General features: G+C 57.9%; 2 protein-coding genes and 1 long non-coding RNA gene across 20 annotated transcripts; 1 reads left to right on the top strand and 2 right to left on the bottom strand.

The window, feature by feature from the left end:
- Positions 1-46,813: 46,813 nt before the first annotated feature.
- On the bottom strand, positions 46,814-51,996 carry LOC140697799 (uncharacterized). 3 transcript variants are annotated; one of them, XR_012075146.1, is made up of 3 exons: positions 51,747-51,996; positions 47,630-47,701; positions 46,976-47,446 (listed from the first exon to the last, which is right to left on the bottom strand). It is a non-coding gene; the product is annotated as an uncharacterized lncRNA (long non-coding RNA). The 3 variants fall into 3 exon arrangements; XR_012075147.1 differs by having other exon boundaries at positions 46,814-51,163; XR_012075148.1 differs by having other exon boundaries at positions 46,814-51,160.
- Positions 51,997-61,571: 9,575 nt separating this feature from the next.
- On the top strand, positions 61,572-92,573 carry FRMD1 (FERM domain containing 1). Of its 7 annotated transcripts, none has more exons than XR_012075145.1 (13): positions 61,572-61,955; positions 77,406-77,542; positions 81,144-81,234; positions 83,785-83,864; positions 84,149-84,225; positions 85,181-85,367; positions 85,500-85,655; positions 85,960-86,025; positions 86,154-86,222; positions 86,471-86,645; positions 87,272-87,667; positions 90,222-90,859; positions 91,885-92,573. XR_012075145.1 is itself a non-coding variant. In XM_072966238.1 (13 exons), the coding sequence occupies exons 2-13, from the start codon at positions 77,474-77,476 to the stop codon at positions 90,438-90,440; spliced, it is 1,665 nt and encodes a 554-aa protein (XP_072822339.1). In that variant the 5' UTR covers positions 61,572-61,955; positions 77,406-77,473; the 3' UTR covers positions 90,441-92,573. The 7 variants fall into 7 exon arrangements, 3 of the variants coding, with proteins under 3 accessions (XP_072822339.1, XP_072822338.1, XP_072822340.1); XR_012075142.1 differs by having other exon boundaries at positions 91,518-92,573; XR_012075144.1 differs by having other exon boundaries at positions 90,222-91,624.
- Positions 82,723-138,773, bottom strand: KIF25 (kinesin family member 25). Of its 10 annotated transcripts, XM_072966233.1 has the most exons (21): positions 138,689-138,763; positions 138,216-138,355; positions 130,586-130,651; positions 127,332-127,454; positions 125,036-125,174; positions 124,348-124,454; positions 122,841-123,050; positions 120,942-121,030; positions 119,031-119,067; positions 111,604-111,671; positions 106,882-106,956; positions 104,458-104,607; positions 103,321-103,497; positions 102,039-102,190; positions 100,478-100,684; positions 99,969-100,124; positions 98,766-98,901; positions 93,541-93,742; positions 92,575-92,996; positions 90,603-90,781; positions 82,723-83,842 (listed from the first exon to the last, which is right to left on the bottom strand). In XM_072966233.1, exons 4-18 carry the CDS (start codon positions 127,443-127,445, stop codon positions 93,736-93,738), a joined length of 1,824 nt encoding a protein of 607 aa, XP_072822334.1. In that variant the 5' UTR covers positions 127,446-127,454; positions 130,586-130,651; positions 138,216-138,355; positions 138,689-138,763; the 3' UTR covers positions 82,723-83,842; positions 90,603-90,781; positions 92,575-92,996; positions 93,541-93,735. The 10 variants fall into 10 exon arrangements, with proteins under 10 accessions (XP_072822334.1, XP_072822327.1, XP_072822328.1 ...); XM_072966226.1 differs by lacking the exon at positions 138,216-138,355 and having other exon boundaries at positions 138,689-138,773; XM_072966227.1 differs by lacking the exon at positions 138,216-138,355 and having other exon boundaries at positions 92,575-92,984; positions 138,689-138,773.
- Positions 138,774-139,077: the final 304 nt, after the last annotated feature.

The following is a 139,077-nucleotide window of genomic DNA, read 5'->3' as shown; positions in this document are numbered from 1 at the left end:
CCGTCCCAGCAGCCGTGGTCAGTGGGAACGCGGCTCGTGTCCCTCCGGAGGGAAAAGTGAGGGTGTGAAGGATGGGCGTGGCTCCGCCACCCCCGCCCCCGTGATGGGAGACCCCTGCCAGGGGACCCTGTGGTGGGGACCCTGCCATTGTCAGTAGCAGGAGTTTCCCAAGAGCGCAAACTCCCTGTGGGCAGAGACATGCCCTCAGCACAAACCCGCCCTGCGCTGCAAACACCTGGCCTGCACAGCGATTCAGGTGGAGTTTGTGGAAAAACGCAGCAGTGAAATAATAAGTCACATGCAGATGTTGGTGGGAAGCCAACAAGCAGCCAGACTGAGGGGTGAGGCCCTGGGAGGCAGCGAGCCAGCTTCGTCCTCCGCAGCAGGGTCTGTGTGTGCTCTTCTTCATCCACACGCAGCCCAAGGAGAGCCGCAGATCTAAAACCCCCCCCATCACCGTCCTCCAAAAGCCAGCCCGAGCCTCTGGCAAAGCCGCCTCCCACCAGAGAACCTGTTTCGAAATCAAAACAGTTTGAAGAGCAGGGGGAGGCACAGGGGTCCTCAACCCCTGACCTGAGACAGTGTCAACAAGTCTGGAGTCGGCCACAGGCAGACACCAGGCGGCCGCCGCCCCTGGCCCCAGGGCCGCAAGAGTCAGATGGCAGGGCCAGCGGGTCGCAGCCCATCTCAAGGGCCCACGTCGCTCCGGGCTGGTCAACTTCTAAGTAAGTTTGTTTGTTCTTAAAAGAAAAAAAAAAGGTAACAATTATTCTTACCCCCAAATTCCAGGTCACGTGAGGCTTGCTTGTAACAAATGACTACTTGAATGAAAAAGAATATGTATGGGAATACACGCCTGCATACGGATGGGGACGACTGACGCATGACGCTGTGCGCCAGAAGCTGGCTCAGCTCTGTAAACGGCCTATCCTTCAACTAAAAAGGAGGAAGAAAAGAACCTTCTGGGGTCTCCCCAGCCTATAATTGCTATATAGATGCTTATGGCCTGCGCCCTGCACGAGAATTTCTGTTTCTGTTTGCTGCTCTGCCGATGTATTGCCCCAATAGCGCAACATTTTATCAAATTCACATTTTAACCAGATACTCAAGGAACTTTGTGATGTTTGCTGATGTGAGGATGGAAACAGCAGGCGCCTGCGGACATCCCAGGGCTCGAGGGTCCAGGTGTCGGCGAGGCGTCTCTAACGGCACCGACCAGGCCGGCCCCGAGCTCCCAGCGCACAGGCGCAGGGTAAACCTAATGTGCGTTTTGAGATGCCAGGCGGGCCATGCAGGAACGTGGCAGTGCCAGCGTCCACAGTGGTCGCATTGTTAGCGGTTGTGACAATAACTGTTCCAGCTCGTCCCTTGACTTTACCGAAGGCATGGTAACTTCTCTCTGAAATGCAGCACCAGCGGGCAGACCACTGAGCACAGCCCGGCCCCGAATTCATCTCCCCACCTCGCCAGGAAGGGCGCCACCAGAGCCACTTAACCTCCTGTCCCCAGTCCCTCCACAGTCACCCGGGGGACCAGGATTTCTGCCTCCCTCTGGGAGCCCTTGCGGTGGATGCAAATCGTTGCAGAGCTGGTCAGGAGTGCAGCCAGTCACGTCGGCAGTGCAGGAAATCCCACATCCATCCGGCAAAGGCGCCGAGAGTCTCCACGAGCCAGCGACAGGGAGCCGTGCAGCCCAGCTTTTCTGGTGCCGCGGCCTCACCTCTGGACATTTTGCAAGACGGGTTACACTCCACTTGCCCTGCTCGGGGCGCCTGACACCACCTCAGGCCAGCTCTACGTGGGCCTTCTCGCACAGGTCGCGCAGCGTCAGGCCCGACCCAGCAGAGCCCGCCGCAGCTGCGGGCTCAGTGATGGGTCGGGAAGACTTAAGCGTTTCTCAGGAGAGTTAGCAACTTCCTGGGAGCGACTGTCTTTATTGTGAAGTAACGCAGACCCTGGAGGCATCCGGTTGCAGATTTGGGCCTCTGTCACTGGGGACTCTCGGAACCTCAGTTTTCTCTTCTGTGCAGCAGCGCTGGTCCTCACCCCTCACACGGCTGCACCATTTTTCCGGGGCCACACGTGACAAAAGCATGGACTGCTGATGCTGTTTGCTCTCTGCAAACCAGTGGCCGTGTTAGAGGATGCCAAGCAGAGAGTCCCTGGGGCCCTGTGGGTGGGAGCTGTGGGCCGCGTCTGGTCGTTCAGGGCTGTGCACTGCATTCACCGCCCAGCGCGCGTTGGATTACGTCCTTGGTAAATTGGTGTCCCGACCTCTCAAGTGTACAGTGTGCTTTAAATGGAAGAATCATTTGTTGCAGATTAGATTCAATCCGTGGAGGGGTGATCAAAATTCCTCTCGCGCCAGCTGCAGGTTAGAACACTGTGCAACCTGGTGGTTTCTTTTGATGTCGGCAGACCCCAGAGTGTCGCCTTTCTGTCCCAGAGAGAGAGGCTCCCTCCAGAGGGTTCTGAGGCCAGCAAGTCTGACCGCCAGTGCCTCTCGCTTTTAGCTTTTTGTGTGAATCGGATTCCGAGTCACGTGACTTTGCTCCCGGTCTTGCAGCTCCAGGGGCCCCGCGTTTGCTCGGCACCAGGCCCGTGTCATCTGCGCCTGGTGCCACGGGCAGCTCCTGTGCTTCAGCCGGACTGGGTTTTCACGCTTTCTGTCCACAAGCTGCCGTTTCCATTTCGGGGACAGTCACCCACCAGACCTCGTTAAGCAGAGCATCCTATGCTGGGGACAGGCCAGCTGGGCTCAGGAAGTGTCCCAGCCGGGCAGCGGCAAGACCGGGCCGGTGCTGTCTGTGACCCACCCCTGGGGGCGGCGTGGAGGGAGGCGGACGGGCGGGACATGGTCATCGAGTGGGCACGCACCTCACAGGCCTCCCCCTTCTCGGAGCTCAGCTGCCTTCCCGGGGAGGCCCAGGCGCTTTGGGCGCCTGAGGGGACGCAGGCTCCCTGAGGAGCTCTGCCAGGTCGCAGAGGGGAAGGTGGTCTTCGCTGAGGGCGCAGCATTTGTGCTGCTCGCTGGGGGAGGGGCGTGTGTGGAAGCCAGAGCCCTTCAGCCCCTCCAGCGTCCAAGCCGCCACCTGCTCCTTCCCCCAATCAGAAACCAGACAGCGGGCGCCTCAGGCGGTGCAGACAGCGCGGGGTCTCCCAGGCCCACGCCACCGATTCTTTTTCCACAAATATCTCCAAATCCGGAGTCAACCAAGGCCTTCTCGCAATGCCACACGGCCCAGGGCCATGCGCTCTGGCCCCACATCAGCCCCGGCGGAGAGAAACAGACCGTCGTCTGTGCGCACGGGCGATGCCTCCCTGTCTGCGCCGCTGAAGACGGAGGAGCCGCCCAGAGGGAGGGGCCGGCGCCCCCCGCCCCCGCGGGAGTGAGAGCAGGGCCTGCTTTCAGCAACAGGAGGACTCTTTCTGCAGTGAAGGGGTTAAACCTCCAGCTTGAACTCCCAAAGGCTTGGCCAAGCCAAGGCCTCCAATTTCAGTTAAGTGTCTACCCAGACCCTCCTCTTCCCCAGCAAGCGTGGGGGGGAGGGCAGAGAGCGGGGAACCCGACGATTTCTGTCCTTCCTGTTGGTGTCATTGATTTTTCTTGTTTGGCTTTTGGTTCTGATTGGGGTGGAGGGGGGTGTGCACAGGGGGGACCACAAGGCCATCCCCCGACGTCGCTGCAGGCTCGGGGGCTGGAGGCCTGTCCTGGAGAAGCCGGTGCCTGGGGGCTCTGAAGGGCCTCCCCCTCTGACCCCTGCATCTCTCATCCGAACTCACACTTTCCTTTTTTTTTCCATTTTCCCTTTTATTAGGTTGAATTGTTACAATTTGACTGCACATGTACATCTATTGCATGTAAATACACGTACACAGTGTCCTGCACATCTTTTTAGTTTACGTATATGTACTGATCATTGTCTCTAAGAACGGTTTAGAGCTTTAGCTTTTTAAACTTACATGGTTATCAAAGGAGTAAAGCGAACCACAAAGCAAGAATCAATAGAATGTGGTGATTCAGCCTTGAAGGGCAGTCAGGTGTGCTTACACGTATTGAAGGAATCACTCGAAAGAGTTGTAAATAATACGTAGTTCATTTGTGTGTTTTTCAGATTCCACATGTGAGGACTGACTCGGCTCGTCTCTGTCTTCACGTTGTGTGCTTGTCTCTGGTGAGCTCCGCTTTCTCGGTGACTGCTTCCGGTGGTGGTGTCTGGGGGCTGGTCAGGGGGAGTCACAGGTGAGGGGCTCACCGTGGGCCCAGGACAGGATCCCCGCCCCGAGGTCGTCCTGGAACCTGCCATGCAGAGCGGGCAGTGGACCCAGCGGCCAGTTCTGCTGTGACCCAGGGAGATGCGACGTCTCACCGCGGGCTCTGCTACCCAGTCCCTGCTCCGGCTTCTCTCTGTCGAGCTGAGGGCAGCACGGCCGCCCCTGGGCCCTTCCTTAGCAATTCGGCAGCACCCCTCAGACGCAATGTGCTCCGGGGTGTGGGGTACGTCTGCCGTGGGGAGACTGGAAGGGTCGGGGAAGGGTGACCGGAGGGAGGCTGGCCCGCCAGGAGCGGAGGCCACAGGGAGGGACGCCCACCTCAGTGTGACAAGTCCATGGACAGACGAGGGGAGCCCAGCCTGAGATGTTTCTAAGAGCATCTGTGAAATTTAACTGCGAGGCCACGACTCTTGAGGGAAATTGCGTGGGTCCTCCCTGTTCACTAGACGCAGAACCAGAGAAGTTTAAGGCTTGCCTCGGGGTCACCAAGTACCTGGGACTCGGTTGGTGGGTCTTTATCTCCTGTAAAACTTCAGCAGTTCCTCCAGGACTTGCCCCAGAAGTAAGCAGCCCGGTTGCAGAGGGGATCAGGCCTCAACCAAATGTCCCCACTTAGAGTGCATTTTATCCATTGAGGTTCCACAGATGGTCCTCTCGGCCAAAGCCCACTGGCCCAGTCCCGCCAACAGCTGGAAGGGAGCAGGCCACAGGGGAGGGCTTCCTTCTGTCTTCTGGGCCCCCAGAGGTGGGGTCACGTCCTGAAAGGCAGTCCCCCAAGCTAAGGCCAAGATGGGACCCCAGTCCCACCCCTGCAGCCCCCCAGTGTAAAGACTAGGTAAGATACACAACAGACCATCGAGGCGTAAGAGGCTGAGGGGGGGATCCTTAGGGAACTCAGGACAAAGAAAACACCTGTGCCCTGGGGACATGGTGCCCAGAAGAGGACTCATGCCCAGGAAAGGCCAGAGAGGCCCCAGCACGCTCTCTGGTGATCTCTGGGCCCAGTGTGCACAGCACGTGAATGGCAGGGGCCTGTAAGCGGCCGCTAACGTCAGACGGGCACGGTGCAGAGCCAGTCTGCAGAGACCCGGGAGGTGGATTCTGTTTTTACTTTATTAATATTGATCTTCATTTTTAGCTCCTGGTATTCACAGAAATCTCTGTAAAAACTCTCACTGAACACAAACTAAGGGGAAAGAGACTTTAGAGACAACGCAGGAGTGCAAATACCACCTCTGCAAAACCGGCTTGGAGACGTCGCTGAGCGCGGTGAGTTCAGACTCTGACTCCAGAAGCAGCAAACCCAGAGGAAGGGAGGCTCTGCCTCCAGTCTCCGCAGCCTAGCACTCAGACGCCCAGGCCTCAGCAATGGCCACGACAGCAGGAAATCACACGGCGTGAGTAGGAAGAGAGGACACTTAGTCTAAGGTGTGGGCTCCCGTGGCCGTGGGGGTGGCAGGTCCGGAACCTGCAGAGAAAGCCAGCAGGCCACCTCCCAGGGAAGAGCTGATGTTACAGCTCGAGCCCAGAGGCCGCCTGGGGGAGAATTCTTTCCTCTTTGGGAACCTCAATATTTTCTCTTAGTGTCTTCAACTGATTGGATGTGGCCCACCCAGGTTATAGAGGGTCGTCTACTGTAGTCAAAGCCGATTGATTTAAACGTTAGTCAGTTTAAAGATCAACATCTTGACTATTGTTTGACCAGATACAGGCATACCTTAGAGATATTGCGGTCTCAGCTCCAGACCACCAAGTAAAATGAATATCTCAATCAAGTGAGTCACATGACTTTCTTTATTTCCCAGTGCATGTAAAAGTTGTGTTTATACTATAGTGTAGTCTCTTAAGTGTGCAATAGCATTCTGTCTAAACATGTATATACCTTAATTTAAAAGTACTTTATTGTTTAAAAATGCTAACCATCATCAGAGACTTCATCAAGTCAAAATCGTTTTGCAATAGTGGCATCAAAGATCACCAACCACAGAGCATCATAACAAATATAATAAAATGACAAATTTTGAAATACTGAGAGAATTACCAAAAGGTGACACAGAGACATGAAGTGAGCAAATGCTGGTGGAATGAAGAGCACTGATAGCCTTGCTGGATGCAGGATTGCCACAAACCCATGTTTGTAAAAAATGCAGTATCTGTCAGTGCAGTAAAATGAAGTGTGCCTATGACTGGTACATAGCTCTGCCAAGTTGGCTCGTAATATTAACCATCACAACATACAAAAAAAAGTTTACAAACAGGAAAATGTGAGACCCACTCAGAGGAAAAACACACAGATAGAAACCATCCCTGAGGCGATCCAGACATCAGACTGACCAGACAAAAACTTGAACTCGGTCGTCTTAAGTACAAAAGAGCTAAAGGAATTCATGGAGAAGTAACTAAAGGAAGCTACGACAATGCAGTACAAACAAAATGAGACTTCGATTGACCAGCCCTTAACGGGCACCGACAGGTCATCCCCCCAGCGCTGAGGACACACGCTCTCCTCAGGGGCACGGGGATGCGCTCCACGATAGACTACACATTAGGCCGCAAAACAAATCTCAATAATTTTTAAACGATTGAAACCATATAAAGTATCATCTCTGCATCCAGTGGAATGAAGCCAGAAACCAATAGCAGAAGAAAAACTGGAAAATTCACAAATACATGGAAATTAAACACATGCTTAAACATCTAACTGACTGAAAAAGTCACAAAGGGAATGTTAAGATAGTTAAATAAATGAAAAGGAAGACACAACGTCCCAAAACCTACAGAATGCAGTGGAAGCAGTGGTCAGAGGGAAATTCACGCCAGTGAGAACAGTGTCAGAAGAGAAGATGGCATTGTTTGTTTAAGAGACTATTTTTGTTGTTGGAGGACCTTGGCATCCTTACTGGAAAATCAACTACCACAGACATACAGTTTGCTCCTGGGTTTCAGTTCTAGCTCATGGGTCCAAAGGTCTGTCCTTAAGCTAGTGCCACACTGTTTTGATTACTGCAGCTTTGTGGTAACTTTTGAAATTGAGAATTGTGAGTCTTTCTTGAGATTGTTTTGGCTCTTTGGGGCCCCACTGCAACTCTACACAAACCTGAAGATCAGCTTTCCCATTTCTGCAAAATAAGATTGTTGGAATTTTGGTAGAGCTCACATGGGGCAGTAATGACATCTTCACAATATTAATTAAGTCTTTCAATCCATAAATGCAAAGGTCACATGTTGTATGTTTCCAACTGTATGAAGTATCAGGATAAATAAATTCACCGGAAGGTCATGGTCTGAGACGGAGCTCAGCTTGACGGTTGTGAGGACTGAGGGGGGAGAACGGGGAGAAACTGACAGGTAAGGGGTTTCCTTCCTGTTGTTAGTGGAGGTGCTGGGGACTGAGCCCAGGACCTCGTGCACGCGGAGCACATGCTGTACCGCTGAGCTACCCTCCCCCAGGGGTTCCTTCTGAGATGAGGGCGTGTTTAGGACTGGACAGAGGTGCTGGCTGCACAGCACCGTGGCTGTACTAAAATCGGTAATTTTATGTTACGTGATCTCACTTCAGTAAATTACTCTTGTAAGTACCAGTCCTACCGCATAGACAACTATAAGCCGTGAGTCACACTCAGCTCTGTGGATGCCTGTTCAGTGAGAACCTCTGCTCCTCGGGCCGAGGGGCAGCTCCATCCAGAGTCAGTGGAGGGGGAGCTGTGTCCCTCACTGTCCTCAGACCTGGGGACAGAGGATGTGGACCTGCAGCTCCAGCCTGAAGTTCAGGGCTTAGAAATCTGTCTCAGTGTGGTTTGGGAAGAAGGCAGAAACACACCGAACGGCATGCTCCTTAACTTCATCTTCTCAAAATCCCTATAAAATGCCTGGGCATTGTGGCTGCACGCAGTCACAGCAGCCAAGCAGAAAAGGTGCCCCGTGTGAGCGTGTGTGCGAGTGTGTGTGTATCGCCGAAGTATGTATACGTATGTGTGTGAGTGTGTGCGTGTGTGTGTACATATGTGTATATCTGCATATGTGTGTGTGTTTGCACATGCTCTCTCTTGTTCGCAGCCCCTCACCCAGGTCTGGAGGAAGTTCTCCTCCGAGCCGCTGGCAGGTGGAGGTGAGCAAGGGCGGATATGGGCCGGGAAGGGAGGGACATGGCGGGAATGGCCTGGGCCCTGGTCATCTGTGTCCTGGTCTGGGCTGGAGGGTCAGTCGGGGGCTGGGAGGTGAGCCCACTGCACATGGAGAAATGGACGTGGACCTCTCCATCCCCCACGTCCCCCACCCGCCTCGTCACACCTTCCTACGCAAACGTCCCCCACCCCAAGCAGGTGTGAGGTGGTGGGGAGTCACTTATCACCTGGACAATCTCCCGGTGTGTCCCTTCCAGGTAGGTCACACCGAGAGTGGACGTATCTTCCGAAAGCCCTTCGGTGTAAGCCTAGGGGAGGAGTTCCCTTTGCGATTCCGACCAGTGGTCCCCAAATCCCATGACAGGAACCCTTGACTGAAGGAACCGCCCAAGGGCCCCTGTTCCCTGCCGGTCGCCCTAAGTGGCGACCGCGTGTGCTGGGTGCCTGGTCGCGGGGGAGGGGGAGGAGTTCACAGACCCTGCTGTCCCTGAAATGCAGGTTCCAGGGAGGGGGTGTGGACCAGGCTGAAGAGGGACCAGCGACAGGCGGTGCAAGGGGGACTGGGCGTCAGGAAACCTGCTGGGAGCGCAGCTTCCTCAGTAAGACGTCAGCCGCTGCAGGGGATGATTTAACTTGACTTGAAAGCCAAGGGACCGGTATTAGAATCTCAGGAGCATTTTCCGGCTGACTTCTTCCCTGTTCTTTCATGTTCTGAGTGCATGAGAGATTACTGATCCAAGTAATACTGTATATGTGTAAGGGCCATGCTGAATTTTAAGCACTAAAAGCTAAGATTAAAAACTCAAACTGCGAATTTAGTGGCTCATGAGACAGATGAAGTAGGCAATTGTGTACAGACTGCTGTCACTTGTTAAATAAAATGTATTGTAGACAATAAGGTAAGCTTGTGGAACTGAAACCCATTATTAGCTTTGGAAGAAAGAGGTTCCGGTTTCCTTTAAACACCACGCAAGTACTGCCAGCGTTCCTAATGCAAGTCCGTCTTTGTGGTTAAGTGTTTGCAGTCTAATTCAGCCAAGACTTCACCGGTATTTAGTGGTATTGTGTCTATGACCCAGGCCCTCAAACACGAAGCAGTTCTTCATCGGTGAGAGCTCACCGCAGTTCCCACACAGAAGTGACACTCACTGGTGTGCCAAGTTACCGGAAACTGATGGTAAATTCTGGATACGTCAGGATATTATTAACCACAGGGTGTACAGTTCTGATTTGCTCTAGTAAATACAGTCAGCATTTCAAAGATTCTGCTTTTCCGGATTTTAGCCAAGTCCACACGCCTGTGAAGCTGACTGGTTTCCAGGGGTGGCTGAGGAGGCCCCACCTGCAGGTCAAGGGAGAAAGTGGGGCTTAACCCTTCTCCACAGAAGCCACTGTCTAGAGGACTCGGTTACATAAACTCACTTGTTTCCTCAACTATCCTGGCATTGAAACCAATGTGGATTGGGGGTGGGGAGAACAGCAATTGGAAAAATGAATTCCTCCCCCCAGACACTATCTGTAAAGTCTCCAGTTTCTGGACCCGTCCGCCCCCTCCTCAGTTCCCCCGTGGAAAGACGCTTGGCGTGCGTGCGAGCCGCTCCCCGGGGCGGAAGGAGCTGACCAGCGCTCCCCGCGTGGCTCCAGGCCCTCACCACGTGGGCGTCCCGCTGGCTCTCACCGGGGCCCACCTGAGCCCCATGCGTCGGAGAGAGGAACCCCGGGGCCACTTGGAAGATGCCAGCCGCCGGGCAGGAGCCTTTAACTGGCACTGAGGACCGAATGAACCTCACTTGCTCAGCGTGCGTGGACGGCCCCCGTCCGCCTGCGGTAGCGAGCGCTGCTTGTCGGCCCAGGAGCTCCGCAGGGGAGAGACAGCAGCGGGGAGCGCGCTTGGCAAAACAGAGCTTCCTGCTCGAATTCGCCTCCGGAAAGGCGGCTGCTCCCCAGCCGCAGCTGGAGCGGAGCCTTGAAGATGAGGGCTTCCACGAGGATGTGCTGGGAAATTTAGATTTACTTCAGGTGTTGAGACGCGAGGAAGTCCACAGGGATTGTTGTGACTGTGTTTGCATTGGGTTCCGCTGACCCCTCCCCCGAACCGTGCAGTTGTCACCTGGTGTGAGGATGACAAGCACAGGTGCGGAGGCGCTGACCCGGCCGGGAGAGGATCCGGGTCCCGCTGGACCGGGGTCTGTGCCTGCCGCCCGCCCCCGCACGGGTCAGCTCCGTTTTGCTGTTTTGTTTGTTTTAAGTTACACTTGACAGGTATTATGGTACCAGTTTCAGGTGCACAACATAGCGGCAACAAGAAAGAGTCACACAGTAAGTCCAGTTACCCTCCGTCACCGCACGAAGCTGCTACAGCGGTATTGCCCGCAGCGCCTCGCATTCCCACGCCTCGCGTGTTTGGTAGCTGGGAGCTCGGACCCGCCCCGCGCCCCCTCCCCCGGACGGCCACCTGCCTGTCCTCTGGGGCTGAGGCTCTCTGGGCCGGTGCTGCTTAGACCCCCCGCGGGGGGTTACGGTGCTGTCCTTCGCTGTCGGCCTTATTCCACTTGGCGTGACACCCTCCAGCCCGCCTGTGCTGTTGCAAATGGCAAGATTTGGGGGTTTACGGCTAAGTCGTTTGCCGTGGCACTTACACGCCACCTCTTCTTTGTCCAGTCATCTGTTTGTGGGCACTCAGGCTGCTTCCGTCGCTTGGGATTGTAAGTAATGCTGCAGTGAACATGGGGTACTCGTATCTTTTCGAATTAATGTCGTTTTCTTCAGAAACATACCCAGAACTGGGATTGCTGCGCCCTCCGGTAGTTCCAGTTTTAGTTTTCTGAGGAACCTCCATACTGGTCTCCACAGCGGCGGCACCAGTTTCCATTCCCGCCAACAGGGCACGAGGGTTCCCTTCTCTCCACATCCCCGCCAACACTTGTATTTGTTGTCCCTTTGATGACAGTCATTCTGACGGGGATGAGGGGACATCTCATGGTTGACTTGCATTTCCCTGGTGACTAGCGGCGCTGAGCATCTTTTCATGTGTTTGGTGGCCACTTGTATGTCTCCTTTGGAACGATGCCCTTTCAGGTCCTCTGCCCATTTTCCAGTCAGCTTGTTTGGTTGCTGACATTGAGCTGCGTGACTTTTTTGTACACTTTAGGCACCAGCCCCTTATCACACACATTGTTTGCGAACATCTTCCCCCCTCAGCAGGCTGTCTTTTCATCTTGGTGGTGGTGGTGTGCAGACACTGCTTGATGTAGTCCCATGTGTTTGTTCTGTTTGATTTTGATTTTGTTCTGTCTGTTTTATTGTTTGATGTGGTCTCGTTTGTCTGTTTTTGATTTTGTTGTTCTTGCCTGAAGAGATGTGTCCAACAAATATTACTAGGCCTGCTGTCGGAGTTGACTGCCTGTGTTTGCTTCTAGGAGTCTTATGGTTTCAGGTCTCGCATTTAAGTCTTTAACCTGCTTTGAGTTTATTTTCCATCTGGCGGGAGACAGTGGTCCAGCTGATCTACCTCTGGTCTGTGCTCATCCTGTCAAGATGACCTGTTCCACCTTCTTTGAGAAAATCTTTCAGAGCCAAGTAATTGCCTGTGGAGCTCGGGTTAGAGAACACCCCACTGTGAACTTGCCTTTCTTTCGGCTCTGAAGCCCAAGTTTGGTTTGCGGAGCCTGGATTTGGGCAGTGGCTCCGGACAGTCTCGGGAGCAGGGGATCCGGAGCTTGGCTGTGTTTTCCCAGGACTGACTTCCTCGTGAGCAGGAGGCCACCTCCCAGAAAGAAATGCGCCCACAGGCACTGTCCCCTCTGGGCTGCGTGCACTGCAGGGCTTTTGAGCTCAAGATGAAAGCCTAACTGAAGCATCATCACATAGCGTTTACCGTTCTAAGGTTGTATTAGACCAGGTCAGCTCAGTGAAGTGAACAACACGTATGCGCACTTTCCGAAAGGCAGCCTGTGAGGGTCCCTCAGAGGGCCTCCTCCCGGGGTCTCGGTCTTCCCCTTAGGAGACGCTTAGGTCCCGGGCAGATTCACCACCCATCCCTGGGCTTCTCACCCCACAAAGCCGAGGAAAGATGGCTTCGACCACCACAAAGGCACCAAGTGCATCTGCACCCTCCTTGCATCCACACAGCTCGGCAGATCCCCTGGGTGACCCCTCACCCAGGTGAGGAGATGGCAGCGAAGACCTGGGAAAGCACCTGCCGTCTTCACCACTGGGGATGGGAACTGTTTGCTGGGACTCTGATCCATGTCACTCTGGTCACACAGTCCATCCTGCTCCAGCCGTAAAGGGCAAATGAGGTGGAAGTGATGACTGAGGTCGCCAACCAAGACCCCACCAAATAAGGCCCAGGTCTCTGTAGCCGGAGGCCAGGAAAGGCAATCACGGGGGTCCTGGGGAAAGAGAGGGGGTCAAGTGGGAACGGGCAGAGGCCGAGGAGCTGGCACTGCTTGGCTGGAATCAGAGAAGCCAAGGCTCTTTTCCCACTTTCGCCTCCTACAGGCAGGCCTCCAGGACTGACCGGTTACAGGGTGGCTTCCAGACAGAAAATCTGAGATTCTCCAACTGAATTTGGAGGAACCTGTAAAACCTGGAGAGGAGTTGTGCTACACACATTGATTTCATATATTCTTAAGGATTGCAGCAAAATACATTTTTACAAGATGAATGTACTGAAACTGTTTCCAGAACAGTGTTATTCCCTTTTATGAACCACACCCCACCCCTAGAGAAACTGAATGTTTTTCTTAGTGTGAGGCACACTAATGCTGGCTGAAACAGGGCGGGTTTGGGCTGGCTCAACTCTCCCCTGGTTCATAGTCAATAGTCCTTCATGGTTTCCTTTTGAATTTTCATGTTTCAAATTCAGCACAAATGTCTTCAGTCTCCGGACGATTGAACAGGAAAGTCAGTCCCCTCTGACCCTTGTGGCCTCGGAGGCCAGAGGCTCAGCAGTAAGAGTCTGAGGCTTGTTTGGGCTTGCAGGGTGCCCTTTCCACCCTGCTGTGGAGAGGGGCCCCCCACCCCACACCTGTAGCTGGCCTTGTGATGCTGCATGCACCCACCTGGACCTAGGACTTGGAATAGCTTCTCACCCACGTTTATTTGGGTCGCGTCCCTTTATACCACCCCATTTTGTCTGCACTGACAAGTATTTCTTGAATGCATGCTGCATGCAAAGCGCCAAGCTGGTTTTACAGGACACACAGCAGCATCCAAGACGTAAGCCCTGTCGTTAAATAAGTGGAGCGTGAGTTGGGAGACGAGACCAGCTCAGGTGAAAATATGCTTAACGGTGCAGACATCGTGCGGCTGGGCACTCCCGGGGCGGGGACGCTGCCTCGGGAGCCCAAAGAGGTGACTGTGAGCCCGTTGGGTGGGAGAGGCCTTCCTGGAGAAGCTAGGACTTGAAGTGGCTGTCGAAGGCAGGATGTGGCCGGTCGGGGAGGAAGGCCGTGGGCGTCACAGGATGCCAGTGCCAGGAGGAGCAGACCTGCAGCAGGAGCCGCCCGGCTCAGACCTGGTCCTCCCGCTCGGCTGCCACCTGAGCTGGGTGAGTGGCTGCAGAGCCCAAGCTCCCGCGCCTCGCCTGCTGGGTGGAATCGTGGTGGAGCCTGCTTCAGGTCGTGAGGGTTCAAGCACAGAAAGTGGGCAGGAGTCAGCTCGGGCTGCTGTGAGGAAACTCCACAGACTGGAGGGCTTAAACCACAGACGTTTATTTCCGTCTGGAGGCCGGACGTCCGAGATCACGACGCCAGCAGGTTGGTTCTGGTGGGGCCTCTCCTCCGGGCTTGCTGACGCCATGCACGCACACACTGTGGACGTGGTTTTAAGAGGCCTTGTCTCTGATACTCACTGAAACTGTTACTATGAACAGATGTAAATTCTGGGTTTGACCTCAAGTCAATGCAGACGGGAGGAACTGGAGCGGGCAGGAAGGCGTGAAAACGGAGGTTTTAGACAGGTCACCCCCTGGGAGAAAACTAGGTCAGCGGGCAAGGGAAGGTCCCACGGGCTTCTCCTCTAAAAGTTATCCTGCTGAGATGAATTTCTGATTACAGGAATTCACTGTTCTAAGGTATACAATTCAGTGCTTTTTATTATGTTCACCACGTTGCACAACCATCACTGCTATTGATTGCAGGACGTTTTCCATCACCCGAAAAGGAGACGCCCTGGCAGACACTCATCTACGTTCTGTCTCTACGGATCTGTCTGCTCTGGAGATTTCATAGAGAATCACACGTAATTGTCCCGTTGTGTCCGGCTCCTTGCACCCAGCGTAATGTCTCCAAGGTTCATCCACGCTCTCGCACGGATCAGAGCCTCGTTCCTTTTCGCGGCTGGACTCTCCGTGGTCTGGTCAACCACCTTCTGTGTGTCCGTTCATCTGCGGGTGGGCCTGGGTGTCTCCACTCTTGGGCTGTTATGAATAACGCTGCTGTGGCTTTGTGTACCACGTCTTGCCTGGACACACGTTTTCAAGTCTCTTGGGTATAGACCTAAAAGTGGAATTGCTGGGTCAGATGGTAAATTCTTAACTGTTTGAGGAATTATATTCTGTCTATCTTTGTCCAAAATTTGCCATAAAAAATACTTAAATATATGAGTGCCCCAAGATTTTGATAACATGACTTTATCTCACAAAGAGTCTCAAAGTGTGCCATTATATTTCCCGATTTAATACAGAGAACATGGACCCTCGGAGACGCAGGGTTTCAAAGTCAGCCACCTTCGAACAGACGGCCTACTTCTGATGTCAGACTCACCTGACACCAGGTCAGAGGGACTTTGTCACTCGTAGCGACTGGTGATGTCACAGAGAGAGCGTGTCACAAGCGGGTGACCAGGCCCTGGAAGGGACAGGACCAGCACAGCCCCCTCACTTTCAGGCTGTGGGTTTCCCGGTGGCGGGTGGCGGGGGCACATCCCCCCGAGGAAGAAGGAAGCCCCCCGGCAGTGATGCTGGCCGGCGGTGTGCCTGCTACAGAGAAGTGGGGAGGAGGTCCCAGCGCCGGGGCCACATCAACAAGAAAAAGGCGGGCAGCTCAGTGAAAAAGGGGCAAGACTCTCGAATGGGTGCCGCACAGAAGGTGCCCAAACGGCCAGAACCTGTGAAAATCCAAACTGATGCCTGCATGCCGCCGCCACAGGCACCTCAGAGCCGCAAACGGGGAAAGAGGGGCGACCCCAAGTGACACAAGGATGCAGAGGAAGGCGGAGATGCGGGGCAAGGACCGCACTGCGCTGTCTCCGCACACGTGGGGGAGCACGGACCAACCAGGGGCCGATGAGGACGTGCGAGCACGGGGCGTCTGCACGGCTGAGGGGCGGGTACGTGGTGCCGCCACCCTGGAAACCCACATGGGGGCACGCAGGAGCTGACTGCGCACCTTCCCTGGAGGCCAGCACTGCCACACCCGGAGGGACGCCAACAGGAGGCGGGCCTGTGCTCACAGAGGACACGTCCAGAAAGCTCCCACGTCACCATGAAACACAGCCCCCAAGTGGAAGTAGCCCAGGGACACAGAGCCCTAGTCTGGGAACCTGGGGGTGGTTCTGGAGGTGGTCCCTTATGACCCGGTCCAGTCCCCGCAGCTGCTGGGATGCACCCCCGGCTGTGAGCCTCGTCCTCGCCTGTGTCGTGAGCGCTTCTGTGTCAGCAGGGTGCTCGCGTTTAACGTGTAGCTAGCGAGGGGGACGTGCCGGCTGAGGGCCTGCACTCTCAGGGGCGCGAGCAGGGCGGCCCTGCCCGAGCCCCGTGATCAGGTCGCAGAAAGCAGCCTTGAATTACTGCCTACAGGGCTAGATGGCCTGCCCTGGAAGTTACATTCCTTTCTTGCTTTTTTCCCCAAAGAGGGCGAGTCTCCTGGCTCCCGGTAAATGGCCCCCTTGAACTCGGAGCAGAAGCAGAGCATTAAATCCCGTCAGGCCTGGACCCCGGCCAAGGCGTCACAGAGGCCTGACCTCAGGCCTGTCCTGTCAGGCACTCTCTGGGGTCGTTCCCGAAGGCTCTGAGCACCACCAGCAGCCTTCCCGGCACCTGAAGGCATGCTGGGGGCAGCTGGGGGCAGGGGGTGCCCCTCCACGGCTTTGCTCTTCCCCGATGCCAGTCTCGGGGACCCTGAGTAGGCCCCTCGGTGCCCTGCAGGCCCACCTTCCACCCGCCACCCTTCAGTCCCCCGGGTGGGGTACCCGGAGCCCAGGCTCGGACTCGCACACTCCAGCCTCCAGCAGTCGGGGTTAGTGGTGTAGCAGGTGTGCTGCTTCCCCCAGATCACTGAGACGCGGAGGTGGGTTCCTCCCCGCTCCCCATGGCGGTCCGCTCCCACCCCCGGGGTTGGTCACACGGCCAGCAGCACACTCAGGGAGCCCACGTGCTGGGAGGGAGCCGGGCAGACACAGGAGGGGGGAGCACATGAGCCCCACAGGTTTGCTTCCTCGCCACACAGGCGCTGGAAGGCCTCGACCCCGGCGCTCCGAGCCGCACCCGGGCCCGCCGGCCGCTGGCGGATGTGACCCTGCCCCACGGAAACGAGCCCGTTAGAGCCGGGCACTTTGCTCCATGGGCACGCACAGCAACTCCGCGAAAACAGCTATTTTCACCACTTTACAGATAAGGAAGCGGAGGCTCAGAAAGTCCATACAACCACCGAGGTCACACGGCAGGTGAGGGGCGGGGCCAAACTTCAACCAAGGCTCACCTGGCTCCAAACACTCGTTCCCGGACCACGCCCACCCCGGGAGGGTGTGTGTGCATGTGTGTGCACGGACGTGCTTGTGTGTGTGTGCACGCATGTGTGGGTGAAGTCACAGACCAGGGTGAAAGGAATCGCACGGTCCTGCTTTAACACTTTGAAGAGAGAAGCAAGTGTATTTGAGACGCTGACAAAACAAGTTTAGAAACAATAGCAATCCCGCTCCTGGGTCTTTATTCAAAGAAAACGAAAGCACTAACTCAGAAAGACTCACTTGCTCCCCAGTCCGCGGCAGCACTGTTCACAACAGCCAGGACGTGGAGGCAACCTAAGTGCCCACGAGCTGACGGCTGGGTAGAAGACACGCTGTGGACACTCAACAGAATGCTACTCAGCCGTAAAAGATGAGGAAATCCTACCGCTGTGACATCTTTGTGACGGACCTTGAAGGCATCGTGCTAAGTGAAATAAGTCAGAGAAACACAAATACTGTATGATCTCATTTACATGTGGAATTTAACAAACAAAAAACAAATCCACAGACACAGAGAACAGATGGGGGGTGGCCAGAGGCGAGGGTTGGGGTGGGAGAAATGGTCAAAATTTCCAGCCTTAAAGTGAACAAGTCCTGGGGATCTAATGCCCAGCACGGTGACCATGGTCAGCAACACGGCACCGCATGTTGGAACGTGACCAAGAGGGTAGCTCTTCAAAGTCTCATCACAAGAGAAAATGTTGTGACTACGTATGAAGATGAATGTTAGACTTACTGTAGTCATTTCACAGTATATACAAGTGTCAGATCCTCACGCAGTGTGCCTGAAACTAACACTACATTATGTGTCAATTATGCCTCAGTAAAATTTAAATAATAAATTTATTTTAACTTGAGGGTTGTCAGCTTCACCAAAATAAAAGAAAATAGAGTTGGAGGCGGCTTTCGGTGGTTCAGAGCTGGGAAGCCCGTGCAACTCTGGTCCAGCAGGGCGAGTCATAGACACCTTGTTTCTCCATCACTTTGCATTCTGGCTCCGTGTTTTAAATGTCTGCCCATCAAAACACCACTGTCGGTTGAGCAACTCTAGGTGCTTGACCTATGTTGCAACACATCTTTCTAAAGATGGCCACTTGCTCCCTCCCTGTGCTGGGAAAGTCCGTTTGTCTGCAGCAAGCTGACAGCGCTCAGAACCAGGGACGCCGCAGGACACAGTCATCAGAGGTTGTCGTCGTCCCAAATCCTCTGACCACAACCTGTGCAAAGAGAGGTGTTTCGTCAGCACAGGAAAGTGGTGGCACATCAGAGTGTGATTCAGTGTGAGTGTGTGCACGCACGTGTGTGCCTGCACGTGTGGTATGTGTGTGCATTTGTGCATGCGTGTGGCGTCCCTAACCCCTACGTTGCTCAAGGTCAACTGGAGTTCAGTTTTGGAGAAGGACAGAAACGCAAATCAACAGAATAGACTTGAGAGTCCAGAAATAAACCTACGCGTCTACGGTCAGGTGAGTTTCAACAGAGCTCAAGGGCGCGCAGCGGGAGGGGAACCACACCTCCGGCAGGTGGTGCTGGGACGGGCGGGTCTGCTCATCCAGGGGAGCGGCCTTGTACCCCCACCTCACGCCACATACAGGGACTGAGCGGCATGGAGGAGACCGAATACAAGACCTAAAGCCACAGAACACTTAGAAGAAAAAACCAAGTATATCTTTGCATTTGGCAATGACTCCTTAAATGTGATACCGAAGCACACTAGCACCACCACCGAAAACAAAAGCAGGTAAAACGTTCTGTCAAAATTAACATTTTTTGAATCATATTAAGAAAGTAAAAGAACAACCCACAGGATGGGAGGATATTTATGCAAATTGTATGTTTGATAAGTGTCTAGTGTCTGAAGTATATAAGGAAATTCTGAGATCTAACATTAAAAAGATAAACAATAAAGCTTTCAATGGGCAAAGGACATGAATGGACGCTTCTCCAAAGAAGACACACGAACGGCAACAACACGTGAAAGATGCCCGGCGCCATTAGTCACTAGGCAGCGTACTGAGCGCCATGGAATCGCGCCTGTTAAAATGCCTGGTGTGAATCTACACTGCACGGGTTGTGCACCTGATCTGCGCCTGGAAAGCTGTGCTTGGCAGGGGCCCAGTCAGCGAGGGCGCTCCATGCAGAGGAGCCACGTGTTCGATCCCAGCCAAGGAGGAGAGAGGACCCTGTTCAAAGAAAGGCCGGGGCTTTGAGTCAGGGCTTAGGGCTCCATGGACCACGTCAGGAGATTCTGGAAACCCAGGCAGGGGACTGTTTGAAGACGTCTCCACACCAGGAAGACCTGAGCACGCGAGCCAGGGAAGCAGGGTGGGGACAGGAAGAGGAGATGGACCCGGGACTGTCCAAGAACCGGGCCCCAGGCCCTGTGTCCCCAGGACGCGGAGGGAGGAGGCGGTCCGCGCTCCCCCCGGGCTCCAGACCCAGCACGAGGCCTGTTTCCTTGTCTGAAACGCGTGACCACAGGCGGCGTGGACTAGCTGTGTCTACCCAGTCGTGGGCAGACAGCCCTCTACGCCCCCTGGGGAGTTTTCTGGGGAAAAAAAAATTCGTGGCATATTGTTCTTTGTACTAAGATACAATAGAAGGGGTTTTTCTTAAAACAACCTAAAAACTCGCATTGTAACCTGTAAGTTGATCTCCTGGCTCCGGTCTGGCTTTTATTTGGGACGACTTCCCCGGGGAAAGAGCCAAGCCCTTATTCTCTGCCGGGTAAACTCCTGGTTGTTTTTGTTGGCACCCGGCGACCTCACCTGTCCCAACTCCAAGTCAGCAGAAGCCCTCTGGGCCTTCTGGGCAGAAGGCGCCTTTGAGCCGAGACTCTGCCTGACAAGGTTTTCTGTCTGCTTGTCTCCGCAGACAGAAAACCCTTGGGAGCTGAATCCATAGACACTGGAGTTACCGGAAGGCCGGTGCCACTGAGGGACCCCAAGAAAGCCATCCATTTAAAACTCAGGTTGAAGAGTTTACGTAAATAAGCACGTTTCTTAAACTAAGGAATTAGTAAGAAAGCTTTTAGGAGAATGTTTCTTTCACGTCGCTGTGCTCTGATGTCTGCCAGCAGCTTAGCCCGTGACAGGACAGAGGAACCCTGGAAGCTGTCAGAAGTCGTGGATTCAGGCTGGGCTTTGCCTCTTGCTGGGCGTCTGGCCTGGACTCCCCGACTTTGCAAGTTGGGGTAACGGTGTCCATGCCCGGCAGATGTGTGACGCGGTGCTGGGAGGTGGTGCTCAGAATCTAGAAGGCTTCCTAGGTTCTGTCTCGGGCTCAGCAGGGCTGTCCTGGCCGGAGACGCAGTGAGGCCGGCGACCCGCTCTGTGCAGCCGCCTCGCCTCTGCGGCAGAGGCAGACGGGGAGCCGATAACACGCAGCCGTTTATTAAGTAATTTATGAAGCAGACGGTCCATGTTCGTGATAAGTGACGGCAAACGGAAGTCCTGGGGGCTGTGAGTCTAACAGACCTGACTCTGGGGAGGCGGCATCTGAGTCCGAGCCGAGCTCCCTGCGTTGTTCAGGAGGGCTGCCCCTCAAGAGAAGCCCATGGGCGGGAGGCAGGGTGCAGAGGCCAGGCGAGCCTGTGCAGGGGTCACGCCCTGGCGTCGCCACAGACAGACACACAGACAATCAGCAAAGGGCTCAGGCAGGTGTGGTGGTGGTTGACCAGGCCAGGGCAAGGGACCGGGAGTGGGAGGGATCCATGGGGCGGGGGGCAGTGCAGAGTGGGCTGGGGCCCTGATGGGAGGACTCCGCAGGGAAGGGAGGAGGGACAGGGCAGGTGACCTCCCACGCACTCTCAGCCCGGCCGCGCCCTGGGCCGCCCGCCCTACACCCCTTCTGCCGTCTGTGCCCTCACTGCCCGTCCATCAGCTAGAGGCTGGCACGTGGCCAGCTGACCAGACTGTCGAGATGCGCACATCCCCCAAGTCGGTTGGCCCGCGATCTCCCAGGCCTTCTCCAGGCTCGGGGAGAAACGCAAACCCTGCCCCGCGGGGAGGACGGAGGCCCTGGCGGGGATGCTGCCCTCCCAGCCCTGGACATGACCCGCGCTCTGAGGTCTGGAGACCATCACCCCAGACACACGATGCCGGCACACCAGGCCGGCCCTCCTGTCTCTCAAGGCCTGAGCTCCCCACGTCAGACGGACATCCTCACGTGGGACTAGAAGGATGAAGCGAAGCCCCAGCCTCACGGCCACAGTGGGTGCCCAGAGTACCGTGCCCGCCTCCCTCCCTCCCTCGCTACCCCCCCCTCCTCCTCCAGCTCCTGACCCTCCGTTTGGCCCCAGCTCCACCTCGGATTCCCAGACTCTCCTGGAAATGCCCCGCCCTGTCACCGCCACCAAGTCCCCACCTGTCCCGCCGGGCCCTGCCTCTGATCCCCAGTCCTGCAGCCAAGCAGCATCGCGACCCCAGCACCTCCAAACTCAGTCCTCCACTCCCCCCGCGCACCCTACCCAGATGGGTGGTCCTGACCTGCGACCTTCAGCTCATGCTCTGCTGATGTGGGGTCGCCCTCAGTCCACATCCAGGAGCACCTGGTCCTGCTTTCCTACTGAATCCCCCCTCAGGGGCTGTCTGGGTTGTGTCCCCATCGACCCTCGCCCAGACACTCCTCCCGCCAGATGCATGCATCCACGGCCCAGTACCACGCACTTCCCAGGCCCGGGTCTGCCGCGTGGTTTCCTTGCTGCAAACCTCAGAGGTTCTGGTTGTCTGACGGAAGGAAGCCTGAGTCCTGGGTCTGGAATCGGACTCATCTTTGTTCACTGCTCACCAGATCTGTCCTCATGGGTCCCTTACAAACCGCTCCCGCTCCCTGCGCCCATGATGCCCTGGGTCCAGACGCAGCCCGGACCCCCGCTGGGAGGCCCCGCGGGGGCTCCCGCGTCCTCCTCTGACTCCCACGACCCGGGTGTGTGCGTCCCATGGGCTGTTTTCCAGCTGCCTACACCCCAGAGGCTCACTAATGTCTATTTATTTACAACTTCCATAGTTTTTTATTGAACGTTTCCCCCATGACATTAACTTGAGCTTTGAGTGGGGAAAGTGTGGGGGCATCTAACTTGTAGAATGAACGCCCAGGTCCTACAGAAACTGTCCGGGCGAAGCGCTGCTTTGCTGAGCGGGCATGCCTCCTCTCCCAAAAACAAGGACGACCAGGAGGCACTGACGCCAGGTCCGGGCTCCTGGGACGGGGCGGGCGGCAGCCCGGTCACGGCAGCCCGGGGACCAGATGCCCCAGCTCGGGCCCACACCCACCTTTCAGTACTAAGCTGCTTTTCTGGCTCAGCTTGAAAACATGAAGTTTGGTCTTGTTAAGAGAAAAGGCTGGTGCCAGGCTGCTGTGTTTCTTCACGCGCCTGCAATCGAAGACGCCCTGGAGCCTGCTGCAGTCCCGGGACGAGTGACCTTTCCAGGCTCAAGGGCTTGGAAGCCAATTTCCCCTGCAGGGCCTGGGCGCGCCTCGTCCTCAGCGGGATCCAGTGGGGACGAGGAAACCGCCATTCGCGGCTGCCCCGCCGTTAGAGTAACCAGAGCAGCACTGGGTGTGAAGCAGGTGGAGAAACTCTGGGAAACTAAGCACGTTTCCATTTTTCTCTTTTAAAAACAGCTTTATTGATGAATAATTGGCATAACAATAAACGGCATGCAATTGAGCTGTGCAACTTGATAGACTGTTACGAAATGGTAAGCGTGTATATATGTATGTGTGTGTGTGTGTGTGTCTGTGAAGCCGCCACAGTCATGACAGCGGACTCACCCATCACCTGCAGAAGCACGTTAGTTTGCCTTTTCCAGGATTTTGTGAAAGTAGAGCCGTAAAGCACGCGTTCTTTCTCTCCACCTTGTGTCAGACGTCCACTCCTCTGCACGGCTGAGCAGTGCTCTGTCTGGGGTTTTTCAGACTGAAGTCTAATTGGTTTACACTGCTGGGTTAGTTTCTGGCGAGCAGCATAGTGATTCAGTTGTACATACATGTGTATTCTTTTTCATGATCTTTTTCATCATAAGCTATTGCATGTTCCCTTGTTTCAAAGAGAGACTCAGGGAAGAAGTCTTCGCTGCAGGGCCCAGGAGCCCCCCAAGACGACACAGCTCCCCGGCCAGACGGGGCCTTGTGCTTCCCAACCTGTCAGCGCCCGCGGAAGCTGGGGCAGAGGGCCAGGGGCAGCTCAGCCAGCGCCACTGCTCACGTCCCCACCTTGGAGACCGGCCTGCTCGACATCTGAATGTAGACCGGGCAGGGGGAGGTGGTTCAAATGGGAAAGGAAAAGTCTGGATTCTCCTGAAAGACCACGCAGCAGGGAGGCATCCTGCTCGACACTTAATGACACGCCACACCCGGCAGACTTCAAAGGGCAGATTCCCACCACAACAGCGGCTTTGGGACCGTGAGCACACACCCCACAGGGCCCCGAGCTCAGGGACACACCTGCCCGCCCGTCCTCTCCAGATGTGTCAGGGGTTGGTACTTCAGAGCCTCTCCCAGGGCGTCTCTGAGCACGAACCACTCCGACTGGAGAAAGACATTCCTTACACAGACCCCGAGTTCCATGTGTCCTCACATCCCCTGAAACCCCCTTCCCCCAGCTTTGGCTTCTGCAGAGAAGGGAAGGCAGGGGCTGGACACCCCGGGATCTCCAAACAGGGAGGGAGGGGACCATGCCACTCACTTTCGGGCCTCGGGCCCCACAGTTTAAGCTACAAAGTGTTTTGAGGGCTCTGGTTTGTCTCGGTCCATCAGCTCCAGGGCTGGCGCCTGTTCTTGGGCTGCGGGTCCACCTCAGGGCCACGGGGCAGGTTCAGACACAAAGGTCTACACGGGACAACATTTGCAGGACTTCACTTCAGGGTTTAAACCAGCGCCTTAAACAAACCATCCCCAGCACGTCCGCGTTTGCCCTCATCCTGCCGCTCCGCTCAGGCAGCGCGGGGTCTAACCTCCGGGGGTCTGGAATCAGGCAGGTGCGGCTCCGGTCCGCCCCACCACCTGCAGGCTGGGGCCTTGGGGCCGTCACCCACCCGTCTAAGCTGCGTCTCTTCCTCCAGCAAAGGCGTGATAATGATGGCACTGTCTCACGGGGCCAGCGAGAGAGCACGGTTAAGACCGCGCCGCGCAAATACCAAGCACTCAACACACGTCAGCAGTTTCTTTCCTAGTGGTCACCGAGCACCCACTGCTGAGAAAGTACCAGACACTCGAGGCCCAGCTCAAATGTCACCTCCTCAGTGAAGCCTTTTATGATATGACCCCCAGACTGCCAGGAGCCTGGCCCGGCTCCCCACCCCCACCCCGCAGCGCCTCCTCGACAGCCAGTGTGGTCAGCAGCCTGCAGCGGTGCCTCCGACTTTGACCCTCTGTGTCTGTGCTCCACCCACTTCCTGTGCCGCTGCACTCAGTTTACGGAGCTGACCCCACCCCAAGCCTCACACCACACTGGGCACTGAATATCCCAAGACGAGAGAACCCAGTCCCAGCTCTGGAGCAGGATATGGGGACTCCTGGCAGCGCAGAGTCACAGGAAAAGCACAAGAGCGGACACTTCAGAGGCACCCACAGAGGGCAAAGTCCCGAGGTGGGACGGAGGAGAGGTGGGGCTGAGCAGGGCCACCAGGGTGGGCAGGTGGCAGTGCCCCTGGACTCAGGTACCACTGGCAAAGGTCTGGAGAGAGTCTTCCCCAAACCTTGGAGCTGCCCCCAGCCCCGAGCTGCACCCCCCCCAGAGTTCCTACACACGTCTGCAGGTCCGTGGGTGCTGCCTGGGTCATGGCGGTGACCCAACTCCCTCCCGAGCCCGTAACCCAGAGAACTTTACCTGCCCAGGGTCTGGTTCTGCCCCGTGCTCCCAGCAGCTGGCTGGACCCCTCCGATCAACAGCAAAGCCCCCACCTCCTGACACAAGTTCTCCGTCCCCGAAACTCCTGTCCTCAGCTTCATGTCCTCGATGTGGCCCTGCTGCTGGGTGGAAACCAAAGACGTCTCTGTGGTCGGGAGGATTTTCCAGCCCCGGGGTAAATACAGCTTTTCAGTTTTCCTCCAATCACACCAGCACTTACCCCCCATCAAGTCGTTGGGCCACCCTCCCCCCAAGGAACTCTTCTGACACGTCCCTGCTGAGGTCAACACGACTCCTGAGCACCTGGGCTCTGATCCATCACGTCCTTGACTGAGACGAGGCGACCTTGGGAGACTGTTCTGTGCTCCTTTCCTTGACCTGATCCTGTCATTGTCACTTTCTAAAGTACTTTCGCTCCCCTGCACATTCTGTCGCCAAAGTCACAGAGGGGGCTGTCTGCAGACTGCACGCAGTGAGGGCCCCTGCCGCACCTGAGCTACGCCAGACTCTTGAGAACGTTCCCCATTTTTTCTAGCACATTGTCACTCTTCCCTCCTCCCGGGACGGCCACCCCCTCCCAGCCCCACCTCCCATCACCAAGCCCACCTGCCCCGAACCCTGACCTAACCCTACCTAACCCACCAACTCCACGTGCACTTCAGACCACGCCGGCCCGCTGGCCCGGCTGGGACCCTCAGAGCCGCACTGCGCCCTGTGCTCACCCGGCTGCCCCCCAGGTGTGGGCGGGGGAGGGCGCTCCTCCGAGACCCGTCTGCCGCCCGGAGTCCAGGCAGCACGCCCGGCACGCGGAGGGCACAGGACAGGCGTTGTCGAGTGAACTCATTTTAAAATGTGCCAGTCTGCTGGAGCGCTCCGAGAACCTCGAAAACGGACACTTTAACAATAGCTTTTATCGTTTTGCAGGTTACTTTAGAGCTTAGTTCTTATAAATAAATATAATATATAAATACATTTTTACATAGTTATTATCTTTTTGTACAGAAAAGCTAGAGACAAAGATCTTTAGAGGAAGTTGGACAAAAAGCAAAAGAGAATTCCTCCGAAGAGTTTCATCCAAAGGAGAGAAACAGTAAGGCGTGGGCTAGCTAGGAGCCTGCAGGAAGCAAAACAGCCACTTTCTTTGCAAAACAGCACAAAGGCGTTGTTCCCCGAAATATTCCACTGCCACTTCGTCGCTCGTCTGGGGGACGACGTAAAGATGTCCCTTCTTCTGTCTCAGTGCGAAGTCCCACCTGGTCCCAAATGGGAAGCGCACGGCTGGCTTGTAGAAATGAGAACTCACCCCGAGGTGGCGGCCCGCGGCCCCACCAGGAGACGGAGGACCCAGGGCGTGGAGGGTGCGCACTCGGGTGGGGGTCCTGCGGCTCTGCGGGGGGGCCCAGGGTGGGTCGTCTGCTGACTGGATCTGCAGGAACCAGCCGCCTGGAGCCAGGCGCCCGGGGGGGGCCAGCTGGGGAGCTGCTCTGTTTAATTGCACATTAATATTAAAATCAGACACAGAGCTGCCCCAGGGAGCCAGTTCTCACTTGCAGGAGGGGGAGAGGGTGGGGAGGGTGGAAGCAGCTGGAGGCAAGGGGGGTAACAGCTCCGTAAGGAGCCTGTTTGAGGGTTCACTCAGTTGTCCAATGGTCTGCGCACAGACTGCTTGGTGAGCACCGATCACCAGTTAAGACGCATGAAACCAGAAAATCCATCACACTTTCCAGGGATGTTTTGAAGGAAACTCCCAGGGGCCTGCCCAGGGCCAGCCCCCTGCTCTGGCCCCGGAGCCTGGCCAGTAAGTTGGTGGTGGGGCTGGTTCCTCCAAAGGCAGGTGAGAGTTAGCCTAGCGCTGGAGGCCAGAGGAAACCCCAGCCCCACGTGGTCCTCTCACTTGGTGAGAAATGCAACAGCCGGCCGCCTGGAAGGGGGGCTGTGAGGCCAGGACACTGCTCAGACTGGGTGAAAAGGTGTGTGATTTCAGTGTTTAGGAATAAGCAGAAAGTGCCCTCAGACCTAAGCAGGAGGGGTGAGGCGAGAACTGGGAAGCGGGTAGGTCTGGACCCGAAGTCCCAGCAAGTTTCCCACGGCCGAGGCCCTGCACAGTGGCCCCCAGGCCATGCTCAGTGGCCCCCAGCGCCCCTCGTCACCGCTGACCTCACATCCTTTTCTCATGGTTATTTCACAATGTCACCCAGCCATGCACATGTCACAAACTCTCTTCCCCCCAAAATTCATGAATTGTTTTTAAAACCTCTTTCTCAGCAAGTGTGAAATGAAACATTGGCTCCTTTTGAAGTTAATCCGTCTGAGAGGCGGCCTCACGGCGAGCCAGCGGGCCCGCCACGCCCCGAGCCCCTCCTCCCCTGCTCCCTGGGGAACTTCTTCCCTAACGTGCCTGGTCGGGTGACTGCGCGACTCACACCTGCCTCCCGTGGCTGAGAGGATGACGCCCGTCAGGTCCTGTCTGCCCGGTCCTCGAGCCTAACTCTCCAAAGACCGTCGGTCCCCACCCCTCTCTCATCTGCTGGGACGGTCAGGACCCTGCAGGGACGTCAGGAGCTGCTGGGAAACACTCGTTGTCACGTCACGAGGGAAGTGCTGCCCCCGAAAGACAAGCCAGCCCTGCGGCGCGGCTGCCCGCCCGCCGCAGGCAGAGAGGTGCTCAGGCCGCGGCTCAGGCACCTGGGCGGGGACTCCGTGCTGCCGCGCCCCGAGCCCCTGCACGGCGGGGCCGCGGGGCTGCCGGTCAGCGGGTCGGGACAGCACTGCACTTCGGTCTCTGTTTCACGTCTGCTCGAGGTCCTCTCCTGGGGCCTCTCAGGCACTCTGTTTTATTCCACGCCGCTCACCCTAACTTTCCTCCTCTGCAAAGCGATGCCAAGTATACGTATGGAGAACGTCGCCCTGACGCCAGACGTGGCACTGCAGAGAGAAAACACCAGGACATCTCGCCGAATGTCTCTACTTCGGCTGGACACCGTGTGAACAGGCTCCTGCAGCCTAAACCTGTCTCCGGCCTTGACGATCCTGAAGGTCACCTCGTGGGAGCAGGAGCAGAATTCCCCGAGGAGCACGGCCCCAGCCGCCCCTGGCCGCCCCCCGCCCAGACACGCGCACACACACGGCTCACAGACGCCTCGCCCGACCCCCCGGACCACGGCACCAGGCGGGGGCAAGGTGATTGAAGGGGTGAGAAGACCGACCGGAGCTGGGGCCACACAGCATGTGCAGCACCAGTGGGAGAAGGTCCTCAACGGCACGTCTCCGGGGGGCGCTGGAAGCAGGGCTGGTGTTGCACCTTCACAGGACGTCCCCTTTGGGGTGCGGTCCCCTCACGCTACCTGTGCTGGTGTCCTTCCCTGCAGACTCACAAGGGGTGGGTGGCCTTTGAGGGTCACTCCCCTGGCCCCCTGCCTCATTCAGACGAGAACTCCTCCCGGGAAGCGCCTGGCCTCAGAGCAGCCCGGCCGGCCGGGCCAGTGCAGACTCTGGGACATGGCTTCACATGAACACGTCTCCGGTGGGAGCCAGGAGATGGGCCGTCCCGAAGGGCCTTCCTCCATAGAACAGGTCCAGCCAGAGGGCCGTCTCTGCGGCACTAGGATGGTCCCCGTGGGTCACGGGCAGTGAGAGTAACGGGCGTCTCGGAGCAGGAAGGGTGACCACGGCAGTGTCTGGGACAGGAGATCAGATGTGACGCTGGACGGACCACGTTCCCACTGTCAGGATGTTCCGGGCTCTGATCCAGGGTACTGTCAGCGACGGCGAAGGTTCTCAGAGGGAGAAAATGCGCCGTGGAAGGAGCCACAACGAGGAACGTGAGCCCTTTGCTGCCTTTCCCAGGAGACGGCCCAGCTGCGTTCACGATGGACCTTCCCGCTCAGCTCGGACCCCTGCCGGGTCCCTCCCCACCCCCCGGGCACGGACGGAGTCTAAATGCCCAGAGATGTCAGTCCAGGAAGTATGTTTTCTCTCCCATTTAACATGTCTTTGCGAAATGTGGGCTGATAATAAAATATCTTAAAAGAAAAAAATTCTGCTGGGAAATGTCATTAAGTGGATATGCTACTACTAACGGAAAACCTGAAGTTTATTTTCAGGGAAATCCACCTCCACTGTAAGGGGTGCTGCCTTCCCGCCTCAGACCAGGGCGTGGACTGAGACCAGCTCCGAAGGCCTCCCGGTGTCCTTTGACGGAAAGGACTCACTCATGCTGAATGTCATTTGTCACTGTCTGATCCTGGTGTCAGCCAGTCAGGTCCCAGGTCCACAAGCCGTTCCCAGCCTCACTCTCAAGTCTCGGAACCTGCAAGTCTGAGACAGAGACTGCTCTGTGCTCAGAGAACTCATCCAATTACAGGATGCGGTGACTGGATTAGGAGAGGAAACCCTGGGGCGCTGTGAATGATTCAACAAGAACACACCAAGACGAAACGCTCAGCAAGGTGGGGTCTGCCACATTCGGCTGTCGGCTCATGGAGGAGGCCCAGGGACAATTAAACCAGCTGAGGCCGCAAGGCCCCGGCGCTCTGTCTGAGAAGCCAGCATTGAGGGCGGACATGGGGCCCCTCGGGCAGGTGCAGGGGGCTGCCGAGGGAGGGCCCCGGTGGGTGAAGGCATGGGGGTCCCTGCTCTCGGAGGCAGCAAGGAGACCCCTCCACGTTTAAGGGGGCATCTGACTGCCCAGGGCGTTTCCCCCGCTCTGACTCCATCCCTGACCGCAAGACAGTCAGTCGGATGGTGGTGGCCAGGACCACTTTGCTGGTGTTTTGTGACCACTTTGCCCTGTTTCGTCAGGATCCCGGTCTCACCTGGTGTCCTGGGGACTCTGTCATCATTCCTCCCACTGACTGCTGCTCACTCTCCCCTGCCGACCCCCAAGGTCATGGCCACACCAAGGACAGGAGCAAATGTCATAACCCAGATGTCGATCAAGCCCTTCCTGGGGGCCACAGGCTGTCCGCCAGGGATGCTGTGGGAAAGTCCCCGCCGCCAGAGGAAGGGGAGCCCCGGAGGGGTTGTGTCCCGAGGGTGGGCCACAGGGCCCCTCTCAGCATCCTTCCCGGACCCTGCTCCGCCCGGGGTCCTGCTGCCGCAAGTTCAGGAGGTTTGCCTGCGTCTCCTGGACTCCCCTGCAGCACGAGGCAGGGCTGACCACAGCTCGGGCCAGCGTCCGGGCTCAGACGTCCCAGGCCTCCTCCCCTTTCTGCCCTTTACGAGCCATGTGGCCCGAGCAGAAGTCTGTTTTCTCATCTGTTGACGGGGTGTGACCTCAGGTGGCTCTGGTGAAGGTCCCACGAGATGGTGCCCACAGCCATCGCAGGTGCCCTGTGAACCCAGTGTCGCCGTGGTCACCCCTCTTGTCCTTGTTCTTGCCCCCAATGACCCGGGGAGCACGCCCGCCAGTCTTCAGCTGCATCCCCAGCGCAGTGCCTGGTGCAGGGGGCTGTTTGTTCGCAGACCTGCAGTGTTTCCAGTTCAGCCCCACTCCTGAGCCCCAGACCCATGTCCCATTGGCCTCCTGTGCACATTTACCTGCAGGTTCCGAGAGCAGTCAAACCAGGTACCCAAACTGGAGATTAGCATCTCTTTGCCTCACTTACTTCTCCCGAAAAAATCCGTTCTCTTCTCTAGTTTCTGCCCGGGGGACAGACACAAGTCCCCACCTGCCCGAAGTCTCCATCCGAAGTGTAGCCCAGACTCATCTCCCCTGCACTTCACAGCCGGTTAGTCCCCGAGGGCCCTGAGTTCTACCTGCGAGGCCCCCTAGTTCTGCGCCTTTCCTCTTCCCGCTGAAGCACAGCCCAGCAGGAACCAGAGAAGACTGGGGCAACCTTTAACGAAGAAGAATATGAAAAGGTGTTTCTGTACGTACACGCGTGACCGGGACATGGTGCTGGACACCAGAAACCGGCACGTTGTAACGGACTGTGCTTCAACAAAAGGCAAATAAACGACCACAGCAACACAGCGCAGGCAACGCAGAGGGAAGCAACGGACAAGAGCGGCTCACACGCCCGCTTAGCTGCCTGGTCACGGGGAGGGGGGCGGGGGTCTCCTGCCTGTGCGGCCTCAAGTCCCCGGAAGTGGTACCAGCTCCTGAGATGCACCCGGTCTGTGCTCAGACGCCAGGCCAGGTGTCCACAGGCACCGCCGGTGCTGGAACCGTGTTCTGCCGTGTTCCTCTGCCCCGATTCTTTACCTGGAACTGATCAAAATGAAGGGAAATGTACAACGTGTTTGAGCGACCAGTCCATGCAGCGATTTCCCATAGACTTTCAGTTGTTGATTTATTCTTAACTAATTGTTGTTATGCGGACAGATCAGAGGACACATTCACCAGAAAGAGTCACCATTTGGGACAAGAAAAACTCCAGGCAAAATGATGAAAGTTTAATAACAGAGCATGGCCTTCTGCACGCAGACTTGAGCTCATTTGATCTTCACTGGCACCAGAGCTCAGAAGCATGTTATTAGTCACAGAGCAGCATGTATCGCAGGATTCCATTCACATGAAACCCCCAGAACGGGCAAGTCCACACACACACAACGCAGATGTGTGGCTGCCCAAGACTGGGGGAAGGAGGGAGGGTGACAGCCAAGGGGCCACCCCTTTCTTCTGGGTGACAGAAATGTCCAGAACCTGACCGTGGCGATGACAGCACGATGACTGGACTACACACTTTGTATGGATGGACTTTGCGGTGTGTGAGTTCCGTCCCAGTGAAACCGCCCCTTAAGGAAAGTGTGCTGTGCCTGCGGCAGCCGCCCCAGGCCCCATGCGACCTTGACTGAGGGCATTCGGGAGCAGGAGTCCCACCCGCATCCCGCTGCGGGTCAGCTCCCAGCATCCTGCCCACAGGTGTGAGCCCGACCTCTCAGGCCAGGCGCCCAGGAAGGCGGAGGAGTTTGGGGATTCACCCCGAGGCACAAGACCGAGGAGTGTCCGGTCCTCCCGACGCCGCCGCTGGTCTGGCCGCCCCCCGTCCACCCGGCCCCCTGCTGCTGCCCGTAACCCAGTGACCAGAAAACTTGGTGGGATTCGGGAACCTCTTCATTTGACACCTTCTCGGAGGAGTCAGCCCTGGAAGCAGCCACAGGAGGGCCTTCTTGGATCTCTTCGGGGACACCTTTCACATTTGGCCTGTTTTGATGTGTGGGCCTGACTTTTCAAACAGGACAGCCCAATTTTAAAAGTAAAATCCAATCTGGGAAAATGTTCTCTTTGGGGGGAAAAGAGAGAATGCAATATGCCACGTAACCATGAAAAAAATCTTCATTTTATTTTGTTTTTTTATAGCACTTCCTGGGGAATGATTGACACATAAAAAGCTGTGCACATTTGCTGGATACAAACTGCCGGGCCTGGGGAGGGGTTGGCACCGTGACCGTCCCCACCCTCCACGCCGGTCGGTCAGTGGAGGGGCCCCTAGAGCGTCTGGAGCAGCCGGGAGAGTGGCGCTGCCCCGGCTCTCCGCGGCCACGTCCTCACCCCGGGGACTGACCGTGGGCTCCAGCGGCCGTGGCGCTGGCCAGCTCGGTATGGTGTCCTCTCTCCTGTGCTGCCAGGGCCACCTCCTCCAGGACTACAGCTTTGCTGCTGTCTCTGTGCAGAGAATGGGTCCTCCAGCCCACGGCTCTCCTGCCTCCCCAAGGTGTGGTGGACACACATCTGCTCTCATAGAACCACCGCACCCCTCCCTCGCTTCCTCCCGCTGCTCCCACCCCCTCCCTGCGGTCCCCCGTCACTCCTGAGGCTCTGCACTCAAGCTACCACCCCACAGCACAGCACGCCTGATCTAAGCCCCTTTCTCCTACCCAGAGCCCTCGGGCCCACATCCCCGCCTCCGCCTTCGGTCTGCATGGCTCCCGTCCGGTTCAGAGAAAGAACCAGAGGTTCCCACGACAGCCTTGTCCCCCTCACCGACTCCATTCCAGCCTCCCTGACCGGATGCTCTGAGCACATCCCTGCCTCTGGGCCGTCTCCCATGGGTCCCTCGGCTCGAGCCCACCCTGCACGTCCCGGCCTGATGCTCCGAGCACATCCCTGCCTCCAGGCCATGTCCCGTGGGTCCCTTGGCCGGAGCCCACTCTGCACCTCCCGGCCTCTGCTCTCAGGCCGCGTCACCCAGAGGCCCTCCGTTCTGCACCTGGTCCCTGCAGTCTCCCTCGTCCTCCGTCACTCACCACCGGTCACACAACGTGACTCCACATCTTCCTCCGGGAGCGTAACCGTGGCATGAGGGCCGCCACCTGCTTTGTGCTCTTCACTCCCGGCCTCCAGCGCCCAGAGCAGCTCCTGCTGGCAGATGCTCACGTCTTCGTTTCCGGCTTCGTGGACTGAAAGCGCAGCCGTGCGGCTGGACCAGCAGGACGTCTCCCTCGCTGCTCCTCGCACAGCTGCCTCTGGACAACACCTGAACAGACCCTTCTGCATCCCTGCCGCCTTCAGGTGCTGAAAGCAGCCTCATCCCAGGCACTGAGCAGTCTGGTCCAGCTCGGTTTATCCCTGCAGCCCCCACCCCTCACCACCCACCACCCGGCCCAGGGCCGCCGCGAGAGGGGCCCGCAGAGTGGGGACGGGGGTCTCCCACCACCTTCCTGCCCACCGTGGAAGCGCTCGGGGTGTACAAGTGGGCACCCCCCAGGCATCTAGGAGGGACAGACGAGCAAGAGGTCGACCTCCCCTCCTGGCAGACGCCCCCCCCAAGCAAGGACAGACAGGCAGCGCTCCGGCTCTCCTTGTCCTTGTTAGAAGGACAAGGCTCTCCAGGGAAACCCTTGCTAGCTCGGAGGAGTCCCACCTTCTCTGTCACAGGCAGGAGAGGAGTGTCCGATTAGAGGTCCCAGGGCCAACTCCGGTGACCCTCAGGAGGCCTTGCTCAGATGGGCCACACGCCCCTGGTGACGTCAGGCACTTGTCAGCTGTCACTTAAGCTGAGACTTGGCATCAAAGGAAAACATCCTCTTTACCATCTTCTTAGAAAACTTCTCCCCCGAAGACTCAAAAGCATCCACTTCAGAGCCGCGGCCACTGAGCAACCAGGGTTTCTCACTGGGCTCGTCCCGAGTCTCCCCAGGGCAGGCCCCAAGCCCCCGCCGTGTCCTTTGTAAACAAGGGAAACACAGCGACCCTCGGAGGTGGGCACCCTCCCAACAGCACCCTGACGGCCGCCTCACTCGCCCCCAGGGAGTCGCTCCTGTCCGAGGCACTGAGACTTGGGCGAGGCCACCTCCCACCGCCGCCCCTCGGGGGACACTGCCCGGTCCGGTCACATGGACTCGAGGACGCATCCGTCTGATTCCCGGCGTCTTCCCGGAGCCTAGAGCTCTGCGTACAAGTGTTGTGAGGGACCCTGTCTGTGCCGAGTCTGTCCCCCCGTCTGTCCCCACCCCTGCTGTTGCAAGTGCACGTCACTGTTCGTTCCGTGCACATTTGCTCTATGAGGGAAATGCGTCCACACTGCGGAGAGGGAGTGATCAGTGAAATAAATATTCAAACCAGACGAATTTCATCCAACGTCCACAAACCAGTTCCAATCAAGAATTAAATCGAATTTCAACCAACCACAAGTTGAAGTGAGACGTGTAGCCATGAGCACTGTCCCGCGCTCCCGAGACACAGCCAGCTGCACTCAGGTCCTGGGGACGCAGAGGGAGGAAGCCACCCTGGACACGCTGCTCCCACCCCTGAGGGGACACGCCAACGCCGCTAGCCTCACGGCTGCCCTGAGGGAATCACCCCCCTCACCCCAAACACGCTCAGTGACACACAGCCCGCCAGTGCACTCAGGTGCCGGAAGTGGACCCTTGGTATTTAGATTTTCTAAAAGAGATGAGCACAGGTTTTCTGTTTATAAACGATATCCAGACCCCGACTCCAGTGATGTGACGCAGGGCCGCGCGGCTGCAGGAAAAGGAAAACAAAAGAGGAACGTGGAGTTTCTTCACCTTCAAGCCAGACCACGGAGGAAGACGCAAACTGCTGCGTAATAATGTTTTTTTAATTAAAGCTCCAAAAGGTTGAAGGAGAAGCCAGGTAGCTCGGAAAGGCAAAATCCCACCGAGGCAGACGAGCCGGCACGGCTGCTCCTCTTGCAGAGCCGCCCCCTGAGTGCGGCTCTGGGGCCCGTCACCAACTCCACGCCCACGTCGCCGAAAAGCAAGCGCCTCTGGGGCGAGTGGTCGGAGCTCAGGTGTGATCCAGGAGAGCGCCCAGCGTCTCTCACTCCGCAGTCAGGGGACCTCCAGCGCCCGGTCCCCTCTCTGCGCGGCCCTGGCTCTTTGCAGGGAGAATTAAACCGAAGAGAGCGAGTTGTTTACGCGAGTAGTTTCTGTTGCTCTCGGAGCCGTGTCCTGGGCCTTCTAGGAAGGCCTAGGAAAGCAAGCACGTCCCTTCCCGTCCACAGCTCGGAGGTGTCTCCGTGCGCCTCGCACGCTCCCAGTGACGCTGGGAGGCGGGAAGGGGCTTTGTGGGGAGTTACACCGGGAAAGCCGCTCCCGGCGAGCCGCGTGCCTTCCCAGCGCAGTCACACTGCCACCCAGGAACACTCCGGGAGCAACGGACTGGGGAGGAAGTCCAGCCTCCGGGCCTGCTGCGGACCAGCAGCTGAAGTCAGCCTCCTTGTCGAGAGCAGCCCAGCGGGGCTGAGTGTGGCCACGTGCTCGCTGTAGTTTGAGGTCCCGCCGCCCTAACCTTCCCCTCTCTAGTCTTTGGACAGATGAAGGGACCATCTGGAGGAAGAGTCATTTTATCTGATTCACACGAAGGCCTCCCACCGGCTGAGGGAGGAGGACAGAATTATGAGACGTTCCAGCTGCCGGGGGTGCCGCGGGCCCTCGCCTCCCACCCCTCCACCCCTCACAGCACAGGGGAGAAGCTAAGGGCCAGAGAGACCAGAGGCCAGAGCCACTCGCCGGGAGCCGTGAGGAAAAGTGCACATTCCCCGGCTCTGCACGCACATCAGGGGACGGAGCGGGCTGCTGTTGGCTGGGTTTTGAGGGCAGAAAGAATGTGTTTGAGCCACACAACTGTAATGGGAAAACACGTCTGACTCCATGTTAGGTCTGTTCCGTTGGCTCCAACGCCGGGCTCTGCGTCCTGGGCTGGGTCCCGCTGGTTCTGCACCTTCTGTAGAAGAATGTCGCCTGGAGCCTGACGTGGACGGGGGAGCCCGCTCTCCAGGCTCCGACCCTTAAGGGTAAGGACACGTCTCCGCTCACAGAGATAAAAAGGTGCAGGACAGAGAACAGCATCGCCTTGTTGGAGGTTCACAGGAACATCACGGCCTGGCCCACGGGGACAGCGGCAGGAACAAAGGCTTCCCACACCAGGAAGTTTGCAGCAACCAGGCACAGCCCTCCCCTTTCAGGAGCCTGAACTGTGCCTTGGGGAGGACGGATCTCCAGGACATGAGTCCCCCATCTTCTTGGTCTGTCAGCTTTCTGAATAAAGTCACTCTTCCTTCCCCTGCACCTCGTCTCCTGATTTACTGGCCTGTCGTGCAGCGAGCAGAACGAGTTTGGACTTGACAACGTAATCACAGCACCACATAATTAAAAAATGCTAACTAAGCTCATCACTTGCATTCAGTTACTCTAAAGATTTCTTAATGCCGAATTGCTCTCTTTCTGGAAACCACCACAGCACGTCTAGAACGTTCCAGCATCCTGGGACGTAAACAGCTGACTCAGCTCTCTCACCAGGCGAAACCCCTGAGAGTGACTCTTGCATCCGTCATAAATTATGTTGTCGGTCCTCCCAGTGTCAGGAATCATTCTTCAAGGATTTCCTTCCAAAAATGACGTGTAAGGGAGGAGTGTGCCCTCCACCCAAGGAGGAGAGGACAGCCCCACGGTGAGGTCAGTGCAGACCCAAGGCGAGGTCAAGGCCAGGCCCCTCTGGCAGGGTGGCTGGAGGAGCTGGTCACATGATGACAGAGATGAACAGCCTCCACTAAGCAGAAGTGAAGTGACACGGTCACGTGGTCCTGGTGGCGTGGGGAAGTTCAACTCTGTCCAAACACTGTTCGATACTCACAGGGAACCACTAGTCCCCCTCGTTCACGTCACCACCTTAATTACACGTGCACTGACGGCCTTGTTAGCAAATGTGGGAGGAGATGAAAAGTGGGAAAATAATGGTTAGAAAGTCAGTGCTTCCAGCAATGAGCAAGTGGAGTCTGAAAGTAAAAACACACTGCCACTCACATTAGCGCCCCCCCAAGAAGCTGCGTAAGTACAGTGGTAACAGCTGTGTGCGAGGTCCATGGGGGGAGACAGAGCTGACGAGGGACATCAAATGACACCCAAAGAAACGCCCTGCAGGGGAAGACCGGAGGGCACCTCCTCCCGCTCCACCTGTGAACTCACTGCGGTCCCACCCGACGTCCCCGTGGGGGGGTCGCGGAAACTGGCAAGCTGATTCTAAAGCTTCGCGGAGAGGCACAGCCCGAGATGCCAACACTTTCACGTTAACCCAGATAAAGGCTGACGTTGATCCGGAACCTTCTGGCCATCAGCAGACAAGGTGATGGAGGCACCTGACCGGGGGAGAGACAGTCGCGGGTGGGGTTTCCCTCCCCGAGGTCTCAGAAAACAAGGCAGACCCTCCAGATGCCAGGTTCCCTTTAGCCTCCACCCAGCAGAGGTACATACATCTGCCTCGGCTCTCAAAACACACTCTTCTATTACCTTTCTGGTCATGTTTTTTACACGTTTTTTACAAGCTCTGAAGAACACGTGCCGTTCGTGCCAGCGAACCATCCTCCTCCAGCTAAACCACTGCTCCCGCAGTTTGGGTCCCGGGCACCTGCCAGAGCCCAGACGCCCAGCACGGGGAGGACAGACACGGCCCCAGGGCAGCCTGTTCGGGTTGCGGATTCCCCACATTTAACGGAGGAGACGAGGGTGCGACACTGACGGCTTGCTTCCACCCGCCGAGTTGGGTGCACCGTCTGTGCCTCCGTTTCTGCATCAGGAAGGTGGGCGTGATAATAGCACCTGCATGACAGAGTCACCACGGAAATGTGCGAGTTGACACCTAGGAGGATGCTTGATGCTTGGCAGCTGCTCGAAAAATGTCACTGTTACTTATCGACACCTTTGCTGCTTGTTCTCCAGAATCGTGTCCCAGGTCGTAACGTCCGACGGGCTTGTGACAATCGGCAAGGGAAATGTAGGGAGAAAGCTATGCTAACGTGGCTGAACAGACATAATTCAAATAGTTTTAAAAAGCTAAATGTTTTAATTAAAATTGGTCCATTTTTATTCATCAAATGATGTGCAATTTAATTTTTTATTAAATTTGCAGTGTTGCATTCATTTCAGGCGAACAGCAAAGTGATTCGGTCGCGCGCACACACACACACACACACGCACGAGCACATCTGTTCTTCCCCGTGAAGGCTGCGGGCTGACAGCACCACGGCCAACCTTCTAAATCAGAGTTGGTGACATGGCGAGAATGCGGGCAGTGTCCCTCTGGCCACCGAGGAGCCCCAGTCACAGCTCAGGCTTCAGAGCCAATGGGGACGGCTCTCCGCACCACCGACAGCAGACGGGCCGTCTTGAGGGTCTGTGTCAGCAGCACCGGGGGAAGCAGCGTCCCTGCCTTCAGCCCACCGGTCCTCACGTGACAAGGTGCAGGCCCTTAGTCTCCACGTGTGTGGCGGTGGAGACGTCCTTCAAGAACGTCCTGCTTCCTAACGTGCATTCTGGAGTCTCCCGGCGGTGAGGGGGCGTGCGGGCACTTGGGGGCCCCCTCGTAGAACGTTACTGCTTGGATCTGCTGGGGCTGCTGTACCAGAGCACACACACGGGGGGCCTCTCAGTCCCGGGGCTGGACGTCCAAGATCCAGGTGCCTGCAGACCCAGCGTCTGGTGACAGCCTGCTTCCTGGTTCACAGACGCTGTCTTCTCCCTGTGTCCCCACGTGGAGGAAGGGGTGGGATCCTCTGGGCCCCATTTGTCAAAGCGCCAATCCCATTCAAGGGGGCTCCACCCTAATGACCCAATAACCTCCCAAAGGTCCCACCTCCTAACACCATCGGATTGGGGGTTCGGATTTTAACACAAGATTTTAGGACGACACAGACATTCAGTCTGTAGCATTTAGCATCCATAATCCACTCCCATCACATGACTACAGTGACCTGCAATCAGTGTCACCACCGGAGTTGAGCCTACACTCCAAACAGCTTCTGGGACAGGGCAGTGCCCCCCCGCGGAGGAGGGCTGATCTCGGGAGCCGGCAGGTTAGATGGGGACCCAGGGCAGCTCAGACAGCGCAAACCGGCACGCCCACGCGAATCAGGGACGGCTGCTCAGGTGGCGTCGAGCAGGCAGACCCAGGGCCCCTCTTGGCCAGCGTGGCGAAGGAGGGCCGGCTCCCGGGGAGAGGAGTCCTGGGCCCTCGCCCGTTCTCACCTGGGTCTGAGTGCAGGGGAGACACCAGGAGTACTTCAGAACCCTAGAGCTGAACCCTGCACACCGCCTTTCCCCGCATGTCCCTGGAGGCTGGGGGGCTTTGCCCAGTGAAAATCCTGTAAAATTAGGGGAATGCAATTGTACAAACACTGGAACAAAGTAAATTTGTTTTTGGAGAGAGGAAATAGTTATACAAATCGCGGGAGCTGTGGAGATTCCAGGCCCTTTCTTCTGAGATCTCCTGAATAGTTTACCCAGAACGTCTCCTGATCGCAGCCTGGTCGCTTCCCCGCCGCTGGACAGTGCCCGGGGCACCGGGCTCGCCCGGGCCGGCGCCGCGCGGTCCTCTAGGTCATGGACCGCCTGCTCCCGCTCCAGGGACCCAGCCCGAGGGGACAGCAGCGTCCTCGCACCCCCGGGAGTGTGGGGCGGGACGGCTCCTGGCAGACGGAGGACGGTCCTGTCACAGGGCACTGAGCAGGACCCTCCATTAACGTGCCCCTGAATGGGCACCAGCACTTGAAGCCAACTTGACACTTGACGAGCTGCAGGCCAGGGCCACCTCGTTCAGCTGTGTTCAGCGCTGCGCTTGGTCGCAGGGCGAAGGGACGTGTCAGCCCTAAAGTCCATGGGGTGTGCCCCAGTGAACTGAACCTGGAAGTACTAAGCATGGCCTACTTTTACTTAGAAGAGGACTGAAAGGGCTAAAACAAGGCGGGTGGAAGCAGGGTGCCCTCGCTAGGCCTGTGGCCTCAGCCAAGGACGCAGCACCTGAAGGAGCCGCCCCACCTCGCACGGCGGGCGGAGTGCCTGTGTCGCAGCTGCGCCCAGGGCTGAGCCGTGCAGCCCGGGCGAGCGCAGGTTTCCGGTTCAGGCGGCGCGAGGCCCACCAGCTATGATCACACCTCGCTCCTGAGATGCGGGGCGGTAGCCAGCAGGAATCACTGTGCGGGGCTGACGTCTCTGTGGGAACGGTCGGGAGACGCGAAGAACAGGGCTGCCTGCTGGGGTCATACCCTCGTCTCTTTCTTTTATTGTCGTTTGAAGGGAGATTTTAGGTAGAGCACTTAACATACTTCCCGCACGCACGCAAAGTTTACGTCTTGGCTGACGGATTTAAGGTGTTTAAAAAAACCTCTATTGGGTTGCAGTGCACACAGGTCACCGCGCCCACCTGGGAAGGCGGGCTGCTCTGAGTTCATACCCCTGGAGTCCTCACCACGAGGCACGGGGGACACACGTCAGAGGGACAGGCCGCGACGCAGGACAGCACGTGTGTGCCTGAGGGACACTGGACCTGCGCTGCGCGTGGCCTGAGTAACAGAGACCCTCCTCACTCACGTTTTAGTAACATCGATGGGAAACCTGAAGTGGAGTCACCAGGCTTCGGACGAGTTGAGGTGACAGGACTCAAAGGGATCTTTGAAAATATCTTGAAGATAAAAACGATTCCTCACGATTACTGAGCTCATCGACACGCCCTTCACTTGAGGCGCCGAAGTTCTCGGCGGGGAAGTAGCCGGCGCAGGAGGCAGCGCAGGAGGCAGCCTGCACGGAGACACGCAGCGAGGCCGCGCTTCACAGAACTAAGCCCGCAGCGCCGCGGTCTCAGCGCAGAGGTGGGGGCGGAGCCGGCGCAGGAGGCAGGGTCCCCGACGGGGCCCCGCGCGGGGGGGGGGGGGGCCCGCTGAGGGCGGTCTTGAGGGGCACACGACGGGGGGCGGCTGGCGTGCATTGTGAGGGGTAGGAGGGTGGGGAACGCCTGGGGTAAAGGTGAGGGGAAACACGCTAAAGACAATCTGAGGTCAGGCGTGAGGGGGACAGGACGGGGAGCAGCTGAGGTGGGGCTTGGGAAGAAACAAGACGGGGAACACATCGTCACAGGGAAGAGCAGACCGACTCCACGCGAGAGCTGTGCCTTTAGCTCCAACGCCGGGCTCTGCGTCCTGGGCTGGGTCCCGCTGGTTCTGCACCTTCTGTAGAAGAATGTCGCCTGGAACCTGACATGGACGGGGGAGCCCGCTCTCCAGGCTCTGACCCTTAAGGGTAGGACACGTCTCCACTCATACAGATAAAAGGGTGCAGGACAGAGAACAGCGTTGCCTTGTTGGAGGTTCACAGGAACATCACGGCCTGGCCCACGGGGACAGCGGCAGGAACAAAGGCTTCCCACACCAGGAAGTTTGCAGCAACCAGGCACAGCCCTCCCCTTTCAGGAGCCTGAACTGTGCCTTGGGGAGGATGGTTCTCCAGGACATGAGTCCCCCATCTTCTCAGCCTGCGGTCCTTCCGAATAAAGTCACTCTTCCTTCCCCTGCACCTCGTCTCTCATTCAGTTGGCCTGTCGTGCGGCGAGCAGACACGTTTGGACTCGGTAACAGTGAGAGGCAGAAGTTGAGGGGGAACAAGACGGAAAACATCGAGGTAGCACAGCGGTGGGAGGATGTCTGAGGCAGAGTGTGAGGGCGCGAATGGGGCACATGAAATGGAGACTGTCTGAGGGAGTGCATCGGGCTGAGCAAGGTGGAGAATGTCCAAGGTAGGCTGGGAGGGACGAGAGGGCAGGAGTCGGAGGGGGAAACGAGGAGCTAGGTGGGGGACGTCTGAGCCGGCCTGTGAGTAGGGCCGAGGGGACCCACACCCCCAGCCGGGAGCAGATGCGTGTCCCAGGACCCGGGCCCAGAGCACCCCCACGTGCCCCTCCTGCGGCTGGAGTCCCCACATCTGCCCGGTACCAGGGCTTGGGGACGTCCATCCTCACTGCCCAGGGACAGGAGTGCCCACCTGCTGCTGCTCGGTGCTTCCCGGACCCTCCTCTGAGCCCCCAGACCCCTGAAAGCAGAGAGACCACCCTCTCTCTGCGCACAGACAGGCTGAGACTCAGCTCAGACGGCTCGAGTGTAGGACGTGCCGAGGGCCGCTGGGCTTTAAACTCGGGTCCGTGTCCATCCGTCTGTCTCTCCAAGCTCGGGTCTTTCCATCCCAGGGCCCTCAGCCCAAGCACTCAGAGCAGGGGGGGAGCGGGTAACAGGTGGGGGGGGCAGGTTCATTTCACTGGTCATTTTTCATTTTTTATTTGTTTCTCTCTTCTTTTTCCTTTTTATCAAAGCCAGTCGGTTTACAATGCTGTGCTGCTTTCCGGCACACAGCACAGTGGCTCAGCTGTACACGTGCCCTCTTTCCCTGTTCTTTCCCACTCTAGGCTGTCACAAGGCGCCAACTCAGGCCCCTGTGCTGCACAGGAGGACCTGCTCGTTCGTCTGTTCTACATACAGCAGTGTGTCCATCCCACCCCTTTTCCCCCGGTGACCACAGGTTTGTTTTCTACGTCGGTGAGTCTGTTTCTGGTTTGTAAGCAAGTTCATTTGTGTCATTATTTGGGTGGACCTGGAGATCGTCATACTAAGTGAAGTAAGCTAGAAAGAGAAAGAAAAATGCCACATGACATCACTCGTATGTGGAGTCGGAAAAAATGTCACTGGTAATGTTTTGAATTACTGGCTATTGAGATGAAATGCCTCTGATGATGAAAACATTTGCAGCTGAAAGACATCTTCAGAGCAGAAGGCGCTGGCTTTTCAACCAGCATCACTCGAAAGGGGACCCGTCTGCAGAGGGGTCTCCCACGGCTCAGGTCTGAGAACAGGGCCCTGCCTGGCGTGGTCCCAGGTGAGCCGGCTGGGCGTTATCGACAGTGTCAGGGGAGAAGGCGGACACCGTGTGTACCCACAGAACTCGCTGTCTGGCCGGCCAGGCCTCACGCGCGGACTAAGGAAGCCGGGAGTGTCCACCCCCACTTCAGCCGTGATGGGAGAGGGTCGGCTGCTTTGTAGGACACTGTCGGGTTAACCAGATGCAAGAGACAACGCAGTCACTGCATCACTTTGCATCTTGCCCGGCAGCTGACTCTGTCACATGGTGATGCCAATTAATTTTTTCCTTCAGGTAAAAGCACCCCTTTCAGAAGGACCGGCATTGGGTTTGCCGTGGCCCCTCTGACGTCCAGCACTGGGAACCCGTCCTGGTCCCACTGCGGCCAGGCCCGTCTGCGCTGGGGGAGGCGGGGCTGCTCTAGTCTGTCTGAGGAAGGCCCCTGGGGTCTCTTCTGGGCGCCCTGCCATTCCCCTCCGGCCGCAGGGCTGTGCTGAGGTCGGACGGCTGAACTGGTACAAGTCCTTCCACTTGCAACGTGACGCAGGGCGTTTCAGCCTGTGGTGTTTCATGAGTTTGCGAGTTATTTCCTAGAGGAGATGGGGGGGTCGGGGGTGAAATGAACAAGACTGCGCTTACGTGGCTGTGATGTCACGCCGACAGGAGAGACGGTACGGTGATGAGCCTGGTAGCATCTTAACCAGACTGAAGGGTGCCTGGGGGACCGCTGTTGATTTAGGAACCCAACACTTCACCTCCCCTCATCAGGCTCCCGCAGCCAGAGGCACGTATTTCCTTAAATGCCTCCCGTTACTGCTCTAAGAGGCCTTTCTTGGCGTTTCCTTCCAGCTTTATTCTACATAATTACAACGTGCAATGCTGCTGACACCCTCTCGGCTTCCTTCTTTATTGGTCAAGGACTGAGAGGCACCTTGACCAGAACAGGGGCAGGTCCGTGGAGCAGAAAGCACGCTGGGAGTGAGGGGGACCCGTGACCTGCATCCCCACATCCCTGCGGGGCCGGACCCTCCCCCAGGGAGAGCTGGGAGCCACCGGGTGCTGTGACTTGCTAAACGCCAATCAGCACAAACGCATGAAGGAGAGGCGAGCAGTGTGACACGGGAAAGCTGCAGGCTTCAGTCTCCGGGATGCAGAGGACTGGTGAGAAGGGTGAGTAACGCAGAGTCGCCTGCCTTTCTGAGGCAGGGGGACTGACCTGGAAGGAGCCATGGTTTACACGCTTAAAGCAAAGGGACCCACCAGCAAGGACCAGCGCTTTCTCTGGAACGGGCTCAGCTCTGAAAGGGCGTCAGGTTGGGGACTTCCTGCAATGTCTAGAAGAGCGCAGACAGTCACGACAGAAGAGGTGACCGCGTTTGCCCAAGTGCCAGAAGCTGCCTGCTGAGTGAGTAACGCTGAAATTACGCCCAGGGTGTGTTTCAGGAAGTAACCATTTCACTTTGTAAAATGTTCACCCTGGAATAAAAACTGTGTCCCAGGATCTTGTCCTCGTGCAGGCTAACTCCACATTTGTGGGGGCCACGACCGGAGACCGTTCAGGTCTAGGAATGAGATTTGGAAAGCAAGCGTTTATAGACACTCGCCTACCAGTGTCCACACTGCAATGTGGACTTTCTGCTACCAGCTCGATATGTTTTCAGTAACTCAAGGCAGGCTCATGGACAGCACAGTGCATTTCCCCAAGAGCTGCCACGTGACAGCTGAGAAACTGAGACTTAACACAGAAGTGCTTACACCTGGAACACATGCAAGTAAAACTAAGGGCTCTTGATGGACATCTTCCTTGAATTCATCTAATCCAGACAGCCCTTTGACAGGGACAATGACCAAGGTGACGAAGTCTCTGGGATCTTAAGGGCTGACCGTGATGACCTTGTCATGAACTCAAGGGCTCACCATGCACCTGGCTAAGACATCTGGACACTAAAGACACCACACCTCCAAGCATGGCACACCTGCGAGTCACAATGTGGCTGCAGCCTGCCTGCCACTGCATCCACCATCGCCCTTCCCCATGGTCTCTTTGCTGGGGCCCCAGGAGACTTTGATGCCCACCTCTGGGCAGGTAGCCATGGTTTTCCTCCACCTGGAATGTCTTTTCTCGCTCTCTGAGAAACTTCCACCATCTTCCAGAACCAGCTCTTTACAAGTCTCCCCTAATTCCCTGTCCACCCTGTCCATCCCTTCAAAATTTCCCCAACCGTTGTGCAGTTCCACGGGGTAGGGTCTGCTTTAGCCTCGTTTAACCTCACAGGATTTCAAGTTCCTCACCTGGAAAATGAAGGCACCGTTTCCATGGTTTCTAAGATCCTTTCCAGGTCAGTTCTCCTATGAATTTAAAACTCTATTGGAAAAACTGCAGCGGAACGTCCAGGGGCAGACAGCTGAAAAGGCCTGAGCCGGGGACCGGAGGGGACGCGGGTGGCTTCCCGGCCCGGGCGCACCTCGGCGAGCCTGCCCCTGGGGCCCCTGGGAGCTGCCCGGGTTCCCCTTCAGGGGTGCTGACTGAACACAGACCAATCACCCCTTCGCCAGGGAAACCACTCATAAGAGAAAACCCACGGAACAGCAGTGGAGCCGCCAAAGCCTCCAAAAGTACGTTAGAAACCTGGCAACCTGCTGCCTCGTGTGGCTGAGAATACACTGCCGTGTCCTGTGTCCTGAGGTCATCGAGTCCTGCGGGAAAGTCAAGGTTTCTGCTGTCACTGCGCTGAGGGGCGTGGAATCCCAGAGAAGTCCCGGTGTTTCTTCGCCCGACACCTGTGGGCAGGAGACGTCTGTCACACTCAGCCCCGGCCCAGCCACGGCTCAGGGCGCACTAGGTCTGTCCCACGTGAGGCCACACGTGGCTTGCCAGCTTCTGTGACGTTGGCTGGAGCCCAAGGAGAGACGGCCCAGGTCACTGGTGTGACCCCACTGGCATGTCTCACATCAAGGCCCTGGCCACCACTCACCTCTGCTCTGGGGGCACCAGAGCACTCTCCACGGGGACAGAGCAGATCTGCGGGGGCACTGGGCGTCCGTGTTGGAACAAGTTTTTTACAAACTCTCCCATTAAAAAAATTTTTCTACTTGAGCTGGAAACTCAACCCAGTTGAAGCAACCTGCCAGGGCAGCCTCCTCTCAGCTTGGAAGGGGCTTACCTGGGCTGACCTGGAAAACGGGCCCTGGGGCTATTGTCCTGTAAGGATGGACCCCGCACGGGCCAGCAGGTGGTCCCCCCTAGACAGCTGGGCTCCTTGGAGAGGATGGACAAGGGGCTGTGCCTTCCCACTTCTGTCTGAGCTAAAACAATACCAACCTCTTTTATATCTGGGACAAAATAGCTCCTGGTCCCGACAGCTGTATCTACAGAGAAGCAAACAGCATCTCGCAGCAGCCTGCTGACTCCATCATCTCTCACGTCCTCCAACTGGAGTGTCGGCCCTGAGAAGTGACCTCAGGAATTCTTTTTATTCTTTTTTAATTCTTTCCAGTCAGCCCAGACACTGTGCTAAACATGTGCTAAACATAGCCTGGCTGTCTCCCCGCAAAGCTGTATCCTTGCCCCCATGTGAGAGCTGGGGGGGCCGGGGCAGAAGACACACCAGTGCTCACAGCGAGCCTGCGAGGAGGGAAGCAGCTGCGCCCACTGGCCTTGCAGGGTAAGCCTGCCCACTTTGGGAGGTTAACTGGCAGTATGTGAAAATTGTGCAAATTATTGATGCTTTTGCTTCTTGTCCCAGCCTCTTTGCACAAAGATGTTTATTGCAGATTTTTTTGAAATAACAACAAAAACATTTAGAAACCTAAAGGTTCTAAGTTGAATAAATTGGATAAATAAAATACAGGATAGCAAAATTCTGTAAGTCCTTAAAAATAAAGGGAAAGCTATGTTTGCACAGAAGTATGTAGATGCCCAGATCTATTTATTTAAGTGACAAGTTGCCTGACAGTGCTTACATCTCATACACGCACGTGCGTGTTTTATACGATAACAGTACTGCATGTTATGTGTGTGTGTGTATGCGTGCATTTGTACAACAGTACATGCAGAAGGGGAGCCAACGCCTGGAAGCTTGCACACCAAACTGCAGCTGAAAACGGCAAATCTGGAAAAGCAACGCGCCTCTCCCTCCAGCCCCAGGAACCCTCATTCCAAAGGGCTCCTTGTTTCCCTCCTGCCATGCAAGCTGTCCGTTCAAACAGGTGGAAACTCCTCCTCCCCAACATCACTAATCCGTTCTCCTTTTCCTTCTGGTATTTTTTGGGTTTTATTGTTGAAAGTTCGCCGGAGCCAGCTGCACTCAGGGTCGGAGCACGGAGTACAGAGTGCTGAGAGGTCCTAGAACCTGGAACGTTCTCTTTCTGCAGCTTCGAGCTTGGCAAGAGAGATGCAAAGTTTTGAAAAACCAGAGAAGCTACAGATTTTCTACGTTCCAGAGCGTCCCCTTATAACTAGCACAGAAAGCCCCCGAGGCATGCCAGCCCTCTGCTGAGGGAACGTCCCCTATGGGCCGCGCTGGGGGATGGTCCCAGCGTTACAGGCGCAATGGGGCCTCACCTGACACGGACGTCCCCGCGCCCCCCACGAGCCCGGGCCACGGTGTCATCTGCAGGCTCGGGCTGCCACCTCCTGGAAACAGGCAGAACAAGACAAAAGGCAAAATCAAAAGCAGGTTTTGCTCAGAGGAAAACTCTAGGCAGGAACCTGGTCCCAACAGCTTTAACACCTTCTGTTCTTGGGAACCAAGGGTGTGACAGGCGCGAAGGTGACAACCCCACACATCTCAGTGGCCGTGGGACAAGGAGGGGCCTGGCTCAGAGCTCAGACAGCTTTCGCACAACTGCAATGCTGTCTGAACACCATGTCCAAGGACCAGAGATCCCAGTTAAAAGTGAAGTTATCCACGAGGAACTTGATGCTGAATAACCTTGTCACACACAGAAAACCGTGAGTCACGTAAGCACGAGTCGTGCGTGAAACCTAAGCACAGACTCGCAGATATCCACGCCCTCAGTCGCTCGGCACCAAGTGGAGGGCGCCTCTAACCTACTGGTAAGACCAAGGTGTCTTGAACATCCTTAGAGATCGTTCCAAACCCTGCAATTAACAAACCCCCCAGCAAGCTTCCCCCTTTGCCGGGACGGAGCCCCCGGGGTTGGCAACAGCGACGGCGGCGACGCTGCCGACCAGACTCCGCGCGATGGCTCCCGGGCCCCTCCACACCGCAGCCTCAAAGCGTCAAGGGAGGGGTCCTGGGTTATCTTCATCGTACAGGTGAGGAAACAGGCAGAAAGCGAGCAAGACGTGGGCCTAGGGTCACACACTTCTGGAAGCGCCCGAGATGGGACGGCCCCATTTTATGTGTGAGTCAGGGAACAACAGACGCTTCAGATCTGACCCACCGATCCATCTGGGAGGAAAGTTGCAGAAGGCATGCCAAGCCGAATGCAGAGGATGCCCCCTCAGGTCGGGTAGACATGCACCTTCCGCTGCCCATCAGGGAAGACGGCCGAAAGCTCATTCTAGACCCCTCCGCAGCGTCGGCGCACAGCCCACCCCGCATTTCCAAGTCCGTCCGTCCGTCCCTCTCAGTGTGTGAGGCTCTTAGGGTTTTATCCCCGATCCACACGAGCCACATGTCTGAGCCACTGGCTTCGTGGGGCTTTGTTACTGCCGCCGGAGGAAGCTCACCCACAGGCTCGGGCTGGAGCCGGGGCCCGAGGTGGTCCACACTCCCCCACCGCCCTGGGCTCAGCAGGAAGGAACCAGCCTGAACGGCCTCCAAGATCGTTTCCAGTTTTAAAATCCAGTGATCCTTGAGACTAGGAAAGAAACACGATACACTCTTCATGTGGGTGGAAAGTGGAAAAGCACGTATCACGTGCACAGCGTTTGACATCTGTTTCCATCACGTCCTCAGAACGTATATGGTCACATTTCTCTCACCTTCCGCTAGACTTTGAGCCCTGAGGGTGACGGCTGTGCTGTGCCGTCCTGGGCCCAACACGTCACCCAGAACAGAGCAGGCCCTTAATAAATGTGTGTTCATTAGCACAGAGAACACCGGTTTAGTACCCACGGCGCAGCAGGGCTGGGGGACGGTCCACATCTTGTCTCGGGAGTCAGACCTCCTTCGTCTGCGGGAAAAGCAGGCGCGGCGTTTTCCTGCCTGTGATCAGCAAAGCTCCATCTGGTCTACGTGGGGCAGCTCTGCTCAGGGGCAACCATCGTACGTGCTTCCAGGGAGCCTGGGGTGTCCTTCTGCCCCCCGTTCCTGGAGCCTGCACCCTCGAGCGCCCAGAGCCCTCGCATGGCTAACCCTCTCTAGATGCCCGGGACGTGTCCTCAGTGAAGCCCCTCCCAGCAGGTTCCTAAAAGGCTGCCGAGCCGTCCTCAGTGGGCTTACATTTGGGGCGACAAGGGGTAGGTTAACTTCCTTTGACATTTTCGCTCAATCTTCAAGGCAACCGCAGGTTGTCAGATAGTCCCTAGACCACCGCTCGCTGTTCTGTTTAACCCAGGCCTCTAGCGCACGGAAGGGTGTAGGATGCTCTGTGGGATGGCGTGAGCTGAGCCATCCAATCAGCAGACGGGAGGTGAGGGATGGGCCTCGCAGAGGCCGTGGCGTGGGAGTGCTTCCCCACTCTCGTCTCTGCAGCGTGAGCCTCAGCTTGTGTTCAGATTACACATTCGACACGAGTCTGCCATCGAGTTGACACTTCTTGCATTTCTTAAAAAAGTATCTGATAACCACTTGGCCATACTGGGATAAGAAGGTGCAGGATGAAGCCGTTGGAGCCTAGCCCTGGGCCACACGGCGAAACCGCCGTGGACAGACCTGCACCAGAGACCAGGCCCAGCTGGAGAGCGTGGGGACCGGGAGGCCTCAGGGATGGGCATGGCTGCGAGGCTGTCCTGGGAGGCCGTGCTCAGGCGCCACGTGTTCCAGGACGTGGGTGCACAGGTGAACGAGGCGGCAGGGGTTCCGCTCTCCTTTCCCCAAGACAACTGCGCTTTTCTTCGTGGGTTCAGGGCTACAGCCCTTCCCAGCGCGGCCGGCAGGGCAGGGCTGAGCTTCAGATGCCCCGCAGCCTGGGCCCTGGCCCTGGACAGCCCCCGGCCGCGGGGGTGCTGGGGGGCCCCCACCCGGCCGCCGTCATCACAGGTCCACTCTCTGATGCCGACCCTAGCCCACCAAGACGCCTGCTGGCTTTCTGCTGGGTTTGGGGTCTTCCAAGTCCCAGTTCCTGAGGACGCCCACCCGCCTCATTCTCCCTCCAGGCTGCGGTTCCGGAGCGGCTCCCCAGCAGGGCCGCTGGGGAGAGTCGAGCCTGCTGCCCGCCCTCCCGGCTGTCGTCCCTCACTCCTCACTCCATGACTCTCCCGCCGCCAGGAGCCACTGTCTCGTCACTTCCTTTTTTGAAAAGCCTTCCCGCCTTCAGTCACGTTCCACCTGGGTGTCTGCCTGGCCCTGGACTCTGAGCCGCGTGACGTTTTGCTGGGAAAGCAAGGAGATGACTGATGTGGCTGCACGTCAGGAGGGCTTTGAAACACGCATTCCATTCGACCTGCGACGCCCGCTCCAGGATGCCCTCCTGAGGGGACGCGGAGAAATGCAGTCCAAGATTTATTTACAAACGTGTTCTCCAAGGGGCCGTTTGTAAAGGCCGTTCCCCACGCGAGGCCAGCTTGACGCTTTCCAAAGAGAAGAGCGGACCCGTCATGCCCCTCAAGGCCAGCGGCCAGCGGGCCAGCAGGGCGCTCCCGTGGTGCCGCCCGGTCCAGCTCTGCGGGGGTGCTGGCCGCACAAGTGCGTTCACTTCGCGAAGTCACGCAGGCGCACGCAGAATTTGTGTTCTCTTTGTACATTACACTGAAAGGCTTTTTAGTCCAGTGGTTACTTGAACGGAGGTTTCTCTAAGAGAGACGAGTGACCACTAGGCCCGTGGAAAGATGGTCGAACACCTCAGTCATCAGGGACACAAAGCAAAACCACAGGAGGCCACGTCACACCACAGGATGGCCAGAATCAAAAACATGGAAAATACAGGAGTTGATGAGTACGTGGAGAGAAGGCGCCCTCCTACCCTGCTGGTGGGAACACAAAACAGAGCAGCCCCTGAGGAAGAAAGTCCAATAGCTCTTCACAAGGTTGCCCCAGGGTGGCCACGTGACCCCGCACTTCTGGTCCCAGGGACCAGCAAAGCCCCTCTCCTGGACCAGACGCTGGACTCCAGACGGGCCCTGCGAGCCGGCCCCGCCCCGTCCTCGGGCAAGCGCTCAGGGCCCGGTTCAGCAAGAACCCTAAGTCCACTGAACCAGAAGCCCCCGCTCTCATGTCCGACCAGACCCCTCGTGTCCCCCCGCCCCAGAGGACATCGACCACGTGGCCTGCCTCCAGCAGGAGTCCAGTCAGTTGGTTCGGCCAGAAAACCCCTTACCCTGAGGTTTCCTCTTAATAGTTTCCCGTCCACCCACCACCCCTCTGCTCCTCCCAGCTCCGTGGCTATAAACCCCGCTTGTCCCAGAACTGGGCCTGGTCCCGCACCGAGGGCTCCTTCCTCCTGTTGCAGTAACTCCTGACTAAGATCTGCTGTTTCCACTTTACCACCTCCTGGCTCTGGTGTTCTTTGACCCAAAAGAGTTTAAAACATACGTTCACATAAAAACTTACATATGGACACGCAGAGCAGCATTGCTCGTAAAGGGCAAAACGCCCCGAGCGCACATCGACTGGCGAACAAGTAAGCTACACGCGGCCTGCTCGCACGACGCAACGCTGTTCAGCCATAAAGAGGGACGGCGTCCCGACCCCTGCCGCGACAGGGACGCGCCCTGAAAACAACAAGCTCAGTGAGGAAGGCGGCCGCGAAAGGCCCCAGCGCGGCGTCCCCTCGCACGGCGTCTCCGGAGAAGCCGCGCCGCCGCGGGGCTCAGCGGAAGCGGAAGCCGGCGGCTGGCTCCGGGGGCGGGGCCCGCGGGGCGGGGGGCGGCGCCTCTGGTCCTGGGGTCAGCGGCGACGGACGCGCACCGCGGCCCTCGGGCACCGCCTCAACTGCGCGCTGAAGCCGGTGCTGTTTCCGGCATACGCACTGAGTCTCGATAATAAGAGGGAAAGGTTTTGAAAACCCAGTGGCTTCTCGCTTCACTCCGAGAGAAAGCAACGTCCTCATCACAGCCTACGACCCCCCCCGGGGGCCCACGTCTCCTCTGCCCCCAGCCCGGGGTCCGCCCGCAGCCCGCTCAGCGCCCTGGCCTGGGCGCCGCCCTCTGCGTCTCCCGGCGCCCAAGCCCGCGAGTCGCGCGTCACGCACAGCGTTTGCCGGACCACCGTGCAGTCTGTGAAAAATGCCTTCATAAGAAACGCAGGGACAGGGGCTTGTACTTGCGAAAGAGCTGCGTGTACGAAATCACGAGACGGAACTACATTCCGTCCGATCTTAATCAAGTTAAATGTGCAAGCGTGTGAAAAAGGCCCTAAGATGTGCTGCAGGCAAGCGAGGGAGTCCGGCCGACGGGACGCGCGGCCGCGCCCACCCCGCGGCTGCGCCCCACAGCGCGGCGCCGGCCGGCTGGCTCCTCCCCCGGCCGCGCCACCTTACGGACTTACGGGATCCTAACGAAGGCTGCATTCTACTGAGCTGAGAACCACGGCACTGCGAATGCCCGGCTACACAGCAGAATGGTATTTTAACGTTGCAAGTTGCCCAGGGCGCCGAGCTGGGTGAGTCCAGGGCGCCCTCTGCTGGCGGCACGCGAGCAACGTGGACTTCTTTCAACAGTCTTCTCTGGTTCATGTCCGTCTGCCAGGAGCCCTATTCCTTCTGCAGTTCGCGCCTCAGCTGCCCTCTGCTGGGCTGCAGCCTTCTCCTGGTGTCCACACCCCGCACCCTCTCCTGCAGAGCGCCTGAACCAAGAGAAAGGAAACAGCTTTGAAAGAATGAGCTACCCCAAGAGCCAGCGCGCTGGGTCTCCGAGCCTTGACGAGCCAGGTCCCTTCGAGGTGTCCGGTCTCTTAGGCCCTGTCTCAGCGCACCCGCTGCCTCCCCTACCCTGGAAAATAGACCACCGTTTTGCTGTCTATACTTTATCTCAACACTAGCGTTGCTGTAACATCAGTTTCCACTTTTAATTGCATCGCGTGTTAAATAAGTATCTGTCCTCTCTCTGAGGACTAAAACCACATCTCCGCACGATTTCACGGGAACGCGCTTTAAACGTCGCCTCTACTTTTCTCGGGCCTGATGATCTGTGTGCTACTGCAGAGCCTCTGACGGCGTTTTCCAGGCCAGGCTTGGCGTCCACCTTGTTTCCCCGCACTCTCCGGCAGCCCAGGAATGTCTCCTCCCCTGTGAGAGGCTGCGCTGAGAAGATCCAGATGTGCACCGTCTTGATCTGTTATGTAAGTCAAGGAAACTGCCCCTCCCAGTTAGAGCAGCCTTTCAGCCCGCGGACCCCGGCTTGCAGTGGCTGGATAAACACTCGGCTGCTGGAGGACCGTCTGTCTGTCTGGGCTGCCTCTCACCAGCAAAGCCAAGTGCTCAGGAATTTCACAGGTGCCCTCTGACGGAGTTCTTTGATTTGTTTACAGTGCTTATCACTGTGCCGAGAACTTTACATTCCAGCTGCTCAAGAGAGCGCTGCTTTGTGATCCAGACTTTTTCTCTCCTAATATTTCCTTCTTTGGGAAAGGCCCAGTAATGTTCTTGCACCTGTAAGCAGTCTTTTTACCCAGGAGCACACAGTGTCTTACTGCAGTCACCGGTGTCCACTTCAAAATCATGTCATCCCCAGAATCACCAGCACCATCATCACCACTACCACCACCATCATCATCATCACCACCATCACTATCATCACCATCATCACCATCATCATCACCACCACCATCATCACCACCATCACCACCATCACCATCATCACCACCACCATCACTATCATCACCACCAACACCATCATCATCATCACCACCATCACCATCATCACCACCATCACCATCATCACTGTCACATCAACTACTTGGCCAACAAAAACCTGCTGCGTGGAGGAGTTTGGGTTAAACTCTGACGACTACTTCCTCACTGTACCCTATTATACTAACTGCATCTGCCTCTGTCTCTTCATCTGGAAAATGGAGACAATAACAAACCAGCTTAACAAGGGTTTGTGCAGAAGAAACAGGATGACGTGTACCAAGCTCTTGGCACAACGCCACATAGGCCCTCAGTAATGCCAGGCTGAGGGCCACGATGGTGGGTTTGCTAGACCCTCTGAAACAGTGTGAGGTCAGCAAGGCCGAGTGGCTACTCAAGTTTCAACTTTTGTTTGATATATGAATTCATTTATTGACAGAATCTGTGTTTATCAGAATCAAACTAGCTGTGTACCGTGAGCAGAGAGCCCCAGCCAAGGGGGTCGGAGGACCGCGTTCTGAGCCTGCCTCTAACCCTGTGCTCCCAGGCGTGGTCCCAGACGGGAAGTGTCAGCGTCACCTGGGAGCTCATTGGAAACGCTGCTCCTCGGGCCCAACCCAGACCCAGGACCAGGCGCGCTAGGGGTGGGCCTGGCATCCGGGTTTTGAGCGGCCTAGGGGGTTCCCACGGGCTCCGGCTCATCCTGTGATGCTGGTCAAGTTACGGAGTGTGTTCATCTGAGAGACCAGAGGTCTGAAGAGAACCAGCCCGTACCCCCCACTCCTGCCTGTGACGCAAGTGTGCGGGGGAGGCGGGGGCCTGGGGCTTCGCACACTGACGGTAAGGCCCGATCTGGGGGCGCCCACACCTGGACTTCTACCTCGGGTTTCACTTGAAAGGAGAGGCCGTCCTCTACCTCCGGGTGTAGACCCTGGGCTAGGCGGGCCCTGGAGCTCCTCTGCCCACAGCTCCAGTATGGGTGTCAGGACAGTCAGTGGTCTGCGCCTGCGCAGAGCAGGTGGTGCTGAGGGCAGAGCTGCACGGCTCCCGGGCACAGCCCGCCCCATCCACGTACACTGTCCTAGGACTCACCCTGGCCATCCCGCCCCAGACGACACCTGGGACGTGGGCAGCACTCCCTTCAGCCACCGCCCAGCTGCAGGGCCGGCCACCACACTTGCTCGCTTGCTTCTGCAAATGGGGAGGCACCTTCAGGAGTGGGCGTGGGGGCAGCGGGAGCTCAGGGCCTGCCGAGGGCCATCGCCACTCCAGCCTCACTCGGCTGATGCCAGCTGGTCTCTGTGGGTCACCAGGTGGCACACAGGTCCAGAGAGGACACAAGCCTGGACGTGTTGGGGTCAGACCTGTGCTTTCGGGGCTGGAGGCATCTTCCTGTGCCAAGTCACAGGCCCACAGACTCCAGCCCTGGCCAAGGCCCCCGAGGCAGAGCTCAGGGACCTTGGAGCACCAGGAGCTGCAGGACCCGGCCCACTGTCCCTGTCTCCTCCATGCTGGCCACGTGTCCCAGGCAGTGCCCTCTTCCTCAGCCTGCGCTGGGGACGCCTGTGAGAGGCTGGGTGGGGCTCCTCTGGATGGGGACAGGAGTGGCCATGTGCTGAAATGACCACCTGGGTGGGGGGAGGGGATCTGGCACATCCTGGGCCCTCACCCTGAGCACTTTTCTGGAACATCCCCCCGTTCTGCCAGCCCCTTTGAAACCACCCGCCATCTGTCTGAGCTGTCCCACGAGCACCCCGTCTCCCTGGAACATCTCTAGCCCTGGCTCTGCTCTGGCTCCACTGGGATGTGTGCAGACAAGGCTCAGACCAAGGCTTCTCTGCTCTTCACCCTCTGGCATCAAACCACAGGCTCTCAGCTCTTTTTTTTTCCCCCAAATAGTTCACTTTTTTTTCAAAGCTCTTTCTGGGGATTCCTAGAACCCAGCACCAACAGGTTGCTGTAACTGATGATTTGACTCTCCCCTCAGCATCTCTTTACTTGCCTAAGTGCGGCTTTCACTTCTGCACCTTCTCGCAGACTCCCGAGGGCTGCCTCCACCTGACCCCTGCTTTCTCCCCCATCCTGTGGGCACCCACCCCGGATGGTGGGATTTACAGTAAAAAGTATGTATTTGGCCTTCTTCCAGTTCCGGGCACCGACTCCTGAAACTGGGAATTTCCGAGGTGACAAACCAGAAAGCTGTCTTGTCGTGTGGCTGAGATGACTTTTGGAAGCTTCTCCAGATGTGGGCTGGTGGCCAGGAGGACCAGCCACGTGATTAGAGGGTTGGAACCTTCAGTCCCACCTCCCTGACCCCCAGGGAGGGGAGAGGGGCTGGAGACCGAGCTCAGTTACCAATGGCCAAGGATGTATCAGTCGTGCCTGTGCAGTGAACCCTCCTTAAAGCCCCGAAGGGTGGGGCTTGGAGAGCTTCCGGGTTGGTGAAGCCGGGGAAGTGGTGGGGGGGGCGCGCCTGGGGAGCACGGAAGCTCTGCACCGTTCCCCACGCCTTGCCCTTCCGTCTGGCTGTTCCTGAGTTATATCCTTTCTTAATAAACCAGTAATCTAGTGAGTTTCCTAGGTTAACTGGTCGAACCAGCTTAACTGGTTTCCTGAGAACTGGGAGCTACTCAAGCAAATTAATAGAGCTTGTAAAGGGGTCCTGGGCACCTTGGATCTACAGTCGCTCACAGATGACCGGACTTGCAATTGGTGTCATCTCCAGTAGATGGCGCCAGACTGAGCGGCTCGGCAGGCCCCAGCTGGTGCTGGGCATCACCCCGAGGGGGGCCCTCCCCCGAGCTCGGTGCAGCTCCTGCCTGCGGACCTGCGATGTTCTCGCTGCAGACGCTGCGTTTTTCATGCCTCGTATTCCCACTTGGTCCCTTTTATGGTTTCTTGGCTTTATTTCATACTGATAAGTCTTCTTTATTTGCTTACATGGTGTTTACCATAATTATTTTAAATTCTTGGTCAGTTCATTTTAATCCTTCTGATTCAGATTATAATCTTGTCTACTTCAAGGAAATGACCGGCGCATACCTCTGTGGGAATTTTAAAAGGCAACACCCTGCCTTAGTAAACCTTGTTATGTTAGTGTATTATTTCTTTCTCAACAACTGTAACACATAAAGGCAGTCTGTGTAACATGTACAAATTCAATTAGGAAATAAAGAAAATTTTAATTTTTAATCAAATAATTAGAGACTCTATGTCACCAGGATATAATATTGTTATAAAAACATGTCTTGCTCTGGCTGAGAAAATGTTAAAAATGCATTTCACTACTTACCTGCTTCAAAATTGCATTTTACAACAGGTCACTTGATTTGACGGTGTTTTTGATGACACTGGGGACCACAAGAAGTTTTAAGTAAATTTTGAGAAGCCACACTTTCCACTAGCAAATGAAATTGGCATCGTTGTGTGCGTCCTGAGAGATTCGAAATTATTTAGAAAAAAATCCAATAAATGGCTGCTGCGAAAGTGTCAGAGCGCACTAACGGGCATTATCCGATTTTACAAACAGCCTGAAGTCTCTAGATTCTCAAACACCGGTTCCCCATCATCTCCTTCTTGCCATGTTCAGCATAGCTTCAGTGTAAACACGTTTTACGTGCTGGCAGAATGTCTTAATGCATCTAATTTTTGGATTTCATAAGGCATCTGGAAAACTGTAAAGGCCATAAAGCGATTTCCGTGTCTCAGAACTTTATTTCAAAATCGTTGTCTCCAGCATAGAAAATACTGATATTAAGATTTTCTTCTGTGTCAAAGATGGGCTGGATGTAGGCTGTCCTGTTAGACAAGTGTTCTTTACTCTTTTCCTGTTCTTTTCTTTGTTGGCAAACCTGGCATCAAATGTCAAGAAACTCTGTCATTTTTACTTTAACAGTAACAATATTCATTCTGTAAACATGATTGCTTTATTTTTACTGAAATGGTTTTTAAACTTTCAATGATTTTTCAGGGCACCGTGTGCATTAAAGTTTGATTCCTGCATAATTTTACTATGACGTTAATTTTACTTAAAATAGTTTGTCAGATGGGCACAAAACAAATTGAAGGGAGTTAAAAGGCCTGGTTCTGACTTGCACTGTGGAATCTCTATTTTCACTAATACCAGTGATTTCCAAAGGAACACCGTGCACCGCCTCTGATGATGTCTCGGCTAGCACACGGGCGTCTCAAAGCAGCACGTGCTGAAGCCAGCCCAGCCCCACGCCCTCAGCCGCCTTCCTCCCCACGTTCACCGGGTCCTGGGGTCCGGAAACAGCGGCCTAGGTTCCCTCGTTCTCACTCCTGCACCGTTAGCAGGTCCTGCTAACTCTGGCCTTTCCTGGCTTGGCTTCCCGTCTGCCGGAGGCTCCGAGGTTCTCTGAGCCGAGTCGGCCAGCGCTGTGCACTGATGAACTGAGGCAGCCAATTCACTTACAGACCGGGAGGGGGCGGGATTCCGTTTTCTACAAATCCGAGTAGGTTCTACCAGTGACGCCCATCACAGCAGACCTGCCGCTTCTCTCCTCGCCCTGTGACAGTCAGTCCTGCCCGTCTTCCCCCGGAGGGCGTGAGCTCCGCTAGGCGGGGAGTCATGCCAGGTACCCACACACGTGTCCATCTGGATGCCGTCCTTAAGTGGAAGTGTTCCTAACGTTTGAACTGCAGTGACTTAGCGTCTCTGTCCAGGCCCTCCCCCCCGCAAAGCCAGGTTCCCAGGGGTGCGTTTCTGTGATCGTCTCAGCGCTGGACAGGAGGTCAGAGCTGGGTTCCGTCTGGTCTGCCGTCTGAGTTCAGTGAAACCTCGGACACTGGTCCCAACATGATGTTATTCTCTGTTTGACAAGGAGACGGTGAAACGGGTCTCTCCAGCCTTTGTCGCCCCCACACGGGGGATGCCGAAAGCGTGGCTTCCCCTCCCGCGTGCTGTACTTAAATTTCACTTTGCAGTCTTTCCACTTGAAGGCCGGCACTCGCTGGTATCTGATGACGCTGATAACAGTCCTGTGTCTGGGCTGAAAGCTCCTCGAGGCCCCTGGTGGCGCCGGGCCGAGAGGCAGTCACTCCCCAGGTCACAGGCAGGGCGGCCAGGCCAGCCTCAGGCCCAGGGGCCAGCGGACTCCAGAACCCCCTCACGGCTCCACGCCAGGCTCAGGGGCTCAGAAGCCAGATGTGTTCCCGGAAATGTCGCCTGCGATCCAGGAGAAAGCAGGGTGCCAGGTCCTGGTGAGTGTTGCCAACTCCTACTTTATGCCTAAAAATGGAGCCTATGTGGAATCACCTGGGAGGTGGTTCCTATTTCACCCCCCTCTTCGCAGCCCTGCCTGATCTCCGACCTTTGCCCTGGGGGGCAGCCACTTGCCAAGAGAAGCACAGAACTGGAGGAGGAGGGGTGGGGCTGCTTTAGGTGCACGTGAGGGGCTCACCTGTGCTGCCCCCGGAAAAGCTGTTTACACCTAGACCTGCAGCACCTCAGGAGGTACCCTGTTTGGAAACAGGGTGGTGGCAGACATAATTAAAGATGAGGTCAAACTGGAAGGGGGTGGCCCTAATCCAATGTGACTGGTGTCCCTACAAGAAACAGAGAAACACAGGGACAGACACACAGCCTGGTCTCTGTTTCCATTGTCACATGACCTTCTGCTCCGTGTCTGTCTGTTTGTCCGTCCTCTTCTTATGAGGACACGGTCACATGGGGTCACGGCCCACCCTCCCCTGGCATGACCATATCTTAATGGGTTACACCTGCAAAGACTATTCCACGTAAGGCCACGTTCCCTGGTTCCAAGGGTTAGGACATCAGCATGTCTTTTTGGGCACAGTTCAAACCACCGGCATCCTTAGTGATCCCCACCCAAGGCTCCAGGTGTCCCCGCCCAGACGCTGGGGCAAACGCTGCCCCACCCCTGTCTCGTGCCCGCAGGACCCCTGCCCCTGCCACCTCTGTACCCCCTGTGCTTTCCAGAGCACCCATGTCTTGCTGGAGTGTTCCCTCCCCAGGAAATGCTTCAGAGCCTGACCTGTGGTTCCTCCAAACCCCACACACAGATGCAAAACCTTCTGAGAGACTGGCCTACCTGCTGAGGCTCCTCACCGTGATGGGGGAAGGCTCCGACTCTGAGAGGCAGCCAGGAGGGCACTGCGAGGGTCAAGTCCTTGCGCCAAACTCAGAGCCCAGGATCTAGAAGCTCGACCCAGAGAGGCGCTTCCCTCAGGAGCGCAGCATGCTGTCATTGCTACACCTAACGAGGGCTTTAAGGGTGAAAAGAGAGTTTGCGTCTCTTTCATAGCAAGTCTTCTACATGGGATGCATGTTTTATGCTGACAGTTTATTTCACTTTGGACCAGCCCCATTTCAAGCAGTCAACGGCCACATGTGGCTGGTAGCTGTCCCACTGTACAAAAGAAATTTACAAAATAGCCCCAAAGATGATCCAAAGCAGCCCGCTGAGCGGGGTGGGGATCCTACAATATGGCCACAGAATCTCTGCCACTCCTCCCTTCCACCGGATGGGAGCTAGGCGCAACAACTTGCTTCTGGCAAGTAGATGAGGGGGGACATCTCAGTTGACACATGCTGTGAAGAAAACTGAAGCTGGGAATTGGTGGGGATAAGGAGATGCAGGCATTTGTAAAATGATGGTCAGAGGCGGCCTCAGGGAGAAATATCTCTGGGATGCTCTGGCACCTGGGAGGGGGTGGCAGGTGGGTCTAGGATGAAGCCCGCCTCTGCCCTTTCTCTGCCCGCAGCTGTCCCAGGCCCCTGCACTGGCCGAGCAGTGGTTTGGAACATCCTTCCCTCACTCCTAAAGGTTTCTCTGCAAAGTTACCATGTCAGCGATGTTCCCTGGTCGCCGGCACAGGTTAGGGCCTGGTAGATCGGGTCAGCCAGTGAAGTTCGGGTTCAGGACTGCTCACTCCCAGCCCCTGTCTTCCCAAGCACATCCCAGCCCTTCCTCGGGGTTGCATCAGCTTCATGTCCCCTGGCAGCTTACCCCGCGCACATCCAGCTCCTAACACGCTGGGCTCGCCCCACACCCGCCTCGCGTCCAGCTGGTGAGTTCTGGGTCCTCCCGCAGGACACCAGGTCCCTGGGCGCACCTCCCTGCTGCCATGCACTGCGCTCTGCACGGCGCCTCCCCGGCCAGCGGGTGCGCGCGTGGCTGGCTGGGGACGTTTCCAGTCTGGTGCCCAGGCCGTCAGGTCAGCGGGGGAAACACCTGAGCCCCCACGAGCTTCCGTCTCCTGGCGACGTGCGCTCACGCTTCGGATATGGACGCCACCAGGGCCCCTGGGCCCCTGGGCCCCTGCGACCCCGGGAAAGTGCGACCCAGGAACCCTGCGATCCCGTGATCCTGCAACCCTGGGAAGGGGCAACTGGGACTGTGCAATCCCAGGGCTGGGCAACCTCCGGGAGGTGCGACCCAGGACGCCCAGTCCCTCCGGCGGGTCCAGAGAGGAGGTTTGGTGTCCGAGGCGGGCAGGGGCGGGGGAGGGGCGGGGCGTCAGAGAGGAGGTGGGAGAAGGCGGGGGCGGAGCGGGGCGGGGGTACGCGGGGAGGGGCGGGGGCGCCGGCCAATCCCGAGCCCGGGCACCTCCCCCTTGGGATCGCCCGCACCCGCCGCCCCCGCGGGCTCCACACTGACCGCAACAGACCTGCGGCCACATTCACGCCGCGGACCCGGGACCCCGACCTGGACCCTCTCCCCGACCGTCACCCCGACCCAGATCCGGACCCTGACCCCGACCCGGAGCCGGAGTCGGACCCGGATCCGAACCCGGACCCGGACCCTGACCCGGACCCGGACCCTCGCCCCGACCCAGATCTGGACGCGGACCCCGACCTGGAGCCAGACCCGGATCCCGACCCGGACCCGAACCCAAACCCTGACCCCGACCCGGACCCTGACCCCCACCCAGACCCCGACCCGGAACCGTGAGCCTTGTGTGGACCCCGACTTCAACCCCCGCAGGTGAGCATCAGTCTCCGCGGGCGGGCGCGCCCCCGGCTGGGGGTCCTGGGGGGTCGTGGGCACCTCTCCGCCGTCACCTTCCGTGGAGTACGCCGCTAGGTCCCAGACCTGGCCCCAGTTCGCGGTCGTCCCTCCGCGGCTTCTTAGAGATGGGGTCGGGCTCGGGCTCGGGCTCGGGCTCCGCGCCAAGCGGTGGGCCAGCGCTCCTAGAGGGAGTCCCCGGCCCCTCCCAGCCCTCCGCTCCTTCCTCCTCTTCTCTCGGCCCTCCCCCAACCCCAGTCCCTCCCCCTCCCCCGCCCCTGCGGTGGCTCCGGCGCCCCGACTCAACTCGCCCAGGCGCTGGGACGCCCTGACTCCCCGCCTCCTTTATTCCTTCCCTGCTCACTCTGCATCCAGGTGTGGCCTACAGGGTGGTTCTCTGAGCTTGTTTTGAGAGGGCTAGACTCCACAGGTTGCCTGAGGCAGACCTGGAGGAGGGGCTTCTAAGGTTCTGGAAGAGTCTCCTGTTTCCAGCACCTGTGGCTGGTTGTCATCAAAAGCCCTGAGAGGCAGACACCCAGGGTGGGGGGGCATGCCCAGCTGCTGGGCGGCGGACCCACAGGAGGACTGGAACCCCCCAGGTCCAGGTAGGCAGGTTCTGGTTGTTTGGGGTGACCGGTGTGGGGGGTCTTGGGGAGTGGCGTAGACTTAAGGTGACAAAGTGACATTAACTGTTACTCTCCAAGGGGAGGACCTTCCCTTTGCTCAGCAAGGCTGCCCAAAGCCCCTCTTTTTTCCTTCCCAGAAAGGAAGGCTGGAGGGGAGAGTGGCTGGGGAGCTAGGAGCGCCTGGGGTGGGGCTGAGGCCAGCTGGTGGGCAGCGTGGTTTGGGTCACTAGGTGCGTGCGTGTCCGCCTTCCCTCGCAGAGTGCGTGGGCTTTTCTAGGAAGCTGTCAGCAGGGAGCCCGGCCTGTCCAGCGGGAAGGGGCTGCTGGCTGCTTGGCCCTGGACCCCGTCCCCCTTTGCTGTGGGATCTAAAGGTGATTAGAAACAAAAAGGGCAGTGTGTCCCACACCCACCCACCCAGTTCCAGCAAAGGGGGGCAGGGAGGGGGCCGGGGGGGAAGCAGCTGCCTCGTGCTCCCCGAAGAGGTGAACAGACGGAAGGAAGCCGGCGGGAAGGCCCGGCCCGGCCCTGTGATGACGCTTCACCCCAGGGCAGGCGTGTGCCGGGCCACTGCTGGTTTGACAAGAGGAGGCTCTGTAAGTCGCCCCCCACTTAACACGGGTGTGTCCACTTGGTTCCTTTTGGACTTCTAGGGATTTTCTGGTGACCAGGAAAGTGGTGACACGGGGGCACAGAGGCCCCAGCCACCTCCTGGCCTGGGTATGGTTAAGCAGAGTGGAGGCCCAGCTGGGCGTTTTCACAGGCTCCCTTCCTGGCCTCTGGGCACAGGCTGGGTGGCCGGCAGGCATGTGTGAGGCCCACGGCCTCGGGTGGGAGGTGGCGTGTCTGTGCGCGTGGGAGGGCTTTGTGGACACCAGAGTGAAGAGAGCTTTTCCAGAGAGCAGCCGTCAGCAGAGGCTGCATCCTTCCCATGAACAAGAGATGTGAGCTTGAATCTCAGGAAATCCTCGGCACCCCCAAGGGCCTCAGTGTGGTTTTCAGCGGGACCTGGCCAGGATGGGTGGCTTGCCAGCCACGTTAGGGTACAGGGCCTGCTCCCCCGTCACCTCACCCAGCCCCAGGCTAACTGGGACTGGTCTGGCCCAGGTGGGCTGTTGGGAGCCACCTCTGTGTGCTCCTGCCCTCCCCCCACGGGCCTGCAGGGGCCTGCATCTCATTTCTTCTAGAGGCAAGGGCCCCAAGCAGTCACAGTGACTTCTCAGGTGCCTTAAGCAGCCCGCTTTGGCTGCGCCGTTCTGCTCTCACGAAGGGCAGGCCGAACGCCATGGGGATGAGGTGCAGGAGAGGGGTCTACGCCTGCGGCCCCCATGTCTCGTCTCCGTACCTGATCCCCGCCTGGAGGGCCGATGTACCGGCTCAGAGGCATGGCTGGGGCTCGCAGGCCGGCGGGGCTGAGGTCTGACGCCGCACGGTGACCTCTGCTCCAGGCGGGCACAGCGGCTTCTTTCTTCCTGTCCTGTTTGTTTCGAGGTCTCGGTCTTTTTCGGAAGCTGGGTTCAAAAACTGCAAGAACTCACCCACCTGGATTCGTTTGCTTCCTTAAGGTCTGAAATATCCTCCCCGTGCAGACTGGGTCCTCTGGACCTGAAGGGGACTGTGCTTTGTTTCAAAATGACTGGATTTTGAGGAGCCAGCCAGTCAGTCCTCTACTCTCACAGGCAGGGCTGTGGGCCCAGAGCTTTCCCAGATGACACCTGTTGTCCCAGGGCAGCTGTCACTCACAATCACATGGTGCTCGCTCTCCTCCCACCCCGTAGAATGCACAGTGGCAGCAAGGTGGGAACACCTGGCTCCGGGAGCCTTGCCTCTCCCACCCCGCCCTGGCCACCCCCACCCCGCAGTCCGCGCCACCAGCGCCACTGCTGGAAGCCCTGGCCGGGGGCTGGCGGAGCTGCCGGCTGTCATGAACGTCGCTCTGCAAGGCAGCTCAGTGAGCAGTGAGAGTGACCGCAGCAGTCCCAACACAGATATGTGAACGATGGTGGCGTTAGTGGGCTGGGCACTGGGCACCATGTAAGCGCTCCAGGGACATCAGCCCTTTAGTCCCGACCCAACCCCAGAAGGTGACCCTGGGCTCACTGCCCTGCTGGTGGAGCATGATGAGGACCCGGCACCTCAGCCTCCCTCCTCTAGGAGCCCTTGGAGGGACACCCATGACAACCACCAGCTGCCCCCTGGATGGCCTGGGTGGGGTCTGGATCCCAATGCACCCCCCACACTCACGGGCATGACCGAGATGCTGACGTTAAGCTGCCATCCTCACCCATCGCCGAGGAGGCTGTCATTCTGGTTACTTCACTCGATAATGTAATGGGGTAGGAGGGGTCAGAGGTTTACAGGGTGCCCGTGGCACCCAGGGCCCCACATCCTGCCGTAGGGACACAGAGAGCGTGACGCTGACAGTACCCACAGGGGGCGTGCCAGAGAGCGGCTCGGAGTCTGCTGGGCCTTGGGACTGCGGCTTGTCCCGGTCGGTGCCTGCTGCGCATGCCTCGGTGACCGGGGACCCTGCCCTTGGCAGTCTCCTCCTCCCTCCTGTGGGCCTGACCATGTGGCCACTGCTAAGGCCTCCTGTCCAGCGCCTCCGTCCCGCATCCCAGCCCCACGCAGCTTGAGTGAAGAGTCTGGGGCTGGGGTGGGTAGGGGGTGAAGGGCACAGCTGGTCTGAAAGTCAGGCCTCTCTCAGAGGGGTCTTCACGGGATGCGTGCTGCCAGAACGTGGACACTGCGTGGACACTGCCCCTGCGCTGGTAAAGGAGGCCACAGGCGGCCTGATGTAGCGGCTTGTTCTCGGCTCTGAAAAGTGACTTGGCACGTGGGTCTCACACGTGTCCACTGAGCAGCTGGTCCCGGGGCAGAGAGCCAGCCAGGCACAGGCCTGTCCCAGGAAGCGTGAGTCACAGCGCCACCAGAGTGGCCAGCAGACACGGAGGTCACAATGGTCTGACACAATCAAGTGCCCCAGTGCGCCAGAGAGATGCGAGTCCAGGCCAGGGTGACCGGCTGCTGGAGGCCAGTGTACGGAGGGAAAGGCCTGAGGCAGAGGGGACAGTACTCTGGGAGGCACGGAGATGGGGCCTGGAGGTGGGGGGACCCCAAGGTGGGGAGCCCGTGGTAGGGGGGCATGGTGGGAAGGCCACGTAGAATCCCAGACAAGGAGAAGGCTGGGGGCGAGGGGGGCAGGGTGGAGGCAGGGCCAGCTTTCTGTAGCCCACACCACGGTCAGGGTCAGAGGACCCGGAGGGGCGGTGGGAGCCTCTAGAGATTTTGCCCTGGGAGGTCGCACCTCATCTTGCTCTGTAGACATCCGGGACTGCTGTGAGGAGTGGGAAGGAAGGCGAGAGGTGTCGGGGAACAGGCTGCTTCATGGCGCAAGCTGGAGACGTGGCTGCGCCGACCAGGCTGGTGGGAGTTCGGGTCAGAGAGGGCTTGGCTGGGGAGAGGGGAGTCGAAGGCTTTGGGAACAGGGGAGGCCTTCTGAAAAGTGGACAGTGCTGGCGGGAGGAGGAGGGAGAGGCCGGCGAGTGGCCGCAGAGCAGACAGGAGGCCACGCAGGTCCCCCCACCTGTGTTCCCCTGGGCGTCACCAGGGGCAGGAGTGTGTATTTACATAAGTGGAGTGGGTGTGCAATCCAGGGAGGGGGCGGGCAGTTAGCTGAGGTTCTCCAGAGAAACAACAGACAGGAGAGACAGGGACAAGGAGACAGAGCAGAGGTTAGGGAGTTGGCTCACATGACTGTGGGGCTGGCAGGCCCGGAGACCCAGGAAGAGCTGATGCTGCAGCTCAAGCTGAAAGGCATCTGGAGAAGAGTCTCCTCCGCCTCCTCCAGGGACCTCAGACTTGTCTCTTAGTCCGTCAACTGCTTCGATACAGCCCACCCACATCATGGCAGGGGCCACTTAATTTAAATACTAGTCTCGTCCAAAAATACCCTCATGGCAGCATCCATTGCTGGGCTCATGGCCCAGGCACATGGACACCACTGATGGTCCTGAGGACGGGCAGGAAGGAGGCCATGCTTGGTTCTCTGGCTGGGCACAGCCCTGTTGGCCTCTTTGAGGTGCGGGGGGCACTGGGGTCCCGGGGGAGGCCAGCTAGGGTTTGTGACTGCGATCCCAATGGACAGAGGTTGACCCTATGCCCCAGGCACGTTCCCAAATGCTGACAGCCATTTTGGGGAGCGGCTCACCGGGATGTGACCCACACTGTGTCCTCGGGAGGTTCCTGGATGCGGAGGGCATGGGGACCCCACAAGAGGGAGGCGCTCCGGGTGGCAGGTGGCAGCTTTCATAACCGGGGGGCTTACGTGCAGGCTTGTCCTGGTGGCAGCAGGCGACGAGGCCTGCACCGCGCCAGGGTCTTAGGTTTGCGCAGAGGCCTCAGTGGGCTTGCCCGCGTTCACCTCTGGGCCGCCTCCGCCACAGAGCGCTGGCCCGGGGCCACCTCCCGGATGCGGCTCCTCATGCGCGGACTGGGGGTAGTGCGGAGCCTCATTCCAAGGCCGGGCGGGGAGAGAGCCTAGGGTGACGGGGTCCAGCTTGTGGTCACCAGTGGTCACGTCCTCTCGGCTGCTTCCACCACCACTGGAGGCCTAAAGCCGGGTCTCAGGGCAGCCAGGCTGAGGGCCCATCAGACCTGACGGGGGCCTGGGCCAAGGTGAGGGCACGCTGGGGGCCTCCCACTTCCTGTGGGTCCCACCAGTGTGTGTGTGTGTTCCTGATCCCGGTGTGAAGTGTGTTCCTCTAAGTTGGAGCAGCAATGGGGGAAGGCGGATGGGGGGCACCGAGATGCTAGCTGCAGGTCCCTCCCAGTAACCTTGCAGGGTTTTGGTAGGAATCAGAGACAGTATGGTCCATGTGATAGATTCGAAATAAATGGTAATGGAGACCCTCTGGGGTCCCCTACTTTCTGAGGATGTGCCCCTCCACCAGGGGTGTGGGATTCCCACTTCATGAAGTGGGGCCCTGAACCCTCCTCTGCCTGGGGACTTCAGTGTCCGGGGCTAGCGCACAAGTCAGGATCAGAAGTCCCAGGGCCCACCCTCCCAGGCAGACGGCACAGCACACACCTTCACCCGACTCAGAGTCATCGGGGGTGCAGGGCATCCCCCCCACCTTGCTACACCCACCATCCCCTGAGGAATGAAGTGCATTTGAAAAGGCTTTATTCTGGGGCTTCAGAAGGTCTGGCAAGTGTTACTCAACAAAGTCTAGGAACCTCGAAGGCTACAGCCACTTCCCTCCCCTCCTGGGGACCCCCACCCCCACCCCCAGGCTCCAGACAGCGAGCAGGCCTGCCCGCGCGGCCTGGGCACCCCGCTGCCCGCCCACGGCATATCTTTGGAGTGAACGACCCCCTCCCACCCTGCCACAGCCCACCTGCTCACCTGGGCGTCTGTCCGTCTTCCCAGTGTCTGCTCCGTTCCCAGAGGTCTTGCCAGGTGACTGGCTCTAACTGGATGAACTGGACCCTAATGAGGGGTGCTCCACGTGCCTCCCCGCAGGTCACCCCGCCCACCCTTGACCCCCCGACCCCCGTCTCAGGGCTGTGCCTCTCCCGGAGGTGGGAGGCCGTGTCCAGATGCACCTCAGTTCTGAGTCAGTCGAGAATTAACTGTGGTGGTTCGTCCTTCGGGTTCTGGAAAGGACAGTGTCGTGCTAGACCCTGAGACGGGGCTCTCGGGGTAGCGTCTGCGTGCCACCAGGACATGGAGGGTCCTCAGAAAATAACCAGGGTTTGGAGAAACCAGACCTGCGTCCTGAAAATGGGACGGGGCTGTTGGCTGGGGTGACTGGTCATCACCTGCCGTTTCCTGCCCCACTTCTGGCCTCGCCCCTTAAACTAGTGACGTTTCACGAATGCTGGGGGGTGTGTGTGCATGTGTGTTTAAAAATTCAACCTGATACTGTTGGATTGCAGCTCACACGTATGTGAAATTGTTCTTGATTCTTTGTCATTCCCAACAATGTGGATCCATAGCACGTTTGAAGCTGCTCGAGGCGCAGACGCCCCGCTGCCGCTTTCCCTGCTTCTGAAGTCAGGCGCCAGGCTCAGCTCCTCGGCTGGGCCCGGGCTGCGTCAGAGGCTCCGACGAAGAGTGCTCAGGGCTCTCTGCGTGGGGCCCGCGCCCCCTCAGCAGAGGGAGGCCAAGCAGAAGGGCCCGGTGTCGGAGCCGGGAGACCGGCCACCTGGGTGCCCCGTGTGCCGGCTCCCACAGAGGGAGGTGGAGGTCGGCTGCAGCTTGGGCCAGTCTGACCTGCGGTTCAGACTCTCCTCCGGACCGTGCTTTCCGTATTGTGGGCTCCTGACTGCTAGAAAGCCCAGTTCAGGTTTTTATCTCACTGACTCAGTAAGCAGTTGGCAGGGCAGCTCTGCAGCCACATGCCTGGGCGGCCAGCTGAGCAGGAGGACACTGCTGCCCCCGCAGGAGACGTCCCCTCTCCGAATCGGCGAGCAGAGGAGGACCTGATGTGGGCGCTTCTTCCACTGGGTGCCTGGCCATCCGTGGGCATCTTAGAGCTTAGTCCACACTTTTCCTGCTGCTCAGAACCCCTTCTCCGGGTTTTGACCCTTGGTTTGTAAATTCATAACATCAAGTCCAGAAAAACCGGCCACTCTCCCCTTGCATTAGGCTCGCCTTTTGTTCATTCTCTCTGCTGCTTCAGGGGCCAGAGACGCGCTGCCGCTCTGTGTGCCTCGGTGGGTCAGCGTGCAAGCCGTCTCTGGTCCCGCGTGGGCCCAGCCCCCTCAGGCCAGGCGTAGGGCCTGCGCTGGGTTTCTGGGTTGGGAGGCCCCTGGCCTGTTAGAGACAGCACCGCAGCACTGTGGGGAGGGGCGGGGGTACGTGCAGCCCTGGCTGGTGCCTTGGTTCTGGTCTCAGAGATGGTTCTGTTCCTGGGCAATTCTCTTGTCCCTTTTGGACCTCAGTTTTCCCCAGCTGTAAAAGGGAAGTCACATGAGCCTCCTTGTCTTATGGGATTGCGTATCTGAAAGCATGTGGGAAAGTTTAAAGCATAAATACAAAATATGAAAGCGAAATGTGAAGTGCACTATGCTCAGAGACAATGTGGAAGGACAGACACAAGGTCATAGCCAGGCTCCCCAGGTGCTGAGCCCGGCTGAGAAGGACAGGCGGACGTAACAAGGGAAGGTCAGGCTCTGCTGAGCTCTCAAGGGCCACCAGCCTGGAGGAGGTAACTAGCTGCCACGGCGGCCTGCTAGCAGGTGGCTGGGGGGATGCGGGTCTGCAGAGCACAGGTGCCCCTAAGCGGGTCCCTCACTGGACAACAAGCTCTGAGGTCACTGTTTAAAGTCACAGCACACGACACAAGAGGTGTGGACACACGGGCAAGGCCTATGGTGGACATGGGGACGCTCGGCTCTGCGTGGACTGGCCACTCCAGACACAACCTCCTGGTGACAGCACGCCTGCCTGGAGTGAGGGAGACAGGCAGGGACAGGCCTGGGCCCTCGAGACAGTCAGTCCGAGACTTGGGGGTGCAGCTCAGAGCCTGCTCATCTCCGAGCCCCCTTTGCACTGCAGTGAAATCGTAGAGGCACGGCCCCTCCGTCAGGTGGGGGCGCCTGCTGGGCCTGCGCGTTGCTCTGGGACGCCGGTTCTCTCGCGGCGCTGGACCAGCGGCCTCAGCGGCACCAGGGAACTTGCTGGAAAGGCAGTCATCCTGCTGGGCCTGCCCCAGGCTTTCCATACATCAATAACCAGGGAGAGAGTGTGGGATGTAACTCTGTCTTTTCCACCAAGTCCTTGAATTTGTGACAGTGACCCCTGTGGTTCTTGGGGCCCCTTTCCCTTAGAGCCCAGGGCAATGCAGGACCTGACCTGCGGCCCCGGGTCCACCTGGGAGAGGCTGCGGCTTCTTTGGGGCCTCCCCCTCAGCCTTGGGTAGAAACCAGGAGACCTGATTCCAGAGCCAGATGATCCTCAGTGTGCAAGTCTGGGAAATGGAGATACAGCCCCCGTGCGAGGATTGCTAAGGATCAACCTGGCAAATGTTCCTGGCATGTGGTGGGTGTTTTTAACTCCACATGTGTGGCTGGGGACATACAGTGGGCCGTGGGCTGCTCTGGGCAGGGGGTGAAGCACTGGGGAGACTGCAGTGACCAGGTCTGTGAAGCTTCCTTCCGGGGGAGAGAGACAGACAACACACATGCGAGTGGTGAAACCATGCCCAGAGCCAGGAGCTGGGACAGGCGTCCCCCGTGATGAGACGTGTGAGCTAGTTCCTGAGCAGTGCGGGGACAAGACAGGAAGATGTGCTGGGAGGAGCATGTGCAAAGGTCCAGGGGCAGGAAGGTGGGGAGGCCAGAGAGCAAACAGGGCCACCCTTGGAGGGGCTTGAAGGCCAAGATCACACTCAGGACTCCAGCTTCTCCTGCACAAGAGATGCAAGCGTCCTCAGACCCTGAGCTGGAGGGCAGTGAGCTGCCCTGTTTTAGCAGAGAATGGCAGGTGGGGGTGGGCTGGAAGAGGAGACTGGGAGCACTGGAGGTGAGTGCAGACCAGGTGGCAGAGGCGGGGGGCGCTATCGGAAGGTGCTGGGGAGTTTTGAAGATAAAACCATGAGGATTTGCTGCTGTCTGGACTTGGGGTGGGAGGGAAAAGAAATGAGGTGGCTCTCCAGTTTGCTGCTCTGAGCGGAGGGGAGGGCGGAGCGCTGGAGCTGAGCTGCTGTCTCTGTTTCCCAGTGACAGGGACACACCGGGCAGCTCAGCAGTGGGCTTGGTGGCGCCTCCAGAATAAAGGAAGGAATGGATGCCTCCAGTGCCAGGGTGACCGGTCCCCCCGCCTGGCCGGCACCCCGTGTCCCGAGTCTCCACGGCTCTGCCGTCCTCTCGCTTGTCTGAGGGCAGAACCCCACCAGCAGTAAGCCAGAGGCACCCTGCTGGCAGCGTGGCTGCGGCCGCGCCCTCCTCTGGGCCCCCCAGGGCCCGTGGCGTCTAGGGACCTGAGAACACGGGGTGGGGTCTGCCCGATGCAAACGGGAAGGGATGCCTGATGGGTAGAGGGCTCAAAAGCAACAATAAAGTGCACTTAGCCAGCCTGTGTTCCTGTGCAGATTGTAAACTGCATTTGTGGGAAAACACCCCCCTTTCCCTGTGGGTGCGGACCACCCCTCTCCTGTCTCCCCTACTCCACACACACCAGGCCGCTTATCCCACGGTCTCCGGCACACAGCTGAGGATGGGGAGGCCTAGGGACCGCTCCCCACGTTGCCCAGCTGCCTGTAGCCAGTCCGGGTTTGCACCTGCAGCCTGGGCGGCTTCCTGCTCGTCACAGACTCGTAGGTGAGTTGCGGCCCCAGCCTGTGGCCCTGGCACTGGGGCTGCCTTTTGCCAAAATCCGTTTTACTTTCCAAAGTGTGTCTCTCTCTCTGGAGCTATGGCTCCAGTGTCCCTGAGTCGGCACAGGGACAGCTCGGGTTCCGAGTGAGGGTGGGGGAGGCCTCAGGGGTGGAAATGCGTAACCCAGCAGGCAGACAGACAGACAGACAGACAGCTGAATCTCAAAGCCCTTTGGGTAACTAGCTCACATATTTGGAAGCACTAAACTTTGCTGAATGGAGTTGAACGCTCGCGCAGCGGAGGTGAGGGGTGGAAGGCCCCCTGTCTGGGCTGCCCCCCCAAGCCTCTTGCCCCGGGCCCCAGGGCTCAGTGCAGGTCAGGTGGTGGGGGCAGGGGTTGCGGGGGCAGGAGTAGGGGAGCTCCATCCTAAACTAATAGTCGTGGCAAATTGAGCAAGGCTAGCATTTGTGCGCAGAGGGGAGGAGGCAGGGAGGGAACGCTGAGCATCTGCTCTCCGGGCTGAAAGGGGAGTTGGAGGGCGAGGGGGGCGGGGGCCTGGGCCACGGAGGCTGCAGTCAGCTGGCTCACTGCTTCCCTTTTCTGCAGCTCCCTTCTCCCGAACTGTCCTGTCCTGTCCTGCATTTCACCTCTCTCCTCAGGAGCAAGGCCGAGGTTGATCCTAGGGGCCCTCTGTGTCCAAATCAGGGATCTAGTGACCGTGACTGGAGGGCAGTGGCTCGAGCAGCACAACCCCGTGTCCCCAACTGGAGCAAACGCCGATTTGTCCCACCAAGTAACAGCTGCAGGCTTCAGACAAGCGCCAGCCCCTCCCGCCTCAGAGTTCTTATCTCTGCAGTGGGGACGATGATGTCTTTGTCCCCGGCTTGTTGTAGGATGAGGGGGGCCCTCCATGTGACTCAGAGCCAGCTGTCCCTGGGACCCCCAGCCCTGCCGTCCTGCAGCGAACACCAAATTCTGTACATGCTGCTGACTCTCTCCGTCTGGGCTTCTGACCCACGCACGCCCCCTCCCCAGTCCTGGCTTCCCAAGCCTGCGCTCTGGGCGCACAAAGCCCTGTGCAGGAGAAGCGGGGGCTGGGAGGGGCTGGGAGGGGGCCCGGGCCTCCGTCCACGGGGGTGCCCTAACCAAAGTGGGAGATGGGGGACACAGACAGTGTCTTGCTCCATCCCTTTAAATGAAGGGTCCGGAGGAGCACTGGTGTCGGGGGAAAGTAACCAAGGGCCTCAGGACGGGACGTTCACGTACCTCCCAGGCTGGTCCAGTCAGCACGGCCTTGACTGGGGTGTGGCTCTAGGTGGTGGGTGAAGGGCCTCCCCCGCCCCTGTGCTGTGGCTCTGTGCTCAGAGGGGGTGGCCTGGGGCGTCCACGCGTCCGGGCCTCCAGCCCTGATTCCTGGCAGGAGTAACACCGGTGCACCGCCAGTGCTCCGGGAGCAGCTCTCACAGTGAAAGGTGAGTGTCACGTGTGACAGGTGAATTGATTTATATTAAAGGCTGGAAAGGGCTGGGCCTCAGAAAAGGGGAGACGCTCCACTCTGCTGCTCCCGCAGTCTGCTGACCCCAAGGGGCCCAGGCCCGTCCCCGTCCTTGTGCGAGTGTCCACACAGGGTCCTGCTGACCCTGGGCCCTGGACTCTGGGCCCCGAGCGGCCCTGCCCCGTCCGCATCCCACCAGCAGGCAATTACGCATTCCTGTGTCTCAGCGAATTCTTCCAGCTGCGTCTTTGTGCCTGGGGACGCGAGGGCGAGGGACAGCCCATCCCACGTTCTCACAGTTCCCCTGTACTTCTCAGATGCCTTTCTTGTTCGGGTTAATTAATTTAATTTCTTATTCAACTAGATTGGCTAATTTTTTGACTTTGTAGCATTTTGTCCACTATGATCCATTTCTCTGAAGCAGAAACTTTTCCATTAGAACACACACAAAATGTGCACGGCATTGAGATGCATGTTTCTTCTCTACCCCAAGTTCTTGTTCTTGTGCCCCTTTGTCAGCTGCATGGATGCTGAAAAGGCAGGTGTCCCTTGACTGGACAGTCAGCTCGGGACTTTGTCACACTGGCATCTGGTCCTGGTGGGCGAGCCCAGAAGTGGGTCCAGACAAGGACCAGTAGCTTCGCTCTCTGTGGCTCCCAGACTGGACTGATGGGGCCGGGGCAGCAGGGACAGGGCGGCTGATGGGGTGGGGCTTGGTTTTAGGATGTCACGTGAGAGGGACGTTGGAGCTCGGCCTAGGGGCACTGGTCGCCAGTGTGTCCGGCTCATTCCTGTCCCAGGGCCCAGAGGCCTAGTGTGCCCTTGGCCGCAATGTTCATGGACCTCGTCCTACTGAGCCTACTCACATGGTGCCTGTGGCTTCCGCGAGTCCCTTGGCTCCATTCCTTTCCTTGTCTGTCACTGCTGTGTCCCTGAATCTTAGCCTGATGGTTGCACCCAGAGGTGCCCTGTGGCTGTCCTGTGGGTGCCAGGTGAGCCTAGGAGCCCCGCTTTCACCGGGGTGGTGGTGGGGCGGTGGGCAGTGCTTGCCGCAGATAAAGAAGGAATCAGACTGCAGGTGCTCCCTGCAGGGTGTCACTTTGGAACCTCAGCCAAAGGTCAGTTTGAGGAAGAGCAGCGCGTGCTGAGAGGGCTGGGCCACGGGCCTGGGTGCGCCGGCCCTCCCACACCTGCTCTTGACTTTGGGTTTTAACTGAGGCCAAGAGGCGGGAGCGGGTGGCAGACACAGCCCGGCCTGCCTGCGTGGCCCGCAGAGAGCCCTCCAGCTGCCTCTGCCTTTCCTCTGGGAAGCAGGCCCAGGACCCCCGCAGGGTGACCCCTCCAGTGTCCATGGTCTCTGGGCTGGGGCTGCGAGGGGTCCTCAGCTCCCTCCCACTGCCAGGCTGAGGCACGTCCGGGCTGTCCCAGCCTCCGCACTCACCTGCGTCTCCGGGCGGCCGTCAGACCCCAGCGCGTCCCAAAATGCTGACATCTATCGGCCCGGGACACCGGAGTTACGCTGGGCAGGTCCACGAGAATGAGCAGTTCCCTAGAGGGTCTCTGGGCCTGAGAGATGGCAGATCCGGGGCTGGACAGCCCTTGGCTTCTCTGGGCCTCGTGCTCCCTGCGGGTACAGTGCGTGAGCTGGTGGCGTCCAACCTCCTTTCCAAGGCAGGTGAGGATGAAAGAAGCACAGCAAGAAGCAGCGTGGCGAGCGTGGCCGTGGGGCGTGGCCCGGCTCTTCCCCGGTCGCCGGGGTCCAGGCGTGCGGGGCCCCAGAGGGGGCGGCAAGCGCGCGCTGGGTGGTGGGGGCTGGCGGGAAGGCCTCTAGCGATGCAGCTCGGCCTCCGGACTCAGACCCCCTGTCCCCAGAATGTGTCACTGTGACCCTCAGGGCCGCCTCCAAAGGGCAGGTGGGGCACACGGAAGGGCCCACACGCTCCTGATGGTGCAGGAGAGGCCGGCTGCCAGCGTCCTCTGTCCCCAGGGTACGCGCGCACTCACGCTCGTGTGCATACACAGCCACACGCACACACCTGCCGGGAAGGGGCACCTCTGGCAGATGCCTTTGGTGCCGTCTGTTGAGTGACTTTCTGTGATTTTCCAGTATTTTATAACGTGTTTTAATAGAGTTATTGAGGTATGATTTACATGCTATAAAATACACTCGCTTTAAGTGAACAGTTGAGTGTGTGTTAGTAAGTTTACGACATGCAGCCACCACTGTCCGACTGTGGGACGTCCCACACCCTGGGCGGCAGCCTCCAGCCCGGGCAGCGCGGGCCTGCTCTCTGCGTCTCTGCGTGTTGTTGCCTTTTCTGTGAGTTCATGGAATCTGGACCCAGACGTGTGTCCCTGCAGTGGCACGGCTTTCTGTTCCCTGTGCCCGTATCAGGGCCACGCGCCTTTGTTGCTGAGTGGCTCTCCTGCCTTGTTTTGTGAAGCCTGTGCTTTCTGGAATTATGGTTCAGAGGCTTTATTTCTAGAACATTCTTGGCAGGCCCATTTGGTGACAGAGGACCAAGACTAAGTATCCAGAGTCTTCACTCCTGTGCCCCTCCCTCCCCCGCCTCAGGGCTCCTGCGTGTGTGTGTGGTGTGCGTGTGCTCGCATGTGCGCACGTGTGTGTGCTCGTGTGCGTGTGTGCACATGTGCGCGTGCTTTGCGGAGGTGCGCTGCTCCCTCGAGTCCTCCCCGTGTGCTCGGACATTCGTGGAAAGGGGCAGTTTCCTTCGTCAGCAGGAACGCCAGTGAGCTTCAGTCATGGGTCCCAGGCCAGTGACTGGAGCAGCTCGGGCGCACTTGAGGGGACAGCGGGGGTCTGGTACCTGCTTTCCGGCTCTTTGGACACTTCAAAAAGTCACTCAGTGGCCAGCTGCAAGGACACGCATGTTGGATGAGAATAGTGTTGCGTCCACCCCTGGAGAGAGAAGATGGCAGTGGTGTCCTGGACTCACGTGGGGCATGGAGAGCTGGGCCGATGGGGGATCGCAGGCAGGCGGAGCCAGGCAGAGACCTCCTTGTCACTCTGCTCTCCACGCCTTCTGACCCCACAGAGGGACAGCGGGAACCCAGTTCCCTGGGAGCTGCCCAGTGGCGCCTCACACAGCCTCCTGTGTCTGTCAGATAAATGCCTCCCCAGTCCCTCCCAAGGGGGACAGCTCAGGACCCCTCCTGGCTCACCCAGTAATGGGCACACCCAGGGTGCTGGCTGGGCCTTCAGGCTCCAAAGCCCCTGGAAGGGGGTTGTTCTCTGGTTCTGTGGCCAAGTGAGGACCTCGCCCTTCAACACGCTCTTCCCAGGGGGGTCACAGTTCACCGGCTCAGCTTACCCTCTGTGGTGGGAGATGGTCCCTGCCACCCCCGCCTTCACCTGCAGCAGGTGTTCGCAGGCCGGGCAGGAGGCAGTGGCCACGGCCCAAAGGGGCTCAGAGCAGGTCTGCACTGGGCCTTGTTTGGGGTCCAGCACTGCTGCTGCCTCTGGACGGGAGGAAGGGTGCAGTGGGGGAGGGAGGCCGCTCTGCCAGGCATCCTCTGAGCTCTGGCGGCCCCTCCAGCTCCTGCAGGGTCCTCGGTGGCAGCCCTGGGTCTGGGATCCGGGTAATGGGCTTTGGGCACCTGACATTCAGTCCCTGAACCAAGGAGATGAACAGGGAGGCTGCGGCCGGAGCCTGCAAAGGGCCCCTGGGTGGTTGGGTCGGCTGGAGGCCGGGCGGTGCCAGCCTGGTGTTTATTTGCATTCCAGCCACCTGCACACGGCCCGCTCTTTATGACTCTGGACCTTGTCCGGGCACCGCCGCCGGGTTTCCCAGCCAGGAGCTCAGCCAGCGCCCGTCCCCGGGAAGCCCACAGCTGGGTGAATTTGGGGGTACAGCGTCCCACCTGTGGATGGATGGCAGAAGAGGGTGGTGACATGTGCACCTGTCCCTCCAGTGGCATGCAGGCTGTTGGCTGCCCGGGCTCGGTCCAGTGAGTTCTCTCCCGCAGGAGGCGACGAGGGGATCCTGCTCCTGAGATCCCGCGTGCAGCCAGCGGGAGCGACCCCGGGACGGGAGATGACGGCGGAGCACAGGGATGTCCTGGTGGTGCTGCCCACACGGGAGCGGCTGCGGCTGGTCGTGCGGGTGAGCATGCCAGAGAGCGGAGGTGGGGACAGGCCATGTGTGCAGGGGTGACGGTGGGGACAGCAGGGCTGTGTGGAGACCGTGTGGGGCCAGTGTTCTCACTGCCCTTCCCTCTTTGAGTGACAGCATTGTGTTAAATTTCCGCCACCACTAGCTGCCCTGAAGGTAGAGAAACTGACTCTGGCCCTGGTCACTTTTACACTGTGTGTCCCTCCTGCTCTGTAGCCGTGGCTGAGACCTGGCCCAAGTGGAACACAGCCTGGCGCCCACAGCGTCCACTGTCTGGGGCTGAGCAGCGCCCAGTTCCCAGGGTCTGCGTCCACGTGGGTTGATTTCATTCTGAGGGGCCCGTCCCTCCTGGAGCCTCCTCCTGGGACCTGACTGGGGGCGGATGTGAGGGAGGCTGCGTCCTCCACCTGGAAGAAACACTGAAGTGGGCTAGGGGACCAGATTCAGACCCAGGAGACAGGAGTCGGTTGGTCCCCACCTTGTCTGCAGGCGACCGTGCGGTCCTGCTGGGAGGCACAGACCGAGGTCTGGTCTCCCATGAAGGTGACGATGTTAGAAGGGAGAAATTGGGGTCCCCAGGCCCCAAAGCTTCCCAGCATTCAAACAGGCATGCAGTCCCGTGCAGCTGGGCTAAGTTTTGACGCGGCCCCTGGGTCCTGCTCCCCTTTGATTCTTCCACGTCCCCTTTCGGCATCTTGACTGGCTGGGTTTTCCCACGAGGTCTCAGTCCCTGACTTCTTCCCTGGGGGAGGAGGGACTGAAATAAGAGACCAGGTTGGGCAGTGGCCTTGCACAGGAACTCCTGGGAGGCGCAAAAGACCTCCCCGACAGGACTTCTCGCGGGAGGAACTGTGTGGTGAGCCAGGGCATGGGGACAGCACCCCCGCCACTCCCTGCACATCCGGGCCTCCTGCACCCCAGCTCTGACCCTCGGAGAGCTGGGGTGTCCTGGGGCGTCAGTGCCAGCTGGGACCTTGTCATCGCTGTTGCTGGGGGACTGAGAGGAAGTGAAGTGGCTTAGGCCCTCCGGTGCCAGGCGCCCCCGTGCGCCATTGCCGTGGCTCTTCCGGGCGTTTCTGAGCCGCGGTCCAGCTGCGCGTGCCTCCAGCCTGTCCCCTCCTTACCGCCAGGGCCCCCGCAGCCCCCCGCACCAGCTAGAGGCCCACGTGCCGGGCGCTCTGCCGCGTCCCACGTGCCCTGCCTCCCTGACCCTCTCCACGGCGGCCGGCGAGCCCCTTCCCGTCAGTCTGACCTCACAGCTGCGAACCAGGCCCCGGGCTGGGCGAGTGCTCGGGGCCGAGTCGGGGCTCTGGGCGATGACCGCCGGGTCCCGGGCCCATCTGTGCTCCCACGGCAGGTGTCGCTGCGCCGCTCCCGCAGGGGAGCCGGGGCAGCGCGGACGGCGGGGCGCCCACTCTGGAGCCCAGGCTCTGCGCTGGAGGAGGGCCAGGGAGGGCTCGGGCCTCTCATTTGGCCCCCGAAGGGAGAGTTCCTGATGGGTGTTGCTGACCGTAAGATCCACGTTGTATTTCTGCATCTCCTTCCTGGAAACACGGGACAAGAGGGCTCGGGCGGCTGACTTCCAAGTGGAAACACCTGTGTCCCGTGTCCAGCTGTCAGCAGGCTGCCTCCGGCTCCGTCCGGGGAAGCTGGGCTCTCCCCGTCTCTCCTTCCCTCCCGCTCTCACCTCCTCTGCCCATCACACAGGAAAGCTCCGAGGAAGGTGGCTGGCCCCGACGGCGCATTTTCTTTGGGGAGAACTGTGGTTTGTGGGAATGCAGCACTTAGGTGGGAGTGGTCCCTGCAGGGCTGATCTGCTGCTGCTTCTCGGATCTGAATGCAGCTTGGCTCCTGGGAAGGTCTTGGTCCAAGTCCTGGGAGCCTCTGCTCTGCTCAGGGACACGTGTCTGTATTTGAGTCAATGTCCCCATCTGAGGACAAGATGCTGGAGCTCATTGGTGGGTTTTCCGGGAATTCCCTGCATCCTTAGAGGTGCCTCCAGCCACGGGGAAGGCACAGTAAGAGGCTGGGGGGAAGGAGCGGGGAGGGGGGCCTGGGGCCTTGCCCTCCCCACCATGTGAGCCTGTTTCCTCAGTGAAATTCAGGGTAAGGCTTTCCTGAAGGGCTGTGCAGCCAGAGCAGAGCTGAACCGCCTGGATTGAGGCACAGATCTCGGCTGCCATGGGGCCCACGGAGCCTGCTCATTTCGGGGCGTGTGCACACGGGCTAGCAGTGAGGGGGACCCCGTATATAGCTCTACCACGCCCTCACATCCAGGCGTCCAGAAATCGCGGGCTGGGAGGACCTTTGCTGCCAGTATGCATCACGGAGGCTGAGGGGCTGTCCCTCACCCAGTTAGATGGATGCCCACAAGGCCGTCACGGGCGCTCACTGCTGGGAAGCGGGACCACCGGAGATGCTGTGGGTTCGCAGAGGACAGCCGGCCTTCCCCAAACCACAGGCGCTCCGCCGGTCCCCAGGCGTATGTGTCCCTCAGCTGGAAGCCTGCCACAGGAGTCCCGAGAGACTGGGAGCAGGCGGGGGGCCGCGTGCTCAGTGCCATGGGCCCTCGCGCTCCGCCTGCTGCGTGCGATTTTGTGCAGGGACCTCAGCTGCCTGCGGTACACGGGTCTTCGTTCAGTGACCCTGAGCCTCCCCCGGCCGGCCTCACACACACAGACACGCGGGAATTTGGAGGACAGTGGACTGCACCAGACCCACCCAGAGACACATTGGCTGCGGGATGAAGGATCCGTGTGTCCCGCAAAGCAACGGGCAGGGAAAGGGCGTGGGACGGGACCTTCCCTGAGTCCTGATTCAAATCAGCAAAGCACAAAAAATGCTGACCATTAGGAGACAACTGGAAATTTGCACTTATGGGGTGTTTGCTATTAAGTTGTTCAGTGTTTAGGCATAATGAAGTATTTTTGGATAAGGGGTAATAGATTGGATAATAGATTGCATTGAGCCAGGCGGCAGCCATTCCCTGTGTGTGCACAGAGGACAGACACCTGCTCCCAAGCCTGGGGGTGGCGTGGGAGCCGGGAGAAGGGAGAAGGTGATGAGGTTGGGGGCTCAGCCTGGGGCCTGAAGCCCAGCAGGGGTACTTGTGGGCAGAGGGGGTGCTTGGAGGGGACATGGGCCTCCCCACGCACAACACACCCCTCCAGGTGTGTCCAGGCCCCAGCCCCACTTTCAGGGTTGCCTGGCTTAGGGTGAGGAAAAAGGCCAGTGGGATGCGAGGTGGGGGCCACAGAGCATCCGCCACCCCCATCCTTGGATGCCCCGAGTACACAGTCCAGGGGCAGAGGGAGCAGGCTCCAGCCCCAGGGTCAAGCATGGCCTCCAGGCCCCCACACCCGCTCACACCCCGTTCTTTCACGGGCAGCCCACTGAGCTGGGGGGACGTCATGCTGTCAGCTGGGGAGGTCATCAGGGACCCCAGTGCTGCCTCCGCTGGGTGGGAAGCAGCCCAAACGAACCCCCCAGCGCACCAGCCGCGCTCGGTGGTCTCCCGCTCTGAGGACCGCCCGCTGCTGCTGGGGGCCACCCCGGCCCATGCCCTGAGCGCCGACCCCCTTTCCTTTCGCAGGTGCAGGCCACCGGGCGCGAGCTCTTCCAGCAGGTGTGTGACAAGACCAGCATCAGAGGGACCCACTTCTTTGGCCTCAGCGTGGTCAGAAGTAAGCAAGCTCAGCCCGGACGACCCCAGGACCTGGCCTCCTCCCTGGGCAGGAGTGGGTGGTCTCAGGGAGAGTCCAAAGGAGACCCCGGGCCTCGGCCTGGTGCCCCTCGGTGCCCACGTGTTCCAGCGGGCACTCCGGCCATCTGGGCGACTCCTCCTCACTGCATCTGAGCATACACGTGCACACACGCTCACTCACACATACCCACAGTTATATACTCACATGCACTTACACTCTCATTCACACACAAGTATTTATGCACAAAACATGAACATTTACACACTCACACACACATTCACGCACTCATGTGCATGCACTCCCACACCCCCACAATCACTGGCACACTCATGCACTCACACCTATACACACAGTCCCATGCACACACTTGCACACATCCTGGCCCTCACACACGCACACGCTTGCACACTCACACAGTCTCCTCAGGAGAACAAGGGTGGGCAGACTGTCGTTCACGCTGGTTCTTTCTGGAGAGAGCAGGGAGCTGGCACCCCGGGCAGGGTCCGCTGGTCCACAGGGGTCCATTGCAGAGCCACGGGCCTGACAGGGCCTCCAGTGGGTCTGATGTGTGCAAACCCCTGAGTGGCCTTGCTGGCATCCCGGTGTGGGCAGCCTGCCTTGTCTTCCCGTCCCGGGCTCCCTCTGTGGCCCCCACAGCAGGCCTCTGCAGACCCTAGGATGGGGGGATGAGGGCAGGGACAGAGCAGGTGGCCCAGGGGCTGCGTGTGTGAGAGACGCAGTGGGCGGGGGACAAGCTTGCCAGTGTCCAGGTCGGGGCACGAGTGAGGGATGGGAACACGGGGCACTGAAGACCGGGCCCCTGCCATAGCGGCTTGTCCTGCAGATTTTTAAGTCTTTCTGCAAGAGAGTCAGCTGTGCAATGCATTGCACAGTGGCCCTTGTGCAATGTCCCAGCTCTTCTCCCCATGTTGGTTCCCTCGAGTGGCCGGCAGAGGAGGGTCTGTGGTCGGGCCGCCTGACCCGTCAGGGCCCCGGGCACAGAGATGAGGGGCAGGGCTTGTCCCTGGGTTGTTTCCCATCCTCGCCAGGCTCTCCTTGGAGCCCGAGGTTCCATCTCAGGGTGACCGAGTCCCTCAAGAGGGGAAAGCAAGCCGGGCCGCGAGGAAGGACCAGGCGGGTTAGGGTTGGGAAGGTGGAGTCCTGATGGGCATTCCTGCATTTAGACTCAGCCAGGCTCCCCCGGGGTGGATTTGGGGTGTCCTGTGTCAGACGCCCAGGCTGGCCCCAGGGGAGGGGATGGAGCTCAGGACAACCCCCTTTTCTGCTGTTTTTCTCGGTTGTGCCACCAAATTTTCGTATTAGCGGACTCTCCCCACTGTGCAGGGAGAGCTGAGTTACGGGTAGCTTTGCCCCAGTTTGATTCTTTTTTGTCCAGAACCACCCTCTCAGCCGTTGGACGCCGGGCTCCGTGTCCGGGTCCTCACAGACGACAAGTCAGGAAAAGAGTGTTTCTCAGATGCTTGATTTATTTGGGGAGAAGGAAGTGTGTCTGTGTCACACATCTGTCATCTTGTTCTAGACGTGTTCCTGCCTCATGGAACCAAAGTTGTTGTCATCACAGACAGGCACGAACAGCAGGGTGTGTGTGTTTGAGGGGGTGTCTGTGCTGAAGTCGAGAGAGAGAGAGAGAGAGAGTCTCTCACAATGTGACGGCCGTGGGGCGGCCATCACAAACACAGTCACGTTCTAAGGTCCTGGGGTTGAGGCTCCAACATGTGAATCTGGGGGGACAGTTCACACAGCAGGAGCAACGTCCTGTCCTGGTGAGAATGGGGAGACAGAAACCTCCCTCCTGCCTCGCTGCCTGTCAGGACCCGGGGGGGGCTGGTGACCCGGAGACACCTCCCGAGGCCGGGGCTGCTGGGTGGCGTGGGCAGCCCTGTGCCTCGCCCCCCCTACATGGCCAGCACTAGCGGGTCCCCGGCCCTGCCCTGTCTGTGCCTGCTGTCGAGGGCCTGCGGGTCGCCTGGTTCCCAGAGTAACCGGAGGGATGGCTTTGGCTTCAGGCTCATCACTAGGACAATCTCATTCTTTTCCAGCTCGGAAAGGAAACACATGGTCATAATATTCCAAAAACACAGAGCACAGAATTTAGAAAGAAGCATGTCCAGTGACCCCCTCCCGATGTGGCTCGTTCACCTGATTGTTGACTTGAAGTCGCCGTATTTGGTTCCAGGTTTAAGGCACTTCTGTCTTCAAAGGACTCGTTCCACAGCTGGGAGAGGGGCCGCTGGTTGAGGGGAGACCCCTGGACGTGTCTTGCCGCGCTGCCCCCGCCCTCCGAGGCTGTGTCTGCAGCGTGTAGCAGCCTCGGTCCCAGTTCAGCGTCTCGGTCCAACATCTAGGTCTCCGTAGCCAATATCCCTACACTCTGGGAACCGTCTGGGAAGCCAGCAGCATTTGGCACCTGGACGCCGTCCCCCGACGCACTGGTGGACTGCCGCCCCCAGGACGCCGCCTCGCGCGAGCCCCTCCCGGCTCTGCTGAAGGACCTGCTTCTCTTTCCAGATGGCGAGTACGTCTTTGTGGACTTGGAGCAGAAGCTCAGCAAGTACTTCTCCAAGGACTGGAAGAGAGAGATGCACAGAGTAAGTGCAAATGCCGATGGGGGGTGGGGGGAACCGCTGCCCCGAGTCCGGTGCGGAGCCCGCTGGGGGCAGGCAGGCCGGCCCGAGGGGGCAGGGGAGGCTCTTGAACGTTCTGGGCCACATTCACTCGGCTTTTCCTTTGAACAAAGTGACATGAAAGCACGAGCTGCCCGGCAAGCAGTACAGACCTGAGCTTAAGGCTCGGGCTGGGTCTTGGGGGCGGAGGTGGCGGCCTGCCCTCCCCTGAGGCCTCAGGGCGGCCATCTCCCCACACCCCCTCCCAGGAAGGCGGCAGGGCCGACGCCCCCTTTGTGGCCTTCCTCAGGGTGCAGTACTACGTGGAGGACGGAAGGGTCATCAGGTAACCGTGGGCTGGTTCTGACCCAAGCAGGTTCCCGGGCGGGGACAACCTGCAGGGATGTGGTGTCACAGGTGCTCGGCCGGGTGGGGACAGTCGTTCTTTTTCATTAAAAAACATAAAGAGGCCGTGGTAGAAAGGCAGGACTTTTTCCAACACGGGTGTTTTTGTTTTCCAGGGCGGGGCTTCCCTGGGCGTGAGCTGGGAGGGCCTCAGGGTCTCTGTCCTCCTCCTGGCCGGGGTTTTCTTGCTCTCGCTGCACGGCGGCTGCCGTCCCACCTCGGGGGGACAGGTGACCTGGGCGGGCACACCTGACGGGCTACCTTCTTGAGGGAACCACACCAGAGCGTGCAGGACACACAGACTCCCCAGACAACCCAGGAACCGAGTCCCTCCCAGACCAGGGGCTGGTGAGCAGGGCCAGTCCCAGGATCCCTGAGCGGGTGCAGTAGGCTGGGGCCCCACCGAGCCTTCCCGGGCAGAGAGATGGGCAAGAAGGGGCATGTGCGATGGTGTGGAAGGTTCTGGAAAAGTCACGGAGGAGAGAGCATGGAGGGCAGGTTGGAGTGAGGGAGTGGCCACCCTGTGCTATGGGCCTGTCACGGCCATTGGTGTTGGAAGGTCTGGGCCTGCTCCCCCCGGAGCCCTGCTCCCTGTGCGTGTTAGAAAATTAGAAAAAAAGGGACCTGCCTTCCGGGCCCGTGCTCCTGTAAACTAGGCCTGCCATGTCCTGGGGGTCCCAGGAGCCCTGCCGACCGAGCGGGCTCCCCCGACTTCTCAGCAGCAGGGGCGGCCCCCAGTCCACCTCCGCCACCCTCGCAACAGGCCCGAGGGCAGTGGGGCCGTGGCGGGGGGAGGGGGGATGCAGGGAGGCCGCGAGCCGGGGCCGGCCTGGCTGGGCGGGGGGGCCGCCAGCTGTCGGGGGACGGCCCCTCCTGAGCCCCCCTGGGCCCTCCAGGGACAGGGCGGCCCGGCACCTGTACTACTGCCACCTGAAGGAGCGGGTGCTGCGGTCCCAGTGCGCCCAGCGGGAGGCGGCCTACTTCCTGCTGGCGGCCCTCGGGCTGCAGGCCGACCTGGGCAACCACCGCGAGCCGGCGCACCGCGGGCCGTACTTCCAGCCCCAGGCCTACTTCCCGCAGTGGGTGAGCACCTGCCGTTCCGCCCGGTGGGGCCCTTCTCTCCATCCCGGGGCCCCGCCCAGGGCAGTGTCCCTGGGGCCCAGGGGAGGGCCAGGGAAGGGGAGCGGCGCCCGACGGCCTGCGGCCCCTCCTCAGATCATCACCAAGAGGGGCAGCGCCTACATCCTCAGGCACGTGCCCACCCTGCACCGGGAGCAGCGGGGCCTAAGCCCCAAGGAGGCCGAGCTGCGCTTCATCAGGGAGGCCTGCCGGCTGGAGGACGTGCCCGTCCACTTCTTCAGGCTGTACAAGGTTAAGCCTGCGGGGAGGCTGGGAGGGGGACGGCGGTTCAGGCTGAGGGCACGCCTCCCCAGCGAGCGGAGCCCCAGGGTGGCCAGGACCCCAGCCCCCGACAGGAGGGACAGTGTCCCCACAGCCGTCCTGGGACCAGGACGCCCACCCAGCATCAGAGGGAAAGTGGGAAGTGGCCTGGAGACCCTGCCTCAGCGCGGGTCACGGTGGACCTCAGGCCCCCAGGCCCACCAGGGAGGGTCCACAAGGAGCCCGACACCCCAGGTCCAGGCTATAGACCGCTCTGCTGTCCACGTCCTCTCAGGATGAAAAGGAAGACCGACCCACTGTGGTTCTCGGACTGACGCTCAAAGGAGTGCAGGTCTACCAGGTGACCCGCCAGGGCCCCATCTCCATTCCCCTTCCCCTTCCTCCTCCTCCCCCTGTGTGCCCCCCTTGTCCCCTCCCCTCTCCCAAAGGGCTGACCCCGAGGACACGGCCGCTTCTGCTGTCCCGCAGGAGGTGCACCACGCTCCACAGCTGCTCTACGACTTCCCCTGGTCCCGTGTTGGGAAGCTGGCGTTTCTGGTGCGTGTCTGATGGGGTTGAGGTGGGGGCGGTCTCAGCCCCCAGGAGCCCAGGAGAGCCTTCTCCTCCAGGGCACTGACCAGCAGGTCATCATCCACAAGGTGCAGGCAAGCCTGGGGGCGTCCGGGCGGGGAGCCGGTCCTGCCCCTGGAACTGCCCCTCAGAGGGCTTGGCTGGTGTTTAGAACACTTGTCTCCTGCTGTCATGTGGTTTTCCTGTAACGTGAAGTCCCTCTCTTCTCTGTCCAGGGGAAGAAGTTCGAGATCTGGCCGGATGGGCTGCTGCCGGCCCGGAAGCTGGTGTACCACACGGGCTGCGCCTGGCGCTCCGGCCACCTGCTGCGCCTGCTCCGCGACAGCCACCAGCTGCACCGCGCCCTGCAGCCCGCGTTACGGCGGCTGCGGCAGCTGGAGGAGGTGCAAGGTGGGCACCAGGCCAGGCCCCTGACCCGCCCCCTTCATATGGGGTCTGGGCCACAGGCTCTGGGCACAGCAGCTGGGGTTGCACCGTGTTTTCCCATCATGGGATTGGCGGGGGGTGGTGGTGACCCCACCTCCCCCAGCTCTCCTGGAGCCCGATTCTAAACATGGGGGGCCAGGGTATTGGGGGTTCTGGGGAAGAATTCTCCAGGTGTGGAGAGGAGGGCCTGGGCTAGGGCTGCAGTAACCCCCGGTGGTTCTGGGAAGCCCCGGCTGTGCGCGCATACTGCACATGTGCGTGCACGCCTACTTGTGTCCGGGGCTGCTTGGGGTCCCTCAGATGGAGGCGGCGTGACAGCCCCAGGGCGGTGGGTGCAGGAGCCTGCATGAGGAGGTTACTGGCTCAAGTGACAGATGCCACCCCGGGGCCCAGGCAATAGCTGACCTCTGGACCACACTGCCCTCCCCTCCCACCTCATCTCCGGGAGCTTGGCGCCAGCTCCGCACATGGTGGTTGGCTGGACCCCGGGGCCACCCTTGGCCACTGGCGGCTCCAGGAACGTGGCTGCACCTTCCTCCACCTCCAGCACCTGTTCTCACGCCCTCGCTGCCCCTCCTTTCCCGGCACAGAAAAGAAGTGCTACCGGGAGTCCTACGTCAGCGACGAGCTGGAGCTGGAGCAGGAGCTGGACCTGGGCCTGGCCGGCAGGGCTGCCCCCGGCACCCCTGGCTCCCCCGGCGCCCCCAGCTGTGGGGACAGAGTGGGTGGTAGCCAGCATCCCTCCCATCAGCTCCCCCTCCTCTCGGCCGACAGCCACTGCAGCTCCCACTCATCGGACATCGAGGTGGACCCCCAGCCGGGGGGGCCCACGGGGCTGAGGGAGATGTCAGTGGATGAGCCCATCAGGGCCCCGGCGCCCCGCAGGGAGGGGCCGTCCTGCAGTTCCCAAGCCAGCCAGAGCCACCGTGGCACAGTTGGTGGCGGCAGAGGTGGGCCTGAAGGGGACACTCAGGACCCAGGAGACGGTGAGCATGCTGCTTGGCCAGCCCTGGGTGGGCCATCACTCAGAGGGAGAGAGGCCAGGGTGCATATGGCCCTGATTTCTTCAGACCTTGTCACACAGGGGTCCCCTCCACCATGGGGCAGCCACGGGCCTGGGGGCAGAGACAGGACAGGGCCCTCCCTGCCAGACGTGGTGGGTGGCAGTCCTTCCGCCCTCCTGCAGCTGGTCACTTGCCGGGAGCCTGGGCTGACCAGTGTCCCTCGTTAACGCTCCTGCCGTCGGATAGCCTTCAGCCACATTTCTCTCTCATTACTTGCAAGGGGTCAGTAGAAGTCGTGTGACAGAAGGCACTTCTCAGAGTTTGAGGCCCGCGTGCCCTTCTGACTTAGTGCAAGCTCCTTGTCCTCAAGGGAGCTTCTGAAGTGATTTCCTTGTCACCCCAGGAAGGTCACAGGGGCTGCTGTTCCCTGAGCACCTGCAGCACCTTTGAGCATGGACGCAACGGGTGATTCTGGGGACCAGCCTTGAGGCCTGGTCACCCAGGGCCACCCAAGGTCATGCAGTGTCAGGCAGTTCTGTCAGCCTGCTGTGTCCACCTGTAGATTCCGAACGTCTGGCCCACTGGTAAAGGACGGGTGGGCCTCCTGCTCGGAGATTTTGTCCAAGTGCGTGGTCTGCAGTCCAGCACGAGCAATGATAGTGATGTGGTGTTTGCCCAGGGAGTGCCCGTGTCGCTGAGACGTAGAGCATTTGGACAGCCAAAGCCGGACAGGCCCCTGTGAGCGGGTGGTCGGGGGGCGGTGCCTGGGTCTCCACAGAGCAGCACTGCGGGACCAGCATCCAACAGGGACCCTGCAGAGAGAGGTCCTGGGACAGGCGGAGGCCACCTGAGCCGAGGAGCCCACAGTGCACCCAGGAAAACTGTGGCTCCTTTGAGGGGACTCAGACACCTCGCGTGGGGAGTACGTGTGACAGCGGTGTCTGGGATCGCAGATGGCCTGCAAGTGGGGGACCGAGGTCGTGGTCCCACCTCTCCGGGACCCTAAGGCCAGGCGGAGGGGCTGCCTGGGCCACAGAGGCTCCCAGTCTCATCTGAGTTTGGGTCCCTAGGAGTAGGCTGTCCTCCGCAGAGTGTGGGCGGGTGTCCCCAGGCCCTGCTCACACACCCGCCCCCTGTCAACAGCCTCTCCCCAGCAGCCCTTGGCGGTGGTGCGGGTCACGCTGGTCAGCACGAGGGGCCGGAGCACTGAGGCCTTGCACCAGGTGGGTCCTCACTCCCGCTCCCTGTGCTCCAGCCCATCCCGCAGGGGCCCCAGGCCCACAGGGGGGTCCCTGGGAGACCCCCTGCGACTGCAGCTGGGCAGTGGGGCACCAGTGAGGCAGGTTGGCAGCTGGTTCTCATCAGCCTTGGGGCCTGAGAGCTGGGCTCGCAGTGGGGGTTGGGGGCCTTTCCTGGCTGCACACTCCCAGGCGGTGGGCAGTGTGAGCGCTGCCAGGGCAGCTCGGGCCCCAGGAGTGCGGGGCTCTGGGGTGGAGCTCCTTGGCCCCCAGGAGCAGGGGAGGGGCCAAAGCCAGTGGTTCTGGCGGGTGGGGCAGAGGAAGGCGGGCCTGGAGGTTCCCGCCCTTGCTCAGAGCTGACCTGGGGAGCCGGAGTAGGAGGGTGGTGCCCCTGGAAAGGCAGTGAATTAGACTCAAAGGGAGGGACCTTCTCTCACCCCTGATCCAAGCCATCCTCCAGGGTGTGATTTGACTCAAAGGGAGGGACAGACCTGACACAGGAGGAGGGGGCGAGAAGCCCCAGGTGCCAGTGGGGCTGGGGGCTGTCGGCCCGCCCGCCTGGCCCCGCCCTCCTGTGGGATGCCTGGTCCTCCCACCCTAGGGCCTCGCGGCTGAGAAGTGAGGGTGAGTTCACGTAGTTCAGCGTGGTGGGGGCTCAGCTGGACCCCACCGTGGTCGGGACCCCAGCACCGGCCCTGAGCTGGGGCTCTGGCCAAGCTCCCTCACGCGAGAGGGGGCGGGGAGTGGGCTGTTCCTGACTTCCGAGGACACTCCCAGGGCTCATTCCTAAAACCTGTCACATAGTAACAATCCAAGTCCAATGAGGGCGAAAGAAAGCAGCCAGGGCCGTGTGGCCCGACTGAGTGGCCCCAGGTCCCCTGGGGAGAGGCAGCGGGCTCTGCCGTGGGGGCGGGGGCTGCCGCACGGAGACTTGAGCATCCTCCCGCGGAAATCGCCTCGGTGACGGACAGGCGCGCAGGAGAGGGAGGGCCCATGAGGAGGAGGCCAGGCCGAGTGGCCGAGGCCACCGGTGTTATAATGCGGACAGGCAGGGTGGGCGCGGTGGGTGCAGAGGTCAGGGGAACCCCCAGAAGGGGCCACTCTGCAGGGCAGTCCAGAGGGGACGAGTGGAAGCCGTGTGGGCATGCCCAGTGGGGCACTGCAAGTGCAAAGGCCCGGGGCGGCGGGCGTAGGGGGCCGGCACGAGGGCGGTGTTAACTGTGGGCAGGACAGGGGCAGAACTGGAGGGGAGCGGAAGGCGTCCAAGTACCAGACTCGCCTCTGGCCTCTCCCTGCAGATCCTGGAGGCGGAGGCGGCGGCCGACCGTGCAGACCAGCACAGCCGCAGCCTGGACGACGTGCGCCCCACACCTGCCCCGCGCTGCGTGCCGCGCAGCGGTCCCCTCGGCCACGCACTGGACCCCGCGCCCAAGCTCCTCTGCGGAAGGAGGTCCATGGATGGCCTCTCCGTGGACCTGCTCAGGGAGGACCACCTCCCGGAGGAATTTGTGGTATAGACGTCTGGCGGCGCCGCTCCACCCACACCGCACAGCTCCGCCCACGTGGGGCTCCAGCCACGCAGGGCCACACCTGCCCGGGAGGCTCCCACCGCCCACCACCTGGTTGACTGAGGCGTCTGGCCCATCTTCTATACCTGGCGCTTCCTCCTGCGTCCTCACCTGTCGGAGGTGTGGAGCCCGCTCTGACGTGAAACCTGGAGTGATGATCGTGTCCCACTTCCTGTGCCATGTGGACTGTGGTTGGTCCGAGCTCCTTCCATACTGGTCTCCAGGAGACAGAAGCCGGGTCTGGCCGTCCAAACTCCAGGCAGTGGAGTGAGGCCTGTGCTGGCTGTACCCTGGGAAGGAAAGTGTCTTAGCTTCTTCTGGGCATTGAAGAGACCCCTGGGGGTCCCCCGCCACCGACCCAATGGATGGTGAGACCAATGGAGCAAGCCTTCCAGGAGTCCTTGAGCTCAAGGTCACCATCACTGTCACCTCCCTGGCCACAGGCTTCCCCGGACCACTCCCTTTGCAGCTCCTGCTGCTCAGTCCTGGGTGCACGGGACAGAGGCCCCTGTGTGGGGCGTCAGCCCAGCTCCTTCACCCGGGACCCCAGCAGAGCCCACCCTATCTGCCACGTGTACACAGGCGGCACCTGGCCTAGAACAGCACGGCTACGTGGCCACATGGTCCCATGAAGTGGGTGTCCTCAGCAGGAAGTGGGAGAGGCAGGCGAGAGAGGAAGTGATCCCGTGCTGAGCACATCAAAGGGTGTTCCCAAAGGAAGCCTGCCAGCACAGGTGCCCGAGGCTCAGAGCCCGAGTTCCTCCTTTCCAGTCACAAGGCCAACTTTAAAGCAGTGTCCCTTTTCCTGCCAGTGCCCATCCAGTCAGAAGGGCGTCTGTGCACAAGGGAGCCATGGCCTGTCAGCAGCGGGACGTTGGGGCGCTCAGCCTGCGTCAGCGCTGGTCACCCTTCCGGGCCTTTCACTGCCATGGTCCTCCTCCCCGAATCAGAAGACTGGACGGGAGGTGTGGGCGGAGGTGGGGCTGCACCGCCCCGCCCTCCACGTCTGCACCCTGTCTCGAGCAGGCCTCACAAGCGGCTGAATAGCTGAGCCAAGTTTGCAGTGATTTCTGGAGAAGCGTGTTGAGGGACTTTGACCTTTGCTGGAGGCTGTGCTGTCGGAGCGCTAAGAGGCTAGTGAGCAGCCAGGTGTCCTTCTAACAGGGGACGCACCGGGGGCAGGAGCGCCAGGGCAGGTCCGCGGGTGGGAGGGCTGGCTGCTGTAGTTGTGCTGTGCTGTCCCTTCCAAGTCAGGGCAGCTTCCCCTCACCCGTCCCCACATCCAGGGCCCTGTGTGCAGGGGGCTGTCCTCGAAGCCATCCACCTCGTGGACGGGGCGGAGTGGCTCCAGCTGGTGGAGGGAGCCAGCATCAGCCTGGCTTTGTGTCCCCAGATGGAGAGACAGAGCTGGCGCTGCATCTCACCTGCCTCCTGACCCCAGGTGGGACTCCTGCCTCGTGCTCTGCAGAGGCTCCGAGAGGGGCCGCTCCGAACAGGTGGAACTCCGTGGGTACCACCACCCTCCAGCCCGAGGCTGGTGACAGGCACCTGGGCGTGGTGAGACTCTTTCCACCTGTGGGTCCTCTCCCCTCACACAAGATCCGCACCCCCACGCCTGCTGCCGTCTTCGCCTGGACGCGCTGACCTGCGCCTCACTGTCGGAGAGCCCGAGACATCGTCCCCTCCCTGTCCTGCTTGTGCTGTGAGGACCCCGTGGGGCCGAGTCCACCTCAGGCTCATGTTGGCGCCGGGCGGAGCCTGAGTCCCGGGTTGGGTGGGGCTGCAGCCAAGCTGACGCTGCTGGCCCTTTCTATGAAGGGAAGCTTGTCCGTGCGCGTGTGACAAGAGCTGGACACACATCTCTGTCTGCACCTGGGCGGCCTCTGTGCGCACCTGTACGCGGGGAGGCCACGCTGGCCCTCAGTTCACACAGGGAGGGCTCCTGGCCACTGCGGGCCTCCCCCTGTGAGGACCCTCCATGTCCCAGCGCTGTGTGGACAGAGGGACTTGGGGGGTGACAGCCCCTGCCCCCTGGAGCTCAGCTTTATCTTACTTGTTTTTTAAAAGGTGGCAAGAAACCTACCTTCATCTGTGGTGTGGCGTTGCCGAGGTCAGCGCTGCCGTGGGGCTGGGCCAGGCAGGGAGGGCCAGGGGTCGGTGGAGGCAGCCTCATCTCCCCAGCGCCCCCTCACTGAACAGACTCCCCACAGGCAGGTCAGGTGCCGGCACCGGGTAGATGGCAGATGGGGCAGCGCTCCCAGCATGGAGCACGGTGAGGGCAGGGTCAGCAGCCGTGGTGCTGGACTCCTGGGCTGCCCTTCGGTCCCCCCCACAGGAGGTACCCACGCGCCCGGGGCTGCCCCGGGCACCGAGCCTGGTGCCACAAGGGCAGGTGGCGAGGGAGGGGAGCCTGAGTGTGGTCTGGGCCTGGAAGATGGCGTCCGGAGGTGTGGAGGCCTGAGCCCTGCTTTCCCGCAAATTTCCAAAATCATGCTGAGACAGGCCCTCATGGGAAAAAAAAATGAGGTTGCACGTGTCCTGATCCAGGGTCCAGGATGACCTTTTCCCCTTTAAAGGAATTTTGTGAGCAGGAGCCCAGCCCCACAGGCTGCTTTGCTGTTGCACAAAGCAGGTGTCAGGGAGGGGCAGCGGGCGTCAGGGTGAGGCTGAAATAAGCTGTTTGGGGCCGCGACCTACACACACCCATACACGTGCACACGCAAGCATACGTGTGCACACGGATGTGGGCAGACGTGGAAGTCAACGTGGGTTGGTGGAAGGACACTTCCACCGGATGCCCGCGTGGAGCTCCTAGCGGGGACTGAGCTGCGCTCCCGCCCCCGGCCCCGCCCGTCCCTCGGCCACCACGAGAGGGCGCTGGCTGCACGCTCTGGCTCCTCGCAGGGCGGCTGCCGCGCCTGCAGGACGTTCAGGGACAGACCTGGGTGTGCGGGTCAGGCCTTGAAGCGGGGGGTGGGGGTGGACACGACCTTGCGGCGAGCCTGCTGGGGGGCGGCATGGAGCATGCCTGGGATGGCCCGGTGCTCACCCGTGTGGTTTCCGACTGGCCTCCCGGTGAGGTCAGAGCCCACGTCCAGGCTGCCCTTTCTTCTGTCACCCGGATACAGCCCATCTTGAGGGTGGCCAGCGCCCTCTGTCCTTGGCAGATGAGAGGCAGCAGGGACCGCTGGCTGACCCCAAGAAACCACCAGGGCGAGGTTGGGGGTTCCGTTTCTGCCCTTCCTCAGCGCCTGTGGAGACACAGAAAACTGTGCCAAGTGTCTGTGAGTCACTCCGGTGGTCAGGGCACGTGGAGGACAGTCAGAGGCCAAGAGGGACCTCGCGTGGTCTCCAACCCCTTCCCCACGGCCCCCTCCCCACCCGGAGGAAGCGGCAGCCTAGAGGGGGCAGCCCCTCTCCAGGAGAGGAACATCAGACAAAACACCTTCTCCTTTGGCATCAATTAGGCCCAAAGGTCTCTCAGGCAAAGCAGATACCAGGAGACACCCGGGAAAACAGGTGTCAGCTGGCAGGGAAAGGGGTTTGTGAGAAGGGCCATCATGGCTGGTGGGGGGCCTGCTAAGTGGACCCACTCACCTTGTCCGGGGCGTGTGGCCCCAGGGCTGTGGAGGGGTGGGAGCCCCCACACATCTCCCTCCCCATTTGTCAGGGCTAAGAGGGACACCCACCCAGGTTTCCTCTGGACCCCAAAGAGCGTGCAGATGGCTCAGGAAAGTGTCGGCTGGACAGACATGACCACCAGCTACCCTAGCCGGGCAGGGGGAAGAGGAGGCCAGAGCTCATGCTGGCGGGTCTAATTCACAAGAACCTGCGGGCTTGTTTGGAGCTGGGCCGCCCGCCAGGTCTTGCTGGGACCCGGGAACCTGCGCTTTGACGGTACCCGCCTGTTTGCCCTGGGACCTGGTGCAGTGGAGCAGCAGCCTGCGGTAGAGACCGCCCCTGTGGGCGGTTGCGCAGGACATGACAGCTGACCTGGGAGCGGTTCTGTCGGTGGCCTCGCCCTCACAGTCGTGGACCAGGAGTCCAGGGCTCCGGTCCTGCCAGCCACCTTTGTTCCATGAAGTGTTTTGCACCCTGTGGTCGTGTCACCCTCCCACTCTCCCTCTTGGGAGACAGAATCCGTGTCCAGGGCGTCCTTTCTCCAAGGACGGCTGCAAGTGGTTGAAGACTCAGAGGAGAGGAGCGGGGTGGCTGAGGCCGGGGCGGGGGTGGGAGTTGCCCTTTCACTGCTGACCGGGCACCCCAGGGGCAGGCTTCACCGGAGGCTCTGATGGCGGGGACTCGGAGCTGGGCCTCTGCGCTACACTGCACCGGGCAGGGTGAACTGACCACGAGGCCATGACGCGCAGGCGCTGGGCCCCACTGGTGGTGTTCACATGGTTACAGCCTTTCAAAAAATGTGCATAACTAGGGCTTTTTAACCATAAGCAGTTAAGATCGCCATCTCTCCACTCAGCATTCACTCCACACCCTCCCCGCGGTCGCGGGCGGAATCTGCGGGCATGTCGGGCCCTGCCAGCGGGGAGGTCAGGTTTGGTGGGAGACAGCCAGGAGGTTCAGTCACAGCCGGCTGGACGGGGGCAGCAGGGGCCCCCAGGAGGACCCCTGCAGCCAGAGGTCACGTCTCTGGGGACCCGGACCCCCAGTGCAGGCAGGACGTGGGGACAGGAAGGGAAACAAAGCTGGCACAGGGCCAGGGTTGGGGGCAGAGGGGCCTGCAGCTCAGGAGCCCCCGCACCCCCTCCCCGGGCCGCGCTGCGAGGGGAAGCCGGCGCCTTAAACCTCAGGATGAGGAGGTGCTGGGGGAAAGTGGGCGTGTCTTCCCCAGTCAAGGGCCTGTCGAGGACGCAGCGGGAAAACACAGGGGGTGCAATCGGAAGAACTGACCGAAGTGCCTCTCGGAGTTCCGTGGCGGTCTGCGCTATTTGCCAGCTTTTTAAAGCTGTGACTTGATGGTTTTTAAGTTTTCCTCTAAGTGTTTTTCTGCATACCTACTTTAGAATGTATAACATTATTTTTCCTGCAGGAGGGCCCCCATCACCAACTATGTACATAAGGTTCAGGTCTCAGGCCCAGCCCGCCCCCGGGACTCTGCTCCAGGACCTCTGATCACAGGCGGGGACGTGTCCCAGGCCCCCTTTGTTCTCTGCTTCCTCCACAGGACATGGAGTTCCTGTGAACACAAAACAGCTTTCCTATGAGAGCAAATGTAGGAGCATTAATCATTCATAGACTTCAGCCATGGGAAAAGGCCACGGCCTCCCGGGAATCTCCTGGTGTGGTGGGGGAGTCAGGGTGGGGGGGGGTTGTAGCAGGAGGACTGGGCTGTCCAGGGTGGCAGCTCGGCCGGGCACTGGGGGAGCAGGTCTGGGAGGCAGGTTCCCTAGGAAGCCACAAGGCCCCGAGGCAGCGATCTGCCCAGCCTGGACAAAGGCCAGGTCCTCCCCTCAGCCGTCCCGGGACAGCAGAACGTGGGCGCTGGTCTGCGAGGTTCTGGTCCACACTCCTGCCCCGTGTGACCCTGCTGTCGCTGTGTGGATGTGGGAGCAGACGCGGGGGTGCCTGGCGGGCAGGCTCCGGCACATCTAATCCTTGTCCTGGTTTTGAAGTCTTCAAGGGCGGGCTGTGCCACATTTATGGTAGTATCCCCCATCTCCCCCGAGGAACGGCCCCGTGCTCAGTGGGCCTCCAAGGGGTGGCTGAGCAAGTGAGTGGAGGGCGGACTCCCTGGTGCAGGCGCTCAGGGACCTCAGCGGGTGGTGCCAGCTCCCTCTAGGCCCCGTGCTCTTCCTCCCCAGGAGCTGCACACATCCACCCCCCCCACCAAGCAGATGTGTGGAGCAGATGTACACTGTGCACAGACCCAGGGGCCTAGGATGAGCAGGGAGGGCCCAGGAATCCAGGGCTCCCCACAGGGACACCCACGGGGAGGCTGAGACCCAGTGGCTCCCTCCTCCACAAACGAAGTGTTTTCTGTCTCTGCCAACAATGCCAAATTGGAGACCACAGACCACCAGCCTTGGGGCTGACCCTTGGCCATTCTGAGGGCTGGAGGCTCCAACAGCCACAACAATGTGCTGACACAGCCCTGGCCGGTCCCCTGGGACACCTGACCCTGCCACGTGCTGGCCTCGGCGTGTGGACAGCTCCCTCCTCCTCAGTGCCCCTGTGACTGGGCTGTCAGGGTTCGGCCAGCTGTTCCCGCCCTGAGGCTCACAGTGACCATCTTGAGTGCTGAGGGGGCGTCCAGGGCAGCAGGCAGTGCCTCCTGGGCAAGTCCTCACCTGCAAGAGGACACTGGGCTAGGGGGGGCAGAGAATGTGAAGGGGGCCTTCTGAATACAAAACACACACACGTTCACTTGGTCCTTATTTTGCTGCATCTGTCTGCTCATCAACCCATCATCTAACTCCCTGCACCGAAACCGTGAGTGCAGACAGGTTCCTGCAGTCCCAGCCCAGCCCTGCCATTTAGGAGAGCCCCTTCTCCCACCGGGGGGACCCCGTCCCCACTGTCTCCCTGCATCTTTGTTTGCTCACTGCCCCGAGGTGCCCAGGCTCCTGGCCTCGCTGGGCAAATGCACAGCCTGGAGAAGCAGCAGGAGTGGCGGGAAGGCCAGTCAGGGGCCCTGGACGTGGACTCACCCCTCCCCAGCGCCGGCCTGTGGGTTCTGGGGGGCATCTGTGGTGAGGCTGGGAACTGGAGCAGGCCGGTGGCCTCCCATGCTGAGTAGCTGTCCCCTCTCCAGCTGTGGACACCCAGAAGGCAATCGAGGGAGGTAGGGGCCCGATGGGGTGCAGAGCACCCAGCCTGAGGCACTGTGGCCACCGAAGTCCCTTGGGCTTGGACCACCTGTCCCCTGAGGTGCTGGCTGTGCGTGGGGTGCTCTGTGGACTTGCTCTCTTAGCCACGCACAAAATCTCTGCCAGAATCCAGCTTTTCACCGTATTTTTGGATATTAAAGCTTTCACATCCCAGTGTCGAAGAGTCCATTCTGACCTAAACCAAAATGTTAACCTTCTGCCTGGTTCTGAGGTTTCTGCTTGCCCCAAGCATGGCAGCCCTTGGAGGGGTGGGGGCTGCATTCCCCATTTGCGAACCCCCGCCTTGCCCGCAGGTCCTCCTCCTTGCCCGGCCTCACTGATCAGGTTACTGGAGGCTGGGGTCATGCCCTCAGCGACACGGATGACCAGATGCTGGTCCTCTCTCGTGGGGACCCTGCATTTACAGGTCTCTTGGGGATCCCCACTCGGCCCCCATGCTGTGGGACTGCAGACTGTTCCTGCCAGGACGGAGGTGGCCGCGCTGGCCCCAGGGACACCCGAGCAGCCGACACCTCCACCCCTGCCTGCTGGCTCTGCACGGTGCTCCCTCCCGGGGACTGTCCCCTCTGTCTGGACACACTCTGTCCCTCGGAGCAACGGGATGACACGGAGAGAACAGCGTGGACAGCCCACCCATTGTGGATGGCCCTCTGTGGCCGAGGGGCCTGGGGGCCCTTCTCAGACGCTTCAAGAGCCAAAGGAAGCATGGTCACTGTGCTCACACCGTGAACTGGCCCTTCATGGACACACTCGGCAGCAGCTGGGGTGGGTGGAGGAGCCCACGTCTCAGAAGGGACATGGGGCTGGGTGCCCCTGCACCGGCTGGGGTGTCATGGCCAGAAATAGCCATGTGGTATGTCCCCCCACCCGTGGCTGCCAGATGTCAGTGGAAGCAAACCTGCCCTCTCTCCTTCTCCCAAGTTCCCGGAGCCCCCAGTGCTGAGGGCCCAGGTCCCACTACATGTCTGCGTCGTGCCCATGGGCAAGCATGTGTCCACGTGGGGGTCCTCATGGGGGGCCCACACGAGGAGGACTCAGGACGCCTGGCCACCTGCCCTTTGTTGGGGGTGTGTGCCTGGCACCCCAACACAGACTCTTTTTACGGATGAGGGAATGGACTTCAGGGGCCAAGTAATCTGTCGGGGACACACGGAACCACCACGAGACCCCAAGTCTGCTCAGATCCTGCTCACGGACGACTGGCTCTGGTGCTGGTCCCCGGGGAGCCCCACCCCCAAATTCTCCTGCCCGGGGGGCTCCCCTGACGCACCTGCTTCTCCCAAGCGCCTGCTGCCTCGGTGGTCCATGCAGGCTTGTGCTGGGCTTTACAAGGTCCAAAGTGCATTTATTTCCAGGGCGCACACATTGCCAGGCGCCGCTGGGAAGCACGTTAAGGGAGGAAAGCCCACGGTGCACCCACCACCTTCACCTGGGTTTTCTGGGGGCTGGACGGCCCCGCTCCACTTGCCGCACTCGGGCCCCAAATCCCAGGCTCTGCAGTGTTTCTGCCACGTGCTTCTGGCACGGGGACACGCACACGATCACCTGCAGCTTGGCGTCGCCTCCTTAAGGAAAGAACAACATGCATTTGGAAGGAATTCCAGTGAAAAACTGGCATCTCTAAAATCCCCAGAGCCCAGGTGGCGGCCACACGCGCCATCTCTGTGACACACCTGCCAGGAGATGCCGCCCCAGCCGCGCTCCTCCCCGGCTGCACACCAGCCCCGGGCCAGGGCGTCCCCTGGAGGCGGCAGCCAGAACAGGCGAGCCTGGGCGCGGAGTCAGACCCGGGCCTGGGACGCCCGCCCTCCGCCACCCCGGACAGGCCGCGGTGCCGAGCAGCGCACACTGTGCCCTCTCCCTCCCAGCAATGCCCTCCTCCTCCCTCGTGTTTTCCTCCATGGAATGAGCGCCACTGGCTTCCCATGACTTAACTGTCATCGAGCTTGGCAGGAGACCCTGGGGGTGCCCCCGGCCCCTCCCCTCCGGAGCTCCCTGTCCTGTGGGTTCAAGAGCCCCCACCTTCCTCTCTGGGCGTGTGCCTTGAGCTGGGCCAGGGCTGCCTCGGGGGAGGTCGGGCAGAGAGCTCAGCGCGGGAACCTGCCTGCTGGGGCGGGCATCTCGGTGCAGGACAGAGCGCCCCGTCCGCTTCCGCTCCATCGCTCTGGAACTTGAGTGGGCGAGGGCCAGCGTAGTCAGGCCACCCCAAGCCCCAAACCCACAGCCTGGTGATTCCGTACCTCCAAGGGTCACCTGCACTTACTCGAACTTACTTGGGTTCCTGGCACCAGCAACCAAGAGTCCCCACCTACAAGTGCAGAGCCCAGCTCGCAGGCATCGTGGGGCTCAGAGGGTCCCACGCCTTGGGGACCCCTTGTGTGCCGCAAGGAGGCAGACCTGGGGAAGCCTGGAGCCCAGCTGGGGGAGCAGGTCGTGCATGCGCTGCGCTGCGCTAACCAACCAGTGCACGTGGCACCGAGGATAGCGAGGAGGCCGGCTGCTAACGAGCGCGCTAGAAATACTGAGGGAGGGGACGCAGTGACCCAGAGAGCCAGCAGTTCCCCGGGAGGTGTGGCCTGGGGCAGGGAGACAGTTTCCCCTCTTTGGGGGTGGTGGCGGGGGCGGCAGGTACCGAGTGCGTCCTGGAGGAAGTGGGTGAGCGTGCTGTTCCGGTACGGGATGTGGCCTCTGCCCTCCGACAGCGCCCCCAGCACGTCCGCGAGGGCCGCCAGGCTCCGGTTTATAAGCGACGTCTCCCGCAGGGCCGATCCGGTCACTCCAGACACACCTGGGGAAGTGCAGAGACCCAGTCAGACATGGGATTTGCACAAATGTGGGTGACATCCAGGTGAATCAGCAAAGCAAAACAGAGACCTCCCAGGAAGCGTGGAGGAGACCCCCAATCATATTTATGTCCCCGACCACCTCCGTGGCAGGGGAGGCACTGGCTGGACCTGGGGCCCCTGCGCTGCCAGCTGCCCCCAGACGACGTGTGTTGGATTGACATGCACTCTGTGGTGGTAAGACAGCAATCCACAAGGACAGACATGGGGGGGAGAGCATCCACCTGGGGCTCCCCGTCCGCTCACGGCCTGGACCCTGCATCCCCAGGTCACCCGGGGGGAAGGCTTCACATCTCACCGACGCACTCGCTGCCCGCCAGGTCCACCAGCTGCAGCTTGGAGAGCACCTGTCCGCCAGGGCCCTGGGACCCCTGCCCGAGTCCTCGGGTCCTTGGGGACACGGACGAGACTGTGCGGGCTGCTCCTGGTCTCCTCCCTGGGGCCGGCCGCCGGGGCGTGGGGCCACGGAGCTCCGCGGGGGGGGACTGGTCTGACTGCCGGTCTGCTGTGGAGGTGGGGGGGGTGGCAAGAGACACAAGAAGAGAGACGGTCCCCCAAGCTCCCCGATGCCTCCCACCTGTGCTGAATGCTCCCAGCTCCGTCCCGGAGGCCCGTACGGCGTGGGGTGCGAGACCCCAGTTGGAGTCCCCAGCTCAAGTAGGGGATGGCGGGGAGGGGGCCCTCGGACCGTGAGGGGCTCCTCTGGGTAAAACACAGGAGAGCAGTGGGGAGAGACCGTTGTTCGTGGTTAAAAGGTGAACCAATACCTAGTTAGTCCCAGGAAAACGATACGGTTCCCTAGATTTGGTACCGACATTGATTAACAATCCCCGTCTGAAGAATCTGTTCTCTCCTACACAAATCAGCTCAACAGTTTCTGTTTTTAATCCTCCACAAAAGCCCGACACAGTGTTTTTCACGTTGACATCTGTATCAATTTCATCATGTGTTATTTCTAAACAGAGGTTTTTAAATGATTAAAAAAAACCCAGAATAGTGAATACCCCCTGTAGAAAGCAAAGAAAATGCACGTAAGTCAGTTTTAAAAAGAACATGAAACGCCTCTGGCGCGCACTGCCCACGAGTGCGCAGACTTTTCCTTTGTGGATCTGCGTGCCAGGCAGGAAGAGCCAGGCCCCGGCGCACGGCCGCGCGCTGCCCGGCCCTCCCTGCGCGCCACTGGGTCCCGGGCTGCTGAGGGTGAGTCCTGCGGGCGGGCGGTTAGGGGGCCGGGCGACCCTGCTCCTCCCCTCCACTTGCCTGGGCCACCTTGGAGGCCGTGACAAGGCGGACTGAGTGTTAGCCCCACTGGCCTGAGGGGGCCTTTCTAGGGTTAAAGCCCCCGGGGCCCAGGGCTGCCCTGCGGTCTGCGTCACTGAGAGCAAGGCTGAGGCCCCAGACCTCACCCTGGAGGTACTGGGAGGTGACGGGGCCCGATCACAGTGGGTGGCGTCTGAGCTCCCACTGCCCCAGGTGGCCTGACGTGCACTGCCCTGGACTTTCTGACCCATAAAGCCCCAGGAACCCCGACTCTCCCGTAACAGGAATCATCTCATACACTGGTCTGTAACCTTCTAACCTCAGCCACAAAGAGAGTGTCACTCCTGGTGATCGCGTCAGGTTCCAAAGTGAAAACATGCATCTGATGTAGCAAAGCGCCTTCCTCCATCCCACCCACCACCCTTTCTTCTCAGCCCAGATCCCCATGGCTCTTGGGTTTGGGTTCCAGACCGTCCAACCACGTGACTGCCATTCCTCCCTCGGTCCCGCATGGTGCCTCAGAGCCTGCACGTCCACGATCCTTTTCTTCTCGTGTAGATTTCTATTTGGGCAACTGACCGGGCACTGGGGCCACTCACCGGTGCTGCAGGAGGAGGCGGCTGCAGTCAAAGTCACCGTGATCACCAGGTGAGACCTGGACGAATCAGCATGCACTGCGGTGGCCTGCTTGGTCCGGAGCCGCAGAGCTGCAGCCACGAGCGTCATCAGCTCCACGGCACTCTGGACAGACCTGGCAGAGGGGACACAGAAGTCCCAGTGACGGCAGAGGGCACCCGCCTCACAGAAACCCCTTGTACAAACTGAGTGTACCCTGCTCAGGAAAGCAGCTCTTAGACAAAATTCAACACGCTGAATCAAACGTTGCAGTTTCATGAGGCCTGACTGACTAGCTGCGTCCCTAACCGCTTTGCCCGGACATAATCAGCTGCTCTGGGACCAAGTGGAGACCCCAGAGTTTTCAACTTGGGGATTCTCTTATTTACAGTCCCCTCAGGACCCCAAGACTTTTAAATATTTTGTCTATCAAGTCAAATTTCATCAAATGCAGGAAATCAACATTTAAGTTGCTTTCCTGCGTTAATCGATGAGCCATGACAGCCAGTCAGAGCTCCGGGCCTGCAGGAGGCAGGACTTCGGTCCCGCCGTCCATCAGTCAGAAGCTGACAGCTTTGGTTAACGTGCATAAACTCTCACGGCGAAACGCATGAGTTCCCTGAGGTTTTCTCAAATGTTACCATCAGTCTGTGGGACCCCGAGACCCCGGGACAGGCCGTGCAGCTCCTCCCTGTGCTGTCGTCAGGCGGTCCCTGCTTGCGGCAAAGCTGACCCACAAGGGCGGATTTAAGGACACAGAACTCCAAGGAGTGTATCGAATCAGCACAGGAGCTGTGGTTTCTCACAGGGTGATTCAGGGGCGTATTCTGTGAAACCTGGACATCACAGGTGGGAAGCAAGGACGCCTGTGCTCAGCCGCGTCCCCCGGGGCACACAGTGTGACTTCGCCACAGCTGTCTCATCAGCCGGGCTGCGGGGATAACACCTGTCCCATCGACCCTTAAAGGAGAGCTTCTGACGGAGCAACTAGTCTGTGGTGCTTGTGATTTTACAGAGGTCATCTCCAGGGGGGTGAGAACAGCTCAGCAGCAGAGCACGTGCGCAGCATGCATGAGGTTCTAGGTTCGATCCCCAGCGCCTCCATTAGAAAAAACACACAGCAGAAAGCGAACTGAAAGCTGCAACGCGCACACTCCGCAGCGCGACCCCAGGAGCCGCCTCTCGAGGAGCGCCGGCTCAGGCGGCCGGCTCCCTGGGGCCCCCGGAGGTGCCGCTGCCCGGGAGCGTGGCACCTGGACTACTCACTCTCGGGTCAGCCCAGAGACCTCCTTCCTTCCCTCCGTGGTTGTCAGCACCTGGCACTTCGCCCTGGACACCACAGCACAGCTGTCTTTGGCCAGAAGGTCACAAATGTCGTTATTATAAACTTCCACTACGGAAACGTCCACCTCCGGGCGCCTGGAGGGGTTTTCTGCAAGAAGCCTGGAGGAGGGGTGGGGAGGGACACACAAGAGACTCAGCCACCAGGGGAGCTCAGATGACCCCGCAGAGAAAGTGGTTAATCAACTGGCTTTGAACGCGAGGGGACTGCAGTGCTAGAAAACGCTCAGCAGAACTCGTGGCCCAGCGGCACCGGGCAGCATCTCACTGACCAAGGCCTTGCAGGAGGAAGGGGCACCCTCGTTGCTTGTTTTAATTCTTACTTTTTAACTGAAGTGTAGTCGACTTACAACGTTAGTTTCAGGTGTACAGCAAAGCGATTCATTTACACATACACATTCATATATACGTATACTTTTTCATATTCTTTTCCATTACAGCTCATTACAAGAAACTGAATATAGTTCCCTGTGCTACCGGTAGGTCCTTGTTGTCTACCTGTTTTGTACACAGTAATACGTATCTGTTCATCCCAAACTCCTCATCTATCCTCTTTAAACTGCAGAGTAAATCACTGTCCTGGGAACAAAGTTATTTTATCTGAGTTACGTCTAAGTCAACGATTTCGGCCATCGGTACCCTTCTCATTCCAAACGTACTGGGTAAAGAGGCTTGGAGGCCGCACAGCCGTGACTCAGAAGTCACCATGCCGAGCGCGATGCCCGCACGGAAGCCCAGAGCGGACCGCAAAGACCCTGAGAGCCGTCCCAGTAACCGCGCTTGTTTGTTTTAAAACTTGTTCCGTTTTAGGGAGGACTGAGTCAATTCCATCCGAATAACGCCTTCCGACTAAAGCCTGACCATGACCTCTTTAAAACCCACCCGGGCTCTCAGGAAAACAACTACATGTCTTATTTTGCTTCAAGTTTTAAAATACAACATGCAGACTGTAGACCAGTTTGAAAACAAAGATACTACACACTCAGCGCAAAACCCCAAAATCCCGCCCCAGGGAAGAGGCGCCCACCGACGCCAGGCTCCCCCACTGCCCCGCCTCGGTACCTGAAGACTTCTCCAGCGGCTCTGGGGATGATTCCTAGGTGACCGTGGGGTCCTGACGGCAGGGCCGGGTCCTGCTCGGGACGCGGGCCCAGCATGGTGAAGCTCTTCCCGCTCCCCGTCTGCCCGTAGGCCATGATGCACACGTCGTACCTGAAATCCAAGCCAGACTTCAGTGCAGAGAACACGCAGGTCTGGCGCCGCGCCTGGTGCTGAGAGACCGTTCCCTGGGGTGAGAAGCCTTAACGCACTCCACTTCGAGGCCCTGGAAACCAGCCGTCGGCGACTACCGCTGCTTCTGCACAGTCCACCCGCGCTGTTCGGTCACACGCTGGATTAAGCCACATCCACGTTTACACACACGCGCGGCTCAGTGACGCCCACTTCTCCTCGGTGTCCCCCCGCCCCTCAGGGGCGACCCTGCTGGGACCCCAGCCTGAGCCAGGCTCCTAGATCCCACTCATCCCAACACTCAGCTTGGTGTCGGGGTTGCCTGAAGGGAGTTCCTCTTCAGAACATCAGGCTAAGTAAAGCGTGTGTGAAATGATAAAACAGTGCCCGTATTTTCTCTCGCTGTTTGGAAACCACCTCCCCATCACGTTTATGATCGCTGGCACTGCCGACCAGGACACGCTTAAGGCTGTAGCGCGTTCTCTCACTCTGTTTCTCCAAGGGCTCGGGGTGTTCATTTCAGCCAGACTGTGCGGACGCCCCCCCAGCCCCCCAGCCCCCTGCGGTCCCACAGTTTGGGGTTATTTTAGTGCAACTCACTTCACAGAAGACAAGGACCCTGGAGGGTCCCTGAATTTTCCCCAGTTGTGCTATTTAGTCCAAAACGTCAGTGAGAAGATGCAGAACATTGAAGAGTATTTGAAAGAGGTTTACAACATACACTGATAATCTTGGCCGTGAAGGTGCAGGTGAGCCTGGCCCACGGGCGGCTGAGGCTGAGCCCAACCATCCCCTCTTACTGTCACCTGGGAGATTAAGATCCAAGCAGAGGCCCTGCCCTTGGAGATTCTGATTCTAATCAGACTGTTTAACCCAGGTACCGCCACCTCTGTCCCCCGGTCAAACCAGGGTGTCACTCTGACAACATGGCCCTGGACAGTATCTGATGGGTTCACACCTCGAGCAGGATACAGAAGCCCCGGAGATCCAGGAGGCCTGACCCCAAGGTAGGCTGTTCCATTCAAACAAAAAGAAGATGGAAACCACATGGGGGGCAAAAACCCATCCAGGCCCCTCAGCTACCACCCCGCATGTTTTTCCTTCCAGAAGTAAAAGGTCTCAGAGCACTTATAACAAAATCTCCAGCAATGCAGCTCTTACGCCCTCCCTGAGACGTGGAGGTATTTGGTGGGCGGGGGCCGGGGGGGATGTCTGACTGCAGAGGACAAATTAGCCTTTACCGGGATCTTTCAAACCACCTCCGAGTGTAGGAAGAAGGCAGCCGGGACTGAAAAAATGCCATCTGTTTCGTATTTGTAGTGGAAAAGCAGCTCGGGCAGCGATCATCTTAACCACGATGCCACTTTTTATTTCTGGAATCTGCTTCCTGCAGAGATGCCTACTTTAAAAAAAGAGAGAATCTCCTATCATTTCCACTGGAAGAATTTTCTTGGGTGGATATAAAAATCCCAGTATCCTGGAAGCAGAGTTGAGGCAGAGACTTGATCGTAGCCGGCGGGGGCAGGGGTGGGCATGTGGGTGTGTGCAGAGAGCGACACGCGCCCCCTGCTGACCCGACCTCTGGGGTCACGAGCCCCAGCCGCACCCGTGATGTCAGACGCCCGAGCCCTGTGGCTGGAGCGCAGCGCTGTAATTACAGCTCCCAGCTGGCTGCAGCCTCTGCTGGGCAAACACAAACACGCCTTCTCAGGACGCTTGATGTCGGCACCTCCAACCAAACCATACTCTTCAAGTCACCCTGAAGTGGAAAGTCCTGGCTGTGTCTTAGTTAAGTCCCAGACCTGTTCACTTGATTGCTAAAAAGTGACTTTCATTCCTTGGTTACAACCACTGCCTTAGAAAGCAGGAGTCGGTTCCAGGGGTGGAAGGCTCGTTCCCAACGGGACAAGCCCCCCGGTCGGGTGTCAACATCCTTAACAGGCTTTAGAAAATCCAGGATGTGCCAGGAATCCCAGAGAGGAGGAAGCGGCTGCCCCCTCAGCCTGAGGTCTGCACATCACGCACCTGAAGTACCACCTGCACCCAAGGTGCCCGTGCTCACCTAACAATTGTTCCTCGCACCATGCTTCCTCCTTCCCCGCCACGGGCCCTCAGCCACCCCAGGCCACGGGCCTGCTCCACACTCACAGCAGACGCTCAGACGCGGATGCCAACCTCTCAGCCTGCAGCTCAAGTGAAACCCACTGACATTTACACGTGACGGTGATAATCGACCTTGAAGACGTCTTCACTCACCCGTCTAGGAAGGACGTGAGCAGGGGGCACACGTCTTCAAATACTGCTCTCTGAGACTCTGCTGGGCCATAGACTCTGAGAGGCAAAGGGAAAGTGATGCAGATTAGAAGAAAACGAGTTACTTCAGTGTCCTGAGAAAAAGCGTCCTTACGTGTTTCTCATGTGAACCTCCCGGTACAGTCAAGATTCATGTTTCTTGAACAAAGAAAGATTAATTTATTACTTTTCAAGCTAACGGAGGTTAAGGAAGAGTGAAAAATGGTTCCCTCTGCTATAGGAATGTAGCAAGCACGAGCAAAGTTACAAATGCTTGCGAAGCAGAAAGAAAAAGCAAGAAAAGGAGGAACAAAAGGCACCATGTAATTAGCCCATAACGGAGTTAACGCCGCTCAGCGGGTCCAACAACAACGACGCGGAAATCACACTCAGGCAACGTTTGATACGTGACACTTACCTGTTATGCTTACGCTCCTAAGAATACCACTCTCCCAGACCCCAGGCTGGCTGGCTGAACACTAGCACGCATCACGGGACGGGAATGCCGGCTCTGGGAGGGGCCCCCGGCGCGGTCTGTGCTTACAAACACGTACATGAACCCAAGTGGGAAGTAACGTCCAGAAGCTGCAGGTCACGGCACGGCGGGAAGCGAGACTGGGCCTCCACTGGGGGGCCGGGGCCGGGGCCGGGCCACGCTGCCCAGCTCTGACAAAGCTGGTGGTTAGTCACGTTCCAGTTGAATGTGCTTTGATTCAAGCTCAGCTTTCTGAATTGCAGGTTTTTGTTCAGCTGGAACCGAATTTTTCTCTCCTGTCATCTTCAAAATGTGTCCTGACAGCCCGGAGATCCAGCTCATCTCTAGAAGCAGGACTGACATCAAGCCTCCGGGCTTTCCTTACAAAACGCTGCTCCACACGCGGCTAGAGGGCATTTAGAGCAAGTGGGATGGAGCTGAGCTCTTAAATACTGTAACTTTTCACCCAAAAAGTCCCACCAAAATACCAAAGCAGGAAGGACAGTGAATGAGTCCAGCTGTGCACCACCGGCTCCTGTAATCGGCCACCACCTCCTGACCTCACCCGGAAGCCCTGGAACCGACCTCACGCCCAGGTCATCCGTGAATGTCTGCTACATATCTCTAAAGGATGTGACTCTTGTAAAAATCATCACCAGGTTACCACTGTCACACTTGGAAAAATGAACAGCACTTCCTTAGCATCATCCAGGAGAGGGGAGGGCCCGCGTCTCTCCTGTTCTCCAATGCGCTTATTCTTCCCATCAGCTTTTAAAAATCATCACAGCTGAATGAATGTATGAGACACACAGGGACAGCGAACTTCTGAGCAGTAAATATTCCAGGCTTCGTGAACATCTTACTTAAAGAGACACCGAAGCCTTTCTCAACATGAAGGAAAAGATCCAAGTCCTGCCACCTGCCGCGCTGCTCCACATCGTGTGGAGTCACCATTAGCCAACACGGTGACGTGAAAGTCACAGAACAGAAGGTCCGACTGGCTACTTGGAGGTCATATGGCCGGGCCTCGGGGCAGTCCAAAACCAAATATGAAGGAAACTACGAAACCAATAGGAGAATTTAGTCAAGTAGCAGGATGCAAAATTCACGTACAAAATCAGCAGCTTTCACATGCAAACAAAATGAGTTCACCAATGAGATGGGGAACAGGTCCTCCACCTGCTAGGGAAAAAAGTGTCTAAATCCTTTATGAAGAAAACCAGGGGAAAAAACCCTGAAAGACGTAGAATTAAATGAGTAAGTGAAAAGACAGGCAGTACTGTGTTCTTGGATACGAAGACTCAGCTCCGTGAAGTGACAGTTTTCCCAAAGGTAGTTTATAAACTGACCTGAATCCTCCCCTAAAATACCGCATATACTATCAGTATCTTTCTGGTGCTAGACAATTTGATTTTAAAATGTACTTAGCAAAACAAAGGAGCAGAGCACAGAGGAAGCCCCTGGGGGAAAGGGCAGCAGGGTGGGTCTCAGGCAGCTGCGAGGCCGGTGCAGGGGCAGCGTGGCCAGGACACGTGGGCGGACGGACCGGCCACGGGCAGGAGAGAGAACCGGAAACTGATAGGCGTGCACGCGGCGAAGCCCTCACGAGAAAGGGGGCTCCCCAGATTAGTGGGGAAAAGACATGTTTTAACAAGTGGGGTTGAGGTAACTGGACAGATTTGGGGGAAAAATAAAGCTGGGTGCCTTCCTCAGCCTGTACTCAAGGACACACTCCAAACGGGTCATGAGATTTGGCTCCTGTGAAAAATCAATCCACGGAGCACTGACACACGTGGCTACATGCACCTACCACCTGGTAGCCTTGCTAACTATGACTGTGTTAAAGGGAAAAGAACTTTTTTTTGCACGGCTAAAAGATATCACAAGCAAAGAAAAAACCACAGATGACAACCTGGGAAAAGTAGCTGCAGCTTACATCACGGACAAAAGGTTGCTACCCCAGCACACAAAGTGCCCCCAAAATGGAGAAGAAAAAATGAGCACAGTACACAGAGCGCGGCGTGCACGTCCTCGAGTTTCTTACCTAGTCCTTGCATGAGAAGTGCTTTCCACGCTGTTACAGAAAAACAGCTGGAGGTGCACGGAGCTGGCCCCACCGCGTGAGAAGACGCGGAGCCTCACCCAGCCGGGCGGCCGCGTGGAGACGCCGTCTCTCTTCCGACCTAAAGGCCCGAGGGCTCTGCCCAGACAGCACGCAAGACATGGGGGTCACCCGCGGGCCCCTCGCCACGTCGGAGGGGCTGGTGACCTCTCAGCGTGAGTCGAGCCTGCCTGCTGAGCACACGTGTCCTTACTGGCTCCCGCGCTCTCGTCCGTCAGTTGCTGAGAGAGGAGGGCTCCCACCTCCGACTACGGCTGGGGGTTTGTTCGCTTGTCTCCTGGGCCCAGTCAGCACTTGTTCCATGTGCGCTGAAGCTCTGTGATTCCCTCTGGGCTGTTACTACTCTTAATACTGGTCCCCGGGCTGTTAGGATGCGACCCTCTTGCTCCTTGGTAACGTTATTAATCTGAAATCTACTTTGATGTTACTAGAATGACTCCAGCACTGGCTTTTTAAAAATGGTTTAGCAGTTTGTCTGATTGAATCAGGGTCCACATATCACAACTGACTGATAGGTATCTTAAAGTCTCTTTGAAAAATGCAAGGTATTTTAAAAGGTTCTGTGAACAAAAACAAGCCATGCCAGTCAACAAGGACGCTGCGGCCGTCACATCATCAGCGGCGACCGTCGCCCCCAACCGCGAGCAGAGGGAACTCAGCATGCAGACCAGCAGGCAGCCCGGCTCTGTGGTGGCCCCAGCGGTGCTCCCTGAGGGGACTCAGGATGGGGAAGAACAGGGCGCTGGCCCTGGACGGCCAGGTGCACGTCAAAGGAGTGATTTCAGGGGCCCAGACCTTTGCACCTTCCCACACACAGAAAAGTGCTAAATCCCTTAACCTGAGATGTCTGGACTTCTATCATTAACACTAATCTTTTGATGTTCCAACTACCTGGCCTTTGTTGCCAGAAACTCCTATATATCCTGGCCCCTCCCTTGCTGGGCAGAACTGTCTCTACCACGAGAGGCTGTGTCCTGGGCTCGAGTCCCCAGGAGGCCCACCAAATAAAGCAGCTCTCAGCTTCTAGATGTGCCCTTTATTTCCGTGACAGTACTTAGGGCTCAGTCTTCTTGCTGGCGCTCCGTCCTCACCCAGAATTCCTTCGTGCAGCCTCCTTGCAGACCACCCCCTCCCAGCCCCACCGCTGGTAGCTGCTAGAGTTTTGTCTTTTCCAAAATTTCTGTAAAGGGACGAATCCGAATGAACTTCAGGTCTGGCTTCCTTTGCCTGAGGCCACAGTCCGTCCTCCCTGCAGGCTGCAGCCCCCAGACACCCTCCCACTGAAGGACACTTGCGTTGCTCCCAGTTTTTGCCAGTTACACGGGAGGCGGCGTGAGCGTGCTGGGGAAACACCCGGGGTGGGGGGGGGGCTGCCGGGCAGGCGGTCTGTGTTCACCGCACCGCCTGAAGGGCGGGCGCACTCGGCCCGTCCGCTTTGGGGTTTTTCAGCCACTCTGCTACACGTGTAGCTGCATCTTGTGCTCTCAGGGGCATTTCCCGAAGTTTCCAAACAGCCACCATCTTGGCCTCGCTCTCTGCCCCGGCGTCGGTGCAGGGACTTGTGGTGCTTCATGCCCTTGTTTTCAGGAGAGCTCCGTATCCTCTGGGTCCGGTCCTTCATAAACCGTGTGACTTCCAAACACTCCTTCCTGTGTGTGGCTCGTCTTCTCATACTCCAGGTAATACCATAAACAAAACGAGGGCTTTTCATTTTGATTCTTTCATGGATTATGCTTTTGGTGGTGTTTCTCAGAATTCTGTGCTTAACCCAAGGTCACAAAGACTTTCTTCTGCATCAGCTTCTAAAAATGAAATGGTGTGAGACTTCACATTAGGTCTAGTTTTCATCTCAGTTAATTTTTGCAAAAGGCATGACATGTGGGTGACCCTTCACTCCACTTTTGCCTCTGGACGTCCGACTGCTCCAGCACCACTTGCTGAAACACTGTCCTTTCTCCACCAAACTGCCTCTGCCCCTTTGCGATTGGCCAAAATGACAGGACAACGTGTACCTCTGACCAGCCGAACCCTGACACAGCGCTTACATTTGCGTTACTTTGCCTCACCTGCCACCGTGAAAGGCACTCACCTTTCAAAGGTGTATGTCTTATTAATCAAAGGGCGACCAGGCCGACTGCATTCCACCAGGATGGTTTCCTAGTAAAAAAGAGTAAACAAACAAACAAACAAAAAAATGGTCATTCTGTGCCAGGGCTGCATTCATAACACTGAGCAGCGGCTGGCGGAGCACAGCCCCGGGCCAGTCCGGCGGCCACCTCCTCTGTAACGAGCTTTGCTGGGACACAGCCCCACCGCGCGCACAGACTGCCTGTGGGGTTCAGTCAACAGCTTTGCCGAGTCACTGAGACAGACACCATACGGCCCCAAAAACCACGGAGTTCACTCCCCGGCCCTTCAGAGGGAGAGTCTGCCAAGCCCTGACCAACAAGTCAGACCAGCAGAGAAACACAGAGGTCCCACCTGTAAGTTACCCGGCCAGGCAGCCCGGGTGGCCTGACCTTCCCAGGACGGCTCAGATGTTCATAAGGCAAAAGGGCTCCAACTCGGACACCGGTGTAATTATAACTGGTGGAACTAAAGGTTTCTTTTTCAAAAGCATCAACGTTTGATCTTGCTAAACTATTTCTTCAGTGACATCCTATGCTAAGAGAAGCAAAGGAAATTTCAGCAAGAAATGCACCTGGGTTTCACCAAGCAAAGGGAAAGAAATCTGAGCGGCTCCAATTCCAAACAAAATGCCCATCATGAAGCAGAGCCCCGGGCAGAGGAGGATCTCCACGCCACGCGGCCGCAGCGCCGCGCAGCCTGCAGACGCCTGGCTGCTCCACAGTCGTAACTGCCCCGTCGTCACCTGCCTGACATCTCTCTCTGCAAAATAAATACATGTCCCAAAACTGGCGTATCTGGGTTTTGTGGACAAAAAACTGTTGCCTGCCATTCTAGTAAAGAACGAACGCTGCCTGCCTTCAAGGTGTCAGCCACTGCAGCCCCGGGCCGTGCCCCCGCGGGGACTCAGGATGGAGAAAGAGGAGGACACTGGCCCTAAACGTCCAGGTGCGCAGAACGCAGTGATGTCAGCGAGCTGAGACTCTTGCGTCTCCCCATACACAGAAAAGCACTAAAATTGTTAACTTGAGATGCTGTTTTTGTGATCAGCAGTAAGTTTTTGATGTTCGACTACATTTTTTTCAGTAAAACTACGTACCCACCCCACGCACCTCGCCTCCCCAGAGCAGCCCCTCCCGAGAGGCTGTCTCCTGGGCTCGAGTCCGCAGTAAGGCCCCCGAATAAAGCGTAACTTGCAACTTGGAGGCTGTACGCTTGTCTTCAGGTGGCAGTTTTAAAGGCACGGGCCGTGGAGTCCTCACCGGCTTGTTCTGAGGCTGCGGCTGTTAGTCAGTTACTCGCCGCAGAAAGCCAGCCGGGTCCTGGGCAGCTGGGGGAGAGGATGCGGCTGCACTCGGACGCTGCAGGGCCGCCTGGTGCTCTATGCTGAATCACCTGCGAGGTGAGCCTCCGCCGTCTCACGATCAGAGGTCAGTGCTCTAGGAATCGTTAGCCTTGGCTGCAATCGATTTTCAACTCAGCCTTTTCCCTGGAGTGTCTCTGCCTGGTGCCCCCTCCACACCGGCCACCTTGCCTGCCAGGGGCCTTGTCAGCGCGCAAGCCAGTGGAGCGGCCCCAGCCATCCGCCAGCGGGTCTCTGCGCCCCCAGCCTCAGGCACGCCTGGCTTACTCCTGACATCACAGCCTTAAAAGTATTTCCAAAACGCAAACTCAACAAGAGGGAGCAGATGAAATCACTGAGGCCGGAGGGGAAGTTTAAGAAGGCGTGAGTGAGGCGGTGTGTGCAGTCTTAAGTGAGGGGTCACTTACGTCCTGATTTCAAGTGACCCACCGGACGTGTCCCTGGGGGTCCTTGGCTACCACAGCAGACAGTTTCAGGGGAACAAATGGGGACAGACACCAGTCACAGTGGCTTTGGCCTCTTGGGTGTGGTAGGGTGAGTGGCCAGGTCATGGATCGTGGCACACGGCTGCCATGACCGACTGGGACGGCCCCCTCTGACGACCACGGGAGGCCGTGCCTGTGCCCCAGTGTGGTAGTCCCCCAGGGGGCTGACTCTCTGGGGCGTCACTGACCTGGAGTCCATTCCTCCCCGGAGCCCTGTCACGCACAGGCAGCTCTCCCGGGAGCCGCAGTCCCGGGGCACTATCTCCCACCACAGGGAAGACGTCGATCCAGCCACAGGCTCTGGCCACAGCTGCAGCCACGAGGACTCCGGTTTGGTGGCAGCTGGGCACCAGTGCATGGTTGGCCAGGCTGCCTCTCCTGAGGACCACCTCCCAGGAAGGCTCCCCGCGACTGAACCTGCACTTCCCCTCTTTCACGTCCGCGTGCCTGGAACGACGTGTGAGTCGCCTCACTTGTTTGGAAGGTGTCCCTTCTTTCCTGGGTTTTTAAGCGACGTTACCTTGCATGCTATTGACTTACGGGATTACTTCCGTTCCCAGTGAACCTGGGTTAAGTAAATTGCTGGCAAAAGCAGTCAGTCTCTGAGGGTAACCTGCCCCCAAACAAACAAGCTAGAAGTGCGTGTGTCACCCTTTGGTCGCTCACACGACAGATACGTGGGGAGAGACGTCTGTGCCGCATCCAGAACCGAGTCTCAGGGCGAACAGAAGGACACACACCCGCCCGGCCAAGCACAGCCCAGCGATGCCAACAGTTTCAACAAATAAGTGACAGAGAACGACAGAGAGTGCCACTAAGGACCACGAAGAAGGACACAGATGTGGCGAGACCAGTGAGACAGCGGCCCCCGTTGGACGGACACCAGGAAAGGCCCTTCTGAGGCCGCGGCGCGTACGCTGAGCGCGGAGGACGAGCAGGTGAGCATGTGCGGGTGGAAGAGCGCCTGGGTCGGGGAAGGGCACGTGCTGAGGCTCGGAGGCAGCACAGGGCTTGTCGGGTTCAAGGCCATCAGAGGGGACAATCGGGACCTCGTCCTGGGAAGTTTACGTTTGAGATCCGAACGTGCTGTCCCAGAGACAGTGCAGCTGAACCAGGAACATGTTCTTCCGCATCTGATTATCAAACCAGCGGATGTAAGTTAAATGACAAACACAAATGGGTGACCAAGGCTACAGTCCCCGAGAAGCAGGGCAGAAGCCAGACTCTCCATCTGCGGCTGATGTGTTTACAGGTTGAATCCAAGACTCGTAAGTGTGGAATTAGATTACAAACTGAAATGAAGTGCTGACTTACACATCCATACAAACTCAAACTCTCTTTAGACTTTTGGAAATAAAAACATAACGCGGAAGCCAAGGGTTAGAGTGTCCCAGAACAGACCCTCGCGTTTTCAGCAGATCAGCCGACAGGAAGCCCTTCAGCAAACAGGTCTATTCAATTATAAAATGACTCAGATGCTGCTGGTTTTCTGCAACATAATCCAGAATGCCCCAATCAAAAGAAATTTTATCTTATTTTGATGGGTGAAATATTTTTTTAAACTCTCAAACTTCTGAGTTTGAAGACGCAGTGGAAATTTGACAGGGAGGGTGCAGACTGTCAGTAACAGAGAACCCCGGGGCTCAGCCCCCGGGGCGTCCTCCGGCGGACGGTTCCCGCAGCGGCCAGGTGCTCTCAGAGCTGGGGAACGTAGAAAAGGCAGGAACTTGACCACAAATTCTCCACGTCTTCACCCATAAAAGGCGAGGGTAGTAAAATGATCTCAAGGCCTCCATTTAATGAGGCATCTCAAGGCATCCCTAATAATGAGAATTAACTGGCCTCCTCCTGCTCGGCTCAGTCATCCCAGTCCTCCAGGCAACACACAGGGTATCGAACCATAGGAGGAAAACTCCTTTAAAGCGAGATTTTAAAGTGCTTATTTCCAGAGACTCTGCCATAGGGATTGTATAATAAGCAACAACAGTTTTCAAGGCTTCTTTGTTTAAAAAAAAAATACAGCCATCACTCCATCCACTGACACTACTTCAAAAAGAGCTGCTGAAGTTTCCGACATGTCACCATGAGACTGACTCAGACGACAGGCCTTGGGGGAAAGTGCACGGGACTCGGGGGGCAGCTCGACGTGAGGGCACCTCAGGACCGTCACTGTGCTCCAGGGGCCCGCCACCTCCGCGTTCAGCAGAGACGACCAACATTCACTCGGAGGCCGGCACCCCCGTGCTCTCTACACTCACTCTGTGGCAGGCACCTCAAGGCTAGAATGCAGCCTCCGCCCAGCGCCTTACTGAGCTTTTCCTTACGGACACGCGCAAACACCCGCCAGGAGGAAGCAGCTGAACGCGCCGCCCCCCAGCCTTTCGACTCTCAGCCAGTCTTGTCCGGGATACGCTCGTACTCAGCCCGCCTCCGTGCGCTCTGGCGTGTTTTTAATTAAATATCAGACAACGCATCATTCGATCTCAGTCTGTACATCTAACCAGTAAGGACTTTTGTTTTCCTTTTTGAAGTTTTTATTTTTATTGAAGTATAATCGGCTTACAATGGTGCATCAGTTTCTGGTGTACAGCACAGTCACTCAGTCACACCCGCATGTGCACGTGCACGTACATAATCCTTTTCATGTTCCTTTTCACTATAGGCTATCACAAGGTGCTGAATGTAGTTTTCTGTGCTGTGCAGCAGGACCTTGCTGTTTACCTATTTTCTATATAGCAGTTAGTGTCTACAAACCCCAAACTCCCAACTTAACCCCCACCTCCTCTCTCCCCCTGGTAACCACAAGTGTGTTTTCTTCATCTGTAAGTCTGTTTCTGTTTTGCAAATACGTTCATTCGTGTCTTTTCCTTTTCTTTTTTTCTTTTAGATTCCACATATACATGACATCATATGGTACTTTTCTATGTCTGGCTAACCTCACTCAGTATGACGATGTCCAGGTCCATCCAGGCTGCTGCAAATGCCACCATCCTTTTTCGTGGCTGAGCAGTATTCCACGGTATATATATACCACCACTTCTTTATCCAGTCTGTCGATGGACACTTAGGTGGCTTCCATGTCTTGGTGATTGTAAATAGTGCTGCTGTCAACACTGGGGTGCGTGTGTCTTTTCGGATTAGAGTTCCCTCTGGATATACGCCCAGAAGTGGAATTGCTGGATCATATGGTAAGTCTATTTTCAGTTTTTTAAAGAATCCATATTGTTTTCCACAGCGGCTGCACCAAGCTGCATTCCCACCAGCAGTGTAAGAGGGTCCCCTTTCTCCACAGCCTCTCCAGCATTTGTCATTTGTGGACTTTTGAATGATGGCCATTCTGACTGGTGTGAGGTGATATCTCAGTGTAGTTCTGATCGCACTTCTCTGATGATAAGCGATACTGAGCATTTCCCATGGGCCTCTTGGCCGTCTGTGTGTCTGCACTGGGGACTTGCTTGCTTAGGACTCCTGCCCATTTTTGGATTGGGTTGTTTATCTTTTTGTTACTGAGTTGTGACAGGACCTTCCTCTGGCTGGTGGTGAGGTCACAGTGTGATGTCCTGGGAAACTCAGTCATCAGCCTTCTGCTTCCAGCCAGTCTGGCCTCTGCCTGCCGTGGTCAGCATGTTGTCACTGAGAAGGAACCGCTCCCGACTCCCTTTCTTCCCCTTCCTCCTCTTCTGGGCTTCCTCCTCGGGCAACGTGAGTCTTTAGACGTCAGTTTGAAAGTGGGAAAGATGCTGCTTTAATGCTGAGAATCAGCACTCCCTCCCTGGGCCACAGCCACACATTTGGGGAGCCCTCACCATGGGCAGCAGACGGCCCACTGCCACCCACAGGAGAGACTCAGGACAGGAAACCCCTACACAGACCAGCAGGGAGTCTCCCCACTATTTCTTCAGATCGCAACCCCTCCCCCCGAAGCCCTCACACCCTGCAGCAGGGGCACCCAACAATCCCCTTCAGGACACCTGGGGCTTTTTTTTAACATAGCTCTGTGCCATTAATCTTACCTTATAAAGTTGATACCAGCCAATACACGTGACATTTCCCTGGTGGTCTCCAGAATGCCTTTCCAGTGGCTCCTCCAGGTCAAGTTCAAAAGAGGACCAGCCCTGGTGGTCCGAGGCTTGTCAGCCCCTCTTGTCTGAGGCACCCCCACTCCCGTCCACTAAGGTTACTCATCGGCTGAAGGGACCAGGTCCTCTGTCCCGTGAGATGTCCCTCACTCTGACTTGGCTGCCTCTCCTTTAAAATGATGGAGGCCAAGGCTCGACTGGCGGCAGGGTCAGCCACACAGGGCTGCGGGTGGCCTGCTGCACCACGTCAAGGCCCCAATGTCCCCGAGGCACACTGTCGGTGGGTTGAGAGGGGCCCCTGCCCCCACTGTAAAGACCTCGTCAGCCCCTGGGGTCTAACACCTGCTGATGGCTGTTATCTAGAGCCATGAGGGGTTTCAAACGGGGTTTTCCTTCTTTTTTTATAAGCAACAGAAATTATTGCTCACAGTTCTAGAGGCTGGACGCCCGAGATCATGGTACCCACACGATCGTGCTCTGCTGAGCGTCCCCTCCAGCCGCAGATGGCTGGCCCTGGCTGCCCCCACCGCTGGACAGAGAGCCACCCTGCTCTGCTCTCTCCTTATAAGGGCACTGCCCCACAAAAGGCAACTTTCTACTCTTATCATCTAGTCTGAATTTATTCTAGAATCTGCTCCTTAGAAAAACTCCCTCAACGGCTCATTTTCCCTGAAGTGCATTTCATACGGGAAGAGCCGCGTAACGTTTAATTCTTTCTGTATTGTTCTTAAGGCTAACGGAGGGTGCTCTAGCAGGCTCCAAGGGAGACAGTGAGGTTTACAAGTCATGACAATTACGAACCGAAGACCTACACGAGTGTGTGTGCCAACCTGCCTCGGCCACCTCCTCAGCCCCCCGTCCTGCCCACGCCATGGGCGTCCCACTAGGTGGGTCCGCGCTCTGCGACACGACCCCTGCCCCCAACGCCCCCTCGCTGTCTGGCACAGCCATGTCCAGGCCCACCCGACACATGTGGACCCATGATGACCCCCGTGTCTAGAGACCACGTCTGGGTCCTCACTGCTGCTCCGAAGCCTTTTCAACAAAGACGAGAAGCGTGTGAGTTCCAGGGGGGCGCGGAGCCGCGGCTCCCAGGAGGCGGGCCTGCTTCGGTCCGAAACCGCAGAGCCCTGCTTGGCCTGGTCAGACCTCACCTGTGTTTCCTTCCCTGGGCTCCAAGTTGAGAGCTCAGTCCTAGGGGCCCGGGCTGATTCGGGGGCCGAGCAATGAGCAAGTGGAGTGACCGTCCTCACTCTTACGGCGGCGAGGCCCGGTGCGGGGGTAGCGCCCCGGGACCCGCGGGGCTGGAGCGGCCACGCTGGCCAGCAGGCCATGCGTGAAGGAGGAGCTGTTCTATACCCGTTCAGACCCAGAGCCGCTCTCAGGGGCGGAAAAACCGGGGAAACAGTTGAAGCACCAGACGGAAAGGTTTCAAACAGAACCTGTTAGGGGAGTCACTCACGTCGTCCAACGCGTGGGCCACTGCTCCAGACACAGGGCTGCGGGGACAAAAAGACATTCAAACTGCGCGTCCCGGCAGCCTTGCTGCCCGCATCCACTCCCTCCCCGTCCCCTGACACCGTCTCCCACTTCTCTGTTTTCCACCCCTTTCTTATCTTCCTCTCCCCTCTCCCTGTTACTTTCTCTTGAGACTTTCTCTTTCTCTCCCTCTGGTGTTTTCTATCCCCCAGCGTGTCGTGTGGGAGGGGTGCAGACGTCCTAGTCCCTCCTGCAGGCACAGCCTGGGTCAGAGTCTTGGGGGCGAGAGATGCAGAAGGGAAGTTTTACCATGGACCTGGGCCTCTGAAGGCAGCCGTGAGTCCAGAAAGAGGCAACAGGTTTCCAAACTAAAATCAAATAATGTAAATGATATGAGGGCATATAAATAGTTCATGAAGCCTCACGTGCACTTGTGAGAGGCTGAACAGCCCCGAGCAGCGCACCGTCCGTCGTGTCCCGTGAACTGCCCAGCTCCGCGCCTGAAGTGCGGCCACTGCAACTGGGGAGGCCACGCTTCTAATTTTGTTTAACTTTTATTCATTTAAAGCCATGTAACCACACGTGGCGGGAAGCTGCCTTATCAGGCAGCACACAAGGAGTTGTTTTTCTTTAATTTTTTACTGAAGTGTAGTTGGTGCACAATGTCAGTTTCAGGTGTACAGCACAGCCATTCCTTTGTACATGTATGTAACTTTTTCAGATTCTTTTCCATTACAGCTCATCGTAAGAAACTGAATATGGTTCCCTGTGCTGCGCAGGAGGCGGCTGTTCATCTGCTTCGTGCAGGGCCGTGGGTGGCTGTTAACCCCCAACTCCTACCCCCGCCCCTCCCCCGCTGGTAGCCACAGTCCGTGCTGTGTGTCTGTGAGTCTGGTTTTGGCTGGCAAATCAGAAGCAGATAAATAGTGTGACAAGGCAGCCTGTGAATACCACACTCACAAGAACATCACACCTCTGCCCCGCTGACCGTGGGCTCCCCTGCACCCGGCTGTCAGGGCTGGTCAACGGGGCACGCTCGGCACTCAGGCAGCAAAAAGAAAGTCTTGGAGGAAGAAGTTCCCAATCGCTTTCTGTTGGCTACAAAGGTTTGTTTCACACCAGGCTGACCAAGGGCTTCCTAGAGACCTTCCAAAGGCAAGTGTTAACTGTACTGCAGGAAGGTGGGCGAGACGCGGGCGAGGCCCTGAAGAGGAGGGGGTGTGGGCAGGATGTGGGGAGGCCCTGGGATAAGCGTCAAGCCCCACGAGCAGAACTATGGGGGCAGGCGTGGACCCCCAGGGGCCCGCCTTGGGGACGCGGAGCATGGAGCCGGCGGGGGCCCAGGATCCGGAGCTGCTGGCGGGCGGTGGACTGCAGACTGCTGTGGGGGGGTTGCTTCACTGGGGAAAGAAGTGTGATTTTTCAAGTAAACGGATTTCAGATAGTTGTGTGTTCTTCGTCAACACCATCAAAGCTTCCTCTAAGTCAGAAGTACCAGCCGAATCCTTAATAGTCCCCTCCGGGCAGCTGGGAGGGTCTGGAGCAAACCAAGAAAAATGCTCCCCGTCCAGGGAAAGGGCCGCCAAGAGCCTGGCCCTGCCAACCCCAGAAAGGAGCCTGACCCCCAGGCAGCAGACCCCGCATGGCACCCCTTTCTTGCTCCGACGTTTTAGCCACACTGTAGCCACGTTCCAGAGCGTCTGCTACCTACCCCACTTGTCATGACCAAGGCGGCTGCACCAGGGAGAGCGGCCCCGCCCGGATGAGAACAGGCTGCTCTGGGACCAGGGCTAGGAAAACGGGAGGGGTGGAGAGTTGCTGCCAATTCCGTATTTTTTTCCTTAAAAGACACACACACACACACACACACACACACAGTGCAAAAGCAAATTACCTGTTCTGGGAACCTGGACCACGGAACTCGTCATCAAAGGGCAGCACAGGGCGGAGCCGGCAGTGCACGCGGATGCTGCCTCTCAGCTCCTACGATGGTGAGACGTTGTCCCCTGAGCACACGGGCCCGCAGACCCGACCTGTGAGGGCAAACCCGAGCAGCGCCTCCCCCGAGGTGTGACCGCCGCGCTTCCTGCCACACCTCCACTTGTGGAAAACTCCCTACGCACTAGCGTCAGTATCCTGTTAAGCTTTTTAAAAATTCACCCTTAAATGTGTTCACATGGCAAATAGTATCACTCGACCATAAGCACCAAGACAACAGCTTTTAACAGCACCCGAGGCTCCGTCTCCCGGGCGTTTCAGAAGGTCTCTGAAATCTGGTGCCAGGGCTCATCATCCAGTCCTTCCAGAGGGCCCGTATGAGCGGCGGCGAATGGGACGTGATGCTGTGGGGGTGGAGACAAAGATTAGGAACCGCCAGACCCGCTACATGGCACCGGGATGGCACCTCGCCCGGCCTGCACGGAGGGAGGGGCCTGACAGGGCGAGGGCTCACACTGCTTAGGAATACACATCAAAGTCACGTCCACGTAAGTAATGGTTACGTTGCCGCCCGGCGGTGCTCGGACGCCTGTAATGACGAGGAGGTCACCACCTCCCGACTGAGACTTGAGTCAGGGCTACACAGCTCCCCCGGGACCGTGCAGACCGCTTCCACCTTTTATCACTTCAGGGCCACACTGAAGAATTCTGTTCCTCTTCCGCAGGCCAGCTTGTCGGCCACTCCGCCCCGGCGTCCTCTGGAAACCAGCCTGTCCACGCATGCCCCCCGGCCCTCGCTGTCAGGGTGTGTCCTCCTTGGTCCTGAAATGGCCAAAATCGACCCGGCCTGTTTTATCCTCCCTGAAGGGCTATGTCCGGAATGAGAGGCACATCCCTGGATGTGGGTGACAGCATGGCACAGAATGAGGCCACCTGCTTCTCTGACCTTCAGATCTTCTTCTGTCAGTGCAGCTGGACCAACCACTGGCTTCCTTGGCAGCCACTGACACACGTGACTGGGCCTGCTGGGGCTCCACAGAAAACGCTACATCCCTGGTGCCCAGGGGACCCGCCCAACAGAGCATTGGCTCCTCCCAGCCCCTCGGACTACGGAAACGTCTCCGGGAAAGCACGACAGACACCAGCGCGGATCAAACTGTCAGAGGTCCAAGCCCAAGCCAGAGCGCAGAGTTCTGTGGGAGGAGACCTGGCCTGCGGCGGGGAGACTGCACCGAGTCCCAGGACAGAAGAGGGGCTTGCGTCACAGAAGAGGGTGGGACGAGGCCAGAGAAACTGGGAGGAAGTGGGGGGAGGGGAGACGTCCGGTGACCTGGAGTGACCAGCAGACCTCACAGGGAGGGGTGGCCGTCTTCACGTTGTCTGTACCTGGGCCACCAGACACGGGTCAGGGAAGTCTGGAGGGTGGGGGCCACGACCCCAAGCCAAGCTGGTCACCTGAGCTTCTGAGCACCAAGGCTGGCACCAGGGTCCACGAGAAGTAATGGTGACAACGCAGACGATGGTGATGTCAGCTCCAACACCCTAGGCTGTTTCCACCTAAACACTGACTTCTGCCCACTGGGGACCATGGCTGCCGGCAGTGACTGTCACCTTCCGCACCTTCCCAGACACCTGTGCACCTGGCGCTCTGTGCACAAGGCAGGTTGAGCCTGCCACTCCAGCCTGCGCAAGTATTCTGGGACACTCTTTGCTATTCAAGGTGTTTGCTCTCAATTCCTTCCAAACGTGTACCCGTAAGTAAAACAAACATGCCTTCTTACTTCTGTTAAGTCACTCGTAGTTAAGACCCAAAGAGGCAGGAGCAGGGCCCAGAGGACGTCCCCGGGAGCCTCACCCCGTTGTCACCCATGCATGGACCGTGGGCCTGGTGGACGGGGCTCCTTGCGGGAAGGGATGCGACACCTCGGGTACCCCGTCTCCACTGACGCGTGCTCCACTGCTGAGGGCTGCCCTCAGCTCTTATGCTGATGCTCTGTCCATAAATATCTCCCGGGAGGCTCTTTCTGAGGCTGAACGAGGACCAGACACGCCGCATCTCCAATGTCTGTTTCATTTAATACCAGAAGAGGAGACAAGAGCATTTTTATTCTCAGAGCCCCTGCTGTTTCCAGTGAGCACCCCCCTCAGAGGCCCCGCTGAAGTCTCCCCCTTGGCTCCCGGCAAGGTTACCCCATGAGTCTGGGAGCGCGGCCCCTCCTACTGTTTGAAAACTGGGTAAATGGTCTACACTGACCTATTCACGGGCCTATACAGCTTCTCCAGCCTCGGGTCCCACAGGAGTGAGGGGGCGGGGTCGGCAGTCTCGTCTGCAGGTTTTCCAAGGGCCACGGAGCTCAGAGCACGAGGCGCACTGTCATTTGGGGCAGGGAGTCTCCCCCGGGCCATCAGTCCACTTTGGACCTGGCTCCGTCTTGGGAAGCCCTGCTGGTGAAAGCTGCAGCCCCTCAGCACTCTGGGCCCCTCCTGCCTCGCCTGGTCTGGACACAGATCGGGGGCAGTGCTGCCATGATGAGCAGGTAAGGCCACGCTGCGAGAGGCCAGTGCACAGCCGGCGCTCAGCCACGTCATCACTGTCAGAGGGCTGGGCCACAGGAGCACAGGAGCCACGAATGAGGACCCGGGGACGGTCAGCATGGGGACGGGAGGGACTCTGAGAAAGCAGGCTTCTCGGGCTTCAGAAAAACGGAACGTGGAGACACCGGCCAAGGTCCTCCCTTTTCACCGTGGGTAACAGTTCAACCCCATGGAAGCAAACTCGTCAACTGAATCTTCATCCCCAGCAGCCTCGGGCTGGCAAGTGGGAACCAGAGTCTCAACTTTAAACGTCACAGGGTCTCAGATCTCACTCCTTTAAGTCAGCAGGTGAGGGTGTAGCCCAGAGGAGGAGCGCGTGCTTGGTGTGCATCAGGTCCTGGGTTCGATCCCCGGGACCTCCGTTAAGTGGAAAAAATGGCTCAAAAAAAAGTCAGCAAGTGAAAAAAAGAGAAGCAGCTGATGAGAGCTGGCAAGGAGGGGCTGCAGCCTCCTACCACCGGCGTCTCAGGGGCACCTCAAGCTCCGAACAGCTCCTGGACCCCCGCTCTGGCCTCTCCCTCTCTGCCGGTCTCCCCTTCACCGCCTGCTGCTCACCCTCACACCCCCGGCCCAGCACGTCCGGTCAGGGGGTCCCACAGGCGCGGCTCTGGTCACCTCTGCCCCTGTGCACACCAGCCTGGCCCGGGCCACCGCCCCTCTCCAGCTCACACGAGGCCTCCCGCCCTGATGTGCGGTCCCCGGCCGTTCCCTGCTGCTTCCTCTGAACCATGGGGTAGACAGGGTCTCTGGGGACGAGGGGCACCTACCACCAGAGTGTTGTGCAGCCGCCTGCGCTCACGCCTCTCCTGCTGGTATCGCTCGGTCATCTCCTGCAGGGACCGCTCCAGACACCCTGCCTCCAATGGCCCCGCGGCTGAAAGAGCCAGTCCACCCACAGTTGGAGCAGCTTCCCCGACATGGGTCCCCAGGCCACGGCCACTCCTTCCTGCCCCCAGCACTGGGAACATGGGCCCTGGGCACTTGGGTCACTCAAAACAAAGTATCTGTCAGCCTCCTAGAAAGACATGTGTCTCAGGGTCGTGGCAGAAAGGACGTCCACTACGTTCCCGACTTCACAGCCCGCTTGGTGTGCAGACGAGGGGAGGACCAGGGGAGGAAGGGGGATCTAGGGGGCTGTCAGGTGGGGAGTCACCCCTGTGGGTTCCAAGGACCAGAGCTTAAGGTGATCAACGATCCCCCAAGTAGAGGAGGAGGCTGTGAAATGAAGGGAGAGCTCCAGACTTCAGGAAAACCTGACACGGGCTCAGCTTGGAGACAGGGTCAAGGTCAAGAAGGTATAGTGAGGTCAGCAGAGCAAAGGAGCACCTCCCTCGGGGCGGCAGCGCCGGAGAGTGGAGGCGCTGGGCCATCTGGGACCTGCTTCTGCCCTCGGGGTCAAAGGAGATGGACTCTGAAACCAGACCGGCTCTTTGTCGGTCAGGGCCACCGTCTTACGTGGCAGGGCCTCGTGGCAGAGTGGAGCCCTCTGGACGGCCGTCACTATTTCAGAAAGACAGTCCCGCTGAGCATCCTGGTACCTCCGGAAAAGGCCCAGAGACCAGGAGTGAAGCACCTCCACATCTCGTTTCAGTCTCTGCAAAATAGGAGCAGACACAAGTGATATGATGACTGTCACCACTGGTCATCACGGCGCGACCACACGAGCGCTACGGTAACGCAGGAGCTCGATCTGTCCTTAACCAGAGGCTCTGGCCGCTGTCGCGGGCGGAGTGCTTCCACGGTGCTCCTGCCCGGGCTCCCTTCCCGACGTTCTGATCCAACAGACCAGGGGCCTGCTCTTCCCAAAGCAGCATGTGTGACTGTATGTTTTACACATCGGACGTATTTCAGAAAATCGAGCCCCCCGCCTGCTCCTCCAAGCGAGGACAGCTCGCCCGCTGCAGGTGGAGAAGCACTCCCCGTGGACGTTTCTCCGTGGGCTGTTTACTTCCCTGTGACTCTGGCACCATCCCACGGTCTCTGCGTCACCCGCCTGCCTTTCACGGGAACGAAAGCTCTGATGAGCTCTCCAGACCATCCCCTGGAAGCCGTGCTATCCGGAGCCAGGGTGCGAACAATGCAGGGCGGGGTATAAACGTGCAGAATGGAATTCCAGGTCCACAAACACAACAGCGTTCAGAGAACTTTGGGAACAATGCAACTGATAAGTCGTATCTTACACGTAAGGCCCCATTTTTACTTCCTGAAATTACTTGCAGGTTTTTTGGCTTGAAGACACGTCCACAGAACGAAAGAACGCAGGTGCTACTGTTTAACGCCGCTATCAAATGCTCAAGTCACAAAACTTAACTGGACTCAAACAGATGTTCTTTGTCTCTTTAGTTAAGTCTTTTTTGCTATAAAATGGAGATAATTTCATTTGTTCGGGGAACATTTTGATAAAACATCAAAACTACATTGAATTTTAAAGTATTTTTTATTATATGACATGCAGATAAAGTTATATACTTTATTCAACGATGGACTGACTTCACTCAGTTGGAAGAGAATAAAAAATTAATTCCATATAAACCCATTCTAAATACACTTACGCAGTTCATGGCTGGGGGGCACACAAACAAACTGCTCCTAAGGGCCAGCTAATCTTGTCTGCAGATGGAGGTGTCATTGTTGTAATGATGACCTTTTTCCTTCTACATTGTTTGCAACAGAAGGTGAACAAAGCTCTTAATCAGCGGTGTCCACCTTGGAGAAGGGGGTGGGTGTGTGGAATCCGGCTTCCCAACGTCTCTCTGACGAGCCCCACTTCGCCAGACACGTACAAACCAGGTTTCCACCACTTGACAGCAGTGACAGTGAGAGCAACTGTGACAGAACATTCGACAACCCTGTAAGTGCAGCACGGCCTTGGGAAACGGACGTGATGCATCGTGGCCAAAACGCCTCTGCCTGTTTCTGCACAGGCTCCCCATCATTTTTTGAGGTTTGACCTTCTATTTACTGTGGATGAAAAATACTGCGGCCACATCAGCAAACAAGGATGCTGTGCTATCACGTCATCAGCCGCTGCCACTGCTCCCGACAGCGAGCGGAGGGAACTCAGCACGCAGACCAGCAGGCAGCCGGGCTCCGCAGCGCCCCCAGCGGTGCCCCCTGAGGGGGCTCAGGATGGGGAAGAACAGGGCGCTGGCCCTGGACGGCCAGGTGCACGTCAAAGGAGTGATTTCAGGGGCCCAGACCTTTGCGCCTTCCCAGGCCTAGAGAAGCACTAAATCCCTTAACTTGAAATACCTGGTTTTCTATAATTAACGGTCATCTTTTGATGTTCCAACTACCTGGCCTTCGTTGCAAAAAAAAAACGCCTACATCTCCTGGCTCCTCCCTTGCCGCTCTGGAACAGACTCTTAGAGCCATCCGAGAGGCTGTGTCCCGGCTCCCGTCCTCAGGAAGTCACCGAATAAAACAAAACTCTCAACTTCCAGGTTGTGCATTTATTTCAGTCAATATTGTCAGAAAGCACAACTCCCAGAGTGAAGACCATCTGCAACTGATTATGAAAACGGTGATAATTTTATTAATGCACAAGACCAGGTCAGTCACCTGTGATGGAAAATCCACGCCAGCTACACTGAGCGGCTTTCCTTCCTTAAACTAAAGCTGCTTTTCACTGCATAAGAGAAGATCTATTCTGACAGGCACCGCATACAAAGTCCACGGGGAAGTGGCACCCGCCAGCGACTGAGCACAAGCAGTTGCCATGTCTGCGAGGATGGACCTCGGGGGCATTTACCTGAGCGACGAGGCGGAGTCGGCTCGCAGCCAGGGGCCCAGGTCTCTGCAGGGGCTTCTGGTCCCCGCACTGCACGTGCACCTGGGTGGTCTCGCCGCCACTTTTCTTGATCATTTCTCGGTACTGTTGTGCAAGAAAAAAAGAAGATGATTCAGAGTCTTAAATCCTCGGAAGTGAAACAGGTGCTTTTTCTCTTGGAGGAGAACACTTACTGACTGTCCACTGGGCCCCAGTCTGCACATCAGGGGCTGCTAACCAGGCTGCAGGCAACTTCAGACCCACCCTGCGGGGGCTGTGTGGGCACCAGGGTCCCAGGCGGGGTCTGAGGGCACGAGAAGGGCCGGCGCACAGGGAACAGCAATGGACAGGCCCAGAGGGTGGGGGGACCAGCAGCTGGACAGAAGCCTAGAGGCTCCCACCGGCTTTGGTGAGAGGGGTGAGACACGGGGGTTTAAAGACAGGACTGAGGCCGAGGGAGACACTCAGTGCAGGTCCATGTGCAGAGATCCCCCTGGGTGCTTCAGGGGGAGGATAGGTGTGGAGGGACAGACCTCACAGCGAGGCGGGAAGCCCCATAAAAAGACAGGGAGGACCCCCAGGCAGGGCCACTACTCTCCTGCCAGCACCATCCAGTTCCCTGGCCCAGAGGCTCTATCTCAATTTTTGCCTTTGAACCGGCTTACTTACCCCTAAAATTCTATTGGTTCCCTGAGCTCACTTCTGATTGGTTATTTCCTTTACTCCTGATTGGTCCATTTGTAGTACTTCATTTGCATGGAGCTCACGCCTGATTGGTCCAATTTCCTCACTCCTGATTGGTCCATTTCCCTCACTCCTGATTGGTCCATTTCCCTCACTCCTGATTGGTTATTTCTCTCCCGCCTGATTGGTCCATTTCTACAAAGCTTGTTCCTAATTAGTCAACTTTCGTTACGTATCATTTGTATATCATGTTGCAAAGTGTAAACTGGCAGCCTCTAAAAGCCTGTGTAAAGCTACAGACGGGGCCCAGAGCTTGGAGCGTTAATTCCTCTGGGCCTGCTGGCGTAATAAACCTGAGTTCTCCAACTCTCCGAGTGCTGGTTGGTCTCTCGCCCAGATCCAGGTTGCTGTCACAACTGAGCTGTAACACCGGGCTGTAACACATATTTCCGCAACAGCAGGAAGCCAGGGGGTGGTCTGGACGTCAGACCGTCACAGCAGGGACAGATGGATGGGTCCACACACACTCAGATGACCCTGACAGGACAGGACCGTGGGGGGATGAGACAGGCCCCTTACAGCTCCTGGGAGGGACACTGGCCCGAGCTGCGGCCATGGAGGGGCCAGGAGGTGCCCCTGTCCTGTGGCAAAATTAACAAGCTGGGATTTCTGCTTTGTTTGGCTTTGTTTCCCACGGAGTTTATTTAGGTGTCTGTGTTGTCACACTGTTCTTAAAAGCCAGCAACCACCGCCAAGAGTTTCTCCCTCTGATCGACATCCCACGCCTCCACCCAGTGAAAACACAGGTCAAACCAACAACGGCTGGGGGTCAGAGTGGGAACACGTCACGCAGACACAGAGGATCCGCTTCTAGCGGCTCGAGGGGCCGAGCTAACCACGTCGGACCTCGAGTGGGAGCAGGAGATGTGGGCTACAGAGACGAAGATGCTCTGTCTCTTACTTATTGAAAAAGACTGCAGGGGACTCAGTACAAGTGCCCCACAATTCACAGGCTTTATTGGACGTGGCATGTCTGATGGCCTTAAACGTAAAAAGTTTTTTCACCTAAATGATGCTTAGCAAGACAGCTGGTGTTCCCCAAACTGACAGCACATCACAAACAGATCTAAGCGGCGCTGCTCTGCGCGCTGACCCTGCAGGCGGCCTGCGGCCCCCACAGCACTGGGCTGGACAGCCACTCCAGCAGTTCGGCAGCCACAGTCCCAAGGGACACCTGCGGTGACCCGAGCAGCACAGGGGGCCTGTGTCCAGGACGCCGGCCTCACCAGCTCTGTGAAGTGCAGTGGAGACAAAGAGGGGTCAGCTTATGGAAGCTCAGGCTTAGACGGGCCGGTGTTTGAGACAGGCCACCTTACACAGGTGCCGGGATGTGCCAGTAAATCACCAGCTTAAAAATGAGCCAAGAAACCCATATTCCCTTAATTTAAGAGGCGGTACAGATAGCCCTACAGTAATCAGCAAATTTAGTGCAACTGTTTTCAATGAACCTGAAGGGGAGTCAAGAGTCTGCAGACGGCTCCCACTGAGGGGCTCAGACCCCACAGAGGTGGAATTTAAGGATGACACTCCAGCATCGGTTATTTAATGGGGGCATGTGTGTCCCTAATCCGCTGTGATCAAGTACCACACACAGGGGGTAAAACAGCAGAAATGTTCTTTCTCCCTCCTGGAGGCCAGGCTTCCAGAATCATCGAGGTGTGGGCGGAGTTGCATGCCCCTGAGGCTGAGGGGCTCCTTCCCACCTCTTGCGGCCTGTGTCGGCGTCTCCCGATGTCTCCCTGCTTTCCTTCACATCACTGCCACCTCCCTCTTATCAGGACACTTGGGGGCATTGAGGGGCCCCCAATAGCCCAGCATCACCTCCCACCTTAAGTTCCACCATGCCTGCCGAGACCCTCTCCCCAGACAAGGTCACATCCACAGGGTCCAGAACTGGAACCTGGCATCTTTGGGGCCACTTTTCGGCTCACCAAAGGCAGCAACGGCGAATCACACAGGAGTAAGACAAGTCAGCCTCCACCTAACATTCTCCACTTGTTCTCCACTGTTCCTTCCTTCCCACCGTGAGGAGCACGCCTGCGGGAGACGTGGGGCAGAGGTGTCTGAGGGCCCCCTTCTCTGTCTTGGCGAGGCAGGCAGATGGCGTGGGCAGGACTGCTCAGAGGCTTGTCTCTCGGGCGAAGGACGAGGCCGCAGTGACCTCAGCGCAGGCTGCAGTGGAAGTGCCCCGCACGCCGACGCCTGCACTGGGATGGAGTGAGCCCGGACCTAGGTCATCCCCAGGACAGCCGGCCAGACGGCGCCGGCACCTCACTAAATTGTCACTAGTGCCTCTGGGCAGATGAGCAACAGCCAGGAGCCAAGCCCGGCTCGAGTAAGAAGACACATGAAACATCAGCGAAAGCGTCCCCACTGGACGGAAAACAGCAGGAGCATGAGCCCCCACCCCTCCCCGGCAGAGGCAGACTGGGCTCTGCAGCACGGCGGCCGGCCCCGGCCCAGCTCAGCCCCAAGACGGCTGAGCGCCTTACCTGCGCCAGCCTCAGGTGGAGAACAGCATTTTCTGTTTCTGCTTCCACTAGTCTCTCTTCTTTCGCCTGCAACCAAGGGTCCAGACAGAAACGATCATCAGTGATACTGCCCAGCGGTCCCTTCCTTCCTCGGAACCAACACCGCATCCCCGGGTGCAAAGATGCACCCACTGCAGAACGACAGAGGTGACGGGCTGGAGGGGCCCCGGACCCTGACAGGCACCCACTCATGCCGTAGCTGCGACCCACCCCCACCCCAGGCGTGGGCCCCAGGCCAGCAGCCTCTGGGAATTTCAGAAACACAGAATCTCGGAACTTCCCAACCAGTATGTTCTCTGGGTGACCTCTGTGCAGGCTCCAAACTCTACCATTTCTTTCCTTTCATTCACATATTCAAAACACATGTTAGAAATCTATTCGTGCCAGGTGCTTTTTCAGGTGCTGGGGACAGAGCCGTGTACAAAGCAGGCCTGGAGGCCGCATCCCAGTGGAGAAGCAAATGAGCAAGGGGAGGGGGCAAATAACCACGGCGGCTCCGCCAGAATCAAAACAGAGTGATGTGAACCCAGGACCCATGGCTCCCCAAGGCGGGAGGCAAGGGGGAGCCTCTGCAAAGGCCCTGTGGCAGGAACGAGCTTAGCAACTCAAGGAGCAGAGAGAAGGCCAGGCAGCCTGGGGCTCAGGATGGGGCTTTCCTAAGCCAGGGAAGCAGCTGTGAATGGTGGGGAAGGCACGGCAGGGTTTTCAGCAGAGGAGCTGAAGTACTGGCCACGTACCATTACTGCAGAGGATGCACCAGATTCCAGGAATGCGGGCTCAGGTGTGGTCCTTTGTGCTGGGTAGTCGTCCTCCCCCCAGTCTGCTGACAGGTGGCTCACAGAGAACTGTGCTCATTTTAGGACAACAATCTCTTTGTGATTGGTTAGAAAACCAGAAACCTGGGAGTCGGCTAGACTTCTCTTACCACGTTCAGTCAGTCTTACCTCTTGAAAAATAATCCCTCGAAGCAACCAAGTGCCTGGATAAAGAAGTTGTGGTAAACACACACACACACACACACACTGGAACACTACTCAGCCAAAGAAAGAATGAACTAATGCCATTCGCAGCAACATGGACGGACCTAGAGAACGTCATTCTAAGTGAAGCAAGTCAGAAAGTGAAAGAAAAACACCATATGATGTCACTTATATCTGGAATATAAAAAAGTGAATCAGAGCATCATTTCCGTGTACAAGCATTGCCCTGCTCTGGTTAAATTTCTTCCAAAGTAATCTGTTTTCTCTGGTGATGCTGCCTGTGCCATGGAACAGAAGAGCAGTTATTTCTGCATGCAGGCCGCGCGCCCCCAAGCCCCACTGAGCTCACTCAGTCGTGCTAATAGATGGTTTTTAGCGTGGTTTTGTTTTTTGTGTTTTCGGTGGAGTCCTTAGGATTTTCTGCACGTCAGATGCTGTCATCTGCAAACAGAAGTAGTCTTACTTCTCCTTCTCTGACATAGATGCCTCCCCCGTCATCCTGCCTAACCGCCCTCCGTGGCACCACCGGACGACGGCGCACGGAAGCGGCGGGAACGAGCCTGCTGCCTGCTCCGCTCAGCAGCAGGTGTGACGTCAGCTGAGTGGTTTCCACCGCCGCCTCTCGTCGGGCTGAGTGCTTTTGTCATGAAGGGGAGTCGAAGGCTGTCAAACGCTTTTTCTGGGTCTGCAGAAATGATCCCGGGGGTTCTGTCCTTTACAGGTCCGGTCTATTACATTCACCGATTTACTAGGCCAACTTTGCATTTCTGTGTTTTGGGGATACATCCCACTTGGTCATGATGTATAATCCTTTACACATATATTGCTGGATTCAGTTTGCTCATAGTTTTTAAAGTTTTTGCATCTATATTCCTAAGAGATGTCGCTCTATGTATTTCTTGGGATGTTTTTGTGGTTTTGGTGTCGGGGTGATACTGGCCTCAGGGAATGGGATGTGTTCCCTCCTTGTCTGTCTTCTGGACGTTTGTGAAGTTAATTCTTCTTTAAATGTTTGGTGGAATTCACCAGTGAAGCCGTCTAGGCCTGGGCTTTACGTTGTGAGGGACTTTTTATTATTAATTTAATCTCTTATTCCAGTTTTGTTCACATTTTCTAGTTCTTCTGGAATCAGCTTTGGACGTTTGTTTTTAAGGCATTTGACCACTTCCTGCAGGGCACCTAGCTCCTGAGCAATGCTGTTCGCAGCATGTCCTTCTAAGCCCTTTTGCTCCTGTCAGCTCGGCAGCCTGCCCGCTCCTATTCTTCACGGTGCTCACCCGAGTCTTCTCTCTCATCAGTCAGTCAGGCTACAGGTCTATCAACTCTGTTGATCTTTCCAAAGAGCCGACTTCTGGTTTTGTCGATTTTCTGTCTTCCTAGTCTCAGCTTCATCCGTTTCTACTTGAATCTTCGCTGTTTCCAGCCCTCTGCTGGCTTCGGTTCTCACTGTCTTGGCTTCACCCAGTGTCTTGAGGTGGAAGGTCAGCTTGTTGACATGAGATCTCTCCACTTTTTAAACAGAGGTGTTCACATCTGTAAAGCACCTTAAGCACTGCTTTGGCTGAATCCCCCAAATTTAGGTATGTGGAATCTTAATTTTCACTCATCTCAAAATATCGCCTAACCTCCTTTTTTATCTCCTCTTTAATCTGTTGGTTATTTAGAAGTGCCTTGTTCAATTTCATGTATTTGTGAACTCATTACATTTCTTTGTCATTAATTCCTACCTTCCTTTCATTGCAACAAGAGAACATGTTATGTGATTCCTGTCCTTTTCAACTCACTCAGGCCTGTTTCGGGGCCCATCACGTGGCCCAGCTCGGAGGGGCTCACTGTGCACTGGAGAGGAACGCGCCCCGCTGCTGGGCGGGTGGCTTCCCAGGGACGCCTGTGAGGTCCGGTCAGCTCGGCTGCTGTTCAAGCCTGTTTCACTGTTGGTCTGCTGCCCAACCTGCCCGTTACTGAAAGTGGAGTGTTGACGTCTTCAACTGCTATGTTTGAATTGTCCATTTCTCCCTTCAATTGTGTTGCTTCTGCTGTACCGATCCTAGAGCTTTGTCGTTAGATGCATACGTTTATAATTCGTGTCTTCCCTTCTGTCATTCTAAAATGTCCCTCTTTTCCTCCAGTAACTTTTTTTTGTGGTCTTAAAGTCTATTTGGTTTGATATCAGTTTCCTTGTGTTTGATGGTGATGTAACGCATCTTTTCCCACCCCTTCACTTTCAACCAACTTCTGTCCATGAACCTCCAACGTGTCTCCTGCAGGCAGCTCGCAGCTGGGTCTTGCTTTTCATGCACTAAAATGTCCCTCTTTTCCTCCAGTAACTTTTTTTTTTGGTCTTAAAGTCTATTTGGTTTGATATCAGTTTCCTTGTGTTTGATGGTGATGTAACGCATCTTTTCCCACCCCTTCACTTTCAGCCAACTTCTGTCCTTGAATCTCCAACGTGTCTCCTGCGGGCAGCTCGCAGTTGGGTCTTGCTTTTCATGCAGCCTAACAGTGTCTGCCTTTTGAATGAATTCTTAATCCACACACTCTAACATCACTGACAGGGATTTATGCCTGACATTTAACTTCTTTTCCCTATGTGTTTTGTGCCATTTTTGTTTCTCTTTTACTGCTTTCTTTCACATCAAGTGTGTATTTTCTGATGTAACATTTTAATTCCTTTGATAATCTTTTTCACTGTTTTTTGAGTCATTTTCTTAGTGGTTGCTCTAGGGCTGACCCTATAATCTGAACCTGGAAGAATCTACTTCACATTTATAGACTTATTCTGGTGGGGTGCAGAAACACTATCCCTGCACAGCTGCATGCTCCTTTCCCCTTCACTGCTGTTACACACATTACATCAATATATATATATGTTAATGAATGTAGTGATACATTGTTCTATTTATTACTTTTCATAGTTCCACGTTCATTAAAGAAGCAGCAGAAACAAAGGACAGCCAGTATTTATTTAAAGGATTTGCTTTTTTTCCCCTTTTCTTCACCATTTCTGGTTCTCTTCATTTGTTCCTGTGGATTTAATTAGCCTCTGGTGACATTTTCTTACCTCAATAAAATTTTACTCCCATCCACCACCTTTATGCTATTTTTGTCTAATTATTACATTTTTACATGTTATAGGTCCAACAATACAATTATACACATATTGCTTTATACGACTGCTTTGTAAATCAATCAAAAGAAGAAGGAAGAAAAAGACATGTAATTATATAATTATCTTCATTGGCGTTCTTTGTGAATTTGAGTTTCCATGCAGGTCACTTGCTTTCAGCCCAAGGAACCTCCATTAGTGTCTCTTATAAGGTAGGCCTGTTAGCAATATACTTTCTCAGATTTGTTTATCTGGGGCTGCTTTTATTTTGTCTTCATTTTTGAAAGAGTTTTGCTGGCTGTAAGATTCTTGGTTGACAGCCTTTCTCTTCTTTCTGCACTTTGAAGGTCACCCTGCTGCCCTTGACCTCCATTGTGCTGATGAGACGTCAGACAGCACCGTTTAGGGTTGACGTGACAACTGCTCCTCTTTCAAGGTTTTACATGTGTGGGTGTAGGTATGTTTGTATTTACCCTACTTGGAGGTCATTAAGCCTTTTTTAAAATAATATATTGCAAACTTCAGCAAATTTGGAGCATTCCTGAGCAACTACCTCTTTGAATATTTTTTCTGCTCCTGTCTCTCCTCTCCTTCTGGTACTCCCATTACATATATGCTGGTTCACTTAAAGGTTTCACATCTTTTTCTGAGGTTACTTTGTTTTCCTTCCTTCCACTTTTCTCTCTGTTCTTAGGATTGCATAATTTCTACCATCCTACCTTAAGTTTGCGGATTTTTTTTTTTTGTCCATTGAAATTCACTCTTTTTTTTCTAACTGAAGTATAGTCAGTTTTCAATGCTGTGTCAATTTCTGGTGTACAGCATAATAGTTCAGTCATACATGTGCAGACGTGTATTTGTTTTTATATTCTTTTTCATTATCAGTTACTACAAGATATTGAATATAGTTCCCTGTGTTATACAGTAGGAACTTGCTGTTTATTTTATACATACTAGCTAGTACCAGCAAATCTCAAACTCCCAACTTATCCCTTCCCACCCCCTTAACCCCTGGTAACCATACGTTTGTTTTCTCTGTGAGTCTGTTTCTGTTTTGTAAATAAGTTCATTTGTGTATCTTTCCCTCTTTTTTTTTAAGATTTCACATATGAGTGATTTCATATTTATTTTTCTCTTTTTGTCTTACTTCACTTAGAATGATGATCTCCAGGTCCATCCATGTTGCTGCAAATGGCATTATTTTACTCTTTTTTATGGCTGAGTAGTATTCCATTGTATAAATATATCACAACTTCTTTATCCAGTCATCTGTCACTGGACATTTAGGTTGCTTCCATGTCTTGGCTATTGCATATAGTGCTGCTGTGAACACTGGGGTGCATGTTAGAGTTCCCTCTGGATAAATGTCCAGGAGTGGGATCCTGGGTCATATGGTAAGTCTATTTTTGGTTTTTTGAGGAATCTCCATACTGTTTTCCATTGCACCAAACTACATTCCCACTGACAGTGTAGGGGGGGGTTCCCTTTTCTCCACACCCCCTCCAGCATTTATCGTTCATGGACTTTTTAATGAAGGCCATTCTGACTGGTGTGAGGTAACAACTCATTGTAGTTTTGATTTGCATTTCCCTGATAATTAGTGATACTGAGCATTTTCTCATATGCCTATTGGCCATTTGTATGTCTTCAGTGGAGAATTGCTTGTTTAGGTTTTCTGTCCATTTTTGGATTGAGCTGTTTGTTTTTTTGTTATTAATTTGTATGAGTGTTTATATACTCTGGAAATTAAGCCCTTGTCAGGCACATCATTTGCAATATTTTCTCCCATTCTGTAAGCTGTCAAATCCACTTGAGTTCCTCTAGAGAATGCTTTCATTTCAGTTATTTTCAACTCCAGGATTATCATTTAAAATTTTTTAATCTCTTTATGGATATTTTCTATTTGATGAGATAATATCACATTTCCCTTTACTTCTGCAAGTGCAGTTTCGTTCAGTTTTTTAAACACATTTATAACGGCTGCTTTGAGGTCACTGCTGATTAAATTCAGCTCCTGGGCCTTCTCACTGGTTGTCGTCTTTTTTTCCCCTGCGGCAGAGTCTCAGTTTCCTGTTTCTTTCCATCTTTCATAATGTTTTGCTGAAAACTGGACATTGCAGGTAACGTACTGCAGGAACTCCGGACACAGGCTCCATGCGCTTCCTTGGGGCCGCAGCTGTGCTGCGCACTCAGCGGCTCCCCGCGTCCCCGCGGCAGGAGCGGCTGGAGCAGCTCCGGGAAACCCGGCCCCAGCGCACGCCGGTGCCGCACAGAGGATTCCCGCAGGGCTGTCCCTCCTGGCCACTCTGCGAAGCCTGCCTGCTTCCTTTGGTATCACACCCACCTGTTCAGCCCCACTGATTACTGACTGAGGGTTTCCATTATTTCAGCATGGCCTGGGGAATAGATTCCTCCACTGTGTGGTCCAATTAAGCCGAGGCTCAGTTCTTAGGAAGCTGGTTTCCTAACCCCAGGAGGGCTCTTGGCCACCTCCTGTGATCTGGCTTGTTGCTTGTAATGGGCTGTGTTGTATCCACCTCAAATTCACAGGTTGAAGCTCTAACCCCTGGGACCTCACGAAGTGACTATTTGGAGAGAGGTCCTTTGAAGAGGGGATTAAGTTAAAATGAGGCCGTCAGGGTGGGCTCTAATCCAGCCTGACTGGTGGCCTTACAGAGGAGGTGAGGACACAGAGAGGAGCCTCTGTGCTGGCGAGCTGGGGCAGAGCAATTAGACTCCAGCCTTCTCGGCCTCTGTTTTGGGTAGCCTCTACCCTATTGGTGGAGGCCGGGTGGAGGAGGGAGCCCCCAGCCTCTATCACACTCACTAGGTATTCACCCTCTTCAACTTTGCGCTGGCGTCTGTCCCTCCCGATGAGGTACAGTGGCTCTCGGTTGGGAGCTGAGGGGAGAGGGGGGCCATCTTCTTGGCCCCTCACAGCCCAAGTGACAGGCTGGGTGCAGGTGGTGGGAGGAAGGGAGCCGCAGACTGTCCCTACTGGGACAGTTTTGGTAGACGCAGCAGATATCCTTGGATAAATGTTTCTTCATCTTATGTATCTTGAAGGCGACGCCCAGGGGCTGAAAGAGCTTGCTGTCTCCAGCCATCACCAGATTGGCCCGCCCTGCTCGGGTGTGGGTCCGCGGAGGTCCTCACCCTACCATCCAGAGGTCCTGCCCTACGACGGCCTCCTAACTGGGCCCTGCGTGCCCGACCTTGCCCTGGTCCCACTGCCTGCTGCAAAGTGACATCTCAAATCGGCTCTAATCATCTCTTCAGCTGCTTCTCCCTGCTCCCGCCATAGAGACTCCTGCCCGGTCGTGCTGGCCCTGCATGGACTGACCTCTTCCGGGCTCTAAGCCTCAACCAGCAGACTCCTGTGCGCAAGGGTCCCCCCACCCCAAACCCGCCCACCACGCAGCCGCATCCGGGATGCTGCCCTCCCCAGACAGTCCCACCCTGACCCCTGAACCCCACTGAGGGAGGGGGACCTCTCCCATCTCACCACTGCGCTGGCAGGGAGATGCCCCGCCTTCTCCAGGCCGGGTGGCTGTACCAGGCGCGCGCACAGGGCTGGCAGCTCTGACCAGGTCCTCTCCCAGCTGACATTCACTTGGTGATGATGTGTTTATGATTCTCACTCAACTGTAGTAACCCGAGAGGACCGGGACAGAAAGGTTACAACGGTTGGTGCCCAACCACCGACTTCCCACGTTTAGCACAGAACAGAGCAGACATTCAGCGAATAGGGGAGACGGGGGAGAGGACAGACGGCCCTGCGGTGGGGCCGGGGTGAGGGAGGCCCGGAGGTGAACGGTCGCGGGGAGGGCGGGAGGGCGCGGGGCCTCTGCCCCTTGGCGGTCGGGGTGCTGTTTCTAACTCGGTGAGACGCCCAACCCGTCCAAACCCTCAAGCGCCCCGAGCGGGGATGGGGCGGCAGCAGATGGCCTGGGGGTCCCCGCCCCACGTCCTCCTCACCTGCAGTTGACGCTGCAGCTGCCGGGCCCGCTGCTCCCAGAAGCCGTCCCAGCGCCCGCCGCGCGCCGGCATCGCCCTCGCCTGCGCCTGCGCCTGCGCCTTCGGGCCGGCGTGCGTGGGCCTCGCGTGGGCGCCAAGGCGACGGCGCGCTGGGGGCGGGGCGTGCGGGCGCGCTGGGGAGGGAGGGGCGCGCGTGGGGGAGCGTGGGGGAGGGGTGGAGGTAAATTTGAAGACTGTTTTCTAAATATTATGGATATTCAAATTCCATATAAATTACGAGCCTTTTTGGGTGCAAAGTACCTAACTTTTCCCTTTTTTTCCTTCTAATTTTAAAATATAAGTGATCGCGTCTTCCTTTCCCCAGGAGTATGTATCTTCCGCAGGAACAG

The sequence above is a fragment of the Vicugna pacos genome, chromosome 8, assembly GCF_048564905.1.
Source record: "Vicugna pacos chromosome 8, VicPac4, whole genome shotgun sequence".
Classification (NCBI taxonomy): domain Eukaryota; kingdom Metazoa; phylum Chordata; class Mammalia; order Artiodactyla; family Camelidae; genus Vicugna; species Vicugna pacos.
The sequence above is the reverse complement of the archived record's forward strand: the minus strand, read 5'-3'. Positions and strand labels throughout refer to the sequence as shown.

Bases quoted from the DNA above. Each gene is read 5' to 3' on its own strand.
- FRMD1 (XM_072966237.1), top strand. From the start codon at position 77,474: ATGACGGCGGAGCACAGGGATGTCCTGGTGGTGCTGCCCACACGGGAG. The intron at 83,865-84,148 runs GTAAGTGCAAAT...ACCCCCTCCCAG, and splicing joins GGAAGAGAGAGATGCACAGA to GAAGGCGGCAGGGCCGACGC. The intron at 85,656-85,959 runs GTTAAGCCTGCG...ACGTCCTCTCAG, and splicing joins ACTTCTTCAGGCTGTACAAG to GATGAAAAGGAAGACCGACC.
- KIF25 (XM_072966226.1), bottom strand. From the start codon at position 138,760: ATGCCGGCGCGCGGCGGGCGCTGGGACGGCTTCTGGGAGCAGCGGGCC. The intron at 130,652-138,688 runs GTGAGGAGGACG...CCTTGGTTGCAG, and splicing joins AGCTGCAGCGTCAACTGCAG to GCGAAAGAAGAGAGACTAGT. The intron at 111,672-119,030 runs GTGAGTGACTCC...CTTTTTTACTAG, and splicing joins TGGCCCACGCGTTGGACGAC to GAAACCATCCTGGTGGAATG.